General features: G+C 41.5%; 2 protein-coding genes across 4 annotated transcripts in view; one reads left to right on the top strand and one right to left on the bottom strand.

Moving 5' to 3' along the window:
• Positions 1-1,764: 1,764 nt before the first annotated feature.
• rab31 (RAB31, member RAS oncogene family) lies at positions 1,765-82,969 on the bottom strand. 2 transcript variants are annotated; one of them, XM_043687758.2, is made up of 7 exons: positions 82,756-82,943; positions 68,833-68,912; positions 68,652-68,733; positions 52,228-52,299; positions 42,451-42,557; positions 39,602-39,711; positions 1,765-7,731 (listed from the first exon to the last, which is right to left on the bottom strand). In XM_043687758.2, the coding sequence occupies exons 1-7, from the start codon at positions 82,792-82,794 to the stop codon at positions 7,634-7,636; spliced, it is 588 nt and encodes a 195-aa protein (XP_043543693.1). In that variant the 5' UTR covers positions 82,795-82,943; the 3' UTR covers positions 1,765-7,633. The 2 variants fall into 2 exon arrangements, with proteins under 2 accessions (XP_043543693.1, XP_043543694.1); XM_043687759.2 differs by lacking the exon at positions 52,228-52,299 and having other exon boundaries at positions 82,756-82,969.
• A 29,053-nt stretch (positions 82,970-112,022) lies between these two features.
• Positions 112,023-121,896, top strand: part of ppp4r1 (protein phosphatase 4, regulatory subunit 1) — an 83,572-nt gene continuing 73,698 nt past the window's right edge. Inside the window, exons 1-2 of one of the 2 annotated variants that reach the window (XM_043687763.2) lie at positions 112,023-112,051; positions 112,368-112,412. In XM_043687763.2, coding sequence (XP_043543698.2) covers positions 112,045-112,051; positions 112,368-112,412 — 52 coding nt within the window. In that variant the 5' untranslated portion in view covers positions 112,023-112,044. Of the gene's footprint in view, positions 112,052-112,367; positions 112,413-118,027; positions 118,142-121,896 lie in introns of those variants that run through there. The other variant, XM_087986700.1, reaches the window with a different exon arrangement.

Raw genomic sequence — 121,896 nt, 5'->3', positions numbered from 1 at the left:
GTGCCGACCTGTGAACTAATCTAAGCCCATCCTCCTACACTATCCCATCATGATCCACGTGCTTATCCAAGGATTGTTCAAATCTCCCTAATGTGGCTGAGTTAACTAAATTGGCAGGCAGGGCATTCCACGCCCTTACCACTCGCTGAGTAAAGAACCTGACTCTGACATCTGTCATAAATCTATCACCCCTCAATTTGTAGCTATGCCCCATCGTACAAGCTGACATCATCATCCTAGGAAAAAGACATTCACCGTCTACCCTATCTAATCCTCTGATCATCTTGTATGTCTCAATCAATTCCCCTCTTCGCCGCCTTCTCTCCAATGAGAACAAACCCAAGTCTCTCAGCCTTTCCTCATAACACCTTTCCTTCAGACCAGGCAACATCCTGGTAAATCTCCTCAGACTGGGGGTAAGCAAGATATTTTGACTCTGAGATATGAATAATTTCAGCCAAGATTAATTGATGCATAGGAACATAGTAATCGACCATTCAGCCCCTCGAATCTGTTCGGTAAGATCATGACTGACTTATGGTCTAACTCCAAATACCTGCCTTTGGCCCATATTCCTTAATACCTTTGCTAAACAAAAATGTATCTATCTCAGATTTAAAATTAACAATTGATCCAGTACCCACTACCATTTGTGGAAGAGTTCCAAATAGCTACTACCCTTTGTGTGTACATGTCCTTCCCAACATCTCTCCTGGATGGTCTGGCTCCAATCCTCAAAATATGTCCCCAAGTTCCAGAATCCCTAACCAGTGGAAATAGTTTATATTTATCTGCCCTGTATTTTTTCTGTCAATATCTTGAAGAATTTGATCAGATCAGCCCTTAACTTTCTAAATTCTAGAGAACAGGTCGAGATGCTAGTGCCGGCAAGTGCTCACTGGATGCTGTATCTGAAATTAGAAAAATTAATTGTTTTAAAATTATAAACTGGAATCAATTATGTTGAATTGCCGATTTGTGATGATGCCGATTTGACTGAATCTTGAGTTGAAGTTCTCTAACTCAGTTTTATCATCCTTAAAAATAAAATAAGAATTATACCGCAGAAAAACGCATTTCTGTGCCCGGAAATGTTTTCAAACGATAAACTGCATGTTCGAATTTCATCCAAGGTTTGAAAATGTTGGGGGCATTTTCTTGTTTTGATATACAAACCTCCATTTAATCTTCTTAAAGTTAGTTCTTTTAATGTGGATGTCAGGAACTTCAGGGGAGGCTCTGGCCAATTGGTATTAACGCAGAATAGTCATCAGCCAGCAGTCAGAGAACTGAGAGAGAAGCCCCGTTAATCATGTGGAGGAGTCCCAACATAACAAGGAGCCCACTCTATGATCTGAGTCCCCTGACTCCCACCAGCTGCTGACCAATCAGAGGCCAGCAGCTGCTTGCCACAGTGGTGTTGGTGCAGGCCTCAAGATGATGACAGAGCCCCGCCCAGAGGGGTGTGAAGGCAGGATGCGATCATGTGGCTGGGGGAAGTCACAGGGGACAGCAAACGTGCTTTCAGCAGCCCCCACACCACAGTCTGTGTTACAAAATGTTTACAAATTGACTGATGTATGACCATTTAGCCACCTCAACTGATCTCATCTGAATCTAAAAAGCTGTCCAGTTTATGTGGTGAGTAAAACAATTTGCAAATAAAAAGCATCATAGCAATAATGGCCTTTATGGAATTTAGAATATTATGCAGTGATTCAGTCTTCTGTTTACACAATAATAATCTGACACAACACTCAAAGCTCACCAGCTAATTGTTATGAAAGGTTGTTTATTGAATGTACATTGAAACACTTAACTTTAGGCAACTCTGCTATGTTAATAGTACTACTACACAGTATTAATGATGAGAATAATATAAACATTGTACCCATTTAATTGACATGGACTACATGGGACCAGCCCAATCTAAGAAAAAAATATTTTAATTGTGCTCAGCTTTTAAGGAGTTTTACTTGACCCACAGAATGCCAAATTTGTACCAAAAAGTCTGGTCATGAAAAGCCATGTGATTATGTTTGGTGTCAATTTATACAAATTCTTTAACTTATATATTGATCTATGCACATGGATAGATTTATTTAGAACTGCAGCCAAGTTTCCCTTTTAGCTGACACTGTCATACAAAAAAAGTGATTAATTTGCAGCATCACCGTAACAATGACTTAAATTGAAAATAAAATCTCAGTGGGATGTTTTTACACAATTTAAACCAAAGAGTCAAAACGTGATTATTCAGTAATGGACAATATGATCGGTGATCACAGAGCCTTTAACCTGAAGCAATGAAAGAAGACATTGAGAGCAGTGGTTTAATAATTCTGAAACAAAATGGTTCAATAATTATGAAAATTGTTGGTTGACATGGGTGATCCGCGTTGCACAATTCAGGTACATTTTTCACATGTTCGTGTCAAAAGGATTGTGGAATACAGAGGTATTGAAGCAATTGTTATTTTTGCTACACAGTGGAGTTACGGAATTCAGGTTTGTGTCAGTGTTTTCCTGCACAGCCAGTTCCCAAAAAAGCAGTCTTTACAAGAAGATGCTGAGCACAAGCCACTCCACAAAGAGTGAAAATACATGCGGAGTTACCCTATCCTATCTTCGTATTCTTCCTATGGCCCACAAGAGACATTGTCACAGAAATCTCGAAAGACGGTACTCACTTACCTCCTGTGCAGGAGGGTGAACAGCACATTGGATAAAAAGAAATGAGAGTGGGGACCACATGGTATAAACTTCATTCTTAATATGACAAAGCCTTTAATGTGGCTGGTTTGTCCATTTGAATCTGCACTGGAATAAAACCAACCTGTCTTACTGTGTATACAGGCACCAGGAAAGGAGCTAAGGAGCAAATTACTGAAGATGAGGGAATCTGTTCTGAACAAAAAAATGCTGGAAGTCATAGCGGGTTAGGGAGCATCCTAGACTTGAAATGTCAGTTGCTCTCTCTCCACGGATGCTGCCTGACGGGCTGTGATTTCCAGCATTTTTTATACAGTTAAGAAAACAGCTGATTTTCTCAAGGGCAATTAGGGATGGCTAAGAAATGCTGAACCTGACAGTGATGAACAAATAACAAATTTGTTATTTGTTATTAAGCAACAAATAAAACAAATTAAATTGGGATGCATTCTGACCAGATTTTACAGCTGCAAAGAGGTGACCATTCATTTAAATTGACTATTGGCACATTTTTATGCAAATACTTCAGAGCTAAATCTGTGTATGAAGCATGTAATTTCATAAAACACTTTCAGTTCAAGATTGTCACTGTGTCCATGTTCATACAACGGAATTAAACTCCTAAAAGGTGGAAAATGTCAGTGCTATTGGCATCTTGCAACTGTTCTGCATGTTTTCATTTGAAAATATTTTAAAGAAATACTGATAGGTACACACACAGCTCCAGGGTAATGAACCTGCCACTTCCCAGGAACAGCTATAAACACAGTTAGTACGGTCAAAGGAGGAGGGCCACATATGAATAGGCAAATACCTGGTGACCTTTCCCTGTGCACTATTAGGTGTCAACTCATCCATGCTGACACCTCGTAGTGCAAAGCACTTCTCAAGGCAATCCTGATGCTTGAGGGTTCCAGAACCTTCTTCAACTTGGACAAATATTTGTGCACGTTATTTTGGTTATTTGCGTTGTAGGATCACGAGAAAAGCCAACATTTATTGAGCAGGAGAAAGCAGGTTTTAAAGGGTCTGTTGAGGGAAGAGGCAGACGGACAAGCAGGCAGTGTGGTTTAGGGTGAGAATTTAGACAGGGCATTTCCCCTTGGTAAGCATTCCAGAATGAAAGGTCATGGTTTTGGCATAAAGAACGGCAGATTTAAAACAGAGATGAGGAGAAATTACTTCTCTCAAAGGATTGCAAACCTAGAATTTACTGGAGTCATACAGCACGGAAACAGACCCTTCAGTCCAACTCATCCATGCTGACCTAGCTTCCCAAACTTAACTTGCCTGCATTTGGCCCATATCCCCGTAAACCTTTCCTGTTCATGTACCTATCTGGGACACTGAAAGAATTCAAGAAGGGGACGGACCAATTTTTAATTAGTCATGTGTTGAAAGATCATGGAGAGGGGGCAGGAAAGTGCAGTTGAGGCTGAAATGAGATCAGCCAAGGTCATATTGAATGGCAGCCAGGATTGTCTGATGCTGACCCTAGTTCTCATGTTCATGTTTATCTATGAGCATTAATGATGCTGAGAGCATTGAATGGTGAGCAATTAATTTTACAACAAGAACCTGAATTAAATTGCAATCCATAAAGCTAAAAGTGAAACATAGGAGCTTGAAATAGAAGAATATTTTCTCCAAGCCAAAGGAAAAAAGAAACTGAGGGACAATCCAATTACAGAACCCCTATCACTGACTTTATTTGACTCTTAGATATAAAATATTCTCTATATTGCTTCATTCAGAAAATGCAGTTGTTTGAGAAATATTGTCCACCATAAAAGCCCCTGGAATTACTCAATTAAAGGATTTTGTTACCATAATAAAGATGAGAATGGCCTGACAGAGCTGTACAATGTATTATCTAAACCAATGCCAACTGAAGAAAAGCCCTTTCTAATCAAGGATGGAAAAAATACACTCACCCTTCAAATAACACAATGGATACATCACATTGTCTGAGTCTCAACAAGAGCAGTTGGTGCTGTTGTAAAACCCCTTACCAAAGGGGATGGATCAATATTAGAGGTAACATTGAGAGTTAAAGGGCTATATTAATATAGGACGGTGATTTGATGTAAAAAGAAATGTGAGGTTAACAATTCTCATTTCTGTCTAAGTTGACCATAACATTAGGCATGTGCAGGTGGACAATCGACAATTTTTATTTCGTGTAATAAAATATCAAAGATGCTTCATAGAAATGTTATTGAACTACCATTTCATACAGAACCAGATCAGAAGCTATTAGTCAGATAACCAAAAAGCATGGTCATCAAGGTAGGTTTTAGAAAGGAGGGTGGAGACAGAGAGGTCTAGGAGGGATTTCAAAACAGAATGCCTTCGCAGCTGAAAGCTCAAGAGGTCATAAGGCATAGAGAATGGATATCTCAGACAGTTTAAGAGTTGGAGGAACTTACAGATAAAGAAGAACAAAAATCCGAAAGTTATTGATTCAGTTGTTCACCTGTAAACTATGCGGACATGATAGATTACCATCTGGCTCCCCATTCATATATATTGAACGGCATGACCTGAGTCAGGGATACAAATCAAACTCACTACACAACGTTCAGGCTTGTTCTTTTCAGGCTGATTATCATTTTTATTGGCATGATCAATCTTAAATTCTGCCAAACTGCTTTTCCAACTCTGAAAATCAACTCCTTAAACTTAAACGTTATTCCTTCTCAGGTTTTAGTTGTTGTTGGAGATGAAAACAAAAACTAAATTACTCTTTTCATATTTTCTCTCTATCCTTCTCCCTGTCTAACACTTCATTCAATTTTTCTTTTCTTTCCTTCAATTTACTTTCTAAAATAACATCAAATCTCAAACTTGTACTCCCTGATCAGATTCTGAGTTGTCCATTAACAATTCTTCAACATGATTTGTTAAGCAGAAACACAACTATTTGCCCTATTCCTACAGATCCCAGATCCTCTGTAAGAAGTTTCATGCTGTTTCAACCTTTCAATTGCTCCAATTTGTCATGCCCTGGTTTGGGGTAATTAAGCTGGGAAGTTTGCAACAAGCCTAACAAACATTGTTCCTGTAGCAGTTACAGTAAATTCTGCCCCTATAAAGCACATAATAAATTATGAGCGGCTGAGACCTTGGAAATGAAACAAAGACTGTGAACTATGCAGAATGCGTACCCAGTTCGATATTGCAAAGTTTACCTGAATGATCTCTGAGACACAAATTGTTCATGATCAGTGAAAAGACCAAAAGGCTATAAGCATTTGTATTTAACTGTACAGGTCATTAAAAATGCACTGAGTATGAAGCAATTTCAATTCATTTCCAATTGCACATGTCCATTACATGTAACCAATGAATTCTTGGACTTGGTGATGAGTGTCAATGAAAAGTTGGCTGAAGACAATAGAGGAAGCTCTATTGTCAATACAATACATTGATTAAGGACCAAGACTTGCAGAAGTTTAAGTACATTGATTGAAGCATGCCTTAGTTTATTGCATCTCCTCTGCCTCAGATACTGAAGTTAACTCATTTGTATTCTTAACTAAGCTCTAGTAGTTTTTGCCATATACAGAAGGACATTTTTTTATTCATTCATGGGATGTGGGCATCACTGGCTCGGTCACCATTTATTGCTCATCCCTAATTGCCCAGTGGGTTGCTAAGAGTCAACCACATTGCTGTGGTTCTGCAGCCAAATGTAGGTTGGACTAGGTAAAGATGGTCAGATTTCCTTCCCTTAAAAAAAAATGGGTTTTTATAATATCGGCGTGGTCACCATTAGCTGGCTTTTTACCTCAGATTTTTTTTTTTTAATTCAAATTTCATCATCTGCCATGGTAGGATTCGAATCTATGTTCCCAGATCATAACCCGATGCCAGCACCCCCACGATCTTTTTGCTTTTTTTTCCTGAGGTCACCAATCCTTATTGGGCTGTCCAATCATCATTTTCATGAATAAACCTAGCCAATGAGTATTGATAAGCTATTCACCACTGGCAACATCACAGGTTTCTCTCACTCTTCCCTCAACCCACATCCACCCATTCGTACCACCACACTCCTTCCCCAGGAGCCACTGGCCAGCGAACAAAAGTGAGATTCTTAACTAACCTTTTCACCCTGACTCAATACTTGGTGATGTCAACTGTCATACCTGTCAAGACCAGGTAACAATGCAAGCCAAAGATCAATCTGGGATTTCCTGCTCTTTGTCGCCGATTGGCACACAAAGGCAAGTCTTTTTCCCATCTAGCTCATGGACCTGGCAAAGGAACAGTTTTAACTTTTATATGACCACATGCCATAAATCTATTAAATGCACAGGTGTAAGGAACAGTGGAAAGTTTTCAACCTTTATAATGCTTCATCGCCATTTCATAAGGTTTAGTTGTGCTTTTTTTTCCCAATTAAATCAGCCAGGACTAAATAAACAGACAATTTATTAATTTATAATTGGGACTATCATTACAGTTAAAGTGCTCACTAGTGGGCTATAGACATAAACTGGGAACATATTGAAGAAATTTTATTTGCTCCTGGCTGCTGGTGATAAAGACTGGGAATGATAACGTGGATGGGAGTTCAGTCACTGTACTCAGAAGAGAATAAAGGGAATAAAGGGCAAAAAAAAACCCAGAAAAAGGATGGAGAAAAAAATAACAAAAATGATAATTGGCGTTTCAATATTTTCATTCATAGTGCAGGAGGTCTCTCTGGGAATTCTAAAGTAACTTCCTGAAAGCAGGTCATCATGTGCTAGAATGAAAGAATCAGCAGACCAACCACTGACCAATAACCTGGAGACTGCTAAATAATTCAAACAATAACACAAGAAAAAGGTTTTTGTTTTCTTTTTTGCCCTGCTTGCTATGACAATCTTGATTCAACGCTGCTTGAGTTTGTTCTCCCGATACAACTGGCTGCTCAGCAGCAGCGCCTGCCCGATTGTACCTTGTGCCTTCCAACTTTGAAAGCTCCATTGCTATTGTGCTGAGAGGGATCCAAAGGTGGAATTTGTTGACCTGAAAGGAAAAAAAAATACACAGCAGGAACATTAATGATCACTGGGCTCACTTGCAGAACAAACAAAAAACAATTCCCAGATTCTGGATTCACAGAATTGGCACATCAGTGATTCAAGTATTCTAATATATTACAATATCATTACATGTCTTTTGTATTCACAGAGCTTTCATATCCAACTAAGTTAGGCTTTAGTTTAACGTGGGAAAGGCAGACAAAAATTTCAGTGCACTGATGAAATGCTTTGTGGTCTTGAACTCAAAGCAAGCATTCTACCACTGAGCCAGACTGAGATATGAGTTAGCAGCTGGCCACATCTGGTTTACTGTGAGGGCACTAGAGCTAGCACACTCAGTGTACACAGCCATATTGTCCACCTTATCCCATGTCTCTGCTAAAGGAGATGACTTGCATGTTGATGTTGACAAAAGCATCATGGAGGCACTGGCTATCATTTTTCAGAATGTTTGGATTGATGGTGGTGCCACAGGATTGCAGAATTATGCCCCTGTTCAAAGCAAAAGTGTGTAAGGTTAAGCCCAGTAATTAAAAGACCTGTCAGCGTAACTTGAGTGGTGGAAAAACAATAATTTGGAACAAATTAATGAGCATGTGGGCAAATATGGTCTTAATTAAGGAAAGGCAACATGAGAAAATCATGGATAACTAACTTAATGGAGTTTTTTGATGAGGTAGTAGGGACGATTGATCAGGGCAACGTTGTTGACATGGAACATCACGGACATGGACTTGCAAGAGGCATCTACTCCAGTGCCACAGCTTATTGAGCAGAGTTAGTGTTCATAGAATAAAGGGAACAGCAACAAAACTGGCTGAGTGATAGGAAACAGAGAGGTGGTTACTGGATAATTTTCAGGCTGGAGAATGATTCATGATGGAATTCCCCAGGACTTGTTATCGGGATCTTTCTCTTTTCTATCTACACGCATATTAATAATCTGGATCTTGGTGTAGGGAATTCTCAGAAGCATTCCAAACTGTGAGGAGGACAGTGTACAACTTGCAAACGATTTGGTGAAGTGGTCAGAAATTCGGCAGATGAATTCAAATCGATAAGAAGTGTGAGGTGATACATGTTGGTAGAAAGAATATTCAGGGACAGTATGAAATAAAGAGTCTTCCTCTACAGGGTGTGCAGGAGCAAAGAGACAATTGGGTGTCTAAGTGCATTTGTCATTCGAAGTGGCGTAACAGGTAAAGAGAGTAGTTAATAAAGCATACAGTATCCTAGAAACAGGAAGTGCCGGAGAAACTCAGCAGGTCTCACAGAGTGAAACAGAGTTAACAATCCAGTCAAATATGACTTCTTTAGAATTGGAAGAGGTTGGAAAAATTGTGGGTTTTAAGCATTAGAAAAAGGGGAAGAGGAAGTGGAAGAAATGGTAAAGGTGCCTTCAATCAAAGGGCAAAGGTAGTGTTGATGGTCATAAGGAAGAGACACAGAGGAATAAATGTTATAAACAGCAGAAAATAAGTCAACTCTGCCGAGAGTAAACTCGTGCTAATAAGACACGGGGATGTCATCAGATCATGAACTCTGTCATCCATTTAATAATTATTCTCACCTAGGCCTCTCCCCCTCCCCGGCAGTGCCTTGTTTGTATGATTTTATTAACAGCAGAATTGACCTATTTTCTGCTGAAAACAAAAACCGAAAGAACTGCGGATGTTGGAAATTTGAAACATAAACAGAAATTGCTAGAAAATCTCTGTAGGTTTGGCAGCATCTGTGGAGAGAAATCAATAAATGATAGGTGGAGATAGAACCCAAAGAGTGAGAAAAACAGTTGGACAGACAAAAAAGTGGATAAAGACCAGCCTAAGAGAATGAATAACTGCTAATGGAGAATATTAGCTGCTGACAATTGTTTGTACATAGTAGGAGCCTGTGTGATGACATGGGCTACTGTCTGCTGAGTTTCTTCAGCACATACTGTTTATATTTTGAAATTTTGCATCTGTCATTCTTTGCTTTTATACAGTAGCTTAAGCTTTATTAAGACAGGCATATAGTACAAAAGCAACGAGGTTCTGCTGAAACTGTTTAACATCAGTTAGACTTCAGCTGAAAGTAACTGCAGTTTTGAGAGGTACGCTTCAAGAAGGATGTCAACACTTTGAAGGGAGTGCAGAAGAGAATGAGAATGGTGTGAAATTTCAGTTATGAAGATAGATTGGAGATGTTAACACTGTTTTCCTTCGAGGAGAGACGGTCAAGAAGAGATATAATAAGAATTTTCAAAATTGTGAGGGCTCTGGAAAGAGTAGGCAGGAGGAAATTAGTCCAACATGTAAAAGGATTGAGAACAAAAAGGAGACAGATTTGAAGTAATTCGCAAAAGATTCAAATACGATGAGTGAAAAACATTTTTCACACAGCAAGAAGTTACTGTCTGGAATGCACTGCCTGGGAGTGTGGTGAAAGCACTCAAGAGGGCATTCGGTAATTATTTGAATAAATCTAATGTACAGGTTTTTTTGGGAAATTACAGGAGATTGACATGATGTTATTTTAAGCAGGAATTGGATATAGCACTAGGGACTGAAGGGATCAATGGATATGGGGGAAAAGCAGAATACTGAGTTGGATGATTGGCCATGATCTTACTGAATGGTACAGTAGGCTTGAAGGGCCAAATGGCCTACTCCTGCTCCTATTTTCTATATATCTAATGCTTATTGGGAGAGCTGGTGCAAACAGGATGGGCTGAATAACCTCCTTCTACATCATTATAATTCTGTGATTCTATAACTTGGGATAAAATTAGTCTTGGCTCTGAATGCATGTCTGATCAAACAGCCAACGGAAACTTTACTGACTCTTCAAATGCTGTTCACTGAAGCACGATTTGGAGTAGAAGTTGGCTGAGAAAATCTCCTCAGAGCACAATGCAGTGCTGTGCTCTTTCAGAGCTTAATGGTCTCCTTACAGAAATTAATAATCAGCACAGCTCGCTCTTCAGTTCTCCCCTATGTGTAAGCTTGTACTCTATGGAGTGAAATTACGCATCTGGCCTGCATTGCAGTGAAGTCTGCAGTGTGTTTGACTGCCAGGTGATTCCCTTAGCCTGCATCCTTTTCTCTCCACAGTGCAGCTAACTGTTGTTGGAGAATCCAGTGGAAGAGAGAGTGTTTTCATCCACGGAGTTGAAAATTGAACCTGATAAAATCATCCCTGTATGTAAAGCAAATCTTTCACCTCTGAATGTTCAAGTGCATTTTAGAAGAAACATAAAGGGATTTAAAATCATTGCTGTGATAAGGGAAGCAATCATGAGATTCAAAAGGCTGTAAGCCATCTAAACAAAGTCCTATGTTATAATTCTGATGCTCTGTAAAATGAATGGTGCAGACTCATCCTGTTTCACCTCTACATCTTTTTTTTTACATACAAGCAAAAGCTTTAATTAATCTCCTCAATCATGAATAGTCAACAACCATAAGCCATATTCCCATTTTCCTTTGCAACAAAACCCCCAAACAAATGTTCATTACTTCCCTTAGGATGTCAGAATTAACATTCAGATATAAATATTGAGAACAAGCCAACCCAGTCAAATTTTGTCTCTGATTAAATGTACGACTGTACTGTGAATGAATGATGTTTAATTCTGTCCCTACCATATCCCTCAAATGCTGATAGCTGGTCAGATGGTGCCTATTCTATGTCATACATCATAGAAAATTGAAACAAGGCGCATCTATCCCACTGTCTCAAATAATAGGAATCTTGACAGACTGAATCTGTTCTCGACAGTACTAAGGAAAATAATAAATTCATATTGACAGCACTTTCACCATGCTTTCTACAAGCAGCATGTTTTTTAAACCATATTACTGCCTCCATTCAGCCAATCTTTATGCACTCTTTCCACATTATACTATCAGCTCAAATGTCCACAATGATAAAAGTGCCTTAACCAAAATGACAGCAGAACCCCAGTCTCAGAAATTTCACCCCAGAGCCCAGCATCCACTATTTTACCAATAGGAGGTGAAACAGGGAAAAATCGTAGTTTTCAAATGTAAAAGTGCTCCGGAGCAAAAGCCTTCAAATAGATGCCACTTTATTGAGATGCATGTCTATAACTCGTGGACTTTAGGCACATGAGCAAAATAGCTAAAACTCCCATTTAGAGTGGTCCAGATACTCATCTGGGGAGAGGTTAAGCACCTCTTTGTGATTGTTAAAAGCAAACATGAAATGTAGGTAAAACATGTTTGAACTCAAAAGAACTGTCAGAGTTCCTAAGATCAAAATCTCTTAAGTTTTTATTTAAAAAGAAAAATGAAGTTGAAAAAAATCCTTGCCATTTCACTCGCTGTTTGTTGATATAATGCACAAGGTTAACATGACATAGTTAGCTTGTGGAATCAGTCCTGCAGCACTGTCATTTTCACTGTGGTAGATCTAGACGTTCACAGTTTGATTGACAGCTTCAAGTGGTTAGCTCAGTTGGCTGGACAGCTGGTTTGCATTACAGAATGATGCCAACTGTGTGGGTTCAATTCTGAGGTTACCATGAAGACTCTCCTTCTCACCCTCCACCCTTGCTTAAAGTTAAACTACCACCAGTTGTCTTTCTCTAATAAGAAACCAGCTCTATGATCAGCTAAAGACTATGGCAACTTTACCTTATCCTTTTACATTAATTCAGGATAGTGTTCATTGCTATCAATACTGGAGTTATTTTTCAGCTATGGATTTACTAATTGAAATTTAAATTCCACAATCTGTCATGATGAGAATTGAACCCATTTCCTCAAAGCATTAGCCTTAGCCTCTGGATTACTAACCCAGTGCTTTACTGGTGTGCCACCATCTTTCACAAAACTGTGGAAATACAGAAGTTGCTGTCCTAGATATCCTCCCCCAGTAGAAGCTGCATGGAGACTTATATTTGAAAAGCATGAGTTGCACATAACTCACTCACTAAAGATCTACAAAGCCCATCAGAAAGAGTAACCATTTGTCAATACCTGTATGACTACATTTCTAAACACTATGCAAACTCTTCCTTACTGAGAAAGAAGCATTCTTAGAAAATGTAAATGCATAAAGCGTCATTCTGACAAATTGTTATTATTGTTGGAGATTTTTAAAAATTTAACATGTAATTTTTGAAAATCTTGATTCATCTTTTTTACCATCCTTGGTAATCAATGATTTCTTTCCCTATCCATCGTTCATTTTCTCTGCCAGATTGGAGATTGCATTCAGTATTTTACTTTACATTCACTGGTTCTGATATGCACTTCACTTCAGCAATTCTTCAATCCAGTTGGCTGTGAAGATACACAGTTGCTTTCCCAATTTAGAGAAAGGAATTTTGAGCTCAGGAATTTTGCTTCACCAATTTTCACCAGGTTCTACCAGTCTATGTCAAGCCTTTGGGCAAGTTCAAATGTCATTTTCAGTGCCAAGAGCACATTCCAGCACATCAGCCCCTTGCTAGCATACAAGTCTACTAATACAGGGCACTCCCTGCAGAATCTATATGTGATAGCATTATTCCTGTGTAAACTTTATTGTAAGTGAGGATGGACTAGTCACTGCAAAGGCATCACAGCAGAGCTTAATTCTGTTCTCACCTTATTTTCATAGACCTGAGCGGGATCCCGATCAGGACTGAGAAAATCAACTGAATTTTTTACCTCCTCAATCCCTAAAAAATACAGAGGGTCACTATAATGTTATTTTTCATTCTCTGGTGAAATTAGGAATGTCAGCTGACACAGTAGTGTATAACATTGAATTATACAAAGGCTTCTTAGTTTTTCTGTCAACGGTATTTAAAATATTTCATCCATGCCTTAATTACATACGTGATACAACGTAAAGGTGCATTCTTCACTGATATCAATTGAGAGACAGGAGGAAAGACTGCTCCCAGGAGGACCAGTTCCACCACAGAACACACCAGATGGCCTCCTTCTTTAAAGACTGCAATTTCCCCTCCTATGTGGTTAATGTTGCTCTCCAGCACATCTCATCCACTTCCTGTACCTTCGCCCTCGAACCCCACCCCTCCAACCACAACAAAGACAGAACCCACCCCCCTCAACCCTCCAGCATCCCCCCGGTTCTCACCTTCCATCCCACCAACCTCCATATACATCACATCATCCTTCACCATTTCCGCCACCCACCAATGGATCCTATCACAAGGGATAAATTTTCTTCCCAACCCCTGTCTGCTTTCCGTAAAGACCATTCCTTCTGTGACTCCCTCGTCAAGTCCACACCCCCCCCCCCCAAAACAACTCACCCTTCCCTCCAGGCACCTTCCCCTCTATCCGTAGGAATTGCAAAATCTGCACCCACACCTCTTCCTTCACATCCACCCAAGGCCCCAAAGGAGCCTTCCACATCCATTCACCTGCACTTTTACACATGTCATTTACTGTATCCATTGTTCCCGATGGGGTCTCCTTGACATTGAGGAGGCAGGACACCTACTTGCAGAGCACTTCAGAGAACATCTCTGGGACATTTGCACCAACCAACCCCCACAGCATGTGGTCGAACACTTCAACTCCCCCTCACACTCCACCAAGGACATGCAGGTCCTGGGCCTCCTCCATTGCCACTCCCTAACCACCCGACACCTGGAGGAAGAATGCCTCATCTTCTGCCTAGGGACCCTCCAAGCCCATGGCATCAATGTGGATTTCACCAATTTCCTCATTTCCCCTCTTCCCACCTTATCCCAGTTCTACCTTCCTACTCGGTACCGCCCTCATGACCTGTCCATCTTCCATCCCACCTATCCGCTCCATCCTCACCTCCAACCTGTCACCATTGCCCCCACCTCCATCTACCTATTGCACTCTTAGCTACCTTGCCCTAGCCTCACCCACCCATCGATTTTCCTGCTCCTCAGTGCTTTCCAGCACCACACTCTCAACTCTAATCTCCAGCATCTGCAGTCCTCACTTTCACCTCAATTGAGGGACAGTTGAAGGTTTTCTTTTCATCATTAATAGTAATCTGTTTTCATGTTTGCAATTAAACAAACTCAGGCAGCATGGAATGAAGTTCATGGGAGGGTCGGCAAACAATTTAATCCATCAACCAAGCCTGTTGGATTGTGCAAACTGCACAGCGGCCTTCCGATGTTCATTGCCTGGGGATGACTGCTTGCTATTAGCAAAGGTTGAACACAGGCCAACTGGTCAAACTGCAAAAAAATAACCTTCACCTGGCTGATAACAGAAAGGCAAATTCAACACAACTGATGAAATAATAATTTCACTGCACAGCAACTGCCATGACGACTAAAATCATCCTAGAAATTACTATTCAAAACTATTTAAAGTTTACAGACAAGTAACAGGGTTGTGATAAAAAGGAGTTTTCAATTCCATCCATCAGTATGTTGAATGTAGTTCAGCCACGGTTTGCCTGACTAAAATCTAGAAAGGGCAGGCTGTCCGATGAGCAGAGGTTGTATCGCTTAGGCCTCAATCTGCTGGAGCTTAGCAGAGTAAGAGAGACATATTGGTTGGAACATATAATATCCTGAGAGTTAGATATACAGAGGTTGTTCCCTCTTACAGGAGAATCTGGAAGTAAAAGTCACTATTTCAAAGTCAGAAGTCACCTACTGAAAACAGAGATGAGGTGAATTCTCTTCTCTCAGAGGGTCATGAGTCATAGAGTCATAGATGTACAGCATGGGAACAGATCTTTCGGTCCAACCCATCCATGCCGACCAGTTACCCCAACCCAATCTAATCCCATCTGCCAGTACCTGGCCCATATCCCTCCAAACCCTTCCTATTCATATACCCATCCAAATGCCTCTTAAATGTTGCAATTGTACCAGACTCCACCACTTCATTTGGCAGCTCATTCCATACACATACCACCCTCTACCTGAAAAAGTTGCCCCTTAGATCTCTTTTATAACTTTCCCTCTCACCCTAAACTTCTGCCCTTTAGTTCTGGACTCCCCCACCCCAGGAAAAAGACTGTCTATTTTCCCGATCCATGCCCCTCATAATTTTATAAACCTCTCACCTCTCAGCCTCCAACGCTCCAGGGAAAACAGCCCCAGGCTGTTCAGCCTCTCCCTATAGCTGAAATCCTCCAACCTTGGCAACATCCTTGTAAATCTTTTCTGAACCCTTTCAAGTTTCACAACATCTTTCCGAAAGAAAGGAGACCAGAATTGCATGCGATATTCCAACAGTGGCCTAACCAATGTCCTATACAGCCACAACATGACCTCCCAACTCCTGTACTCAATATTCTGACCGATAAAAGAAAGCATACCAAACACCTTCTTCACTATCCTATCAACCTGCGACTCCACTTTCAAGGAGCTATGAACCTACACTCCAAGGTCTCTTTGTTGAGCAACACTCACTTGGACCTTACCATTAAGTGTGCAAGTTTTGGAACTCTCTTCCTGAAAAGGCAATGGAATTAGAGTCCTTTTTATAAGGCAAAGACAGATAGATTCAGGAGAAAGCTGCTCAAATGATTGGCATTCTATCCATCACCATCATTCCTTTCACCAATGATATCCAGTAGCAGTACACACCACCTACAAGATATACTGAAGGAACTCACCCAGGATCCTTCAACAGCACCTTCTAAACCTGTGACCTTTAGAATGGTGCGGGCAGTGGATACGTGGAAGCACCATCCCCAGGGAGTTACCCTCCAGGCCACACACCATCCTGACTTGGAATCTTATCACTGTTCCTTCAATGTTGCTGGGTCCAAATTCTGGGAAATGGCTCATGACCACCCAAGGCAATTAGGGATGGATAATAAAGCCTGGCCTCACCAGCAATATGCCCCATCCCAAGAGCAAATGAAAAAAAGCTGACTCCCAGGAATTCAGCCAACAACTTGAGACACCAATTTATCCTCACCAACATGCACACGCACCGCAGGCAACCAGTGGCTGAAGATATTCTGGTATTTCAAGATTTTTTAAAGAAAATTCAGTCATTCCTTGTACGGTCTTAAGCAAGTCAACATTTACCTTGCCCTTGAGAAGGTGAAACACTGCAGTCTGTACAGTCTCAGTGCTCCTGCACCTGTGGTTCACTTGGTGGTGCCATTGTGTTTGAGTCAGAAGGTCATGGGCTCTATGTGGAAGGATTTTAAGCCCCCGTAGCAAATGTATGATGATGTCAGAGAGCTAGCTCCACTGTGTATAAATAGCACAGTGATGGGAATAGTTAATTGGAAGCAAAGGGTGAAGCACACATAGATAATGACCTTTTAATAATGTATTACTGAATTCATTTTTAATCTGTAATAAACTGAGTTCTAAAGAACCCAATAAATAAAGACAGTTCTTGAATTTGCCCTTCCCTCCACCAGTCTGTCTTGAACCCAAACTCTTAGGTACTCACATAAAACACAGGACAAAGGAGGTCCAAGTGCCACTTTCAGAATGGGACACAACAATCTAGTGTGGTGCAAAGACAACATTAGACACCTGAAGGTGCTGCCTATCAAATGACGTATTAAGCCAAAGCCATTCCTGTTCTCTGAGTGGTTGTAAACAGACAAATCATGATGTATAAGTCATTCTGGTAAACAAGATGTCTTAATTTTTCGAACTAAAGGATCAGGCTTTTGCATTTAGTCAAGATAAATGTTCAGCTCCATGACAATGGCATACTTCCTTTAGCAATCAGCCTGTTCACATCACAAATGCTTGTTTTACTGACCAGATGTTTAGAACTGGATGCAGGAAACCAAGCAGACACCATAGGCCATGTTGTGAAGATAAAGCAGCGTTTAGGACACACCTACTCTTTGCATTCGATACTGATGATATTTCAAAATGGCGACCACTTACATCTGAACCCCAGTTAAGTTTAATTATTGGTATATAAGTCGATCATGTTTATGGAGAGATTTTAGCTTTCAGTGGTTGACTTACAGAACAAGATCTGTACAATTTCAAAAGAAAAACAGGGAAATTATCCCTGGTCTTCTGACCAACATGTATCCCTCAAGCAATATCACAGAAACAGATTTTCTGATGTTTGTCACTTCACTGCACATCAATCAATATTTTAAAATTCATCCACGGAAAATAGGCACCACTGGCTGGGCCAGGACTTTTGCACATCCCTTATTGTCCTTGTGTAGATGATGGTGAGCTGCCTTTTCAAAGTACTGCAATCTGTGAACTGTAGTTAGACCCACAATGCCATCAGTGAGGAGGAGTTTTAGGATTTTGACCCAGTGACACTGGAGGAACAGTGATCTGTTTCCAAGTCAGGATGGTGAGTGGCTTGGAGGGGAACTTGCAAGTGGTGGTTCCCCATGTATTTGCTGCCCTTGTTCTTCTGGATGGAAATGATCATGGGTTTGGAAAGTGCAGTCTGAAAAGCATTTGTGAATTTCTACAATGCATCTTATTGATAGTACACACTGCTGATACAGGGTAGGTGGTGGAGGGAGTGGATATTTGTCGATATGTTGCCAATCAAGTGAGCTGCTTTGTCCTGGTCAAGTGTCAAGTTTCTTGAGGAAGGAGTATTCCATCACACTCCTGACTTGTGTCTTGTAGATGGTGGACAGACTTTGGAGAGTTCGGAAGTGTTACTCGCTGCAGGAGTCCTAGCATCTGACTTGCTTTTGTAGCCACAGTACTTACATGGCAAGTTCAGTTTCGTTTCTATCACCAGGATGCTGATCGTGGAGTTTTCATTGAACGTTAAGAGGTGGTTGTGTTGTGTCTGACTTGTTGGAGGGGGTACAAATGTTTCCTGACACTTGTCAGACCAAGCCTGGATATTGTTCAGTTGTTATTGCATTTGAATTGCATAGAATTATAGAATCCCTACAGTGTGATTTGGCTTGAAAAGGCTGCACCAACCCTTGGGAGATGCATCGGACTCAGACTTACCCTATCCCTGTTACTCCATATTTCCCATGGATAATCTTCCTAGCCTGCACATCCCTGAGCACTACAGGGCAATTTAGCATAGCCAATCCACCCAACTTGCACATCTTTGGACTGTGGGAGGAAACCAGAGCACGTGGAGGAAACCCACATGGGGAGAACGTGCAAACTCTGCACAGTCAGTCACTAGAAGCTGGAATTAAATCTGGGTTCCTGGCACTGTGAGACAGCAGTGCTAACCATTGTGCTGCTCATGGACTACTGCAGGAGCCACAAATGGGTCAGAATATTGTGCAATCATCAGTGAGCATCCCCACTTCTGACCTTATGATGGAGGGAAGATCATTGGTGAAGCAGTTGAAGATGGTTGGACCTGGGACATTACACTAAGGAGCTCCTGCAGAGGTGGTTTGGAGCTGAGATGACTGACCTCCAACAATCACATTATCTTATGTGCCAGATATGACAGCTACATTTACAAGAGACTGCATTTCAAAAGTCATCGTCTGTAAACCTTTGTGTTGATACTGATTCTCTCTTGCAGATGGTTGGATGGAAATGAGATGCTGGTGTTGGTTGGAGGTTGGTAGTAGATGGCTTGTGAGCCTTATCTTAGTCTTCCACGCTTTCTCACATGAGGACATCAGGCAGAGGTGGCAGCAGAGACTCCTCTCTGTAGTTACGATATGTTTTCTCTCTATGAGCAGGCTCCCTGGCCTAACACTGAGTTTAAACTGGATATTATGGTGCCACTTCTTGCTGTGAGATGGCCACCGTCTCTGTGTGAGGCAGGTCTAACTTGGATGATGGTTAAAGTACCTTATTGATAGTAATGCACTTTGGAAGAAGAAATCTGAGTGCAATTGCAAAACATTTCTGATGAGACCATATCTGGAGTACCATGAGCAATTGTGGTCCTCTTATTTAAGGAAATATTTCATTGGAGGCAGTTCAGCAAAGGTTCACTAGGATGATCCTCAATATGCAGGGATTGTCTTATGAGCAAAGGCTAAACAGGTTGGGACTCACTGGGATTTAAAAGAGTGGATTCTTAAGAGGTTTGACAGGGTAAATGTTGAGAAGAGGTTTCCCCTCACTGGAGAGTCTGAAACCAAAGGCATCGTCTCAAAATTAAGGTGTGCCAATTTAAGACTAAGGTGAGAAGGAATTTCTTCTCTCAGAGGGTTGGGAGTCTTTGGAGAATCCTTGCTACAGAGAGCTGTGGGGACAGAGTGTTTGTTTTTATTTAAGGCTGAGAAAGCTACATTTCTTCATCAGTAGAGGAAAAGTGCAGGAAGGTGAATGAGGACTATTGCTTCGGTCATGATCATATTGAATGGTGGAGTAGGCTCCTTATGAAATGGGTCCTGGTCAGTGGAAAGCTTCTTGACTGTTGTTGGAGCTGCAGTCTTCCTACTCCTGTTCCTGTTCCTGACGGTCTGATGGGACGTCCTGAGGTCATGAAAGGTGCCAAATCAGTGCAAACCTTTCTCTCACAGAATTATTCAGACTCTTCTGTTCTGAAGAAGTCACTGGACCCAAAACCTTAACTCTGCTTTCTCTTCACATATACTGCCAGGCCTGCTGAGTTTTTCCAACAATCTCTATTTTGGTCTTGAATTTCCAACGTCCGCAGTTCTTTGTTTTGAGTGAGTAGGTATTTGGTCCAAATAAAAATTGCTGGATAAGCTCAGCAAGTCTGAAGGAACTGTGGAAAGAAATCAGAGTTAACATTTCGGATTAAGTGACCATCCCTCAGAACTGTTCGTCAGCTGAGCTTTTCCAGCAATTGCTGTTTTTGTCAGGAATTTGGACTAAGTAATAGTGAAGGAACAGCATTATATTTCCCAGTCAGGATGACTTAAACGCAACTGTTCGAAACTGCTGAGTTATGTTTAATTCTTTTTGACATCAGCTTCCTTCAGATAATTTCTAGGATTTTTTTTTGCCTGCGAAGGATCCTAATTTGTATTTACTTGTGGCTGATTATTTTGGATTTCAGCAATTCATCATCATTCACAATTTATTTGGCCCATCTTTCTAGTAGAAAATAAACAATGAAAGACTGGCTATCTTATAGCATACATGATTTTTCTTCCAAAAGCATTCAGAGAGCTTTCTGTGACTTGGCGCACTTCCCAGGATCAGCGTGCAGCTGTGATTGGATTGAACATTATTCCTTTGCTATATTCCATCCTGACCTTTTGTTCGTAAAGCCATCCATCTTTCCAATAGCTCACCACCTCCACTCTGAATAGAATTATTTTCAGGCACTTTGACCTTTTGAAACGAATCCAGTCTTTCTCTCATTTTGTAGTTCCAGTAAAAAATACCACCTGCTGCGGGTACATTCTTCAGTCAGAAATAGATAGTTGCTCAATTTAATCGAATAACACCTAGACCTGCTGCCCCAAACACACATGCTGATGGATATCGCACACAATAGATCTGCATGTAGGCAAGGACCAAATGAGTGGACATGGCACTCTCATGAAACTCAAATCCCCCATTCCCAAACTTCATCCAAATTAATAAAAGTACAGTTTTGGACTTGATGCCCCTAAAACTTCCAAAAGAAAGCTGACATTAGATTCCGAGAAGAGATAGCTGTTAAACTGACTCGGATTGAAAGAAGGCAGTCCTGAACCTGTCAGAAAATGTGACACTGGAAAAGCACAGCAGGTCAGGCAGCATCCGAGGAGCAGGAGTCGACATTTCAGGCATAAGCCCTTCATCAGGAATGAAGGGTACATTCCTGATGAAGGGCTTATGCCTGAAACATCAACTCTCCTGATCTCAGATGCTACCTGACCTGCTGTGCTTTCCAGCGCCACACTTTTTGATTCTGAGTTCCAGCATCTGCAGTCCTCACTTTCTCCTAGACCAGATGCTGTAGCTATCACAGGGTGCTTTAGGTTTAATGGAGCATCAGATGCTTTCCTGCCCATCAACCATGTCCATGTTCATAGCCTAGCAACTTATGAAAGGGGTGCTGTTACTTTTTGGCATTTTTAAAATGTTAAATAAGTTTTTTTTAATATTTCCAAATTGTTGGGCAATGTCAGACCTCCCATCGTCACTTCATGTGGAAAATCAATGGAAACGTCAGAGAACTAAGGCCAATTCCTCCAGTTTTCCTCACAATCCTTCACCCAAGCTACAATAGGAGATCTGAACAAGCGTTTCAATGGAAAGTACAGGCAGGTACACAAAACCTTCATTTAAGACCAGCTGAGTCAATATTGATTCACTTCACTTGCAGAGCGATAGTGGTATAGAGCTACCTTCCCAGCAGTTGAGTTGGGTTCAATTCCTGGCCATCAAACTGTTGCACTTTTAGGCAGCACAGTGGCTCAGTGGTTAACACTGCTGCCTCAAGCACCAGGGACCCGGGCTCGATTCCAGCCTCGGGCGAATCTGTGTGGAGTTCGTACATTCTCCCTGTGTCTATGTGGCCTTCCTCTGGGTCTCCGGTTTGCTCCCACAATCCAAAGATGTGCAGGTCAGGTGAATTGGCCATGCTAAATTTCCCATAATGTTAGGTGCATTACTCAGGGGTAAATGTAGGTGAATGGTCCTGGGTGGGTTACTCTTCGGAGGGTCAGTGTGGACTTGTAAGGCCAGATGGCCTGTTTCCACACTGTAGTTAATCTAACCTATTCTAATATCATTAATAAAATAGTAACTATATATTTGTTTAATGTGAGAGTTTCAGCTTAACATTGTTTACTATGTATTTCTTGCCTTAGCTCAAGTCTGAAGTGATATGTTACCATGCTGTGTTGTGGTGTGGTATATTTACGATCTGCCACTATTGATTCCATTGTTAGCTCCCGTAACATAAGAATGTGGGTCACATGGTAGATTAGATTACTTACAGTGTGGAAACAGGCCCTTCGGCCCAACAAGTCCACACCGACCCGCCGAAGCGTAACCCACTCAGACCCATTACCCCAACACCTAACACTACAGGCAATTTAGCATGGCCAATTTGCCTAACCTGCACATTTTTTGGACTGTGGGAGGAAACCGGAGCACCCGGAGGAAACCCACGCAGACACGGGGAGAACGTGCAAACTCCACACAGTCAGTCGCCTGAGGCGGGAATTGAACCCGGGTCTCTGGCGCTGTGAGGCAACAGTGCTAACCACTGTGCCACCGTGCCGCTCACAGTAGTGAAGAATACAAAAAAACCTTTATAACAGTACTGGAAATCTACATATGTACATTACAATCACAGACATGTGCCTGTCTTGGCTCAAGTTAACCTATCAGTACACTTCCTCAGCATGTCATACTGCAAGAGGATAGAGTTCAGTGAGATGGAGACCGAGGGCTTTATATCATTCAGTCACAGGCATGATAATGGTGGTGATGTCATGACCATTTCTCTTAAAGGTATGTCGCACATCTGCTGTGAGACATCACACAACGAAACCATTTCCTCCAGCACTCAGCACCCTCCATTGCCATTTCTCTGGTTCCTGTCCCAGTCCTCAGTCGCTCCACCAAACCCCTAACACCTTTGCCACCCCATCCCTGTTACTATCCACTGTTCTTACCTCTAAAGTATCTGATGTCAGCTTCCTTGATGGTTGCCATGCTTAACTTGAACTGAAACCCTGGTCTCCACTGAGTGGCTGATGTTAGTTGGTGCAGGCAGTTTTTCCCGCACTAACCAATCTCCGCCATCAGATGGAGCATGATCAGATAAAGGTAAAATTATATGATGCTATTTTCACATTTATTTATAATAGTTTCATTTATTTTCTAATTCTATGCATTCACATTTGGATGTTACTTTATATATGCTTGTAGGCATTTAGGAATGTACACTATTTCAACTTCATGATGATTGAATGTGAGAAAGATCCTACAATACCTAACTGCGTAATGTTTTTTCTTTCTTTTATAATTTTTTTCTATTTTATTTTGCAAGTTATTACAACTAGAAGTATAGGTACTGCACACATATGGTGCAGTAATTTAACCTGTGCACTTCCCTCCACCCCGAGCAAGAAATGTTCGCAGGAACCTAACTTGGCTTTAACATTGGTTTCTATGGGAAACCATGCTTCACTTAAAGTTGTTACACTTCGAAGTCACAATTTTAGCAACACAACCTCAACTTTAAGTGAGAAGTAACTATATGATAACAATGATATATTATTGAAATATATATTTATCCATACATTGCTGTGGTTCTGTTCGCCGAGCTGGAAGTTTTTGTTGCTGGAAGTTTTCGTCCCCTGTCTAGGTGACATCCTCAGTGCTTGGGAGCCCCCTGTGAAGCGCTTCTGTGGTGTTTCCTCCGGCATTTATAGTGGCCTGTCCCTGCCGCTTCCGGTTGTCAGTTTCAGCTGTCCGCTGCAGTGGCCGGTATATACCAGCTATCCCTAGTAGCCACACACGCAGATGACAAGCAACATGAATTCGACTGGGACAACACTACCATTATAGGGCAAGCCAAACAAAGAACAGCCAGGGAATTCCTAGAAGCATGGCACTCATCCACAAACTCCATCAACAAACACATCGACCTGGACCCAATATACCGGACACTACAGCGGACAGCTGAAACTGACAACCGGAAGCGGCAGGGACAGGCCACTATAAATGCCGGAGGAAACACCACAGAAGCGCTTCACAGGAGGCTCCCAAGCACTGAGGATGTCACCTGGACAGGGGACGAAACGTTTGCAACAAAAACTTCCAGCTCGGCGAACAGAACCACAGCAACGAGCACCCGAGCTACAAATCTTTTCACAAACTTTATCCATATATTATTAAACGTCTCCACAGAGAACACAATTTTATGTCTATAAAAATAACTTCCCATTTTCATAATTTTTGGGTGCATTTTTACAGTTATACTTGCCATTACAAATTGCTACATTAACATCTCCCATTCACTTTTACTTTGACATCACATGTAATTGCATATTTTGTCACTAAATGTCTCTGTAGATTTTTTGAAGTCTATAAACAATACTGCCATCTTATAAATGATAAAACATTCATTTATGAATGGATACTAACTAAGGATAATGCCATAGACAGCTTAGCGATGAATAGAACCCTCTATTATCAGAATAGCCATTTAACAAAATGACTGCATGGTTCAGTTTTTCCAAGCCAACGGCTGCTCTTTGCTTTCGTAAACATGAAAATGTTTAATGTAAATCAGAGAAAAAAAAATCAAAATCTGTGTGATCGCCATTGTAGGGATCATTTGTCAATAAATCATTTGTCAGCACTCCCCTCTCAGACAATACAAATTTGTTTTCCCTTTACATTGGTGATGGGTGCAAAATGAATAGCTTTGGTGAATTTTTTTTCAGTAAAACTAAAGATCTGGAAAAACATTTAAAATGAAACAAAAATCAACAAGAGACATTTCCTCCCCTTTAAAGGTGAGGGCAAGCTTGTTTGTTCTGAAAAGCTCAGAAATTCCTTGCACTACAGCAGTACCAAGATTGTCAGGCAATGATGGAACAGTTTGTCATGCAATGACAATTAGTACCCTACTTTAAAGAGTTGGATTTCAAACTAATGGCATATGGGATAAAAATTGAAAATACTGGAGGAACTCAGGAAGTCTGGCAGCATCTGTGGGGACAGAAACAAAGTTAACATTTCAAGTAAATTTTTCTTCAGAATTAAACAGGTCATATCAGATTCAAAATATTTACTCTTTCTCTCCCCTCAGATGCTGCCAGACCTGTTGAGATTCTCCAGCAATTTTTAAAAAAGTTTTAATTCAGATTTCAAGCATCTGTAGTATTTTGCTTTTATTGTAGTGGCACGTGGGTGTTGGTCTATTGCGTGAAGGTCTTTAAAAATTAATTAGGTGGTTTCTTTAGAACAATGATTTTAAACCAGTATGTGTCAGAGACCAAATGACGAGAAGAAACCAAACTGGGGTGTTAGTGGAAGTTGTTTGTAATGTGAATTCTCAACAGGAGAAGGAAAAAGCATTAATCTGTTAATTTAGCAGAAGCTAGGAGGACTAAGTTTATTTTCTTTTCTAAATTAATGCAAGCTTCTGAATTCAGTTTGAAGGAGTCCTGACTGATATCAGATGTGAAAATAGTTTATCCCAGGAAAAGGCATTTGTTTCGAGCAGTTAAGAGAGTAAGTTACCTTAGTGCAAGGGTTTCAATTTGTGAAAACTTCCAGACCAGGAGTGTTTGGTTAGAAAGCTGCATTGGTTATTCAAAGCTAAGAAAGTCCAAGATCTCAGTGGTATGAAGATTCAAGGAGGAGACTTAACAGCTCACAGGACAGGAATTGAAGGGAGAAGAGTTACATTTAACCTAGGGACTGGGCAAGGAGGAACATTTCACTGATCTATATAAGTAATTGTAAAGTGATAGTGTTGGAGATTAGATGGGACTTTATTTTACAGTGTTGTGAAATCTTTCAAACTACATTCAATTTAGACCCTTCGTTTGTTTTATTTTATTTTATTCTTGTTTCTGTTATGTAATAAACTTCTTTATTGTTGAAACTAAATTGACAGCTCGGTGTGTTTAATTTTTAGTGAAAGATTGATGTTTTCGGTGAAAGTAAAACCAAATTATGATCAATCAAGCCAGATTTCATTTCAGAATCTGACCCATCTGGTAGGAATAACAGCAGGGCTCATATGATGGCTAAACCCATCTGGTGCACACACAGCTCAATGCTAAAGTGGATGTGGTAATTGGAGGCAAATCATCTTTAACCACAGGACATTATGACAGGAGTTCCCTGAAGTAGTGATTTATGCCTATCATCAACTGTTTTATCAATTGGCTTTCCTCCATTGTGCTGTCTGACATGGGACTGTTCTCTGATGACTGTACATTCTTCAGCTCTCTGTAATTATTCAGATAATTAAGCAGTCCAATCACACACATATGAAAACTTGAAGAGCAACTGCTGATAAATGATTAGCAACTGCATCATGCTACTGAAGGGTCAGTGAATGACCATTTTCAGCAAAAAAGAAAATAACCATCTCTTCTTGACATTCAAGAGCTTTGCTATTGTTAATTAGTAGTAGAAGGGGCGTGGCATGCATTGCCTGCAACAGTAGTAGATTCACCTACTTTCAGGGCATTTAAATGGTCATTGGATAGGCATATGAACAAGAATGGAATAGTGTAGGTTAGATGGGCTTCAGATTGGTTTCACAGGTCAGCGCAACATTGAGGGCCAAAGGGTCTGTACTGCGCTGTCATGTTCTATGTTCTACTTCTCCAAACTGCACCATCCTGGGGGTGGGGGTTTAAACCAGGAACTAGAGACAGCCTTATTTAAAGCATTGGCTACGGAAGCAGGTCTTGATATGCAAATAGCTCACCTCCTGACTTCCCAAAACCTCTCCATCAGCTTCAAGGCACAAGCAAGGAGTGTCATGGAACAGTAAACCAAAATACTATGGATGCTGGACGTCTGAAATAAACACAAAGTGCTGGAGAAACTCAGCAGGTTTGATAGCATCTGTGGTCACAGAAACAGAGTGATGTGGAGGTGCCGGGGTTGGACTGGGGTGGACAAAGTTAAAAGTCACACAACATCAGGTTATAGTCCAACAGGTTTATTTGGAAGCACTGGCTTTCAGAGCGCTGTTCCTTCATCAAGTGGTTGCCTGAAGTCTGGAAACACCAAGTCATTTTTCTTCGATTCTCTCCCTCTCATTTGAACAGACCCAGGGAAACAGCAAAAACTTGAAGGGAGGAAGAGTTTGACCTTTTTCCAGTCTTGACTGAGAAATGGAAGAATTCAATGAGATTGCTGTCTATGTATCACTGGAGGCCAGTTTATAAATAACACAGGCAGTGGGATCTGATCCAAAAATCCAGCAACACTTCATGTGACAAGAGTTAACAAAGCTAATGACAAGGTAAATGTATTTCATAAGAGATTGAAGATTGACTTTAATATTCTTCTGGGTTTCAGGGCAAAAATATTCTGAATTGTCCATTGTGTCCACGGCAAAGTCACGCTGCATTTCATGGATGTTGGCAGGGTTGGAGGATTTGAGGTATAGGGAGGGGCTGAACAGGCTGGGGCTGTTTTCCCTGGAGCGTCGGAGGCTGAGGAGTGACCTTATAGAGATTTATAAAATCATGAGGAGCGTGAATAAGATAACTAGACAAAGTCTTTTTCCTGGGGTGGAGGAGTCCAGAACTGGAGGACATAGGTTTAGGGTGAGGGGGGAACTTTTTCACTTAGAGGATGGGTATATGAATAGGAAGGGTTTGGAGGGATATGGGCCAGGTGCTAGCAGGTGGGACTAGATTGGGTTGGAATATCTGGTCGGCATGGATGAGTTGGACCGAAGGATCTGTTTCCATGCTGTACATCTCTATGACTCTGTGTGGTTTGGAAAGGAGTGTTTACTTGACAGATTCAAAACAAAGTGCAGGAATGCACATAACTAACAGGTGGCAGTGTAGCACACTCGTACAAACAGCAGAAATGACTCAGTTTTATAGAAAAATGAGCAGACTTGAAGTAAATTTGAAACAAAAATGTTTTTATAATCAGTCTTTAGGATATACTAGCACGCCTTGAGCTCAGCTGATTTTCCATCTGACTTTCAGCTCAAGATTCCTTCCTCATTGATTCTGGTACCACACAAACCCCCTCCCAATGGCAGCAAGCAGCAGCTCATTCTGTAGCCCACCTGAATTTATTTCCTATCAATTTCAATTTAATATAAAACAATGCCAGTGCATAAAAATAAAACTACCAGCATCCCATCCATTCCACACTCTCAATCATCTCTCTTCCACCTTGACCCCCCAATCCACAACCACAGACCCACATCCCATCAACACACACACACACCCCCACACAGAACCCCCAACACACACAGACATCCTCACACACACACGCGCACACAGCCACCTCCCCCCCACACACACACACATACACAGACAACCCCCCCCACATACACACTTACAGAACTCCATCCCACACACATACATAACCTCCCCACACACATATAACCATACAGAACCCCCAACACACACACACAAACTCCTCACACACACATACAGAACCTCCCCCACATACACCCACATACAGAACCCCAACACACACACACACACACACACTCCTCCATACATACAGACACTCTCTCACACATGGAACCCCTCCCCATACACACACACTGACATCCGCTTGCACACATGCACACACACATCTTACACATACATACAGAACTTCCCACAACCACATACACACACACACACTCCTCCATACATACAGACACTCTCTCACACATGGAACCCCTCCCCATACACACACACTGACATCCGCTTGCACACATGCACACACACATCTTACACATACATACAGAACTTCCCACAACCACATACACACACACACACACACACAAAGACAGACAGACACAAAGACAGACACACAGAGATACACACGCAAAGACAGATGTGCATATACAATGACTTTGTTCTTGACTTTGTTGTTGGATCATTAACAAGAAAGAATTAAGGAATACATTCAGTCAGTACTTTATTGTGCAGATCCTGATGGCAGATCAGGATCTTTCACGCAAGACTGATGAGTGAGCCAAATTCAGACACCATTAACTTGGAGGAATGGATAGCATGTAAATCCCAGCCAATTTTTAATGAGGAATTCATCTGAAGAGGTCAGGAGTTGTATTTTCTGCTGCCCTTGATAAATATTCTCATCGGGATGTTAATCCCAGTGCTTTTACAATACTGCCATCATGTGCAAATATATCCACATCGGAGTGTTCACATTCAAACACACTGGTGCTCCAAAATATAGAGAGAGCTCAGTAGCCCACATTCAGTGTAAACCAGTCGGTGCAATGGACCATAGTAAAGAAATGTAATCTTCACGAGTAGAAACAGAAGCATACTCAAGTTCGAGAATTTGATGAAAACATTTCCTTATCTAAACTAATTTTTATCCCTTTTCACGTCTGAATTAAGTGGAGAATGGGTCACATTCCACTTTGAATGTCAAGTATTTACGCTAAACACTCCCAGTTTAGGGAAAGGGGAATAGTATTATAGCTCTCTCCATTCTACTCCAGTCATATCTCTCAGTTCCAACCTCAGCAAAACAAAAGTAACCCGTTGCTAAAATAATTTAATATTGATTAAAGGCTGGGGGGAGCTTTTCTGTTTCAACTGTGTGGTCTAAAAAAAATGTTGTCATAAAATCCAGTTGTGTTTTTCTTGCCCTGAAACATTAAGATTGTGTGTTCTCCTTCAAAACACTTCTGATGTTTGTGCAGGATGGTTGCCAATATAAAAAGCACTGCTGACTAAGAAGTAATTTGTCCGTTGTATGAAACACTTGGAGACAGCTGAATGAAAGAAAAGTAGCAATTACAAATGTAAGCATTCAGCATTCAAAGCCAGTGACAGAGCAAGATAACAGTCTGCTCCTTAAATGTCATACGTGTGGAAGCTGCAACAGAACAGTCAAGGAAAACTGGGATAAGTTCTCACTTAAACTTGTGGTTGCGTTTCTGAAAATGACAACTTTAAGTGACAAATTGTTTCCCCTTGAAAAATTATGTCAAAATGGTGCACATTCCTAAATGCTTGCATTCTTATACAAAATAACCTTCAAACTAAAACAAATGTAAAATATAGCAGAAATACAATATAAATGTAATTAAGAAAAAGAAACTTTAAGAGCAAACTCTGTTCTGAAGAAGCCATATCATACTCCATATATTAAGTCTGTTCTTGCTCCAGAAATGCTGCCAAACGTGCTGACACCTTTTGCTCTTATCTCAGATTTCCAACATCTACAGTATTATATTTTTACGATGGCTAAACTCACCTGATGTTTTAATTTGGAGAAAGTGAGGACTGCAGATGCTGGAGATCTGATGTTCGACTCTGATGTTTTAATTTGAACTGCTTGCACCAACCAACATCTACCACCAGGCGGACACCAGGACCTCAGCACAAGTTCAGAAAGGTAGCCTGCTCAGAAGCTGACATCAGACACTTGAACGGCAAGAACAGGAGAAGGAGCTCGGAGTGTAGGGGCTAAGAGGGATGTTGCCTGGGATGGAGCACTTTACCTACAAACAGGGACTTGATAGGCTCATTAAAAACAAAAAGAACGATGGCTGCCGTCCTGAGGAAGGGTTACTGGACCCGAAACGTTAACTCTGAGTTCTCTTTGCAGATGCTGACAGACCTGCTGAGATTCTTCAGTAACTTCTGTTTTTGTTTCTGGATAGGCTCATGTTGTTTCCTTTAGAGCAGAGAAGGTTGAGGGGGTTCCGATTAAGGTGTAGAGGATTATGAGGGTGTGACCAGGGTGGATAGGAAGCAGCTATTCCTCTTCGAAGGGTCAATAACAAGGGAACATAAATTTAAGGTGAAAGACAGAAGGTTTGGAGGGGATTTGAGGGTGGTGGGGATCTGCAAGGGTAGTTGAAGCAAGAAACCTCACAACATTTACTTGGATGAGCACTTTAAATGTCATAACATTCAAGGCTATGGGCCAAGTGCTGGAAAGTAGGACGAGTGTAGATTTAGAGTAGCTTTAGTGGTACAGGCTTGATGTGCCAAAAGGCCACCTGTGAACAATATGATTGCATGATTCTAGGAACTGAGGACAGGTTGTAGCAACAGAAGGGAGCCCGGAGGAGAAGAGTGTGGGAGTTGCAATGGTCCCGATAGCAGGCAGGCCACATAGAAAAGGACAGAAAATGTTAAACTGGAACTCACATCATTAAATGACATGATTTTGTTAATGACATTAACCAGAAACTTGCTGTATGTATCTTGTGATAGTTCTTGTATCACAAGGACTATCAGCTGAAATGCTAAGTCAATACATTCCAGTTAGAGTCATAATGTAATACAGCATGGAAACAGGCCCTTCAGCCCAACTGGTCCATGTTGACCATGGTGCCCACTCAGATAGTTCTAATTGCCTGCATTGGTTTATATCCCTCTAAACCATTCCCATCCATGTACCTATCCACTCCCACACTCCATGTACCCATCCAAATGTTTTTTTTAATGTTGCTATTGTACCTGCCTCAACTACTTTCTGTGGCAGCCCATTCCATATTCACACTGCTCTCTGTGTGAAGACTTTGCTCCCCATGTCTTTCTTAAATTTTTCCCCTCTCACCTAACCCCTTAAGTTTTCAATTCCCTATCCCTGGGAAAAAGACGATATGTGTTCGTCCTATCTATGCCCCTTGTGATTTTATATACTTCAATATCTCATTCACTTCTCATTCTCCTATGTTCCAAGGAATAAAGTCCTATCCCGGCCAACCTCTCCCTATAACTCAGGCCAACTAGTCCCGGCAACATCCTGGAAAATCTTTCCAGTTTAATTATGTCTTTCCTATAATTGGGTGACCAAAAATGTACATGATACTCCAAGTGGGGCCTCACCATCAACTTATACACCTGTAACATAGCATCCCAACTCCTTTGCTCAGTGCCTTGATTGATGAAGGCCAGCATGCTAAATGCCTTCGTCACCACTCTGTTTACCTCTGATGCTGCTTTTAACCAATGAGGTACTTATTCTCCTAGGTTCCTCTGTTTCAGTCTGATTGTAATTTAGAACGGAATGAAACATTCATGTGGATCCACTTTGGTTTCTGTCTCTGTAGAGAGCACATTAAGAATCCTTCACAATGTCACACCTGCACTGGGGTGGGAGACCTTTTCAACTTTTGGATAAGGAAATTCTCTGAAGGGCTGACTATAAAAGCTCAAGAAGGCACAATTATAATAACATTACATTTTGGTACAATTAAGCATACATTGCATTCATGTGAGCAATACAGAACACAGAACACAAAACATTACAGCGCAGTACAGGCCCTTCGGCCCTCGATGCTGCGCCAACCTAACCTACACTATTCCATTCTCATCCATATGCCTATCTGATGACCATTTAAATGCTCTGAAAGTTGGCAAGTCTACTACTGTTCGAGGCAGTGCGTTCCACACCCCTACTACTCTCTCAGTAAATAAACTACCTCTGACATCTGTTCTATATCTATCACCCTTCAATTTAAAGCTATGTCCCCTCATGCTAGCCATTGCCATCCAACAAAAAAAGTTATCACTGTCCAACCTATCTAACCGTCTGATTATCTTACATGGCCCAATTAAGTCGTCTCTCAACTTTCTTCTCTCTAATGAAGACAGCCTCAAGTCCCTCAGCCTTTCTTCATAAGACCTTCCCTCCAGACCAGGCAACATCCTAATAAATCTCCTCTGAACCCTTTCCAAAGCTTCCACATCCTTCTGATAATGCGGTGACTAGAATTGTACGCACTAAGGTTTTGTACAGCTTCAGTATGATCTCATGGTTCCAAAACTCAATCCCTCTGCCAATAAAAGCTAAAACACTGTATGCCTTCTTAACAACCCTTGAGGAGAAAGTGAGGTCTGCAGATGCTGGAGATCAGAGATGGAAATGTGTTGCTGGAAAAGCGCAGCAGGTCAGGCAGCATCTAGGGAACAGGAAAATCGACGTTTGGGCTAATGCCCGAAACGTCGATTCTCCTGTTCCCTAGATGCTGCCTGACCTGCTGCGCTTTTCCAGCAACACATTTCCATCTTCTTAACAACCCTATCAACCTGGATGACAACTTTCAAGGATCTATGTACCTGGACACTGGGATCTCTCTGCTCATCCACACTATCAACAATCTTACCATTAGCCCAGTACTCTGCATTCCTGTTACTCCTTCCAAAGTGAATCACCTCACATTTTTTCACATTAAACTCCATTTGCCACCTCAACCCAGCTCTGCAGCTTATCTACAACATCTTTCGTCGCTATCCACAACTCTACCAACCTTAGTATTATCTGCAAATTTACTAACCCATCTTTCTATGCCCTCATCCAGGTCATTTATATAAATGAAAAACAACAGTGGACCCAAAACAGATCCTTGTGGTACCCCACTAGTAACTGAACTCCAGGATGAATATTTCCCATCAACCACAACCCTCTGTCTTCTTTCAGCTAGCCAATGATCCAAACCGCTAAATCACACTCAATCCCATGTCTCTGTATTTTGTGCAATAGCCTACTACCATGGGGAACCTTATCAAAAGCCACATCAACCACTTTACCCTCATCCTTCTCAAAGAACTCAATAAGGCTTGTGAAGCACAAAATACCCTTCACAAAACTGTGTTCACTATCCCTAATCAACTTATCATCTCTAGATGATTATAAATCCTCTCTTATGGCCCTTTCCAACATTTTACCCACAACCGAAGTAAGGCTCACTGATCTATAGTTACGAGGATTGTCTCTACTCCCCTTCTTGAACAAGGGAACAACATTTGCTATCCTCCAGCCTTCAGGCACAATTCCTGACAACAATGACAACATGAAGATCAAAGCCGAAGGCTCAGCAATCTCCTCCCAGGCTTCCCCAGAGAATCCTCAGATAAAGGGTTGAAAAGTGTGGTGCTGGAAAAGCGCAGCAGGCCAGGCAGCATCTGAGGAGCAGGAGAATCGATGTTTCGGGCATAAGCCCTTCTTTGATTCTCCTGCTCCTCGGATGCTGCCTGGCCTGTTGAGCTTTTTTGGCACCACACTTTTCAACTCTGGACTCCAGCATCTGCAGTCCTCACTTTCTCCTAGTTAATCCTAGGATAAACCCCATCTGGCCCAGGGGACTTATCTATTTTTACACTTTCCAGAATTGCTAACACCTCCTTATGCACCTCAATCCCATCTAGTCTAGTAGCCTGTATATCAGTATTCTCCTCAACCACATTGCCTTTTTCTTGTGTGAATACTGATGAAAAGTATTAATTTAGTGCTTCCCCTATCTCCTCTGGCTCCAGGCACAGCTTCCCACTACTATGCTTGATTGGCCCTAATCTTACTGTAGTTGTCACTCCTTTTTACCAAGGCATCAATGTCTGGGTTACTCTTTTTATCCCTTCCCACAGATGCTACCTGACCGACACAGTGCATCCAGCATCTTTTATTTTTATTTCTGATTCCAAACATCTGCATTTTGCTTTTGTCTTGCCAATACTGTAAATGCTCATTCACTGTTATCTACAGAGACACCAAGGGGAAGAACAGTAAAGAGGAAGAAAATATTAAGAGAACAATAGCCATCTCAGAGACAGTCACCACATTGTAAGTGGAGTGGTCAGACTCTCATTCCCGGAGTGGGGTTTTAATGAGCTCACAAAGCATTGAATTCCATGTGTTCTACACCCGAGGAGGAGCTCATTCCTCATTGTCAATTCTCTTAATAGACAAAAACCCAAGCTGAAACCACACACTCATCACTATTCACTCATTACATTCCTTTATTTAAAAATACCTAAACCGCAGCTACAGCTCTGACAGGAACAGAGGGTACTGTTCTTTCAGAAAATAACTTACATCTCTGAAACACCCATCTCAAAATGATAAACTGCTACTGTTTTGGAGATCTTTGATCATACACACCTGGTGCTCATAACAGCTTTTACGTTTCAGCTTGTCCACCAGTAGAATCAAAGGTCTTTTGTTTTCACTGCATCGACAAAGCTTCTACCCTCTGATTCTAATAATCCCAAGTGGATGACTCATGACCATTAGGGAGGGAAATCTGCCATCCTTACCAAGTGTGGCCTATCTGTGACTCCAGACCAACGGCAACATGGTTCACTTGCAACTGTCCTCTGGGTAATTAGGGATGTATAATAAATACTAGGTGCCCACATCCAGTGAAACAACATATTAAAAAAATTCTGCCAATTTTCTTACGTCTGTGTCCTTCATTTATGGAAGCCATGATGTGGAGGTGCCAGTGTTGGACTGGGGTGGACAAAGTTTAAAAAAATCACAACACTAGGTTATAGTCCAACAGATTTATTTGGAAGCACTAGCTTTCAGAGTACTGCTCCTTCATTAGGTGATTCATTACAACCTCCTGATGAAGGAGCAGTGCTCCAAAAGCTAGTGCTTCCAAATAAACCTGTTGGATTATAATCTGGTGTTGTATGATTTTTTAACTTCATTTATGGAATATGCTGCTACGATAGAGCTATTTCACCTTAATAACTTAATCAACACCTCTTAATTTGAATACATCTAGTAAATCTAACAGATGTTAACACATTTTGCCTTAACATAACAGCCATAGCTTCTCTCATCTCTCCCACTTGACTGAGGTGCCACTCCTTTGGCACCATTATAAATGTGACTACAGAAATTTATCATTCACAAAAATGGATTCTAGAGGACAAGGGCACTCTGCGGCATATTTCCGTGTCAACGCAGACCTGAAAGTTCACAGTTTCAAATCTCAGTTCGCTTGCACCTATTGCACCAGACTTCACCTTCAGTGAGAGAGTGAGGAACAAAATGAGTCAAAAAGTATCCAAGAATTAGTTTTGACTTCTCAGAGTGTAAACTATGACGTTTTGAAATTATAGTGACTATGCTTGCAGCTTCAGAAGTGCAGTAATCTGATAAGTAGTCTTGAAGGATGGGCGACCATGTACTACTTTCACTTTGGCTACATGGTAGCTACAGCCCTCTAACGAAAGACCCTTTGTTTTACCCCTAATGGTCAGCCAACACTAAACTTACCCGGAAGTATTTCAGTTGACCTCGAATTATTTCCTGTGAAGCTCTCTGGGATTTGCATTTTATTCCTTCAAGTTTCAACCAGGGACCAATTGTCCAGTATTAACACCAATGAGGAACAGAACCAGAAGAAATATCACTGCTTTAAAGTATGTGTCAGAGACATGGAATCGATTAATCAAATTTCTCACCTCTCAGAATCTGGGAGCCTGAGGAGACGTGTTCAGAGAGTCAGCTGTTATGTATTGTTTGAAATTTTTGAGGATGTGTTGGATACTCATTAGGTTGAGAGATTTCAGTATTGCAAAGTTAATTGATCGATTCTCATTTCCTCTGGGCTCAGTGACCATACTCAGCGTTAGCAGCTCTGTAAGCAGGTCAGTACAGCCATCTACCTACAATCCAAACTTTAGAACACTCACAGACTGATCACATGTGGCCTTTCCACTTCCCGTACCATCATGTGCATAGTGAGAGTGAATCACTTTCAGCCCCACTGGACTTCTGCAGGAAGAAAGCACTGAATTCTAAATGGATTGGTACTGCATTCCATAGCATGCCACAATTTGTCAGGAAAATCTGCTGAAAACAGTGATTTATTTAACAGTATGCACTGCCACTGTTGGAAGTGGAGGACCATCCTCTGTTTCAGTGGAGCTTTCTGCCAAATTCCTCCAAATTTCTGCCAAATTGAGAGTGAACTTTTGGAAAGCGAGTGGTCCAGACAGAATCCCTGGCCACACACTCAGATCCTGTGCGGACCAGCTGGTGGGAGTATTCGCCGACGTCTTTAACCTCTCCGTATTCCGATGTGAGGTTCCCACCTACTTTAAGATAACCACCATCATCCCAGTGCCAAAGAAAAATCATGCAATATGACTCAATGACTCCACAATTAGGAAGTGCTTCGAGAAGTTACTCACATCTACTCCAGCGTCCCAAATTGCCTTGATCCTTTGCAATTCACCTATTGGTTAAACAGGTCCACAGCAGACACCACCTCCCTAGCCCTACGTGCATCCATGGAACATCTGGATATCAAGGACACCTATGTCAGGCTCCTACTTATGGATTTTAGTTCTGCCTTCAACACCATAGTTCCAAACAAACTCATCTCTAAAATCCAAAACCTAGGTCTCAGCTCATCCCTCTGTAACTAGATCTTCAACTTCCTGACCCATAGACCACACTCAGTAAGAATAGGCAACAGTACCTCCTCCACCATAATTCCCAACATCGGTGCCCCACAAGGCTGTATGCTCATCCTCCTATTAAACACTCACAACCGCGTTGCCAAATTCCACATCAACTCCATTTCAGGTTTGCGGATGACACTACCATTGTAGGGGGGATCTCAAACATTGACGAGACAGAATACAGGAAAGAGATTGAGTGCCTGGCAGCATGGTATAAAGACAACAATCTCTCCCTCAACATCAGCAAAATGTGTGAGCTGGTCACTGACTTCAGGAAGTAGACTGGAAAGCATGCCCCTGTCTGCATCAATGAGGCTGAGCTGGATATGGTTGACAGTGTCAGATTTCTGACAGTGATGATCACCAACAATCTACCCTGGTCCACATATGAGGATGTGACAGTCAAGAAAGCACAACAATATGTCTACTTCCTCAAGAGGCTAAGGAAGTTCAGCATGTCCACAAGGACTCTTACCAATTTTTATAGATGCACCATAGAAAGCATCTTACCTTGATGCATCATAGCTTGGAATGGCAACTCCACTGCCCAAGACCGCAAGAAACTACAGAGAGTCATGAACACAGCCCAGTCCATAATGCAAACCAGCCTCCCATCCATTGACTCTGTCTATACTTCCCACTGCCTCAGGAAAGCAACCAACAAAAACAAAATTTGGAGATACTGGTGTTGGACTGGGGTGTACAAAGTTAAAAGTCACACAAGACCAGGTTATAGTCCAACAGGCTTAATTGGAAGCACACTAGCTTTCGGAGCGCCATTCCTTCATCAGGTGATAGTGGAGGACTCAATTGTAAGGCACAGAATCAGCTTGCTATAAATTCTGTGCCTTACAATTGTGTCCTCCACTATCACCTGATGAAGGAGCAGTGCTTCGAAAGCTAGTGCTTCCAATTAAACCTGTTGGACTACAACCTGGTGTTGTGTATTTTTTAACAAAATCAAAGACCCTTCCCACCCTGGTTATACTCTCTTCCACCATCTTCCATCGGGCAGAAGATATAAAAGTTTGAATACACATAGAAGAGATTCAAGAACAGCTTCTTCCTCACAGTTATCAGACTTTTAAACAGACCTTTCAATGTTAACTCTGATCTCTCGCCATCTGCACCTTCTCTGTGGTTGTAATACTGTATTCGGCACTCTGTTCTGCTATCCTGATATACTTTGTATGGTGCAATCTGCCTATATAGCATACAAAACAATACTTTTCACTGTTCCTCGGTATGTGGGACAACAATAAATCAAACCCAAACCATGTGACTACAATGAACTGAATGTGACCAGCAATGTGAGAAAGCACAGAACAGGAAATCCCTCTTCTGCATTTGCAATTGATTTCTTTTATAATTCTGCTGGTGAACTTCTGGGTCCAAAGTGAAGAACATGTTCCCAAATCTTACACCTTCATCGCAACATCAAGTCATTTCAGTCAGCAGGAAAAGGCAGAAAAAGACCTCAGCAGAAAAATGCCTGTTTTGTATTTCCCCTTAGCCTGTGCTGTTTTGCCTTTCCAACATTTCTCACAGGTATTTGTATTGTTTCCAGTTTCTTTGTTAAACCTCCAGTCCCTCCTGGCATTGAATAAAGGAGGGAAGCTGCCAGACAAATGCTGTTTCCTAACACCACAGTACCGCTCTCAGACGAATAGTGACTATGTTTCACTGAAACAGATAAAACTCAAAAGGAGGCATTGGGAAGTTACTGAAAACTTCCTCTCCACCTGAATACTGGTTTTGTGACTGTTTTCTTTCAATACAAGTAGCTCCAGGTCATTAATTCTGAAAGAAATTCATGCGCAGTTGACAAATTAAGAGTTTACTGATGACCATGAAACCATCACCAGTTGTCAGAGAAAAAAAACTGATGTCCTTTAGGAAAGGAAATCTACCATCCTTACCCAATCTGTTCTATATGTGACTCTAGACCCACAACAATGTGGTTGACTCTTAACTGCCCTCTGGGCAAATTAGATTTGGGCAATAAATGCTGGCCGAGCCAGCAATGCCTTCATCCCATGAATAAATAGAAAAAAAAGTATACAATCCAAAATGAATGAATGTTTCAAAGGAACTCCCTTGGCAGTACTCATTGTGATAACTTCATCCATTGGCGATATCATTTTCAATGAATAACTGTTACTTACTGATTCTTTCAAAGAGCTCTCCAACATTAATGGCATTCTTTGCACTTGTTTCAACAAAGATGGCATTGATGAACTTAACATACTCCTGGGCATCCTTAACTGTAACCTCCCTAGAACAGTAAACAACAATTGATTAGTCAAATCTGTATTAATCAAGTTGAGATGGTTAAAATCTTCAGCTGTTTGTGTACATACAAGTAGTTTGTCCAACTATTTGAATGCGTAATGAAATTAGAATATTTTCTGATCAGTTATTATTCATTTATATAGACTCTCAATGTTTTAAACCTGTGAACAACTGATGATACACACCTTTAAGGGGATATTTCAGAATACACAAATTGTTACATTTCCAAAAGTAAGCAACATTCCAAGATATAGATTGTGACTAATTAGAAAGATTAAAGATTGCAAGGAAGTTAAAGAAAAAATTATAATTATCGAAGGACATATATCAGGTCAGAAGGTTGGACAGACTATGTAAAATAGCAAAGAATGTCTAAATAATAAATGAGGAGAAAATTAGAGTATGAGAGAAAGCTAGCTAGATATATAAAAACAGGAAGTAAGAGTTCCTTTTTTTAAAAAAAAGTTAACTGAATATTGCTCCTTTCTAAAAGGTGTCTAAAAATTGCTAATAGAATCTAAAAAGATGGCACATAAAGTGAACAGGTATTTTATGTCAGACTTCACTGTGGACTATAGATGTAACATCCAGGAGCAGAAATAAGTCAGGGAGGGAGGAACTCAAAAAAAATTACAATTTTAGAGAACAATACAGAGTAAATTTTTGAAGCTGCAGGTGAGTTAGTTCTTGGGTCCTCATGGACTTCATCATTGGGTCCAGTGGCTAGTGATCTTAGGGTCTAGTGGAGAGTGATCTTAGGGTCTAGTGGCTAGTGAAATAATGTATTAGTTTTAATTTTCAAAATTCCCTCTATTCAGGGGAGGTCTCATTAAATTGAAATATAACAAATGTAACTGTCTCTTGAAAGAGGGAAAGTGACAGAAAGCAGAAAACTACAAGTTACTTGCTTAATATCTGTTTGAGGGAAAATGTTAAAAGCTATTACTAAATAAGTTATAGCAGGGTATTGAGATAATTTTGATGTAATAAGGCAGAGTCAACATGTTTTTGTGAAAGGGAAATCTTGTTTAAACAATCAGTGTGCTTTGAGGAAGTAACATGTGCTGTGGATAAAGGGGAGCCAGTAAATGCACTACACTTCACTTTCTGGAGGGCACCTGATCAGGTGCCACATCAGAAGTTATTGAGGAAAACTAAAAGCTGGTGATGTACAGGGTAACATATTGGCATGAAAAAAAGTTTGACTGGCTAACAGGAAGCAGAGAGTAGGAATAAATGGGTCTTTCCCATAAGTTGTATATCACAGGGAACAGTGTTAGGATCCCAATTTTTATAACTTATAGAAATTACTTAGGAGAAAGGGCTGAAGATATGGTATTTAAATTGCCTGATGACAGAAAGATAGGTAGGAACGAGGTAAGTTCTGACGAGGCCACAAAGAGGTTAAATCAGATATATTGGTCATCCGAGTGACAAACGTCTCGTGCTGTGGGCAAATGTAATTGTCCATTTTGACAGGAAGAACAAAAAGAAGCATATTATTTAAATGATGAGAGAGTGCAGACCTTGGAGATTTAGGGGATACATCCTTGTACATGAATCATAAAAGGTCAGTGTGCAGGTATAGGAAGTAATTAAGAAAGCTAATATCATTTATCACGAAAGGAATTAAATAAAAAGGTACAAAGATTATGCTTCAGTTACACAGAGCACAGGTGACACCATGTCTGAAATACTGTGTGCAGTATTGGTCTCTTTCTTTCACCAAGGATGTGTTGAAAATATGGTGGAATAATTTCAGAGAAGATTTAACTAATATCTGGGTTATCTTATGATAGACAGGCTTGGCCTGTAACTGCTAGCAGAGTATCAGGCAACTCAATTGAAAAATATAGATCTGGAAGGGTTTTAATAGGTTGGATCCTCTGAAAGAAAGACCAAGAACTAGGGGTCACCTATTGCAATCAGAGATGATGGGAAATTTTGTCTCCAAGGGTGGTGAGCCTTTGGAGCTGTTTTTCTGAAAGGTATGGAAGCAGAGTCTTCGAATGTTTTTAAGACAGTGGAAGATAGGTTCTTGTCAAGCAAGGAGCTGGAAAATTATCGGGGTGGGGCAGCAGGTGGAGTTGAGGTTGCAATCAGATCAGCCATCATCTTATTAAAAGATGGAGCAGATTCAAGGAGCTGAATGGTCTGCACATTGTTTGTATGTTCATATTTGTTATTAAACTGAACCAGTGAAAAGTGCTTCTGAAATAACTCCACAGAGGTCAGTATCCCGTCACCAAGTCACCCTTTATTTCCACATGGGGAGTCCTTGACACTGATCCAACTCCCTCAGAGCCAGCTCTGAGTGAACAGGATGTGTGACACTCCTGTTTTTATCTCTCATCCAGGGCTCCCTGATTGGGGCTGTTAGTCTGGTCCAATCAGGGAACTCATATTGTATGACTTCCACCTAGCTGATCTCACCACAATCACATCAGTTTCCATCAGCCAAACTCAGTTCTTCATGTCATTGATCACATCAATAACCCTGGCATTAATTTGCAAACAAGAGAACAACCCTTTACAGTGTAACAAAAACATAAATTGCCAGAGAAACTCAGCAGATCTGAGAAGATCTGTGGAGAGAAAGCAGAGTTAATGTTTCGGATCCAGTGACCTTTCTTCAGAACTTTGCAGCATTACATATGTTTTGGTGGGAAGAGTCACATCCCTTTCATACAGATTGAAGACATAATCATATACAAACACCAACCTCATATCAGAAAGGTCACATTTGTTTCCAGCAATTGCCACCACAATATTTTCAGGCCCATGCTCCTTCAATTCCTTTACCCACTTCTTCAAAGTGTAGAAGGATTCCTGAGGGGAAAAACACAGTGAACAGGGTCATAGCTCCAAATAAAACAGGCATCCTTTTCTTGCAGCCCAAAGATTTGGCTTCATGAATGTTGTTTACTCTCTATCACCATGTACTGCTTCCTAGTGAGACAATGCTACTGATACTCCCAGCAACGAATGCTCACTCTGTGACCGCTCTTCCTTCAGATTCAGGTAAACAACAAGACCTCCGTCTGGATTTTCTAAAAGTGATGTTTATCTCTCTCTCACTCTCTCTCTCCCCCTCCCAACCCCAGCCCCCACACTCAGACTTCCCTTGACATTTGTATTGATTCTTTCAGTCAGGAAAACTCTGTCCCTGGTGGTACTTTACAGTTAGCTAACAAAGGTTTCCATGCATCAGAGTGAATCAGCTCTTTCACAAGTGGCTTTTACTCTGAGCCAGAGCGAGCTTCTGATCTGCAGCGGACACATTCCAAGACAGCGACAGATAGACAGACTGCTTCGTGGTGGCCCAGGCACTGGATGAGATCTGACGATATGTTTGGGTGCCTGGAGCTGTGCTTCATGACCATCTCAACCTCAGGAATGTCGCATGTGAACATTTCAGCAAAAAATATTTTCCCTGACCTGTGGTAAGTGCAGATAGAAATGGAAACTGAAAAGCCTGCTGTTAGACATTTTTCATTCAGTTTGTTCCTGTAAACGCTGTCACATGGTGCTGAGTAATAGATTTGCATCAAAATTGTGTTTTACTACCAGTTTACTTGAACCAAACTCATACAACTTCTTTTATTCTTTGTTCATGGGATGGGAGTGATGCTGGTTTGACAAGTATTGATGACCTATCCGTAATTGCAAGAAATACATAGAAACATAGAAAATGAGAACAGGAGTAGGCCATTCAGCCCTTCAAAGTTTGCTCTGCCATTCAATATGATCATGCCTGATCATTCAACTCAATGCCCTGTTCCTGCTTTCTCCCCACACCTTTTGATCCTTTCAGCCCTAAGAACTATAATTGAGTAACTCCTTCTTCAATGTTTACATTTCAGAACACAAGGAGAAAGTGAGGACTGCAGATGTTGGAGATCAGAGTTGACAAGTGTGGTGCTGGAAAAGTGCAGCAGGTCAGGCAGCTTTTCATTTCAGATCAGAAACCCTCTTTTCAGTCTCAAAATCTCTACATTTTCCCTTTTCACCTTGTGCTCAATGCCAATTGTTACTCTTCCTCACTGTATGTGAGAACTGCTCATAGAAATAGATTTCCTACAACTCAGAAACAGAGCAGAGGATATGCAGCTCGCAGTGTTTCTCACAATGTTCTGAAAGAGCCTCAAGCCGTTTCGTCAGGAGATCTACAGCAATGGAAGATGTTGTCGAGGTAATCACATCAGTCGACTGCCTATCATCTGCAAAGGGCCATAGGACCATTCGAGACAGGTAACTGGTCATGTATAGCTGAAGGAATACTTCACTGACTCGGCATGTGGGCAAGGTAAAGATGTAGGCCACCAAGAAGTGGTTGAAGCCACACTGTTGTCATTTGCTCCACGCTTGAGCCATTTCCTTTCAGTGATGCAACTATATTTTTCCTGTAATTCCATCCCTGTCAGACCTATGTTATCCAATTCACAATGGAAAACGCAACAAATAATTGACCAGTATAGAAAATATAACCAAACAGCAGATAATCAGCCTCAACAGCACCTTCCAAATCTAGTGAGCTCTACTACCAAGGGTAGCAGATGTGTGCAAACAGCACGGAAACAGACCTTTCATGGCCACACTGACCAGGTTTCCCAAAATAAACTAGAACCATTTGCCTGTATCCGCCCATCGCTCTCTAAACCTTTCAAATCATCCAGATGCTTCTTAAATGTTGTAACTGTACTAGCCTCTACCACTTCCTCTGGCAGCTCATTCCATACACACACCACCCTCTGTGTGAAAAAGTTGTCCCTCAGGTCCCTTTTAAATCTTTCTCCTCTCACCTTACAAATATGTCCCTGAGTTTTGAACACCTCCATCGTACGGAAAAGATCTTTGCTCTTCACCTTACATCTATGCCCTTCACAATTTTATAAACCTCTACATGGTTGCCCACCCCGTAACCTCCTATGCTCCAATGAAAAAAGTCCCAGCCTCCCCTCATAACTAAAACCCTCCAGTCCCAGTAACATCCTTCTGAGACATGTCCGGGAGAAACAGAGTTAGCCTTCCAGGCCTGGGTTCTGTGGACTGCTCTTGACCTGAAATGTTTAATTTTTTTTTCTGTTTAGACAGATGCTGCTCGACCTGCTGAAAATTTATGGTATTTTCTGTTTTTTTCATTTCTTTTTTGTTAAGGAAACCTTACAGGGGGATTTGAAAGCCAATTTTATTTTTCTGACAAGCTGCTAATTTCACAAACATGGCTAATGACATTTAGCATTTCATGCAATAATTAATTAAATATAAACTCTGCAGGTGCTATGGTGGGATTTGAACTCTTGTCTCTGGAAGCTTGTTTTAAGAGCAGCAATGTGGAACAGTGATTCGCACGGCTGTCTCTCAGCGCAAGGGAACCAGGTTCAATTCCAGCCTTGAGTGACTGTCTGTGTGGGTTGCTTCTAGGTGCTCTGGTTTCCTCCCACAATCAGATTAGATGGATTGGCCAGTAAAGAAGCACTGCATCAATGAATGTAGATCACGCTGTTGTAGACACAGTACAAGATAGCACTGACTGACATCTCCTGAACTTAGGCAACTGCAGCCTGGATAAACTAGATCCAGCAAAACCAAATCTCCTCAGGCTTTTCTGGTCTGACTAACTAAGCTGTATAGTCAGACCCCAGTGCATAATGGGCAGCACTGCACATCGTTACTACCATCTGCTTCACTCTGAAAACCAACTTTTAAAAATTCAATTCATCCACGCCACCTAGAACAATGGGAATATAGGTGGTTCTGCTATAACATATATTTTGTTAACGCAAATTCGCTGTAACACAATTGATGAATTGGAGACACTAATTCTAAAGTGTGAACTTTTAAAACATATGTTGGCTGTAATGCGATTACATCACCAACGGTTTAAGTGCTGTTCCTGTAGCGTGGTTTTTCTATAATGCAAAGTTACACAAGAATGCAACCATCACATTATAGAATAACTGCCTGAACTTAAAGCTATTCTCCCCACTTATAGAGCTGCACCAAGACTATTATTGGCACAAACTGCACGCAAGAGTTTGATGAGAAAATGCAGGCTACAGAAACTAACACCAGAATGTGTAAGATGTACAACGCAGCCCTAACAGAAAAACACTAACCAAAATGCACAGGGCAATACTCCAACCAATTCCTACAATGACAGTGGTTTAAATTTTCACTCCAACATTGGCAGTCAGGGTTGACAGTTGGAGAAAAATCAAGTGGGGAGCCATTCCAATGAAATACTCAGCCCAACAGTATTTGCTGCATTAAATGTGATCAGATACATGAAGTGTGTTTCATGATGTTTAATTCCACTTTACTATTTCAATTCAGTGGAAATTCAGAGAATACAAGTCATATTGCAAGGTATTAGGAACCTGGACGATGCTGATAACTTCAACATTCATAGAATCCCTACAGTGTGGAAACAGGTCCTTCAGCCCAAAATTTCCACGCTGACTCTCTGAAGACTGCCCCACCCAAACCCATTCCCTATCCTATTACTCTACATTTATCCCTGACCAATGCACCTAATCTGCACATGCCTGAACACTATGGGCAATTTAGTATGGCTAATTCACCTAACCTGCACATCTTTGGACTGTGGGAGGAAACCAGCACAGACACAGAGAGAATGTGCAAACTCCACACAGACAGTCATCCAAGGCTGGAATTGAACCAAGGTCCTCACAGCACTGCAAGGCAGCAGTGCTAACTGCTGAGCCACCATACCACCCATTATGATTGGTTGCAACAGTGTATAGTTACACTTTAAAGAGATCAACCTATAACTGCATAGAATCACTATCAGTTTCAATATACTTCAAGTTTTCCAAATAATGTTAAAAAATATTATGCTCTTACATATACCTATTTGCCTACTGCAGAAGATGCACATCTCAGTAAGATCTCACAATGTTTCTGGTCATGAATCCATTTAAACCCTCCCTTTTGTATAAAGTTGTTTACTTCAAAGGTATTCCCGGCAACTAACTTTGGGGATACTTCTTTTCTTAGGTCTTTTGAAGAACTTATCTCCTTCAATATTCACTCTATATCATGTTTATCACACTCCGCCCATGTTTAATACACTCACCACTGAAGAGATATGTTAATCATTCACAGTCAATGCTATCCCACTCATTTGTTTTCCTGTTGTTTTCCTGGTGTTTTCCTGTTTATCTCAGAAAGGCATTTGCTCCCTGACCAGTCGTAGTTATTCGGATCAGTTAAATTATTAACCCTTCCAACTCTCCAACATGTAAAACAGAAAACAACTCTGTTGGACAGAAGCTCTATCTGTAACGGTACATTTTCATTGGATTAAATAAAAACAATGTTAATAAGCTAATGGGGAACTTCACAGAAGTCTGCTGGTGCACAATGGATGCCAGCAAATGACCAGTGAAGAATAAGTCCCATGATATATTCACAACCTCAAACAGCACAAGTGTCTTTTAAAGAATCACTGCTTTTATTTCAAATCATGTGATGTTTCTGTTAGTTTGAAAGATAGCAACCCTATTACTTTTCCAATACTAATCAAGTCATCATAATGTTAATGGACTGCTCCGTTAATAGGAAAAGATAACTGATAGTGATTTACCCTGAAAATCACCATGCCTTTGGAGAGGGGAAAGGTTGACAAGGAGAATTACTTGTTTTCTTCATATGCAGAAACCAAACTGCATTTGTGACTATATATATATATATATACACACGTACATATATATTAGATTTTGTAGTGAATAGAGTATATTTTTGAAATAAAAAAGGGGAGAGTCCTTCATAATGAAGTTAAATGAGGGTCTATTCAGTTATCAGACACTCCCAATTCCTCAAATATATGTAAATATAATTCTGCACAAGTAAGAAATGCCTTTGGTTTGTTTGTTGGACAGAGTCAAACTCCAATGTTTGTTTGTTCCTCTGTCTGCTATTCTATAGAACTGAACTGATCTAGTGACTGTAGAGAAGCTTATAAAGGAACAAACAAACATTGGAGTTTGACTGTCCAACAAACAAACCAAAGACATTTCTTACTTGTGCAGAATTATATTTACATATATTTGAGGGATTGGGAGTGTCTGATAACTGAATAGACTCTCATTTAACTTCAGCAGAAAGACTTCAGACAGTGGTTCATTATGAAGGACTCTCCCCTTTTTTATTTCAAAAATATACTTTATTCATAAAATATCTTCCTATACATACATAATCACTAAAGCAGTTCAGTTCTCTGTGTATATAAAGATATTTTTATGCGTAAAGTATTCCATGGTGACCATAGTCAGTGTAGGAATTAAACCCAATCTATTGGCATCACTCTGTATGACAAACCAGCTATCCATCCAACTGAACTAACCAATCTCCTCTTCCTGATGCTCACATACAGGATTGATGCAATATGAATTACCTCAGTACAGACTAGGGATCAAACTCACAAACCTCTGCTCTCTCTCTCTCTGGTTTATCTCTGCACTGAATTGTGCACTTCGTGTTCTGGGAGCTTTGGGATTACTCAACACATCTTAGTAGACACATCAGCATTCTATGAAAACTTCTGTCTCTTCTATTCCATTAAGCAGGTACCAGAGACAGCAGTTAGCCTGAAATACCATACAAGTAGCCACAGAACAATCAATGCAAATGGATTAATATTGACTGCACTTCACTGGAAGTACACAACATTACAAGAGAATCCCATTCCACTTGCTTACATTTGCTAATGACTCATATTCAGTAACGTGATAATTTTAAGAATGTCCCTTATGATTTTTTTTTAAATTATCTGCTGTGAATTGATTTGGCATCAATCATAGTTCCAAACCAACAGGAGCATCTGACTGGTATCTGGGACTGCCAGAGATCAAAACATGCTGTAACAAAGTAAAACTTATTGAAAAAAATTCCTATTGGAGTTCTTCATTATCCTGACACCATTCTAAAACCAAAGCCAAAATATTATGAGAAAATTTGCCCCTTCACACAGCAGCATTAATGTCAAGACACATTTTCACAACCTTCCATGGGGATTAAAGAAGTTATGTGTCAGACAACTTGTTTTATTTTGGTTTCATTTATCAGTTTTATTAATACTGTTTTTGTTCAATGCATTTGAGACAGATAGGTTGATGATTAGAATTCAAGTTTGTTTTCCCTCACACTGGTTCTCTCACCAGCTGCCCCAAGGCAGATATGTCCTTCAGACCTCATCTCAATCACACTTGCTGCCTCACACTAAAGTTTCCTGTTCTCCCCTCATTCAGTTCTTCTTGCAGTAGCATTTACTACAAGTTCTTCAGTTGAGTGGGCATTGGTGTTAGTCAGCCTGCATTTGACCTGATACCATAAAACATCATTGGGCCTGGGATCAATGCCAAGCATCTCCAGTGCTCTGATGGATCTTTCCTGTTGGTGGGACAGGACATTCACAGGCATGATGATGGAGGATCATGGGCATGGTCTCTAATTGTCTGAATTTGATAGGTACATCCAGGAAGGTCTTTGAAACAATGTGCAGATAGTCCAACTGGGGAAGGGGCCATACTGTTACTTGTGTTGGGGAAAGACCTGGCTAGATGATCAAAGTGCAGTGGAGAATTGAGGGAGTTAATGAGTACATTACATGTGTATTTACTAAAGTGAAGGACATGGATGATGGTAAGATTAGGAAGGGATATATTGATATTTTGGGGCATGTCGACATTAAGGAGGAAGAGGTATTGGGTGTCTTGAAAAGATTAGGGTAGATGGGTTCCCATGGATCTATCCATGATACTGAGGGAGACAAGGGTGGAGGTTGTTGCGACCTTTATAGAGATCTTAGTATCCTCTTTAGCCACAGTTGAGGTCCCAGAAGATTGGAGAATAGCCAATGTTGTTCCTTTGTTTAAGGAGGGGCAGATGAATAATTCAGGAAATCATAAGTAGGGAAATTATTGGAGAAAATTCTTAGAAACAGGATTTACTCACACTTGGAGAAAAATGCCTTATTAAGGACAGTCAATATGGCTTTATGTGGGGGAGGTCTTGTCTCGCAAATTTCATAGAATCCACACAGTGTGGAAACGGGCCATTCTGCCCAACAGGTCCACACCCGACTCGCCGAAGAGCATCCCACTCAAACTCATCCCCCTACCCTATTCCTGTAATCCTGCATGTCCCATTGCTAATCCACGTAACCTACACATTCCTGAACATTATGGGCAATTTAGCATGGCCAGTCCACTTAACCTGCACATCTTTGGACTGTGGGAAGAAGCCCACACAGACATGGGGAGAATGTGCAAACTCCACACAGGCGGTCGCCTGAGGGTGGAATTGAACCCGGGTCCCTGGCCCTGTGAGCCACCGTGATTGAGTTTTTTGAGGAAGTAATGAAGATTATTGATGACGGTAGGGCAACAGATGTTATCCATATGGGTTGTACTAAAGCATTCAACAAGATCCCTCATGGTAGGCTGGTCCAGAAGATTAAGTCACAGGAATCTACTTTGAGTTGGCAAGATGGATACAACCTTGGCTTGGTCATAGAAGACAGAGTTATGGAGGGGTGTTTTTCAACCTGAGGTCTGTGATCAGCAGTGCTCAGCAAAGATCAGTGCTGGGGACCCCTGTGGTTTGTAATATATAAAATTTATTTGGATAATAATGTAAGTCATTGGATTTGTAAGCTTGCAAACAAAATGCAGATTGGTAGAGCTGTGAATAGTGAGCACGGTTATCAAAAGATACAGCAGGATACAGGTCAGCTGGCAGACGGAGTTTAATCTGGACAACTGTGAGGTGATGCATTTTGGGAAGTCAAATGAAGAGCAAAGTATAGAGTAAATGGCAGGACCCTTAAGAACATTAATATACAGAATGATCTTGGGAGTCCAAGTCAATAGATCTCTGAAAGTGGCAACACAAGTGGAGAAGGTTGTAAAGAAGGTGTACAGATGATTGCCTTCAGCATTTGGGGCACTGAGTATGGAAGTTGGCAAGTCATGCTATATCAGACTTTGTCCAGGCCGGAGTTAGAACAGAGGTGAGGTTCTGGTCCCAACACTACAGGAAGGACTTGGAGACTTTTGAGAGGGCACAGGACCAGGAAGTTGTCTAGATTGAAGTGTATTAGCTAGAGAGAGAGGTTGGACAAACTTCGATTGTTTTCATATGGGTGTCAGAGGCTGAGGAGTAATTTGTAAATAAAGTTATGAGATGCATGGATAGGATGTAGAGTCAGAGTCTTTCTCCCAGAGTGGAAATGTCAAATACTAGGCGGCACAAGTTTAGGATGAGAGGGGGAAGGCTAAAAGGAAAGTTGTTCCACGCAGAGGGTGGTCAGTACCTGCAACACGCTGCCAGGAGAGGTGGTAGAGGCAAATACAATAGCAATGTTAATGAGACATTCAGACAGGCATGCGAACAAGTAGAGAGAGGGAGAGAGAAACAGAGAGAGACAGAGACAGATAGAGAGAGAGAGAGAAAGAGAGAGACAGAGACAGAGAGAGACCATGTGCAGGCAGATGGGATTAGTTTAGAATGGGCTCATGGTCAGCACAGACATGATGGGCCGAAGAGCCTGATCCTGTGCTGCGCTGTTCTACATTCTCTGAAAACCCACAGAACTCAGAAAGAGCTGAATTGCTCCTCACTAAACCTTCAGGCGTTGATGGCTGCTAATGCTGTACCTAGTAATAAGTCTTGTCAAATAGGCAGCAAACGGGGTTGTAAAAAGAGGTCTGCAATTGTTCTCTTGCAAAAATGCCAAAATGTGATCCTTAAGCAACTGAATGAATGCAAGGCCTGAGCAGCTCAGAGTTGACATTCTTCCAGCACAAGCAATCAGCATGAAGGAAAGACCAGCCAGGTTTAGCCAGTTGACCAACACATGGCCTGGGATAACCTGCAGGTATTTTCCAATTTATCCTTTAGAATCATGGAATCCCTACAGTGCAGATAGAGGCCTTTCAGCCTATCGAGTCTGCATTGACCCTCTGAAGAGCATCCACCCAGACTCTGCATTTCCCAAGGCTAATCTCCCTAATCTGTACATCCCTGTACACTAAGAACAATTTAGCATGGCCAATCCACCTAACCTACACATTTTTGGACTGAGAGAGAAAACCCACACAGACACGAGGAGAACATGCAAACTCCACACAAACTCCAGCCAAGGCTGGAATCAAAGCCAGGTCCCTGGACTGTGAGGGCAGCAGTGCTAATCACTGAGCCACCATGCTACCCATTTAGTTGAGCACAAGTTATGCTAAACCTAATTGTGCAGATGCTTTTCTATGCATCTGCAAGAAAATGAGTGAAAATTTAAACTCCAGCTGAACACTGTCTCCCACAGTAATTCTGACGAGTAACTCAGTTAGATTTAATTCTCTCATGAAAACACAGTGAAATGTGCTCTGCTGTTCCAGATGAAATTCCAATCATTTCTTATCCCAAAACTGGTTGACAAGGATTTTGAACTAAAGAACTGGACATTATAGCAGTTTACCTCATTTGTGATATCGTAAACTATAACAGCTGCAGCAGACCCACGATAATACATTGGAGCCAGTGAGTGAAACTGTGAGGAACAAAAGACAAAACAAATTAGACAAGCTGTGGGACGTCTACATTTTCAAAATGAATATATGGTTACATTATAATGGATAGTCCCAGCTTGATTCTATCCCGAAAATTTAGTACATTAAAAATTATATTCTGAAGTTTGAAAATCAGAATCCAGAGAAAATAGGAGCAAGAGTAGGCCATTTAGCCCATTGAGCCTACCCTGGCATTCAAAACCATTGTGGTTGATCCATTATATCAACACAAGACTCGTACTCTTTTTGTACACCCCTTGATGCCTTTACGCTCTGTTTCTTTCTTAAATATATCCCATGATTTGGCCTCCATTGTGTTAGGTATTAGAGAATTCCACTGGACCCCTCACCCTCCAAGTTAAGAAATTTCTCCTCGTACCTCAGACAGAAATGGTTACCCTATATTTTTATGGCATCCTCCCCTGGTTTAGACTCCTTAGCCATGTGAAACATTATTCTGCATTTACTCTGTCGAGCCCTGACAGAATTTCAATGAGATCTCCTCGCGTTCTTCCAAACACTAGTGAATACAGGCCCAGTCAACCTAACCTAACCACTCTTGAAACCAACCCCTCCCAAAGCAACAAGGACGGAACCCCCCTAGTCCTCACCTTCCACCCCACCAAACTCCACATACATTGTGTCATCCTCTACGACCTCCAAATGGACCCCACCACCAAAGATATATTTCCCTCCCCGCTCCTATCAACGTTCCAGAAAGACCATTCCCTCCGCGGCTCCCTCGTCAGGTCCACATCCCCCACCAGCCCACACTCCATTCCTGGCACCTTTCCCTGCCACCACAGGAAGTGCAAAACCTGAGCCCACACCTCACCCTTCAGCTCTGTCCAAGGCCCCTAGGCATCCTTCCATATCCATCAGAAATTTATCTGTACTTCTACCAATGTCATCTACTGCATCCGCTGCACCCGGTGTGGTCACCTCTACATTGGGGAGACAGGACACCTTCTTGCAGATCTCTGGAACATCCGCACCCACCAACCCCACTGCCCCATGGCTGAACACTCCAACTCTCCCTCCCACTCCATCAAAGGCATCCAGGTCCTGGGCCTCCTCCACCACCTAAACCGTTACCACCTGACGCCTGGAGGAAGAACACCTCATATTCCGCCTTGGGACCCTGCAATCTCAAAGGGATAAATGTGGATTTCAACAGCTTCCTCTTTTCCCCTTCCCCCATATTATCTCAATCCCACGTCTCCAACTCGGCACCGCTCTCCAGACCTGTCCATCACTCCCTCCTCTGACCTATTACCTTCTTCCCCACCTTCATCCATCTATCGCTTTCTCAGCTACCCACCCCACCCCCCTCCCGTTTATCTCTCAACCCCAGCCCACAAAACTCATTCCTGATGAAGGGTTTATGCCTGAAACGTCGATTCTCCTGCTCCTCGGATGTTGCCTGACCTGCTGTGCTTTCCCAGCAACACACTCTCGACTCTGATCTCCAGCATCTACAGTCCTCACTTTCTCCCTGTCAACCTAACCTGTCCTCCTACAATCAAACCTGTCATCCCAGGAATAAATCTGCTGCATTCCCTCCAGGGCATTCCTTCTTTTCCGAGGTAAGGAGACCGAAACTGCACACAATATTCCAGGTGTGGTCTCACCAAGGCCCTGTGCTGCAGTAAAACATACTTGCTCCTATAATCAAATCCTTTTGCAAGGAAGGGCAACATACCATTTGGTTCTTAAGTGCTTGCCGCACCGGGGCACTGGTTTTTAGTAAACAGATCTTTAAATCGTTTAGTTCTTTACTAATTTCAAGTAAGACTTGCAATTATCTCATGGCACCCATGACCACCAAACAGTGCTTTGTGACCAATGAAGTGCTTTTTGACACAGAGTCACTAGTGTGATGGAGGAAACACAGCAGCCAATTTGTAGACAGCAAACAGTCGCCAACAATACTGTGATAATCCTGTTAATTAAGGTCAAACATTGACAGAATGCTAGGGATAATGTCCCTGCTTGGAGTACAGCAGGATCTTCCTCATTCACCTGAGAGGTCAGACATGCTTCTGTTTACTCATCTCAAGTGTGCTCCAAGTCCAGGAGCGTGACTTGAAGCCTGTCACTTGAAGGCAAGCAAACTACCAATAGCTTCCAAAAGTGGACCACCTCTGCCAATGTCGGTTGTTATTCCCCTCAGCCCACAGCATTGAGACTCTGATGTCCAGGATATAGCATGTTCACTCCATTTAGATTTATTGGACGTCATTAACTACAGAGTTATCCGACAGATTGAGGGAAGTCCCCGGGCCTGGCCATGGTGTGAAAAGCCCGCAGAATAAGGGAATCAGAATCCAGCCCTCTGAATCCAGCATGGGAAATGGTATTATAAAATCACCAGTTAAAAGCAATCACTGTTACCAGCTTTGCTATTCGAGGGGCCTTCTAGGTTCCTGGTTGAAAAACTGCTGAACTGACAATAAGACAGCATTGCATGTCTTAACTTGCCACATCATTCAGCAAGTCATTTCACGAGGTAAAACTCTTCCAAATGGCCGAAATCTTAGAACTGCAGCTCCAGCCATATGGCATCCCAGACAGTCAATGACAGCACAAAAAAATAGCAATTTATCTGTGATGCATATTGCACAGTTGAGACAGACCTTTCCATTTGTGCATTGAACATTTCAATCCAGTTTTTAGCCTTTGTGCCTTCAGCCCTATGGCTCTCTCATTTAGAAGTCAGTCCACAATTAAAACTGCTCTAGGGGCTCGTTTTGGCAGAGATCCAAGTGGTTTCTAACATCTGAAACATCTACCATGTCATAAAGCCCTTCAATTCTGACAGACATGACTTTCTATTAATTCTAATAAAAAAATAACTCATAGAAAACATAATGCCCACCAGATGCATATGTATGCTTTGCTGTCACACAGAACAGAACTTAAAAGTGAATGTACAGCAAAACTATTCTAATTAATAGTAGTTTATTAGCAGATGCATGAGCTCTGGTTTCCATTACATGAACTCTCAACCTGATACCTCAGAGGCTGACATTACTCTAAGATTGTACATGTGTCTTCAATCCCACATCGTATGATTCCAATCACAAGCATAAGCTTGCAGTTTTAAGTATCATGATTAATCAAAATAAGATATTCAGAGGTAAAAAAAATGACATAAATCTAGAGATTAATGGTACATATTATCCCTTCTGTTATTTTCTCTTTAAGTGTTGTGTTGATTAAATATTGATCATTATCATTTATCTTGTGTTTTAATGAACCTGGATGGAAATTTAACCACATCATTCATACCTACCTGTACCCACTTTGGCTTGTTTTCCTGTTTTCCATCTCTGGGAAGGATAGAAGACATGGTGGACATTTTTCATGTCACTCAGTGAAAACTGTAGTTATTGTAATCAGGCTGATAGTGAGGTCAGCTAGATGGACCTCATAGAATGTAAGTTCCCTGATTGGGGCTGTTAGTCTGGTCCAATCAGGGAGCCCTGGCTGACAGATAAGGGCAGGAAGTGTCAGAGGTTCTATTCGCTCTAGAAACCAGCGCTGACCTAGCTGGAGCAGTGTCAAGGGTGGATTTGATGGCAAGATAGTGGGCTCTGTGGAGTTATTTCAAATAATAGTTCCTGATTAAATAATTCCCGACATTGCATAAGTAGAGGTCAATGGTATAACAATAGGAGACAATGCATTTGGAATCTTCTTTTTGCCATAACCATAATACAAAAAAGTTTGAATAACAATCTGCACTGCTCAGGCATGTAATGTAATCTTTAGGAGAGGTAGGACTTGAACCCAGAACTATTAGCCCAGTGGTAGGGACAACTCTGACTTTGAACCCCACCACTATAACTAAATTTTCAGGCAGTCAGACTCTTATGGAGTCAACATAGGTCTGAGCTAATTTGCCAAATAGACCCCTATGTCCTTTTGCATCTAGTTCCATTCAGGCACTTGACATTGGGCATTTCACTAGGATCGAGCTCCCTTGAGGGAGGAAGTTTTTCCTCCTCCACCCACCTCCACTGAGACTGTCACCAATCAGAGGCCAGCAGCTCTTCTGTCCTCACCAGGAGGGCAGTGACTGATGCTGATCTCTTGAGATCTCAGATCAAATGAAGGCTTGGGGAAGGATGTGTGATCCCCCAGAGAACTCAAGTGCATCTGGACAGTTTCAAAAATGTTGACCAACTTACCTTTCTGAGCAAATTCCCACTATTAATCACTGTAAAGTCTTAATTAACTTTAACATATTATTACGCTATACCATATGAAATTATTACCACCTTTTGATCTGACCTTTATAGAAAAAGTGATAAGCTTCCCTATGTTTCATGACTTCTGAGATACCAGGAACCATGTCTCCTCGTAAAATAGACCCAACTTCATGGAAATAGTGAGATTTCTAAAATGCCCACCTTACAACAGTGTAGGCAGGAAATCGAGTCTTAGAGATGTTCAGCACGGAAACAAACTTTTCTATCTAATTCAGCCATGTTAACCAGACACCCCAAATTAATCTAACCCCATTTGCCAGCATTTGTCTCATATCCCTCAAAACACTTCCTATTCATATACCCATCCAGATGCCTTTAAAATGTTGTACCAGGCTCCCTCACCTCCTCTGGCAGCTCATTCCATACACACACCACACATGAAGAAGTTGCCTCTTAGGTAGCCTTTAAATCTTTTCCCTCTCATCTTAATCCTTTGCTCTCTAGTTTTGGACTTGCCTATCCTGGGAAAAAAGACCTTGGCTATTCACTCTATCCATGCCCCTCATGCTTTTATAAACCTCTATAAGGTCACCCCTCAGCCTCTGATGCTCCAGGAAAAATGGCTCCAGCCTGTTCAGCCTCTCAATGTAGCTCTAATCCTCCAATTCTGGCAACATCCTTGTAAATCTTTTCTGAACCCTTTCAAGTTTCACAACACCTTTCTTCTAGAAGGGAGACCAGAATTGCACACAGTATTCCAAAAGTGGCCTAATCAATGTTCTATATAGCCGCCACCCTGGGGGACATTAAAAATCCCACTCAATGGGAAAAGGTATGTGGGACTCCTAGAATCATACAGTCCCCTTTTTAACTCCCACCCGCCTCTGATCCGAATCATGCAGAGGCAGGAATACTCAGTCCTATGTCTATAGAGCCCAGTATGTAATGAACTGCTGTATTAATCTGTGCTGCTGCCTACAAAAATTTGTGCAGAAAGCATCCCTGGACTGTTCACTTCTCGCAAGATGTTGTTGTTGGCAGCAGCAGGAGCAGTTGGTGTAGATTAAAAGGGAAGGCGCAGGACATAAAGGATCTGGACAAAGAATTCTTCACCTTCTAAACAACCACAAGCACCATGACCCCACAAACAAGACAGCCAAAGGTTAACAGTTTACTGAAACTGGATTCTACACTGTTCTGTAAGGGGCTTTTGTTTTTAAACATGGGAAATTAAACATACAGCCTGTTCTTGGTTTAAGCACAGATGGTGAAAATTCCAGAATGTTAAATATTTTCATTCCTTCCTTCCCATATCCTGGGCCTGCAAATGTGCACAGTCACACAGATGGAAAAATAGCAAGATGGCTCATGGAGTGGTTTTGAAGGTTGTGGGTTGTCCAATCTTTTAAACTCTTTTAACCCTTTGCTTTTATAGATTTCTTCTTCATTCCACAGCAAGCGTTAGTGAGGAGCGTAAACCAGTTAAACTTAGAAATGACTGGTACTGTCTGGAGTAATCCTAGTTCAGAGCAGGAGTCACTTACAGGTCTTACATTGATTCTTCCTTTTATGGGAAACGGAAAATCACTCCCTGTAGCTTTTAGCCCCTCAGGCAGCAAGCACTGAGCAATGACTCACTTCCCTTTTGAGAAATCCACATTTATTTTTGTTACTGGTTGTGAAACCGGGAGGCCAGAGTATTTTATCAAGGTTGATGACTCGGCCTCTTTTCCTGCTTTTTTTCTGATGCTCGGCCAAATTTGGAAGATTCCTAAACTCAAAAAGCAAAAATATTGGTGAACACTGGGGTTCTGAGCAAGCAGAAAACAACAGAAAATGCTGAAAATACTCAATGGGTCGAGCAGCATCTGTCAAGACAGAAGTATAGCTCATGGGTTGAACTTTCTTCAGATGCAGTTACTCCTACTGCACCAGGAATGTGAGTGAGAGATGAACCCACTCTGACTCTGTCGTTTTGACCGGATGTAAACAATCATCGGTCCATTAAAGGCCTCTAGGGTTTCCGGTTCAACCAGAACATCGACTCAGCAGCGCCACCACTCATGGTGACCATTGCTGAGGCTACACCTTGTGTGACAGTCAGAGTGATCCAGCACTGAAGAGGCCCTTCGGCCCACCATTTCTGCACCAACCTACCTTCACTAGTCCCACTGTCCGGTACTTGGCCCGTGGCCTTGAATTATCTAAGTAATTTTTGAGAGCTCGTGAGGTTTCCTGCCTCATCTACCCACTCAGTCAGACCCCACCACCATCTGGGTGAAATTTTGTTTCCTCAAAGCCCTTCGAAATCTCCTGCCCCTCACTTTAAAAATTATGCCTCATTGGCCTAGATTCCTTTGAAGAGCTAGTGCATTCATTTTGAGCAGTTGAGGCCAGGCGAAACCTGGCATCGAGATGGGGGGAGGGGATTTGATGTGGGATGTGATATGTCAGTGATGGGTAAGGCATGGAGGGAGCCATCGTGATTTTGGTGAAGGGCCCTTCCACTGAGAGATCACGAGGGGTTTTTTGAATAATCACATCAAGAGAGGCTGTGTCGTTCTGATCTTGGTAAAATGCTTGGATGAATTAGCCTCCCGATGGACAGCTGCCACAGCAGCTGGGAGACAATGGGCAGTCTTCCTGGTACCTTCCATTGCCATGGTCCAGCCGTGCTGCCATTCTGCCCGTCACCAACGGGCTGGGGAAACACAGCCCAGCATTTCCGATCGACCTAGAAGTTCTGATTAAGCGTGATTGACCTGTAATGTTAAATCTGCAAATTTCAGTTTCCATTTACAAAGCAATTTACTAAGGACAAACTTGGAGACTTGACAGTGTAGATGCAGATGACTCCCCTTGTGGGAAAGTTCAAGACGAGAGGGCATAATCTCAGAATAAGGGGTCACATATTTAACATGGAGGTAAGCAGCAATTTCTTCTCTCAGAGAGTACTGAATCCATGGAATTCTTTGCTGCAAGAGTCTGTGGAGGTTGGGTCACTAAAACCGAGATAGGTAGATTTTTAATCAGTAATGGGAATCAATAGCTATGGGGAAAGTGAGTTTTGATTGTCGAGTCAGCAATGATCTCATTGAATGCCACAGCAGACTTGATGGGCACAATGGCCTACTTCTGTTCCGAGGATTTATGGTCTTATGGTCAAAATGCCATGGTCATATCCAACAGGTGCAATGCTTCATTGGGCATTATTGAAATGTTCTCCTGTCCAGCTTTTCAAGTTTCACTCTCCATAAACTTCATCCAAAATAGTGCTGCTGGCTTGCACAAAGTCTCATTTATCTTTTACCCAATGCTGACTCACATTGGTTCCTAGCATTGCCTCAATCTTCAAATTCTTATCCTTGCATTGAAATCCCTCTACAACCATGATCCATCCTATTTTTATACCTTTCTCCATCCCTAAAACCCACCCCCACCCCCAAAATCTCAGCACTCCTTTGATTCTAGCTTCTTTGACCCTCAATGACTGGTTGTGCCTTAGTTAACTATCCCCAAGCTGGACACCTTTTATATACTCATAAAAAATGTTTCTTAGGTCAAGCTATTGGATGACTGCTCTAATATCTCCAGTGCAGCCTGGTCCCTTTGCCCTTTCATCGTTAAGGGATTTGTAATTTTGCAAAAATGTGCGAAAAGACAATTTGAGAAATGCAGCACATAGGGCATGTGTGCTGTCAATGTTGTTTAGCAATTTGCCACTTGTTTATCCTGACTCCTGTCTGGCTGAGTCATTGTAGATCACAAAGGCACTGATTGGCACAGTGAGTTAGCACTGAGTTGGCTGCGCTTTTTCTGTTCAGGAGCTTTGGACATCAAGGGCTGGGCAAGGCTTTATTGCCTGCCCGTAATTGCCCTTTGACAAGAGGATGGTCAACTGTCTTCTTGAACATCTGCAGCCCTGGGGGTGTTGGGATAGCTACAGTGCCTTTAGGAAGGGAATTCCAGGATCTGATCTAGTGAAGGGTTCGTGATATATTGCCAAGTCAGGATGGTGAGTGGCTTGGCGGGAACTTTGAGATGTGCTGTTCCGATGTATCTGAAGCACTTGTCTTTCCAAATGGTGGAGGCTGCCTTTTGGAAGATTTGAAATTTTATCTTAATACTAAATCAAAATTTCCTTTCGCCTCGTGGAAAGGTAATGAAATTAGTTTCAAACAAAGCCAAAACTGATTTTAGGGAGTATAAACTATAACATGAAACAGATCATACTTTGGGGGAATTAGCTATTTGTCCTAACCAGTATGACCTTTTCTGTCACAATTGGAGATATTTCTTTCTGAGTGTTTGTTTCAGTTCTACTGCCATGGCAAAATTGATTTACCGCTTCCTCAATCTATACATTGCCATCAGCGTTGAAGCTTTTGGTCCTAAGCAAAACAAAACAAGTGCACAGCATAGAGTTGAGCACACCAGATTAAAAAGTTAAATCCGTGAATTTCAGTCTGTCTTGAGCACTCTAGTCAGGCTACCTGATTTAGGATTTCAAATCAAGCTGCCAGTGTCTCTCAGAAGAGCCCTAACTTCAAACTGAGGTTTACTTAAAAATGATAAGTATAAGCAAGTTAATCCAAGACAATGGACTGCCTAGACAAGGTTTGCAGATGTGTTACAGGATAAAGTTCAGAGTTTCAGATATTCCTGATCTCGATGACAATAGTGGAAAACAAAGTTGGAAGAGTGGTCAGTTCACTCACAGCATAGAGAATGTGAACTTCTAAAATGGAAATGGAATCATTGCATTCCCTTATGTTCCTTTCTCCAATGTTTTTAAAGACAGATATTCAAAAGCTGTTGATGAATTGAATCACACAACAATGGAATGTGGATATTTATCTTTATATTTTTCCACACAATGAACTTCCCATCTGAAAGTGGGCCATTCAAAGAAATATTCACAAAGGGGGTTTTCTGTTCCTCCCTTCTATCTGACTGTACTACCTCCCACCATTGCCGCATCGTCAAATCCCACAGCTCCATCCCAACTTCAGGATAAGTCAAGATGGACGTTACCTCAGCAAACTATTGGATGTCAGTTAACAAGTGGCTTCTGTCTGAGTCACACTAACAGAACTGTGACTGCAGGTCAGTGACCTGCCCTTGCAATTAGGAAATGGTGGATGAAAACCTCTTGTAAAAGGAAGTGAAAACTGAAATAAATCATCTTTCAGATGTTTTTGCATGAAACAGTGCTGTTATGGACCAACCATAGGCCCCTCAAAATATTTGAAGAAGGTAGCTTAGGCAAAACAGAATTGATTTAAACACTACAGTTGAAACACAAACAAAAGAAAGCAGAACTTAGAGTAACTTAATTAGAAAACTTAACCGATCTGATAGAGTACCTATTACTAATTAACCATACCAATGTAGTAACATCCCATAAAGACACTCTTTGGTAAATTCAGGCACAGATTCTTACAGGCAGGAGGGAACAACATCCATAGAGGGATTTCAGAAGAAATCAGAGGAATTCTTTACTGAAGCTTGCAACTCTTCTGAACTCACACATTTTTTGACTGCTACAGCTCAAAAAAAACTATAAAGCCTAAACTTGAAGAACTGGCCATTCCCCTTCATTTGTTAAATTGTTTAATAAAAAAACCTAAAGGTCTTTTAAACCTAGAGTCTTCAGCATCTCTGCCTTTACAACCCCTCTTCAAAAAAACACAAATCATAAGGGGCATAGATAGGGTAAATAGACAAGGTCTTTTCCCTGGGTCCTGCTGGACACACTTTCCTCATTCCTGAAGAAGGGTTCATGCCCGAAACATCGATTCTCCTGCTCCTTGGATGCTGCCTGACCTGCTGCGCTTTTCCAGCAACACATTTTCAGCTCTGATCTCCAGCATCTGCAGTCCTCACTTTCTCCTTAGAGGGGTATGGGCCAAGTGTTGGCAAATGGGACTAGATTAATTTGGGATATCTGGTCAGCATGGACAAGTTGGACGGAAGGGTCTGTTTCTGTGCTGTATATCTCTATGACTCTAAAGTCACCTTTTCAAAGTGACAGCATCTTCACAATGCTCACATCATTACCATATAAAGAACTATCATTTATTTTGTGTCCCTTCAAAATACACTATCAAGCATTTGACACCTGCCATTTTTTCCACTATTATCAGTAATTTGTACTTCCATTTCTTGCTTGACAGTTTGCTCTGGTTGCAATAACTTCACCCCCAAGTCTGGAAAGGTCAGCTCTAAGCACCATAAATCCTAAATCAGAGCATCAAACAAGACCGCATTTCCATTCCTTACCCCATTCCTTTGGGCATAATTCAGCCAAAAGGAGTGAAAAATGTTAAACACAAATTGAACTCAGCACAAATCAAGATTCTACTGAGTATGCTAGGTTTTAAATAAAAATCAGTATAGAAGCGGGCCCTGCCAGGGATTAATTCACCACCATTAGAAATTTCTGCTAATTATACCCATTTGAAGGTCTTTGAGAAGATGTTAAAATTTAAAATAGTTCTTTTGAGCTCAGAGATACAACTATCCAAATTTCAAAATTCTGTGAACTTTTCTTTAAATGAACAAACTGGCTGTTGTATACCAATACAACTATCACATTGCTCTTAAGATTTTTTTTCCAAAAATCAGCTGGAGTTGTTTCTGGCATAACCTTTTTGAGGCATCAGGGATCTTGTCATCTGGCTTGAGAACTGGTAAGGGAGCTGCATTGATTCTGCCAAGGGAGGGCTACCATACCCCATGCCAATCAGCCAGTAGTGGGCCTACATCTGGATGTTTTGACCAGTGAAAGAAAATTCTCCCCTAGTGTCACAGGAGACCCAGGGCTAAATATTCTGTCATTTTTGGTGGTGGGGAGGGGAGCATTTCTCCGTTAGGGGTCATGGAGAGACAAGATGCAGGGATTCAGAAGTATGAGCAGTAGGTAGGCTCCCCTGTGCCCCATACCCAATCCCTTCAGGCACCAAGTCCAGTTTTGCATGTCGCATGGCAGCAAGTCCGCCTGCAGCTGGGTTAATCCCAACAGGAGACTGATGCCCTCAAGTGGTCTTTAATTGACCACTCACAAGGGCCTCAAATAGCAGCATGGCTGGAAGGCTGACCATGTTCTTCCCAAACCGAACTTAATCCAGGTGGAGCCAAGAAGGTAGCAGGGCTCTGGGTGTCCCCTTCCTGCCTCCCAACCCAGTATCTCCAAGTGCAGTAGATTCCACATTCAAATTGGGTTACTCACAGCTCATGGTTTCACACAGTTTGTTCCTTGTTACGATTAAAGCCTATTTTCAGCCACATGAATCAATCAGCAGCAAGTTCCCCTTCTTAATAATATCAAGGATTTTAAAAAAATCTCTGCTACATCATTACATTTTTAAAATAGTGCCACATCACACTGGTTTATGACATTTTTAGTCTTCAGCTCAAGTCTCTAGAAAGGGGCTTAAAGCCACAAGTTGCTGACTGAAAAGCAAGATTGCTGGCAGAAAGCTAAGTCTCAATGGGTACCTTCATTTGAACACTATACCGTTTCTATATGCTGCACAGTTTGAGTTTAAGAGGAATTTAAAATCAGAACTTTAGACATACTGTTGGATAAATAGGTTGACATTCTGTCTAACGAATTATAAAAGCACATCTCCTTGAAACATGTTTTATTATTGAACTAGGAACAAGATTAAAGTTTTTCAAAGGACCATTTGGCAACTTGTTTGTTTGGAATATTCTTCATGTGATAACATCACATTCGATGAATACTTTGGCCAAGAAATGAAAAAGACGATTGCCAAAGATGACATCATGAAAACAGGGCCCAGAGTCTACAGAGAAACATCAAAACATTGGCAAATCGGCTAAGGGAAGACATGAATCTCTGTCAGTGATCAAAAGGGAGCTTGTACAATGATTTGTTTTGGCAGATCCCCACAGACACAATGCTGTGAGGTAGAGAAAACCACAACATGACATTGTTTCAGAACACCAATCGATTACCTGGATTGGTCTGAATATGTCACCAACCTTTTAAGGGAACACTATGTGCACACTTGGTTCACAAGTTTACTAAACAACCAGCTGAGTGGAGGGAAGGAAAGAAAAGGAGTAAACCCTCCATAGGACACATCCTATTACCTCATGGGACGTCCTGCTCCATGTGTTCAAAGATCTGTGGCCGGAGAATTAGCCTGTTCAGTCACTTGGAGACCAATGGCAGAAACCCCTGACCCTGAGTAGACACCATCGCAATGAGGATAGGGAATAAACAGTCTGGAGAATGAAGCAGACGAGCTCAGCTGACAGGTTCCTGCTGTTGTTATTAAATTAATGAGATTATGAGCTCTGGACTTGTTCTCTTTCCCATTTTAAATGGAAGAATCACATTAGTATATGTATCAGACATTCTGCTCCATCTTGCCAATTTTTTTTTTAAGAACATGGATAGACCAGGACTTTCAGCCTCCCTAATTTGATTTGTTTGTTTAACTCTTTGTTTCCACCTTAAATGAGCCCCTCAGATTGTTTTCTTCTTCGAAAGTCACTTGAGATTCCCGAACAAAACCTGCACGTTCCCTTGCAGGTCGTACACTGTGCTGACTCGGAACAATATTGATGTTCTTAGTATTTGATATTGGGTCAAAATCCTGGATCCTCCTTCCTAGCAGCATACCGCTGAACGATGTTGACTGCAGTGATTTGAGGAAGTGGCTCATTATCACCTTCTTTAGGGTAATTAAAAATGAGCAATAAATTCTGTCCTACCTAGTGATGGAACCTCATGGAGAAGCGAAACTTTACTCAGGCGAAGTAATTCCACAGTTCTGACAAAGTGTCATGTCAGTCTTGAAATATCAGCATCTCTCTCTCTCCCTCTCTCTGTACAGATGCTGCCAGACCAGCTGAATTTCTCCAGCACTTTCTATTTTCGTTTCAGATTTGTAGTATTCCTGTTATCTTTTCACTGACATTATCTATGAGTTTCTTTTCAGCATCTTTTGTGGTCCTATCCAAATCCTGATTTTGCTTTGGTTAATACTATTTGTTTTCATTTTCCTTGATTTCATTGCTCCTTTTCTCTTTATCATTTTTTTGTCAAACCTATTTTCTAACCTCTTCATATTCTCTTCTGATATGCTTTCTTTGATTGCTTGTGTACTTCTCATCAATTTCCATTTTATCTTTACATCTTTGTTCATCTTGGTGTTTTATTACTGAATCATATCAGAATCCCCACAGTATGGAAGCAGGCAATTCAGTCCAACGAATCCACACTCCCCTCCAAACAGCATCCCACCCTGACCCACTCCCCTACCCGATTTCTGTAACCCTGCTTTTCCCATGGTTAATCCATCCAACCTGTACATCCCTGGGAAATTCAGCATGGCCAATCCACCTAACTTGCACATCTTTGCACTGTGGGAGGAAACGGGAGAACCCGGAGGAAACCCAGGCAGACATGGGGAGAATGTGCAAACTTCACACAGACAGTCGCCAGAGGGTGGAATTGAACTCAGATCCCTGGCACTGTGGGGAAATAGTACTAACCACTGAGCCACTGTGCCACCCTACTACTGTTATTGTATAGTTTTTAAACAAATATCTTTAAGTAAATTTTTTCTTGATCATCACTCTAAGTATTATTTGCCATTACTGTTTGATCTCTCGGTTTACCAATCGTTTCTCCCAGTCTAACCTCCCAAGTTCCATGCTCAACTCAAGACGATTATTTTTCCAGTCTACTTCTTTGACCCTTCTATTACAGATATCATTGTGAATATTTTAGACTAGACAGAAATTACATCACAATGCAACTGGAAAATGAGCCATCATTAATCCTTCACTAAAAGTGGTTTACCTTGTCTTGAAACTCATTGCAATTTCTGGGATGTAGCTGTGTGCAATTTGGTTGGCACTATTGCCTCCATCACAACAGTGATTGCATTTCAAGAATATTTTAATATTTGTAAAGCTCTTTAGGACAGCCCCTGAGGTCATAAAAGGAAACACATCGTGATACCCCTGTGTGTTTTACTTAATTAAGAGTCAAGTTTGCATTTCATGCTTTCAAGTGGAACCAGGGGATTTTTTTTTCAGTACTATATATAATTGATCTTATTTGGTACAAGAATAGCAAACTAACTATTTATTTTTGTTTGGTGATCAGAGTCAGCGGTCTACCCGACCTCAAAAACTTGTAATCTAGCTTTCTTCCCTCAACACTAGGCTGTTTCCTTCTGAAGAGATTAAAAAGCTCTAAAGTACAGTCTCATCATTTGTTGTCCATTCCTAATTGCCCTTCAAAAGATAATGGTGAGCTGCCCAGTTGAACTACTGCAATCCATTTGAGCAGGTACATTCACAATGTTGCTGTCAAGGAAGGTCTAGGATTTTGGTTCTGTAATATGGAAGGAATGGTAAAATAGGGTCAAGTTAGGATTAAGTTTGTGGATTGGAGAGGAACCTGAAAGTGGTGATGCTCCCATGTGTCTGTTCTCCTTGTCTTTCTAAGTAGTTGGATCACATGGTTGAGGGGGGGGCTTTTCAATGCAATTAGATGCAATATATAACCACAGCCAGCTATGGGGGAATGTTTTTGGACATTCCTGGAATTATCAATCCTGTCAGTAATTCCTTATGTTCTGGCATTTTGTCCCCTTAGAAAGGACTGAGGGGACAAAGCTACTCTGTTTCATTTGCAGATTTAAGATGCTAAGGGACAGGTCTTGACATTTTCAGCCTATAACATTCATTCCCATAAGGCTTCAGTTCAGACTCAGAGATGTTACATCTACATTCCAGCTACCCTTGAGATACCAAAAGTGATTCTTCTGGACAAGTTGAAGGCAGACAAGTTGATTAAAGTTACACGTCAGTGGAATGATATGAGGTCACGGTAAAGTGGTGGTTATGTTAGAATAATCGAGTCAATATGAGTTGAAATCCTAGAACATGCGAATTAGGAGCTGATATAGGCCATTTGGCCCCACAAACCTGTGCAGCCATTAAATAAACTCACCGTTAGCCTGATAGGAAGTAGGTGGGAATGTGAGGTATGAGCTTTCACCCTCTTCCTCATTAAGAATCTATCCAACACGATCTTAAAAATATTTAAAGACTCTTCTTCCTTCGCCTTTCAGGAAGAGAGTTCCAAAGTTTCACCAGCATCTGTTAAAGGTAATTTCTCCTCATCTCTGTCTTAAATGAGGGAACACTTACTTTTAAAAGTGACCTCTAGTTCCAGTCTCTCCCATAAAAAATACTTTCCACATCCGCCTTGTCGTGACCCCTCAGGATCAGTAAATGTCAGTCCCAAACTGGGATTTACTCTTGCTCTTCTTGGCTGTCGAGGATCTGATCTTCCTCTTAGAAATTTAGAACCACATTGGAATGCCCAAAAATTTGTGCATTCTGCCCACATTCAGGGGCCACAAGTGAAAACTGACTGCGAAATGATTCTTGGAAAAATATTTCAAAAACAAAAATCAGGTATAAACAAGTATGCAACATAATGCACCAACAAAAACACAAATAAAGTAAATGTAACAAGAGGCAACCATTGCTACAAAGTGGAACAAATGTTTTAAGAAGCTGACTCAAAGGTTTGCAAATGGAGAATCGTTTTATTTGATCATGCAACATAAGCAACAAAATAGGCCTCTCCCAAATTGTGCAATCAATTGAAATGCCATAGCAAGCCCACATTAAAAAGATTGTGATATTTCCAGTTGCAAAACCTGTACCATGATAAGGCAGGAACGTGATGTTCTGAGCTTGACTGTAGGATCTACATGTATTGTTTAGTGAACTTGCACAAGAGGACAGAAGTCACTCTCCCCTTACTGTCCATGGAAAAGACCAAGCCACTCATTTATAGAAGTCCCCAGTGCCCCAGGAATAAATGAAACAAAATAAAGTTATATTTCAGTGAAACAAAACTTTGGCTTCAACTCCAAGTGTTATCGAAACATACAGACTTAGCCCTCATCTAATGCATAATTATATTTGCTTGCGTTACTCTTATGTGATTCCAACCTACTTACTCACAGTCAGATTTCCCTGGACCTCTGCGAAAACAACAATATACAGTATAGATTTTTTTAAACCACAAAATGAAAACATGCGAAGTTACGTACCCGTTCTTGGCCAGCTGTGTCCCAAATCAGAAACTTATGGAGCTCATTTCCACAGCTCACAGTCTTAGTCATGAATGAGGCACTGGAAATCAGTCCAGAATAGGCAAGATGTTAGTCTCAAAACAATGGAGGGCTAAAACTTTCAGAACAGGAGAAATATTGGAAATCTGCCAGAACTCACCCAATAGTGGGCAGAGTATTGAGATCGAAGGTGTCTTGAACAAATCGGCATACAATGCTCGACTTCCCAACACCAGTATCCTAAAACCATTAAACAAGCAAAGAATTAGATCACAGCATTATTTGGTAAGTCAAAATATTTTTTTTAAAACCTGTTTTACAAAGTTTGCTTCTAGATGAAGCAATCAAACTAGACAGGTCAAACTCCAAACCTCGTTTATATTAAGTGAGTTGCTCTCAGTCTGGTAGAAATGATTATGGAATAATCAAACATTTTTCTTGCTTGCGCTCCTCATTCTTTATTCCCCTCCCCTCTACTGAAGCTAAATGTGACACATCAGCTGAGATGAGCTAACACTGTATGTCTTTTCTTGGTGACATGAGACTGTTCGGTGTCTACAAGGCACAATTCAGGTGCTTATTGGAATTCTCTCGACTTGCCTGGATGGGTTCAGCTCCTACACTGAAAAAGCTTGACACTATAAGCCCACTTAACCAGCACCCCATCCCCCTCTTATTCATCAATGCACAGTGGCAGGAGTGTTTTCAAACCTCACTGGGATGACGCACTGGAAATCAAGCCCTATTATTCTTGGAGTCGTCATAATCATAAAAGAGTTGAAAAAGTACACAGAGCTCCTCAAATTACCATCCTTTCAGACTCAGAGTGACTGAAAGCACAGACCAGGTTCCTGTACTTTATGCGAATTATTAGTACTATAACAAGCGTATAAATTGTAACTACAGATAAATAATTATGATTAATTAATAAATAAAGAATCCTGTGAATATATAAGTTTAGGCTGTATATACTCCACTTCCTGCACATATACAGATGGAAAAAAAATGGTCTGATGGATGGAGGGAAAGACTGGGAATACAGCTCCCTGTTCACAGGGTTTACTTGCACTTGCTTCCAGAAAGCACAGAATAGCTGGTCCATAGTTATACACGGTCTTTGACTTTAATCAGTTAAAGTTCACAGCTTACAGCAACTAGAAAGGAGAAATGATTTGGCTCTCTTCAGGCTGCATTTTACTGCAGAGCACAAGCAGCTCCTTTTGCTTCTGATGGTTTTTCCGAAAATATTCCCACCCCAAGTTGATCAGCTACCTAGGAGCCAATACTTATTGGCAGACAGAAGGCCTTTGTCATTGACAACTGGTCACTCGTCCACAAACCAAATAGCTACTTGTTGTCAGTCAAACCTTCATTCTTATAAACCCTTTAATTCCAGCTCATCTACAAACTAGTCTCCCCCACTGCTTGTACAAGTAACTGTGTAAACAACACTTCCAAAGTATGTTAGATTGCTTGTTTTTGAAAAGCACAGTAGTTCTTCAATAATTCTCAGTTTCTTAAATCAGTTCTTTTCCCATTTCATCCCACAATCAAAAATATAAAGAAATAAGTCTGTACAGTGCACACAATGTACAAGGTGCACTGCAGCAACTCACTATGGCTCCTCTAACAGCACCTTCTAAACCTGGGACCGAGAAGGCTAAGGACAGCAGACATGTGGGTACACTACTATCTGCAAGTCAAGCACCATCCTGACTTGGACCGAAGTACTTCAAGAAGGCAGCTCAGCACCACCTTCTCCAGGTCAGTTAGAGATAGATAATAAAGGCTAGCCTAGCCAGTGACACACATATCCTGTGAACAAATAAAGAAAAGAACTTGGATGCTCATTGAAAGTAGCCATATTGGGTCAAGTTGGATGTAGCCTCTCTTTCTTTGTGAGCAGAACATAACTGGGCAATTTTTCACATTGTTGGGTAGATGCCAGGGTTGTAGCTATTCTGGAACAGCTTGTCTAGGGACATACTATGTTCTGGAGTGAAAGTCTTCAGTGCTATGACCAGACATTGTCAGGGCTCACAGCCTGTGCAGTGTCCAGTGCCTCATTCTTTGACAGCACACGGAGTGAAAAATATTGCCTGAAGACTGTCATCTGTGATGGTGGGGACCACTTGAGGAGGCCAAGATTGATCATCGATTCGGCACTTCTGGCTGAAGATGGATGCAAATGCTTCAGGCTTATCTTTTGCACTGATGTGATGGACTCCCCAATCATTGAGGAATGGGAAATTTGTGAGGCCTCCTCTTCCAGTGAGTTATTGAACCGCCCACCACCATTCACGACTGGACATAGCAAGACCGATTTGCTGGTTATGGAATTTCTAAACTCGTCCAGCACTTGCTGCTGATGCTGTTTGGCGTACAAGTCACCAGTTTTGTAGCTTCATCAGATTGGCACTTTATTTTCAGGAATTCCCAGTGCTGCTCCTGGCATGCCCTCCTTATTGAAGTGCAGGTGGATTTTCAAAATGAAATTACAACTTCAATAACTCCACAAAGACATGAAGATTTTTATGAACTATTTCTGTAAGATGAACAGTCTCAAGACATTGTATTAATTATTAGAATATATTACATGTATTTCCAAACACGGCTGAATCATAGGTCAGGGCTACAGTCAGTAGCACTCAGCAGAAGTGCCCTCGACACCTATATAGACAACCATCAGATCCGAACGTAAAGATCACACTGCAGAGAATGGCAAGAGTGATTCTAAAACTAGACAACAGCATAAAAGTGGTGACAATGTTTCAGCCACCTGTTCATTTTGCATCCGAATGATTGTCAGTTTTCTTTCAGATGTCCGGCCTCTTCAACTGTACTTCAGAATGAACCATATGCGGACTCTATCATCTGTGGGGCAAATGATGCTCCACAGGATGGCTAGATGGGTCATTTGGAGGTCCACCTCGATGTTCCCGTTCAATTCTCTCAATGTGATCAGTGCTTTCCTGAATGACACTTCTCTATTTTGTTTCTTCGCACGCTAGGGACTCCCATACATAGCTGGATATGTTTGACCTCTTCAGGAATGCACTGAGGATATCTGTCAAATGTTTCTGCTGTCATCCTGGACATCTCAATGAATTCTGAATGAAGCAATTGATTCAGGAGTCTAGAGTCATATGGTTGACTGTCCTGCTCTATTGAACAGGTTTTGAGTGATTCGTAGCTCAAGGCAGCATAGGTTGGCTTTGGAGATGATGGTTATGTTGAGTACATCTGAGCTTGAAGATCACTGTTGCTTCAGAAACCATCCTTAAGTTTGAGATTCTGGTCTTTCCCTCAGTCAGTCAAAAGACTGAACTGGCACATCAGAGAGATACATTGACAATGAAATTCACCATTGCCTCCATCAAGAGGAGATTCCCAAATATGGAAAAAGTCCATATTTCTAAGGCTTTTGTTGTTGATCCATATCTTTGTCCTTGTCTAAGCCACGTTGAACTCAGGTACTTCCAAAGGGACAATACGATTTGAACCAAGAACAGCTGAGCAATGCCATTCCATTTCAATTTCAGTCTGTTCCTTAAAAGGAAGCACTTGGCTTTCTTTCAGAATGACCAGGACTGAAATTGCAATGACTGGTTTTGAAAATGACATTCTGCGAATATAATGTATACCTTTTTTCCTCAACATGACTGATTTACTACAAAGCTTTGCAAAGTGCCGAAAGTGTTTTGTGTCTGTCAATTCTTTTAAGGATGAAAAGTAGCATGGAGGTAGCAACAGCTCTCTCTCAAAATAGAACTCGGGCACAGCAACCCATTACAATTTTTAAAAATGCACTGTCACAGACTGACCATCGTAGACAGAAAGAGCAAAACTGAGAATCCAGCTGAAAAAATAATAAATGTAAGTGAACAGGAAATATCCTGAATTTGGCTTACTACCAATTTCGGCATCTCATCGTCATTTCGAAATTTGTGGCTGCTTTCTGCACAGTTTGCATTTAAAAGAAAAGTATATATTTTCGGGAACTTGCCAATGAACTTGAAGCAGAATTACAGCCTTCATGTTTTACTAGTATTCATAGAATAGTAGTATTCGGTGAAGTGAAAGACACACACACACACACGCTGAATGGCATGAGGCTAATGATGGGATGGCAACATTGTCAATTGCGATGTTTATAGTATATCATTCATAAGTCAACTCTCAGCAACCCAACTCATTTCACTCATTTTCCTGACTTCTCTTCGGAAACATTATCTAATTCTCTTTTGAAGGACTAGGTTGAACTTGTCTCCACCATGTTCTCAGACAATGTATTCCATATCCTAACCACTCCCAGTCTAGAAGCGTTTCCCTCATGTCATCATGGCTTCTTCTGGTCATCACCTTAAATCTGTGCCTTCTGGTTCTCAATCCTTCTGCCTGCCAATAGCAATTGTTTTCTCACCTACTTTGTCCAGACCCTGTATGGTTTTCCACACCTCGAACAAAGGTCCTCTTCATCTTCCCTATCCAAGAAGCTTCCACCCACAGAGCTGAAGTTCCTCAACCGTGGGCCCTATCCTGTCAGTCTTTTCTGTACCCTCTCCAAATCTTCCTTAAAAAAATGATCAAAGATGCTCGAAGGCCTCATTTATAAAAGCCAAGAGTCTGTATGTTTTATTTGGTACATTCTTAACCCTATCTGCCACCTTTATACAGACTGTAAAACCATAAGATACGGAGCAGAATTAGTCATTCGGCCCATCAGTTCTGCTCCACCATTCAATCATGGCTGATATGCTTCTTCAGGAGAAAGTGAGGACTGCAGATGCTGGAAATCAGAGTCAAGAGTGTGGTGCTGGAAAAGCACAGCAGGTCAGGCAGCATCCGGGGAGCAGGGGGAATAGATGTTTCGGGCAAAAGCCCTTTATCAAGGATGAGATTGTGGGTCGGGGAACTGAGAGATAAATGGGAGGGGCGTAGGGTTGGGGGAAAGGTAACTGAGAATGCAATAGGTAGGTGAAGGTGAGGGAGAAGGTGATAGGTCAGAGAGGAAGGTGGAGCGGATAGATGGGAAAGGTGATGGACAGGTCAAGAGGGCAGTGCCGAGTTGGAAGCTTGGGACTGGGATAATGTTGGGGGCGCGGGGGGAAGGGAAATGAGGAAACTAGTGAAATCCACATTGATCCCATGTGGTTGCAGGGTCCCAAGGCAGAATATGTGGTGTTCTTTCTCCAGGCACCAGGTGCTAAGGGTTTGGCAATGGAGGAGGCCCAGAATCTGCATGTCTTTAGTAGAGAGGGAGGGGAAGTTGAAGTGTTCAGCCATGGGACGGCGGGGTTGGTAGGTGCGGGTGTCCCAGAGATGTTCTCTGAAACAATCAGCAAGTTGGTGCCTTGTCTCCCTGATGAAGAGGAGACCACATCGGGTGCAACAGATATAGGAGATGACATTGGCGGTGGTTTGAGTAAATTGCTGTCAGATGTGGAAGGATCCTTTAGGGCCTTTGATGGAGATGAGAGGGGAGATGTGGGCATAGGTTTTGCACTTCCTGCGGTGGCAAGGGAAGTTACTGGGAATGGGATGTGGGCTGGATAGGTTGTGTGGATCGAACGATAGAGAGACTTATAGGGGTGGGGAGGGAAATATATCACGGACCCCCAGAGATATATTTCCCTCCCCACCCACATCAGCATTCAAGAGACCATTCCCTCTGCGTCTCCCTCATCAGATCCACGCGCCCCCATCAGCCCACACACTACTCCCAGCATCTTCCCCGACACAGCAGCAAGTGAAAAACCTGCACTCATACCTCCCCCCCTCATCTCCATCCAAGGCGCCAAAGGATCCTTCCATATCCGACAAAAATTTACCTGTACCTCCGCCAATGTCATCTACAGTATCCATTGCACCCGATGTGGTCTCCTCTACACTGGGAACTTGCGGATCGTTTCAGAGAACATCTCTGGGACACCTGCACCAACCAACCCCATCACCCCTGGCTGAACACACACTCCGCCAAGGACATGCAGATCCTGCGCCTCCTCCATTGCCAAACCCTTACCACCCGACGCCTAGAGGAAGAACACCTCATATTCCGCCTTGGGACCTGCAACTACACGAGATTTAATCAGTTTCCTCATTTCCCCTCCCCCACATTATCCCAGTTCCAAGCCTCCAACTCAGTACTACCCTCTTGACCTGTCCATCACCTTTCTCATCTATCCCTATCATCTTCTCCCCCACCTTCATCTACCTATCGCATTCTCAGCTATCTTCCCCCCAACCCTACATCCCTCCCATTTATCTCTCAGTGCCCCCGGCCCTCAAGCCTCATTCCTGATGAAAGGCTTATGCCTGAAACGTCGATTCTCATACTCCTCAGATGCTGCATGACCTACTGTTCTTTTCCAGCACCACATTCTCGACTCTGATGTACTTCTTAATCCAATTATCCTGCCTCCTCCTCCTCCCCCTGCTACTGTTGATCCCCTTACCAATGAATGTCTTAAAGCCATTCATTCAATTATTCCCTCACATAATGCCAGGTCCTAAGTTGCTGTTTCCCTTTTAGAACTTGACCATTAGCCTCCCGCATTGGCCTTCCTGCTGCCTTTCAATGGAGATTGCTTTCTCAGCATTGGTAATAGGAGATCAATTACAAACTGGGCACTATGTGACATCTCTACTATTCAACACAAACAATTCAGGAAAGACTAAGAGGAGCAAAGGATTGCACATGCTGGGAAAAGAATAAATTTCAACAGTAAACAATGTAATGAGTCCTCATACAACACAGTAGAGGAGCAGGAAGCCAGGAAGAGAAGCAGGAGAAACAAGCTGACATAATATTTATCCTAACTTTCAATTCACATGTCTCAGAGTACATAGAGCAGTGCTGATGGAAGCAATACTTGCTTTACAGTCTACTAAAATCAAACTTGCTGAGTTGTAACTAAACAAATGCTATTGGAAAGAAACAACAAGAGGGGAAAAAAGAAAATATTGGTATTCTGCTCGTCCTTGGAAATTGTCCAAATTAGATAAGATGGAGCCTCATTTCTAAATGTTTTGTGTCCATTTATAGGATCAAGTCAGCATGTACTGCCCATCCCTAGCTGCCCTTCAGAAGATGCTAATGACCTGCCTTCTTGAACCACTCTAGCCTATGGGATGTAGCTCGACCCACAATGCCTTCAGGGAGGGAATTCCAGGATGTTAATATAGTGACAGTGAAGGATAGATAACATACTCCTTGAGACCACACTCGGTCAAATGCGGATTTGATGTCAAGGGCTGTCACTCTCACCTCACCTCACCTCTAGAATTCAGCTCATTTGTTCATATTTAAACTAAGACTGTAATAAGGTCAGGAACTGAGTGGTCCAGCTAGAATCCAAACGGAGTATCAGTGTGTAAAGTAGCCATATGAATATATAAATTAGGAGCAGGAGGAACATCAGTCAGTCCTTTAAGCCTGCTCTGCCATTCAATAAGATCCTGACTAATCTGATTTTAACCCAAATCCACAAGCCAGAGTATTCCCAAAAGCCTTTCACCCCTTTGTTTATAAAGAATCTATCTACTGGTGCCTTAAAAATATTCTGCATCTATTGCTTTTTGAGGAAGAGAGCTCAAATTTGAGAGAGAAAACATTTCTCCTCATTTCTGTTTTAAATGGGTGACCCCTAATTTTTAAACAGGATCTTTTGTTGGTTCTGTAAACGACCCCTTTCATCACTTTACTGTTTGACCCAGCTGGCTTCATCCTTCTTTTCATATGCAGGACATACCTGGGCAATCTTCACATTGTTAGGTAGATGCCAGTGTTGTAGCTGCACTGGAATAGCTTGGTTAAGGGGTGCAGCAAGTTCTGGGGAACAAGACTTCAATACTATTGCTGGAATGTTGTCAGGGCCCATAGCTTTTGCAGTATTCAGCATTTCCAACTGTTTCTTGATACCACGTGGAGTGACTTAAATTAGTTAAGGCTAGACAACTGCTGCATAATGTAGTGAAAGGAAAAGATGGTTCATCCACTCAGCACTTCTGGCTGAAAGTAGACACAAATGCATCAGCCGTGTCTTTTGCACTGATGTGCTGTGATCACTTTGGGTATGGATGCCTGTAAAACATTTATCTTGTTTTAGTTGTTCACTTGTCCACCAGTCACAACCAGATGTGGCAGACTCCAGGGCTCAGATCTGATCTAGTGTTGTGGAATTGCTTAGTTTTCTCTATGATATACTGCATCTGCTGTCTGGCCTCACCAAGTTGTCTCTTCATTTTAAAGTATGCCTCATTCTTCTCTGGCCTGCCCACCTGCACCCTTCATTGAGCCCGCACTGATCTCCTGGCTTGATGGTAATAGTAGAGTGGGGTATATGCCAGACCATGAGGTTGCAAGTTGAGTACAATCCTGCTGCTGCTGATAGCCAGACACCGATGGATGCCAGTTTTGAATTGCTATTTCCATTTCAATTAGCATGGTAATACCACACAACCTGGTGGAAGGTATCCACAATTTGAAGACAGGATTTTGCTTCCACAAGGAATCCATAAAGGTAGTGGTCACTCCTACCAAAACTGTTGTGGAAAAATGCATATGTGACTGGTAGATTGGTGAGGGTGTGGTCAAATAAATAGTCGAGCAATGATATCCTTTGGGGTTCATCCAGTTTAGCCGGTACTAATGGCATTGAGCCACTATTGGTGATGGGCATTGAGGTCTTCCATCCAGAGTATATTCTGTACACCTGCCTCTTCAAAGTGGCACCCAACAACTGTCTTATTAACTTTGAACATCTTTGCCTCCAAGTTTGGCTATAAGGGGCTTCACATACTGGAAACTTAAAGAAAGCTAAGCAAAGATGGAGACTTTCAGTGCAGGGTCAAACTCTGTGGTTTCAGCAAAATGGCCTGTTAATCCCAGGTTTAACCCCTGAAAAAAGGGTGCATAAACTCACTGAAGACATTTTATTGCTGTTCCCTCAGAGAAGATCATGAATAAGTATTGAAAGGAGAATCCAGAATTAACAGGAGCTAGTCTATCCAGATCACTGCAAGACGAAGCTTCCTGGATATACATTTGTACATTCTCATGTCAGATAATACTGAAGCATTGATTGACATGCTATACCATAACAAAGCAGTTTGTTTCTCTTTACTATTTATTTTTAGCATTTGCTTTCTCAACATATTAGCTCTGTAATGATTTTAATTCTGTGCATGCTTTAAATCCACAACTGAGAGTATAGATAAACCATAAACCCACAGTGGGATAACCTTTACAGTGAGTCATCAATTTGTTTTCTTATGATTCATGAGTCAAAATGAGTATCATGTCTGAGTGTGAGTATGTGCGTAAACAAAGGGCAACAAGTATCTAAGCCCCTTTAATCATTCTTCTTTGTATTAGAATATCTTTGAACATAAAGGACTCAGAACTCCACACACTGTAACAGAGAGTCTCGGAGCAGGAGCAGGCTATTCAGCCCTTCAGGCCTGCTCCAACATTCAACATGACAATGGCTGATCCTCTTTCTCAATGTAATATTCTCACTTTCCCCTCATACCCTCTAAAGCCTTTAAAATTGAAAACATTGATCTATTTATTTCTTGTATATATTCACAGCATCGACAGCATGCTGTGGTAAAGAATTCACTGGTTCAGTACATTTGAGTGAAGAACGTTTTTCTCATGTCAGTCATAAATGGTCTTAAATGGCCAGTTAGGCTGAGATTGTGTCTTGGTGCCATACTGACCAACCAGGGAACGTATCCTCCTTATATCTAGTCTGTCCAATGCTGTTAGACTTCTTTACCTTTCAATTGGATAACTTCTCATCCTTCTAAACTCTAGCCCAGTTGAACCAATCTCTCCCATGAAGATGGTCCTGCCATCCCCAATATTAACCTAGTGAACCTCCACTGCATTCCTTGCATGGCAAGTACATCCTAGGAATGGAGACCACAGCAGGTCAGGCAGCATCCGAGGAGCAGGAAAATCGACGTGCTTATTCCTGATGAAGGGCTTTTGCCCGAAAGTTGAATTTTCCTGCTCCTCGGATGCTGCCTGATCCGCTGTGCTTTTCCAGCACCACTCTAACCTAGACTCACATATAGGATGGACCACTAAGGATTTCTCTCCTGGAACATTAAAGAGGAAAATTTGATTTTATTTACTGGCTTTAAGTTCCACCAACTGCTATGGTGGAATTTGAACATATGTCTCCAGAGCATTTGGTCAGAGTTTTCTGAACGAATGGGCCATTGATATTACCCTTATGCCATTGCCACTCTCCAGCCTGGTGTCTGCAGCATCTGTTGTTTCTACAGTGTCTTAGTCTGAAACATCTCCTTTTCTACAGCAGGTTCTATACTTCAGGTAGACAATGGGCTTGTCAAGGGCCATCACTCACATTCCCTGGATCTCACAATTAGTGTCACATTCTTGCAGCAGGAAAGTTAGGGATGGTTAGATTTCCCGGACAAAGGTTCCACATATTCAACATCTACTTCTTAAAAAGGCATCTACATTTAGCACTGGCAACACATTGGTTTCTGTTTGGAAATATTTTGGTGAGATGAGCCCAACCAGTATATGCCAAGAGGTGGAAGGCAGTTCCCTTTGCGGAGAAGACCCTGGAAGTGATTTTCACAGAAGTGATAATCTTTGGTCTTGTGTCACTCTTCCAAGAGAAAGAATGTTGCAAAAACCGGTCTTCCTCCAATGTAAGGGAGAAATTCACTTTGAACAAGTAAGTTCAACCGTTGTTGCATCATAACAGTGGTTACTAAAGGCTTGCCACTATCACTTACACATGCAAGCATATGCACATACACACAGACACACCCACACACAGATAGCTTCGCAGGTTTTTATTTCTCATGAACGCTAACTGAAGACACCTAGATTCTTGAATGACATATCTTCTAGATTCACTGATAAAGGTAGGACTGTAACTCGTACTGATTTGCATGCGAGCACATTTTTGTAGAACACAGCTGTTCCAAAGTTGACAAAAACACCAGTTCATCAATTATATGACTTCCTCAAGCTGAGGAAACCACAAGTGTAGGGAAAGGCTGAAAGTTGAAGGTGGGCACTGTAAAGCTCAAATCCATGCTATGCTGGAGTGATGTACACAGATGAGAAATCTTCATCTGCGGACTTGGATCCACTCTTCCATCTTCAGCACCCCTCCCAACCCCACCTCAAAGAATCATTCCTTTATATCAAAACAGAAACTTGAAAATTGTCACTTCATGTCATAATGTGTAGTCTAAGGAGTGTATTGCACATTTAATGAAATGACAGCTGAAGTACTTTTTATGTACATTTGCTGAGGATCTATTGCTCACTGGTTCAGAGAAAAGAGCCCAGCCACTTCAGATCATTTATCAACATCGCCATTGGAAGGGATAGAGTCCAACATTTGTGTTTAACACTGAAGTGACATCATGCACAATGATATCACCCACATGATTGGTGCCAAGGAGAAAGAGGAGTCATGTAGCCATTTAAACATTAAAGCTCACTGGCTCACTGTTATATCTCCTTCATACAAAATACCACCTTGTGATTCAATGGCATGCCCACAACTGAATCCCCTACGATCAACATCCTATGGATTTCCACTAACCAGAAATTGAACTGGACCAACCATCTAAATACCATGGCTTCAAGAGCTGGTCAGTGACTAGGAATTCTATAGGGCTCAGTCACTTCTAATTCCCAGTCCCTGCCCACTACCTACAAGAAGTGATGGAATACATTCTCCACTTAGGTGGATGCATGCACCTTCAACAAGAAGCTCAGCATCATCCAGGATAAAGCAGCATGCTTGGTTGGCACCCTGTCAACTGACTTCCTTTCCTTGAATATGATCACAGTAGCAGCAGTGTTTACCATCTACAAGATGCACGGCAGAGATTCACCAAGGCTCCTTAGACAGCACCCTGCAAACCCATAACCACCACCATCAGGAAGGACAAGGGCAGTTGATACAATGACAACACTGCCACCTGCAAGTTTGTCTCCAAGTCATTTGCCATTTTGATTTGGAAATATATCATCATTCCTTAAGTGTTGCTAGGTCAATATCTAGGAGCTTTCTCTCTAATAACATTGGAGTTCTATCTGCGGCAAATGGACGGCAGCAGGTCAAGAAGGCCATCTTCTCAAGAGAGCTAGGACTCAACAATAATGCTGGCCCAGCCAGCAGCCCCCACATCCTGTGAATGAATAAAAATAACTCACCAATGCTTTCAATAGCACCTTCTAAAACCCACGAACCCTACCACCTAGAAAAACAGAGTCAGCAGGTGTTTGTGAATTCTTCTCCAGTCACAGGCTCCCTCACTTGGAAATGTAACACCTTTTCTTCTATGTCTCTTGGTCAAATCCTTCCTCCCTCCAGGCAATCCCTCCCTAACAGCACTATGGGTGTACCTGCACCACCGCAGGACTGCAATGATTTAATAACAGTAGCCATATACATACAGAATAGAACAGGAGCCTTCCCAAAAGAAGGACTGAAAGCAACTGAGAGAATCACCACCCTCAGCCATCTTAACAATGATTTGAAAGTGGAACTGTTGAAGTCCAAGGGAATGTCACCTCACAGCCAAAGTGGCTCATTAGCAACAATAACATGAGAGTGTGATGGAGCGCATTTCCATGCCTTTGCCAAGGGGAAAGCATGGTTTGTTCCTCTCTTAAAACTGCTATTTACCATGCCCGCATTACATAGAAACATAGGACCTAAACATTTAAAAATTCAGCCCTTCAAACATATTCCACCATTCAACTCAATGGATCACAGTTGATCTGCATTGATAGCAGCTGAAGACATTTCTGTTTAAATTTGTAAGAAAATAGGAATTACTGATGATATCAAATGTTCTTTGACAGTGTATGGTCGTTCAATTCAGCTGGGGAACCGGTAAGTGCAGCTGGATACTATATGCTCATGTTGATTTTTCCAGCCAGCTCCAAGCAGGGAAAGGAGGGCTAACATTTCAAGTCCAGTGACCCTTCTTCAGAAATGGGAGAGTATCCAGCTCTGAAGCAGTTAACTCTGCTTTCTCTCCACAAATGTTGCTGAGTTTCTCCAACAATTCTGTTTTTGCTACTTCTTCATAGTTACCCAGTGAGTAGAAATGACCTGAAACGTAGTACAACCAGTGCAGTGGAAGCAAAGATCAAACATTTCAAAAAGAATTTGGATAGCTGCCTGGGAATATACATTTGTAGGAATATTGAGACAAGGATGGGGGAACTGGACAAGGGTCTCTTTACACAGTGAATGTCACATTGGCAAAACGCAACATAAAGCAAAGTCAAACGGAATAACTACACAGAGGCAATTAAAACAGTTCGTCTTCTTCGCAAAGAGACATTTTGCAGTGACTTCACAACGTAATCTCATTGGAAATACAGGGACCTGTCAGAAACCCTCTCACGGCTCATGTTGTACCCTGAACTCCCTCAGTGCGGATTAGTTCCCTGCGCTCTCACCAAAGTAGCCCGAATGATTTTAATTTTTCCTGAGTTTGCAGGATCGAGATCTGCAGAGTTCCACTTTTAGCAGCTCAACTGCCATTTCGGACTGGCAGCAAGTTTCTGAGCTGGGTAACGGAGCAAAAGGGGAAGTCTGTGTTAAAAATACAGAGTGTCCCCTGCGCTCCGGGAATTGTATTAAATTGTCTTAAAAGTGATGGGTTTTTTTTTTAAATCATGAAGGGGGTAAGGCGAGCTGCTGTCATGCTGCAGGAACAGTGGATGTGGAATTCCTCCTTGGAGACAGCATTCCAACAAATCGCCCGAGAGCAGACGCTGCAATTGTAGGACGGGGGCCAACGGAGAGAGAGAGAAACTTCAGTGTCTGGAAGAATTCAGTCTCCAACAAAACAAAAGCGGCCGTGGATAGACTCGAAACAGCGAGGAATGGCAGAGATGTCGATACCGCCAAACAGCAACACGCACAGACAGAAATCCCGTCTGTAGCCCAGCAGCAAGACACCACCAAGGGAAGTAACGGGCATCTTTTTAAAAACTTCTTTTGTTTTAAAAGAGTACACAGAACTCAAACGGGAAATAAATTCGGTGCATCTTACTCACCCCAAGGAGACAGACTTTCAATTCTCGAATAGCCATCATCAGTTGAAGGGTTGTGTCATGCTATTTGCAGGCTGGGTTGACCCAGTTCGCTGTTCACACGTTACCTCCTATAACCCTACAGGCAGCCAGCTCCCCTCAGAGTGAACGGAAACTTCTGCAATTACTCTCAGCTCTGGATCATCACGTGACACTGAGGCTTCTTCCACAGCCCTGCTCAGAATCCTCTCCCAAATTCACTTAAAATCCCTCATTCCACTTGCAGCACAGCGTCCTTGCTCCACTTCACAGAGCAGAATATCATAACTTCACATCGAGTATCTTCCCTGTACTGCACTTAAAGAGCATTCTTATTAACGTATTAGTAGGTTAACCATTTCCAGTTTTCTTTCTAGCTATTGAAATAAATTATTTTATCGAAATCCTTTACATAAGAAAATAATTCAAAATTCCAAACATGGTAAGAATATAACTAAAGTTTACACTCACGTTATTCATAGGGAACATTACCCAATCATCAGGAATTACAGGTATACCACTCCAGCAACAACAACTTATATTTAGATCAGATCGACATAAAATTGATTCCTGGGCATTTCACAAGACTGCTATCAAATAAAACTTAACACCAAGCCCACGTGGGGAAATCTTGGAATAAATGGGGAAAAGTTCAGTCAAATGGAAAGGAGTTATTTAACAGAAGAGACAAAGAATTTCACGGACGGAATTCCAAAACTTTTGGATTGAAGCTGCTAATTGGATGCTCACCAGTGTTGGAAATTAAAAATCACACGACACCAAGTTATGGTCCAACAGATTCAATTGGAAGCACTAGCCTTTGGAGCGCTGCTCCCGCAGCTACCTGATAAAGGAACGGCGCTCCAAAAGCTGCTGCTTCTGATTAAACCTGTTGGACTATAACCTGGTGCTTGTGTGATTTTTAATTTTATCCACCCCAGTCCAACACTAGCATCTCCACATCATGACTACCAGTGTTGGAGTAATGGAAATATGCATCGGAGGCTGATTTGGAGGAGCTCATAAATCTGGGAAGTAAATAGTCCTGAAGGAAGTTATCAAGATCAGAAGTGATGAGACAAGGAAGGGATTAGAAAAAATAGAAAAGGGAATTTTAAAGTCAGGCTGTTATGGAGCAGGAGTCCACATAGGTAAATGAACCCAAAGGTATGGATAAAAGTGACTCATTGTGAATTTAGATGAGGGCATCAGAATTTTAGACATGGTCAAGTTTATGGTGTTTTGGGTGTGGAAGACCAACTGGGAGAAAGTGAGGACTGCAGATGCTGGAGATCAGAGCTGAAAAATGTGTTGCTGGAAAAGTGCAGCAGGTCAGGCAGCATCCAAGGAGCAGGAGAATCGATTTTTCGGGCATAAGCCCTGAAGAAGGGCTTATGCCCGAAACATCGATTCTCCTGCTCCTTGGATGCTGCCTGACCTGCTATGCAAGACCAACTGGGATCCTGTTGGAATAGTCAAAACTGAAGGTAACAATGAAAGAAAGTTTCAGCAGCAGGTGGACAATCTGTCGGTAGATGTTAGTGGTTTTGATGATCGGGAGGAACTGGGATCAGAAGATTAGCACAGAATACAGTGGGTCACCAAGGTAGCAAAGGGTTTGATTCTTTCTCTGTCAGTGGTTCAGGAATGTCTGTTTTGTCTGCAGCTAAAGCCCTTGTTCATATTGGTACATTTAAACATAACAATTTCAACATACTCCCAGCAGACCTCCCAAACTCTGCCCTCCGTAGGTGTGTGTGATTCATTTTGGTAGAAGGGAACAAGGAGCAATGAGGTGCACAATTGTAAAGGAGATGCAGAGGGAGCTGGGAGTTTCTGTGCACAAATCAATGAAGGGGGCAGGGAAATTAGGAAGAGTCTAAGGTATATCCTTAGAAAAGGAGGGTGTTGATTTAAGACTGAGATGAGGAGGAATTTATTTTCTCAGTGGGTTGTGAGATTTTGGAACTCCTTGCCACAGAGAGTTGTGGGGTAAGATTGCTTGTGTATATTTATTTTAAAGATTATCAGAGTCTTAATCAGTTGGGGAATCAAGAATTATGGGGAAAATGCAGGGAAGTGGACATGAGGAATCATGAGGAGAAAGTGAGGTCTGCAGATGCTGGAGATCAGAGATGGAAATGTGTTACTGGAAAAGCGCAGCAGGTCAGGCAGCATCTAGGGAACAGGAGAATCGACGTTTCGGGCATTAGCCCTTCTTCAGGAATCATGATCCTATTGAATGACATAATAGACTTGAGGGGCCAAAAGGCCTGCTCCTGTTCCTATTGCTTTTTCTGAAAATCATATACTTTGTTCAATTCTGACAATTTGTGGCTAATCAAAAGAAACTTATCTTTTAACTTTAAAGTGTGCTGTCCAGCAAATAAATAAATAAACCGTTTCTATCTGAATTGGGTAGCTTGGCTTTTCTCATTCTTTCCCAATTCTTGTCCAATTTGAACAAGAATTATTTCTTCTGGTACTCTAAATCCCTTTGCAATAAAGGCCAGCATGCCATCTGCTTTCCTAATTGTTGGCAGTAGAACTTTGTGCATTTTTTGTGTAAGCATTCCTAAGTCTCTTTGTTAAAAATCACACAACACCAGGTTATAGTCCAACAAGTTTAATGGGAAGCACTAGCTTTCGGAGCGCTGCTCCACAACCACCTGAAGATGGAACAGCGCTTAGTGTTGTGTGATTTTTAACTTTGTACACCCAGTCCAACACCGGCAGCTCCAAATCATAAGTCTCTCTGAACATCAACATTTCTAACTTACATATCCTTTAGAAATATTCTGCTCTTCAATACTTATAATGAAGGTGAATCATCTCACACTATACTGCATCCACCACCTGGCAACCTAACCTGTATTGACCTTTTTGCAACTTTTTTGGGCAGACTCTTCCCAGCCATTGAACAGCATGGGCATTGGTGAGAAAGTTGGGAAAATCAGGTGCAATTGGCAGGACAGAGATTCTGGTATTGACAGCAATAATTCCTATTCTCCAACCAAACAAGCAGATTACTGTTCTGAACAGCGAGATAAGTATTTTGCTAGTGAGTGGTGAGAAGCATATTTACATACATTACCATATTACTATTATCTACTCTTGCCTTATTAAAAGCAATTTCCTATTTATCTAGCTGCTGGATAGAAACAAGATAGCAACAATTCCCAACATGAAAATCAGGTACCAGTCTCCATCTTTCACACTGAGAACCAACATCTCAGGCCATGCTGATAGGCAGCAACCCCATTCATGTTCATTGGCACCCGACCATTATTCACACACAGCTGTTGGGAGATCCAAAACATGTTGATCACTTTGGCTTCCAATTCCATAATCAGTTGTCATGTATGGACTTCGGAGATCTAGATAGCAGAAACATTCATGAGAGGGAATGAAGTATTGGGCATATACCAGCCTCACCGCAGTCCCATAGCACATCTCTGGTCCACATACAACGTGGTTATACACTTCACTTTAGAACAGCCTAGCAGCTTTGTAATGCATCACTGGGATAGTGCTCTGGGAATCAAACCCTACTATTCCCAGAGGTATCATAAAAGTTAAAGATTTTAACAAGTATGCAGAATCCTCCAATTTATCTGACTTTCATACCCAGGTTGATTGAAATCATGGACTAATTTGTTATATTTAGCAGAAATTGATATTTATGACAAGTAAATAGAATTTATCTCCAAGCACACAAAACATTAGAATTCAGAGCTGGAGTAGGCAATTCATTTCCTTGATTCTGGATCAGTGGTGCTGGAAGAGCACAGCAATTCAGGCAGCATCCGATCCGATTTTGCTGCTCGTCGGATGCTGCCTGAATTGCTGTGCTCTTCCAGCACCACTGATCCAGAATCTGGTTTCCAGCATCTGCAGTCAGTGTTTTTGCCTAATTCATTTCCTTGAGCCCACTCCACCACTGAATACCATTATGACTGATCTCATCTCGGTTTCAACTCCACTTTCCTGCCCACTCCCCTTAACCCTTTAACCTGTTACTAAGTAAAAAGCTGCCTCCTTAAATTTGCTCAGTGGCCCATCATCCACCATACTCTGGGGTAATGAATTTCACAGATTCATGACCCCTTGAGAAAACTATTTCCTCTTCATCTGTTTTAAATCTGCCACCCCTTAGCCTAAAATTATGATATCTTGTTCCAGATTGCCCCACAAGGAGAACCATCTGCTCCACATCAATTCCCTTTAGCATCTTATATTCCTCAATTGGATTTCCTCTCATTCTCCTAAATTCTAACAGGTATTGGCCTAAACTCTTCAATCTTTCTCTCTCATAAGACAAGTCTTCCATTTCTGGAACTAATCTAGTGAACCTTCTCTGAGCTGCCTTGAATGCAATTACATCCTTCCTCAAGTAAGAGGACTAAAACTATACACAGTACTCCAGGTGTGGTCTCACTAATGTCTTGTACAGTCGCAGAAACACATCCGTACTTTTATACTCCATTTCTTTAGCAATAAATGCTAAAATTCCAAGTGCTTTCCTTATTAATTGCTGGACCTGCATAAAAGCTTTCTAGAATTTATGCATGACGATCCCCTTTGCACTAAAGCATTTTGAAGTTTCAATACTTTTAGACAATCAGTTGCCTTTTTATTCTTTCAATCAAAACAGATAACCTCACACTTAGTCACTTTAAATTCAATCTGTGAAATTTTGGCCCCTTCACCTATCTATCCATATCCATTTGTCAACTTCTTAATGCTTCTTTGCAAATTACTTTACCACCTATTTTAATATCATCAGCCACAAGTTATTAGCTATTAGTATATAATTCTACTAGTTAGAATTCTAATCCCTTTAAAAACTTCCCATCGACACACACATACTGACAGACACAGACAGAGAGAAAAATAGGTGTTATGGGTTGTGGGAAAGATTGGGAGGGCAGTTCAATGGACTTTGTTCACAAGGTTTGATGAGATGGTTCTTCAGCTGATCAGAATGCTGTATCTTGTCCTCCTCCTCTTGCAGGAGATACAGAGTGACTGCTTCACACTTATAAACGTCTCTGATTTAGTAATTAAAAGTCATAGTTACAGCAACTGCTGAAAGAAATAAAAACTGATTTTCTTCTAATAGGGAGCTATTAGCTTCTCACTATTCTGTTCACAGTCCCAAGCTTTTCAGCTACTTGGGAATCAATTGTTGATGACAAACAAGAAGACTTTTGGCAATGATAATTGATCCACAGACCAATCAGTTACTTGTTACCATCTGCATCTACATTTGTACAAAGCCTTTGGTTCCAGTTTGTTTGCAAAACATCCACTGCTGCTTGAATCAGTAACTGTACAAAAAGTACTTACAATGAGTGACATGTTACTTGCTTTCAAAAAGTGCAGTAATCCCTGAACAATCCTTGCTTTTTTTCCCCATCAGTTACAAACAAAAATACATTGACCTTGACCTTCTGCTTGTATTACAGGCTGTTCCTCCAGACTATGGAAACAGCACTTCCCTGGATAACAATATTGGATCAGTGAAGCAGTATCTGGTGGTATGGTTTCCTCTGCCAGTCCTGAGGGAAGATGGCTGTTCTCCTCTGCATCCCTGTCCACCAGTATCTATTGCCCATTTCCTTTTGTTTCATATCTGTATGGCAGTTCAGATAAACTGTGCAGAGCAACTCCACACTAACAGTGCTTCACCTGCTGTGTGGCTTTGCTTTAAAGATGATATGAGCAGCAGGAATGCTGAGAGATATTTAAGGTTATTAGAAAGACCAATAGCATTTGGGATTGACAACATGAATTAGATTATATGAAGCACAATTTGTACATTATCACCCTCAATCATCATAAAATACCTACAGTGTGTAAGCAAGCCATTCAGTCCACACTGACCCTCTGAAGAGCTTCCCACTCCCTACCTTAGCCATGTAACCCTGTGTTTCTCATGGTTGATCTACCTAGCCTGCCCATCTCTGGGCACTATGGGAAATTGAGCATGGCCAATCCATCTAAGCTGCAAATCTTTGGACCATTGGAAGAAACTGGTGCACCCAGACAAAACCCATGTAGACACATGGAGATCGTGCAAACCTCACACAGTCATCTAAGGCTGGAATTGAACCCAGGTCTCTCGCATTGTAAGGCAGCAGTACTAATCACTGAGCCACCGTGTCAGTCAACAACAGGCAAGAATTAGTAGCAGGAATAAGTCATTCACACTAAATGGGGTATCAAATGCAACAGTCCAAAGATGTGCAGGTCAGGTGGATTGGCCATACTAAATTGCCCATAGTGTTAGGTGCATTAGTCAGAGGGAAATAGGTCTGGGTGGGTTACTCTTCGGAGGGTTGGTGTGGACTTGTTGGGCTGAAGGGCCTGTTTCCACACTGTAGAGGAATCTAAAAAAAAAGCTGCCACCTGCAAACTGGCTAGATAAAACTTTATTCCTTCAAACTGAAATGAACGGTCCCTCCATACTGCCCCCACCAAAAACTCCCAGGATGGATAGCATGGGTTAGATACAGAGTAAAGCTTCCTCTACTCTTTTGAACCAAAAGTAAAGCTCCCTCTCTTTCTTTCTAAACAGCCCCTGATGGGACACTGTAACAAAACTAAAATTATCAGGACCGACATAGTGGCTCAGTGGTTAGCAATGCTGCCTCACAGTGCCAGGGACCTGGGTTTGATTGCACCGTCAGATGACTGTCTGTGTGGAGTTTGCACATCCTCCCCATGTCTGGGTGGGTTTCCTCCGGGTGTCCTGGTTTCCTCCCACAATCCAAAGATGTGCAGGTTAGGTGAATTGGCCATGGGAAATTGCCACAGTGTTCAGAGATGTGTAGGTTAAGTGCATTAGTCGGGGTAAATTTAGAGTAATGGGGTAGGGAAATGAGTCTAGGTGGGTTACTCTTCAGAGGGTCTCTATGGACTTATTGGGCCGAAGGGCCTGTTTTTACATTGTAGGGATTCTATGAAGTTAGCAGAAATTCTATTCTTTCCAATTGATCAAACAGCAAAACGTATTCCAGCTCATTGCTAACAGGGAATTGAGGATGCCATGAGTGGGATAATGGTGAAAAGGGACATGCAATTCAGGATGGTTCAAAGTACTACCACCTTTCACCCATTTCCTACCTCCTCCTCCACCACCACCACTTCTGGCAACACTGCTTGTGATTGCTAGCACAGGATCAGGTGGATTGGCTTTTCATGGATATCTACCAGCTTCAAAACCCATCAGACATTGGTTAAGAGCACCTCAGCTGTCAAAGCATTCCAGATAACATGCAAAAGCAACTTGCCTCAACTTTTGCTGAGAGGGTTGCAACTTATAGAATTGTGAGGGAGAGAAAGAACAAAAATATGCAGTTGCATCAGACAACATATTTACATGGGTGTGTTACATTACAAAATGTAATATCAGTAGGTTTCTACAGTTTTCTGAACTACCAATTATTTCTTTCCACTACATTCCAACCTTATCACATGAGTTCACAGACAGAAGGAGGTGTCGAGGTCAAAATGCTGAGCTTGTGGACAGTCCAAACACTGGAAGAGAAGGGGCTGAACAAGCAGCAAAGAAAGCAATGGAGCTACCAGAGGCAGGATGAAGAAGAAAGAATGAAACCAAACATCCATTCTCCAGAAGATGGCAATGGGTTTGAGGATGTTATCGGCATAGGAATCATAAAATTTCATGAAATGTCTGGATATGATAAATCACAGAGACAAGAAATTCATACACACATTCGGATCAGGAATGGGTGAGCAGTAAGCACATACTCACCAGTCTGAACCCAAAGCTTGGTATCAGCGCTTAGAGAGATGAAAGACTTAACAGCAATATAGGTTTGTTCAATATATTGCATCAGTGTATGACACTATGATCTTTTGCTCTAAATTCTGTGTCCTATGATCCTACTCCACTAGCTACCTGACGAAGGAACAACACTCCAAAAGCTTGTACTTTCAAAAAAACCTGTTGGACTATAACCTGGTGTTGTGTGGTATTTAACTTTGTCCACCCCAGTCCAACACCAGCTTCCCCATATCAAGCATATTGAAGAGAGACTATGTGCTGTACAAAGGTGACATCCAAGAGGGAGATTCTGAGCATCAAACCTTTAGCAGCATGTGTTTCAAATAGAACTTGATATAGAAAAGTGTGATGATGCTGAATTAAGATGGCAAAGCAGTGGACTGCAGCTGCAAACTTAACATTATATCCCAGTCAGAAAATCATTTATTGGAGATGAATCACAAACTGAAAGAAATGCTGAAGCATTTACCAGAGGAAATGCAAAATGTGAAAAAGACAAGTGGAGCAAGCCATGCAGAAGTTGAATTTCTGGTGGATGAAAGTTACATAGGAGGTTTGTAAGAGAAAGGTAAGCTGCAAAATCATAATACAGAGCCTGAGGAGAAGTGCTGTCAGGGCGAGTACTGACTGTACATGACTGCTTCAGTTCAGAAGAAGAGGCACCACTTTGTACCATTGACGCAACACCAATTTTGCAGGGAAAAGTGAGGATCTGAATGTTATTTAAATCAAGAAAAGACTACAGAAAGCTACTGCACAGATTTCAAAGTCTTTGTGTATAAATCATAGAAAGCTAGCATACAAATTCACCAGGTTATTTCAAAGAGAATGCAGTATAAAAATAGGAAAGTCTGGCTAAAACTGTACAAGACCACAGCTGGTTTATTATGAATAATGTGAACAATTTTAGATCGTTTATCCAAGAAAAGATATTGGAGATTGTCCAGTGGAGATTCACTAGGCTGATAGCAGATTTGGAAAGACTGTTTTATGAGGAGAGGTTGAGTAGGTTGTGCCTGAACTCTTTGGAGATGAGAGACAATCTTATTGAAGCATACAAAAGTCTTGGGAGCTTGATTGGATAAGTGGACAAAGTTTGTTTACCTTTGTGGGAGAGTCTTGGTACAGAAGGAATAATCTCATAATAAGAGAATGCCCATTTAGAACAAAATTGAAGAGGATTTTGTTTTTCAGGGGATATTGAATCTTTACCAAATAAACTTTTAGAATGTGGGTTACTGAGCATAACAAGACTGAGATTTTCAATCATAAAGGAATCAAGGGTTGGGGGTAATGGCAGGAAAATGGAGTTGAGGATTATAAAATCAGCCATGATCTCGCTGAATGGCAGAGAAGTCTCAATGAGCCAATTGGTCTACAGATTACAGATTTACAGATTACATTACAGTGTGGAAACAGGCCCTTCGGCCCAACAAGTCCACACCGACCCGCCGAAGCGAACCCACCCATACCCCTACATTTACCCCTTACCTAACACTACGGGCAATTTAGTATTGCCAATTCACCTGACCCTGCACATCTTTGGACTGTGGGAGGAAACCGGAGCACCCGGAGGAAACCCACGCAGACACGGGGAGAACGTGCAAACTCCACACAGTCAGTCGCCTGAGGCGGGAATTGAACCCGGGTCTCTGGCGCTGTGAGGCAACAGTGCTAACCACTGTGCCACCGTGCCATCTATTCTGTTCATACCTCTGTTCCTGCTCTCTATGGATATGCACCCAATGTGTGGATTCAACCAACCGCATCTCCAGGCTGTTTATTTTCTCTTTTAGTGCTCACTCACTTTGAGTCTTTCTGGATAAGTTCCAAAGGCTATAGCAATATCTCTGTAATTAAGTAACCAATGCATTGAAATTGATTACCTGCCTTCTCCACAAAATGCACTGTCAATTAACTACAGAAGATAGCTGGTAGCAACACTGTGATTTTTAAAAATTCACTCTTGGGTCATAATCATCATTTGCTGGCCAACATTTATTGCCCATCACTAGTTGCCCTTGAGAAAGTGGTGTTGAGCTGTCTTCTGAACTGCAACATTGTAGGCAGACCCACAATGCCCTTAAGGAAGAAATTCCATGATTTTGACCCAGTGACACTAAAAGTAAGGTGATATATTTCCAAGTCAGGATGGCGAGTGGCTTGGAGAGGAACTTGCATTTGATGGTGCTCCTTTGTATCTGCTGCCCTTGTCCTTCCAGATGGAAATAGTTATGGTTTTGGAAGGTGGTGAGTAAGGATCTTTGGTGAATTTCTGCAGTGCATCTTCTGCTGCTACTGAGCATCGGTAATGGAGGGTAGTGAATGCTTGTTGGTGTGGTTCCAATCAAGTGGGCTGCCTGGTTCTGGATGGTGTCAAACTACTTGGAGTGTTGTTGGAGCTGTACCCATCCAGGCAAGTGGACAGAATTTGGGGACTCAGGAGGTGAGTTACTCACCGCAGTATCCCTAGCCTCTAACCTGCTCTTGTATCATGAGTCCAGTTGAATTTCTTGTCAATGGTAACCCCATGGATGTTGATCATGGGGGAATTCAGTATCAACATCATGGGTAGGCTATCACTGACCAGAAATTCTACTGAACTGGAATACCTGTGATTTTAACATCCTAAACTGCTCCCATATCATACACTCCTCCAAGTTAAGATTCATGCCATTATTTCCATTAGAGCAAAGGAAGCTGTTAGGTGATTCAATGACAAATTTATGAGAATCAGGAAGGACTTTGGAAATGGCTAAAAATAAAAAGACTGTTCCCTTTGACTGTGAGCTGAAAATGTGTTGCTGGAAAAGCACAGAAGGTCAGGCAGCATCCAAGGAGCAGGAGAATCGATGTTTCGGGCATGAGCCGTTCTTCAGGAATGCCCGAAACATCGATTCTCCTGCTCCTTGGATGCTGCCTGACCTGCTGTGCTTTTCCAGCAACACATTTTCAGCTCTGATCTCCAGCATCTGCAGTCCTCACTTTCTCCCTTTTGACTGTGAGTCAACAATGAGGGATCAGCATTTTAAAACTGACAGTAATTGTCAGTAAGATACATTACATAATACAGAAAGTTATTTGAGCATTGGATGTTCAAAAGCACTTGGTGCAGGAATATATTTTAAGGCAAACTGGATGACCGTTCAAAGCCAAGGGAGGTATAGATTACAGCAAGAGTACAGCGGCGAGATTAATTTTGATTTACTCTAGTAAATCACTCGGACAGATATGTTGACTTGGTAATGGCTTCCTAAGTGCTATCATTATCTTACTTATCACCCCATTTCACATCCTCCGAAGGCCCAGAGTAGGCATCACAAACAATTAACTGCTCTTTCAGTTGCTGTTGTAGAGGTGGCATGGCAGCTCAGTGGTTAGTACTGCTGCCTGACAGTGCCAGGGACCAAGGTTCGATTCCAGCCTTAGGTGACTGTGTGGAGTTTGCACACTTTCCCTATGTTTGCGTGGGTTTCCTCCCACAATTCAAACATGTGCATGCTAAATTGTCCATAGTGTTCAGGGATGTGTAGGTTAGGTGCATTAGTCAGGGGTAAATGTAGAGTAATAGGGTGGTGGAATGGGTTTGGCTGGGATACTCTTCGGAGGGCTGGTATGGACTTGTTGGGCTGAAGGGCCACTGTAGGGATTCTATGATAGTGGTCTGGTCTATTGAGCATGGCAAGATCAGATTGCAGACAGGGCAAATGATCAGCTAATCTGCATATGTTTGTTGTGCTGTTGTTTTATTGTTTTTCTTGTTTTTAGAAGAGAAGCTAAAAGAAATTTGATAATATTACCATATGACCATAAGATCATAAGATGTAGGAGCAGAAGTAGGCCATTCAGCCCATTGAGACTGCTCCACATTTCAGTGAGATGATGGCTGATCTGATAATCCTCGACTCCACTTTCCTGCCTTTTACCCAGAATCCTTGATTCACTTAACAACTAAAAATCTGTCTATACCAGCCTTGAATATGATTAATCTCTTTTTAGTTTAACAAATATTTATTAGGCAATTTAAGTTAAAGTTCATAATCATCAGCAAATGTAAACATTTGCCACTAATCCTCAGTTTTGTATTAAACAACTTATACAAAGTTTTGAAACATGTTTCAAAATTTATGGTATCAAAAATATGCTGTTGTATTAATTGCATCGATGTGTCATCAATACACTGGAGAGTTGCCTTTAATGATAAATTGTTGCTCAGATTTCTTTAAATCCTCAATGGCACTTCATTCTCCATGCTGTTAATCAAGTCCAGATTCTTGCACTTTGCACCAATTTCAGTCAAGGTCTGCAAAACATTGTGGTCTCTAAACCTCAATCTGCAATTGTTTCACTTGATTCATCTGACCACAGTTATCTGCATTGCCTCTCTGCATACCAATATCCATTACAGTGTCTAGTCTGAAATATCCTGCATACAAGGTATGGCAATGGTGGTCGCAACATCTGTCCAAGTAAACTCACAATGTGCTTGATGACCCAATTTAAACAGCCCTCTATAGTAATGAATTCCACAGATACACTCTGAAAGAAGAAATTCCTCCCCATCGCAATCCGAAATCTCTGTCTCATTTCTAGGATTATGCCCTCTGGTTGGAGATTCTCACTCAAGAGGAAATAAGCTAGCTGTTTCTATCCTTCTAATCACCCTAAGAATCTTACATGTTTCAACAAGGTCACTCATCGTTCTTCTAAACTCCAATGAATATAGGAGCAACCTACTCAACCTCTGCTCATAAAACAATCCCTCCGCACCTGATATTAGCCCACGATCTGGAGATGCCGACGATGGACTGGGGTGTACCAAGTTAAAAGTCACACAACACCAGGTTATAGTCCAACAGGTTTATATGGAAACACTAGCTTTCGGAGCGCTGCTCTTTCATCAGGTGGTTGGTGGAGTGTATGTGGAGCTAGTGAACCTTCTCTGAACTACTTCCAATGCTAGTATATCTTAGTTTCAATAGCATCTATTTTATAAGAAATGTGAAATAATTGTTTAAAACAGTCCAGTGTTAGGGCAAAGGCAGACTGACAGTTTTAGTGACTTTTTTGCATCTGTTTGAACAATAAGTTGAGAACTTTGCACTTTTTGTTTAGTAATATCACATATGAAAATGCTTCATACTAAGTTATTTTGTAAATTATATATTTCAAATGCATTTAAGTAAGTGTGGCTATATTTCAGTGTATACACATGCTTGTTCTTTGCCAGTGGCATTTCACTGATCATATGTTTCTTCAATCTTGTGGCTTTATCATTCAACAACAATTTCCTTACTGCAAGCTAAAATTTTCAGTTCGATAAAAAGTGATTAACATTGCATGGCAAGTGAAATTGTAGCAGATTCTCTGCATATTATAATTACTCAAAGTAGCAAATGAAGAAATCACTTCTGGTAAAGTCAGCCATGTCATTACCAGGCTAAATTAAGCATGAGGTTTCCCGCCATAAAGAAGAAGCCTCACTTAAAACTAAACCAGTGGTTGACAGGGAATATTTTGACTATTGACTATGTTCAGGGCAGAAACAGAAAAACAGAGCAGTGGATAAAACAAGGAACTGTTCATGTAACGGTCAGCCTAAAATATTGGTTAGACGCAAAAAAAACTGGAGGTGCTGGAATCCAAAGTAGACGAAACGTTGACTTCTCCAGCTCTTGATGCTGCCTGGCTTGCGATGTTCATCCAGCCTCCTGCTTGTCTAGCCTAAAATATTGGTCAGCATGTAATTTAACTGTCAAAGCTGTGTTCTTACCTGACATTTGTGCCCATTCACTTTTCAGTGAGTCCTAGTTAACAACAGTATCAGTTAGCAACATCCATTTATTGCATTTATCCATTACACCCTTTGTGTGTGGTCTAAACCAATGATTCCCAAACCTTTCAGGATCAAGACACAGTATCAAGGAGACGAACAATTCTAAGGCACACCCACTTTTTTGAGTGGAATTCATTGCTCATAAATGTCACATTTACTTGCATTTACTATGATATAATGGGAATGAAGACACCAGGTGATTAGTGAACTTGTAGAAGACACGTCTTAGACCTACAGTGAAATATTGTGTACATTGTGAGCACCACATTATAGGAAAGCTGTGAATGTAGAAGTGATTTACAAGAATGGTTCCAGGGTGACAGACTTCAGTTACGATAACAGATTGAAGAGGTTGGGACTCTTGTCCTTGGAGAGACGAAGACTGAGAGGAAATTTGGTAGAGGTTTTCGAAATCACAAGCAGACTAGACAGATAGGGAGAAGTTGTTCCAACTGATAAATCAACAAGAGTGTGGCAGCGTAGATTAAAAGTGACTAACAAAAGAAGCAAGAGTGATGTTAGAAATAATGATTTTCACTCAGCAAGAAAAGTGAACGCACTGGCAGCACATTGGCTCAGTGGTTAGCACAGCTGCCTCACAGTGCTAGGGACGGGAGTTCAATTCCACCCTCGGAAAACTGTCTGTGTGGGTTTCTTCTTAAGTGCTCCATTTCCTCCCAGAGTCGAAAGATGTGCAAGTTAGGTGAATTGCCAGGGATGTGCATGCTATGTGAGTTAGTCATGGGAAATACAGGGTTACAGGGATAGGGTCTGGGTGGGCTCTTCGGAGCGTCTGAGTGGACTCGATGGGCCAAATAGCCTGCTTCCACACTTTGGGGATTCTATGAATCTACTACCTGGATGTGTGGTGGAGGCAGGTTCAATTAAGTCTTCAAGAGATCATTGGATGTTTATTTTAATAGAAATTGAGTGCAGGGACAAAAAGGAAGAGATCGACACTCGGTAATGATGCTCATTTGAAGAGCTGGTGCAAGCTGAATGACCTTCTTCTCCTCCGGAACAATTCTGTCACTCTGTGATCTTTGAGCCGGCTTTTATCACTTTCAAATGACATCAGCTTCCTCTTTATGCATGCACTCTCTTTGTGGGACCTGGAGGTAGTATTTGAACTATTTGCAGCCCTGTAACAATGCTCACAATATTAATGTGAGCTGTAACTAGCTGCTAAAATGCAATGAACTTGCCAACTGTAAGAGTCTTCTAGTTAGAACAGGAAGTAATTCTTCTCTACCAACCTAGACTAAGCAAACCCCGGAGTTTCCTAGACTGAAAGAAGCTCGTTCCAGCCACCTTCACCATGAGAAGTATTCCGACAGTGAGGTGAGCTACCTTGTCCATACAACACAGCAGCACTGTGGAGTTGATTCGACTGCTTGCGCAGGACATGATGAGCAGAGGCATGACACCTTTGAGAGGTTGAAATCTGCCATTTCTCATCATCTTGCTCTCACAGAGCTAGCTCAGCAGTTAAGTCTGCTGCCTCACAGCACCTGGCATCCAAGTTCAATTCCAGACTTGGGTGACTGTCTGTGTGAAGTTTGCTCATTCTCCTCGTGTCTGCCTGTGTTTCTAACAGGTGCTCCGGTTTCCTCTCACAGTCCAAAGATATGCAGGTTAGGTGGAATGGACATGCTAAATGCGGGTTATGGGGATGAGGTGAGTCTGGATAGGATGCTCTTCGGATGGGCTGAATGGCCTCTTTCTGTACTATAGGGATTCTATGACACTTAGGATGTACAGACGTGTATTGCAGGACGCACCAGCAAATAGCACTGAAGCTGCTGCAAGAGCACTATGTTCAGGGACAGGTACCTCTGAGGAAATAAAGCCTGGGATAGATCAGCCATGATCTATGATTATAAATATGGAAAAAGCTCTGAATTGAAGTTCTAAACTGGAATAAGGCCGATTTTAATGAGATAGGGTTTGATATGGGCAGAGTGGACTGGAATCAGATACTTTTAGTGAAATCTGTGTCAGAGTGTGGAACACATTCAAGAAGGAAATAGGAAGAGAATGGAGCCAATATGTACCAACAAAGACAAAGACTGAGAAAAAGTCTGTGGTAAGTACTGAGGGGTCAAAGCAGCAGAAGCCTCAGAAGAGGGAAACTTAAAAAGGAAATTAGGAGCGCAAAAAGGGGGCATGAAAAAATAATGGCAGGTAATGCAAGGGAAAGTCCCAAGTTATTTTACAAGGGTATTAAAGATTAAAGAATAACTAGGAAAGGACATTTGGTAATTTATGTGTGGAGCCAGTGAACATAGGTTAAGTTCCAAATGAATATCTCGTGTCAGTGTTTATAAGTAAAATGGCAGATGGCATTTAATCAGACAAATGTAAGGTGCTACATTTTGGAAGATCAAATGCAGGAGGGAAGTATTCAGTAAATGTCAGAACTTTTAGAAGCGTGAGCATACAGAGGGATCTAAGCACACAGTCCACAGTTCCCTGAAAGTGGCAACACAAATAGATAAGATGGTCAAGAAGGCATATGGCATGCTTGCCTTTATTGATCAGAGCTCAGAGTACAGTATAAAAACATGTCATTTTACAGTTGTATAGAACTTTAGTTAGACTACATTAGGAGTACTGCATGTAGTTCTGGTTGCCATATGACCAGAAGGACGTGGAGGGTTTGGACAGGGGACAGAAAGAGTTTACCAGGATGTTGTCTGCATTGGAGGGTTTTAGTTATGAGAAGAGATTGAACAAACTTGGTTTGTTTCCACTTGAATGTCAAAGTAAGGGCAACCTGACAGAAGTTTAGAAAATTATGAGAGACATGAATAGTTGAAGTCTTTGTGTCAATTACTAGTGGATATAGGTTTAAGGTAAAAGGGGGTAAGTTTAAAGGATATCTGAGAGGCAAGCTTTTTACAAAGAGGTAGTAAGTGCCTGGAAATTGCTCTCAGATAGAATCACAATTTTTAAGAGGCATCTTGACATATCCGGAATGTTTAGATTCCCTACAGTGTGGAAACAGGCCATTTGCCCCATCAAGTCCACACCGGCCCTCTAAAGAGTAACCAGCCCTGACCCATTTCCCTCTGACTAATGTACCTAACGCTATGGGTAATTCACCTGAACTGCACATCTTTGGATTGTGGGAGGAAATCCACACGACTCAGGGAGAATGTGCAAACTCCACACAGACAGGCCCCTGAGGCTGGAATCAAACTCTGTTGCCTGGCATTGTGAGGCAACAGTGCTAACCACTGAGCCACCATACCACCTGAAAAGGTAGGGAATAAAGGGATATGGACCGCATAGATGCAAAAGGTTTCTAATGCCAAAAAGGCATTATGTGTTGGTGCAGTCTTGATGGGCAAAGGGCCTGTTCTTGTGCTGTACAGTTTAAGTGAGCAGTATAATGTAGCTATAAAAATCAAGGAGACAGACTGTGATACAAATAAATAAATTAATTTAGACAGTGGGGAGATTCTGAGTGGTCTGGCAGGCTTGAAAGGGAATAAGACTCCACGGTTAGATAAAATATATCCTAGGCTGTGGAGTGAGGCAAGGGAAGAATTATCGGGAAAACTGGCAATGATTTTCAATTCCTCTCTAGCCACAGAGAGGTGCTGCAGAGCTGGAGAACAACTGTTGAGGAACCATTATTCAAGAAGGGAGTGAGGGATAAACCAGGAGAATATAGGCCATTCAATCTAACCTCAGTACTGGGGAAACTATTGAGTTTTTCAAAGAGACAACCACATATGTGGATGAGGGCAATGCTTTTGATGTCATCTAATGTGGACATCAGCAAGTCTTTTAATAAGAGCACACATGAGATGATAAGACTCCATGGGATTCAAGGAAATTTGGCCAATTGGAATCAGAATTGGCTGAGCGGCAGGAAGCAGAGGGTAATGGTCAAAGGGACTGGAAGCAGGCATCAATATTTGGGGCTCTTGTTGTTTGTAGTGTATATAAATGATTTAGATTTGAATATAGGAGGGTTGATCAGTATGTTTGCAAATGATACGAAAATTGGTGGAATGGTAAATAGTGAGGAGGATAGCCTTAGATTACAGAAGGATATAGATGAGCTGGGGCCAAATGGAATTCAATGTGGATAACTGTGAAGTCATGCTCTTGGGCAGGATAAATAAGGGAAGCCATGACGAATGGTGGACCCTGAGAAGCACCAAGCATCAAAGTGGCCTTGGTATGCATGTCCTTTCAAGTATCAGGATGGATGGATAAAGTGGTTAAAAATAAAAATGTGATACTTGTGTTTATTTGCTGAGGCATAGAGTTAAAGAGCATGGAGGTTATGCTGGAACTTTATAAAGCATTGGTTAAGCTGCAGTTGGAGAATTGTGTGCAGTTCTGGAACCGACATTAAAAGAAGGAGGTGATAGCACTGGAGAGAGTACAGAGAAGATTTAGTAGGATGTTGCCTGGAATAGAGAGTTTTAGTTCCAAAGGGAGATAAGATACTGGAGTTGTTTTCCTTAGAGCAGAGAAAATTGAGGAGGCACATAATTGAGATGTGTAAAATTATGAGGAGCATAGACAGGGTAGGCGGAAATGAAACATTTTCCTTCATGGAGGGTTCGATGAACAGGGAGCATATGTGTGGGGTAGGATTTTTAGAGGGGATGTGAGGAAATGTTTTTCTTTCACTGAGAGGATGGTGGGAATCTGGAGCTCACTTCCTGTAAGTGAGATAAAGGCAGAAAGCTTCATAACATTGAAAAGATTTTTAGATGTACAAGATATACAATGCTATGAGCTCAGTGCTAGAAAATGGAATTAGGATAGTTAAATAGTTGTTTTTGAACAGTGCATACTTGATGGGCTGAAGGGCCTTTTTCTATGCTGTGGATCTCTATATATATCTTACTGAATGGTGGGACAGGAATAAGGGGCTGAATAGCCTATTCCTTCTCCTATTTCTTATGTTCCTCTATAGTTTGGATTTGTCCTGGTACAGGGCAATTTTCATATTGCTGGATGATACCAGGATTATAGGTGGCATGGTGGCTCAGTGGTTAGCACTGCTGCCTCACAGTGCCAGAGACTTGGGTTCAATTTCCACCTTGGGCGACTGTCTGTGTGGAGTTTGCACATTCCTTTTGTGTATGCATTTCCTCTGGGTGCTCCCATTTCCTTCCACATTCCAAAAGATGTGCAGGCCAGGTGGATTGGCCATGCTAAATTGCCCATAGTCAGGGGAAGTGTGGACTTGTTGGGCCGAAGGGCCTGTTTCCACACTGTAGGGACTCTAACCTAATCTAATTATAAGTGTCCAGGAACAGCTCAGCTGGAGGCATAGCAAGTATGGAACATATGTCTTCAGTAATATTGTCAGAATGTCGTCAGGGTCCAGAACCTTCCCAGTATTCTGTGTTTCTTGATTACATGTTGAGTGAATTAAATCAGTAGTAGACCGGTATCTGTGATGCTAGGACCTATGGAGGGGGTCATCAACTCAGACACTCGAAGCTGAAGATTGCAGTCATCAAGATAATTAGCTGGAATACCATTTCAAAAGGCAAAACACCAACATTTGTCCTGCATGAGAGGTCGATGCTGAAGAGAGGAGAGTGGTCTACAAAACTGAAGACAACCATTCACTGGGTCATTAAGCATGGCAATGCTGTAACCAATCACAGTCATAGAATCATAGAGAATCATAGAGATGTACAGCAAGGAAACAGACCCTGCAGTCCAACTAGTCCATGCCGATCAGGTATCCTAAATTAATCTAGTCCCATTTGCCAGCACTTGGCCCATATCCCTCTAAACCCTTCATATTTATATACCCATCCAGACACCTTTTAAATGTTGTAATTGTATCAGCCTCTGCCACTTTCTCTGGCAGCTCATTCCATAGACGCACCACCTTCTGTGTGAAAATATTGCCCCTTAGGTCCCTTTTAAATCTTTCTTGTCTCACCTAAACCTGTTCCCTCTAGTTCTGGATTCCCCCACCCCAGGGAAAAGACTTTATCTATTTATCGTATCCATGCTCCTCATGATTTTATAAACCACTATAAGGTCACCCCTCAGTCTCCAACGCTCCAGGGAGAACAGTTTATTCAGCTTCTTCCTGTAGCTGAAACCTTCCAATTCTGGCAACATCCTTTTAAATATTTTCTGAACTCTTTCAAGTTTCACAACATCCTTCCTATAGGAGGGAGACCAGAATTGCACACAATATTCCAAAAGTGGCCTAACCAACATTCTGTACAGCTGCAACATGACGTCCCAACTCCTATACTCAATGCTCTGACCAATAAAGGCAAGCATACCTTCTTCACTATCCTATCTACCTGAGACTCCATTTTCAAGTCTACCTGCTTGGTTTAAAATAACTGTCAATCATTACTAGTTAGTGCAATTGGCATTGCAATGCCTCTGCCAATCAAAATCTACTTGCCAACTAATCAAAACTCTCCTGGTTATGCAGTATAAATGTTGGTTTATCTTGCAATTGCCCTGTTAAATGCAAGACTAAAAGCTTTGACAAAGTACATCTTCTTTCAGAAATATGATTAGATTTTTAAACATTGAATTCCTGCACAGATAGTTTTTTTTAAAAAGTCTTGATTGACTTTAATAAGCAAAAGCTGGAAATAATCGCTCAATGTTAGATAGTGCGTGTTTCCTTAGCAAACATTTTTGGACAGTGTCAAAATGCAGCCGAGCACTTCATTACTGAAATCTGATATATAATGCTGCAATGCTCGAATTGACAAGTTGCCAATCTTGGCAATAGGACAAGGGAGGAGTTAAACCAAGAACACAAACTTCCTTCGAGGTTTGGAAAATTGGCTGATTCAGAGTTTGTTTTGGCAGAAATGCTTTGTGCTTACAATTAGAATGTGGCTCATTCAGATCTAAACAGAAGGAGGAAAAACAGCAAAATAAAAGTGTCTACGTATACATTCCAGCTGGTTTTCAACTCATTGTCCCTCTCACTTCATTTTCCTCTTTTTTCCTGAAGGCAGTGACTCACAGCAGGGTTTAGTTCATTCGGCATCTCCAGTCCTTGTCATGCCACACTCAAAATTGATTCACAAGTTTTTCAGCATTTGTTACCCTTCCTGATGAAGTAACTGTGCAAAGGCCAGTATTCCATCACCAAGTCACCCTTGATTTACATGTACACAGTACACTGGCTGTCGCCAGTCAGCTCAGAGTCAGCCCAGGAAGTGAGAAGATTCTGAATTCCCTGTTTATATCTGTTAGCCAAGGCTCCCTGATCGGACTAGATAACAGCCCCAATCAAGGGTCTCATAGGCAATAAGATCCACCTGATCCCAAATCACTACACTTGAGCTACCCTTGAAAAAGTAGTGGTGAGCCACCTTCTTGAACTATCTGACATGTGAATTAGACTGAATGTGAGGAAGTGTTGTATACTGTCAGCCTCGGTATTTTTTCCATGTCCTCACTTCGATGAGTCTCGACGGCTGCAGATAGAGCTGAATGCAGTGGATGACCTGGTCCTCTGTGTCTCAGTTCCACAGTGCAGTACTAACCACCTTCAAAACTGTTAGATTGGTTTCAGCCATGCAATCTGCTGGAATCAGTCTTCCCATGTCAGGTGCCGACGATTAGACTCATTGGCTATGCTTGACTGGTTTGGCCAGACCATTGGAGCTGTTGTTCTATGCTGGCACTGTCATATCAACTACTTGGAGCCAGATGTGGGTGAAGGTAAGGACCAACACAAGATAACAAGTGCTGTCTGCATGCCTCTTACACTCACCCACAATTAGGAAGGGACTTCCAGGATTGAGACCAAGCAACAGTGAAGGAGCAGTGGTATCGTTCCAAGTCAGGATGATGAGTGGATTGGAGGGGACCTGAGGGGTAGTGCTCCTGTCTATATGCTGCACTTGTCATTTAAGATGTCATTTGTTTGCTTAATAATGTTGGAGCTGGCTTGGTGAGTTGCTGCAGTACCTCTTTTGGATGGTACACACTGCTACAACTGGGCCCAGTAGTGCAGACAGTGAGACTGACCACAGTGGGCGGCACGGTGGCACAGTGGTTAGCACTGCTGCCTCGCAGCGCCAGAGACCCGGGTTCAATTCCCGCCTCAGGCGACTGACTGTGTGGAGTTTGCACATTCTCCCCGTGTCTGCGTGGGTTTCCTCCGGGTGCTCTGGTTTCCTCCCACACTCCAAAGATGTGCAAGTCAGGTGAATTGGCCATGCTAAATTGCCCGTAGTGTTAGGTAAAGGGGTAAATGTAGGGGTATGGGTGGGTTACGCTTCGGCGGGTCGGTGTGGACTTGTTGGGCCGAAGGGCCTGTTTCCACACTGTAAGTAATCTAATCTTAATTCAATATCAAACTTATGCATCTTAGTCAACTGGCTATACAGAGGGACTACCAGGAATGAAGGGCTAACGTACAAACACCAACAATATCAACATCAATAGCGTGGGCTCAATTCCTTGACTGGCCGAGGCCACCATGAAGTTCTCACCTTCTCGACCTCAGGCATGGTGACCCTCAGGTTAATCTCGCCACTCATCAGTTCCAAGATGGTGGTGGCGGGACCAGCAACATTCAACTCTTCAGAATGGGGTTCAGCCACTCATGGCCTCATGCAGCATGTCTGGCTGCATCTACACGGCTTATTCGTTGTCTTTCCAGCTCGGTAGTTTGGTTACTTTTTATTGATGTGGCCTCCTTCTGCAGGCACCATGTAACTCCATCCCCATTCTATCTCGGGTGGTGGCATCAGAAGATAAGCCAAGATCCGTTGGTCAACTTGAAGCCAGGACCCGTTGATCAATGTCCAGTGTTGGACGGGCCTAAACAGTGTGATCGTCTCCAGCTCAGAGGTGGCAAATACAGAAGCAATGGTGGCGGCAGTAAAGAGCCACCTAGCCAGGACCCTGGGAACGATGTCGGACTGCGAGGATTGGAGAAGCAGAGAGAGTGAAGTCTACCAAGAGGGAAAGATGAATATGTGAAACAGTTTCAGTTTTAGTAATATCAATTTAATATTAAGTTATTTACTACATGTACAATTTATTCAGTAATTTACTCTGTAATCCAAGATATCACTGGAACATGGCAACATTATACACTTTTCACTGTACCTCGATACAAGTGACAATTTTAAATAAATCTAAATCTAAACATTGGACAGTACCTCGAGCAACAGCTAATTATAATGACACTACTAAGTTATTGAAGATCCCAGACTTAGGAAGAACTTCCGACAGCAGCAGTCACATTGAAGAGCAAATAATGAAGTGTGGTTATTAAAGTTGGAAATCTCATTGATGGCAGGCCTATATAATATGAAATTGTCTAATATCTACCCCTGCATCAAGGGTGTGAAATGTTACACTTTTGGTTATGAACCAATCTGTGAGTTGACTTAAGAAGAAAACATTGGACTATACAGTGGGTCAGGTACAGGTGGTCTCACACTTGTGATGGGGTGGAGTGGAAAAGCAAAGGAAGAGTAATTCTAATTGGAATGGCACTAAGAATTCGAATCACTTGACACCTCATCACATATCTAATTATTTCAGGCACATTAAGTGTACTGTAAAATGTTGATACTTAACACCTAGTTCACTCAGCCAAATCCATTTATAAAGGTTATAAAACTGTTTAATCCTTTGAGAGATTAGCATTCTGAATCATTGCATTTGTTTTACTATTTGTAACAAGTAATTCTGTTTGAATTTCTGCTTTGAGAAAGGTTTGCATTGCAGGTTGGATTCCAGAATAACAGCAGCCTTTAAAAAACCCCACAACTGCCATTTCTGTCATAACATTTAAAGAAAGGGTGAGGCTATTAGAATAAATCAATAGGTATGAATTCTGTGGTTACCTCCTGACTCCCAAACGTCTGTCCACCATCTAAAAGGCACAAGTTAGGTGTGTGGTGGAATACTCCAAACGTGACTGAGAGGGTGCAGCTCCAACAACACTCACAAAGCTCAATGCCATCAGGACAAAGCAGACTGCTTGACTGGCATCCAATCCATCACCTTCAACATTCACATCCTCCACCACAGTGGCAACAATATATCACATTCCATTCACTTCCTCTGCTGTAATCAATAGAATGATGATAATGGAAAGTGGATAAAGTATGCTAATGACCTACGACAAGCAGGACAATCCCAGGTTTTATGTTTCTTTTTAGTGCAGAAAGAAGCCATTTAGCCCATCAAGACTTCACTGACCCTCTGAAGAGCATCCCATCCAGACCCAGATGTCCACTCTGTCCATGTAACTCGACATTCACCATGGTTAATCTACCTAGCCTGAACATCTCTGGACACTATAGGTAATTTAGCATGACCAATCTACCTAATCTGCACACCTTTGGACTGTGGGAGGAAGCTGGAGGACCCAGTGGACACCCACGCAGACTCTGGGAGAATGTGCAAACTCCACACAGTCACCCAAGGCTAGAATCAAACTCCGCTCCCTGGTTCTGTAAGGCAACAGTGCTTACTATAGACATATTTACATTGACTGAGTTAGATGATTTTATATTAGATGACAGCTTAACATCAGGCCCTAGAATTGGACATTGTCTGGGGAGATGAGCAGGTCTTCTAAAATTTGTTTGAAATCATTCACAGATAACACTGGCAAGGTGTCACTTCTTAAGAAGACAATTGCAATCCGGTGACAGTGAAGGGTTATGCAGTTGTAAAATCAGAATGGCGTGGGCCTTGGATAGGAACCTCAAGGTGGCAGTGATCCCATGTATCAGCTGCCCTTGTCCTTCTCGGTGGTAGAGATTGTGGGTTTCAGAGTTGCTATTGAAAGAACCACGATGACCTGCTACAGGGCATTTTAGGTGTGATAGAATCTATGCATTGTGCTAGAGGGAGTGGATAATGAAGGTTGTACATGGGGTAACAATCCACCGGGCTGCTTTGTCCTGCATGGCATCAAGCATCTTGAATGTTGTGAGCAGAAATCATCAAGGCAAATGGAGAGTATTCAATCACGCATTTAACTTGTGCCATGGAGATAGTGGACAAGCATGAAACAGAGGGTAAGTTATTCACCAGAGAATACTCCGCCTGTATAAATCTCACATGTATCTACGCTATTTGCATGTTTGTAAATAGGACCTGGCTCATTTGTTGACTGTCTCACCTTGATGTTCAAATAGAGGGCATCAAAGCTATCATGCAGGATAGTGGCTATCCTAATCAAACATTTCTTGCTGTATATTACATAAACTCATAAAAGGACTTAAGGCTGTCATACATTATACTGAAAAGTGCCCTATCAACTCAGAATCCTCTGGAAGGGTTAGGTAACCTAAATGTTTGAGCACCATGTCCAGTTTGCTGTCTGATATTGCTACAATTCAGTTGCAACATGAATGGTGTTCAACACCAATAGATGCTGAAATGAAGCAAAAAAGACTTTCTACCTATTGCAAAAATAAGTCGAGTGATATATAAATTTTAGTGTTGATGTGATGCCAGGTATGCAGGCCGTACATGCCAAAGACTGGCGGATTACATTAAATATCATTGCCCTTTGGCAGTTTATAACAAGCAAGATATCCGACTAGTCCGTAATTGTAAGGTTCAAAACACAATATCCAATATTAGATGTGATTCTATGATTGGACATGTTGCTAAATAATCCTGAATGTGCAAAGACTTAACTGACAATCAATTGAAGATTATTAGTTCGCTTCACGGTATGACACACTTTAAGTATGCTGGAGGCTACATATATAAATATACAGATGGAAAGAACATGTACACACACTGTGGCTTATTTCAGTTCAATGAAGTAGGTTTTGCTTCATTTCTCAGGAAAATGCCTTGACCAATCCAAGTCAACGTGCCTGCTTTAAAATTTAAGCAAAGTTTGATCACTAACTGTCAGACATCATCTAACTGGTGGATTCTCCATGGCAACACATTTATCACTCACCATCTACTTGCCAACCAATTAGCCCTCTTCTCTCATACAGAATTCCTCGTGCAAATTGATCTGATGATTGAGACAAAATGCTTTGAGCAAATGTATCTTTTATCAGCAATACATAAGTTCTGTATTGCCAAAAACTACTTTTCAATAATATTGATATCCATGTAGGATATTGATGGTCGGGCATTTGAGTAGTGCTAATTTAATTGAATGAAAAAAGGGAATTTACATTAACTCATTATCAGGAGGTTGTATGAGCCAAATATCACACACCATTTATCAGTGTGAAATTCATATGTCATCAAACTTACGTCTTTTTTGCACTGTAGGCACAAACTGTTTCAATATTTAAGGAGCTGCAAATGAACACTGTGTTCATTCCCACTTTTGATCTTATGAAGGAGGGAAGGTCTTTGATGAAGTGGCCACAGACAATTCCTGGACACTCCAATACAAACAGAAATTGCTGGAAAATCTCCACAGGTCTCTCCACAGATCCCGCACAGAGAAAGCAGAGTTAATGTTTCGGGTCCAGTGACCCTGCTTCAGAAGGGTTTTTGTTTTTGTTTCAGATTTCCAGCATCTGCAGTTTTTTCAACAATATGAATCCAGCTCGTGGAGAGTTTTTTCTTGCTTCTCATTGATTTCAACACTCATTTTGCTGCTGACATTTTTTTTGTTTATTTATTTATTCATGATAGGTGGGCATTGCTGGCTGAGCCTGCATTTATTACCCTTAGTTGTTCTGACAGTGGTAGTGAGCTGCCTTCTTGAACTGCCACAATCCAGTTGGTGCATATACAATCACAATGTTGTTAGGGAGTGAATTTGAGGATATTAGTTTGCTTGCAGTAAAGTTAATCTGAAGCAGTTTCCAAAATAAATTAATTCTTATAACACTAATTTGCAGCAAAAGCTTCTTTTGGCGTAGGACAAAAAGTGAGCTCACATGGGTGTGATGCAATTTGTAAGAATAAATACATGTTTTGAGTGAGACAATATCTCGTTCACTAACACTGCATTAGAATGGAGGACTTTTCCACTCTTTTTATGAGATTGACAGTGGTATCATCAATAAAATGGAATTCACAAAAGCTCACAACAAAAACAACCCATAAAAAGGTAAAGTTGCCATTGTCTCACTTTCCAATTGGAGAGAGAGGATTAGTGGTGGTTCAACCTGAGGGACAACATACCGAAAGTGAGGGGAGAGGTTGAGAAAGGGAACCTTCATGGTAGTCTCAGCCAGTGCAGCAATTGAACCCAAGCTATTGACATCCCTGTCTATTGTGCTAGAGTCATATAGTCGTACAGCATGGAAACAGACCCTACAGTCCAGCTCGTCCATGCCAACCAGATATCCCAACTTAATCACATCCCACTTACCAACACCTGGCCCATATCCCTCCAAATCCTTCCTATTCATATACCTATTCAGATACCTTTTGAATGTTGTAATTGTACCAGCCTCCACCACTTCCTATGGCAGCTCATTCCATACACACACCACTCTCTGTGTGAAAATGTTGCCCCTTAGGTCTCTTTTATATCTTTCCGTTCTCACCCTAAACCTATGCCCTCTAGTTCTGGACTCCCCGACCCCAGGGAAAAGACTTTGTCTGTTTATCCTATCCATGCCCCTCATGATTTTATAAACCTCTACAAAGTCACCGCTCAGCCTCCGACATTTCAGGGAAAACAGCCCCAGCCTATTCAACCTCTCTCTATTGTTCAAATCCTCCAACCCTGGCAACATCCTTGTAAATCTTTTCTGAACCATTTCACGTTTCACAACATCTTTCCAATAGGAAAGAGACCAGAAACGCATGCAATATTCAAAAAGTGGCCTAACCATTGTCCTGTGCTGCCGCAACATGACTTACCAACTCCTGTACTCAGTACTCTGACTGATAAAGGAAAGCATACCAAACGCCTTCTTCACTATCCTATCTACCTGTGACTCCACTTTCAAGGAGCTATGAACTTGCACTCCAAGGTATCTTTGTTCAGCAAAGGACCTTACCATTAAGTGTATAAGTCCAGCTAAGATTTGCTTTCCCAAAATGCAGCACCTCACATTTATTTAAATTAAACTCCATCTGCCACTCCTCAGTCCATTGGCTCATCTGATCAAGATCCCATTGTAATCTAAGGTAACGTTCTTCACTGTCCACTACACCTCCAATTTTGGTGTCATCTGCAAACTTACTAACTGTACCCCTTATGCTCACATCCAAATCATTTATATAAATGACGAAAAGTAGAGGACCCAGCACCGATCCACATGGCACTCCACTGGTTACAGGCCTCCAGTCTGAAAAATAACCTTCCACCATAACCTTCTGTATTCTACCTTCAAGACAGTTCTGGCTAGTTTTCACTGTATTCCGTGAGATCTAACCTTACGAACCAGTCTGCCGAGGGGAACCTTGTCGAATGCCTTACTGAAATCCACATAGATCACATCTGCTGCTCTGCCCTCATCAATTCTCTTTTGTTACTTATTCAAAAAACTCAATCAAGTTCATGAGGCATGATTTCCCATGCACAAAGCCATGTTGACTATCTCTAATCAGTCATTGCCTTTCCAAATACATCCTGTCCCTCAGGATTCTCTACAACAACTTGCCCACCACCGACATCAGGCTCACCGGTCTATAGTTCCCAGGCTTGTCCTTACCACCTTTCTTAAGTAGTAGTACCATGTTAGCCAAACTCTAGCCAACCTCCAGTAATAGCATCATGAATTAACATAGAATTATAGAATTGTACAGCACAGAAACAGACCCTTCAGTCCAACTTGTCTATGCTGACCAGATATCCTAAATTAATCTCGGCCCATTTGCCAGCATTCGGCCCATACTCCTCTAAATCCTTCCTAATTATGTACCTATCCGGGTGCCTTTTGAATGTTGTAATTGTACCAGCCTTCACCACTTCCTCTGGCAGTTCATTCCATACATGCACCACTCTCTGCATGAAAAAGATGCCCGTTTGGTCCCTTTTAAATCTTTCCCCTCTCACCTTAAACCTGATGCCCTCTAGTTTTGGACTTCCCTACCCTGGTACAAAAGACCTTGGCTATTCACCTTATCCATGCCCCTCATGCTTTCATAGACCTCTGTAAGGTCACCCCTCAGCCTCTGATTATCCAGGGAAAATAGCACCAGCCCTATTTAGCCTCTCCCTACAGCTCAAACCCTCAGGCATCAGCCTTGCAAAACAAACCAGTGCCTCTACCTTTTCTTTCTTTCCTAAGACTATTGTGCACCAGACCATAGAGCTGCACTCTCATTAGAGAGAAAGAACTGGTGCTGGTTTAACCTGAGGGCCACCATACATCAGCCAAGAATGATGTTTAAGGAAAATCGTTCATGGCAAACTCAGCTGTTGCAGGAATTGAACCTGTGCCCTTGGCATCACTCTGCAGCACACACCAGCCAACTGAGCTAAACGATCCCAACGAGCAATGTCAGCCACCAAATTAAAATTTCTGAGCAAGGAGGTGGCACCAAATCGGAGCATGACACTTTCAGGGTTGGTGGTGCACGACATTGCCTCCAGGGGGCGGAGGCCTTTTCCTTCAGCGCTCCGGCTGCTGCCCGGTCAGTTCCGGTGGAGACTCACGTTCCTGTAAAACAGGCAGGGGCTCGGTCAGGGGCGGGGGGAAGCATTTTAAATGTAGGACCAGGAGGGTGCAAGATGGCGGGTAGGGCAGAGTTGGTTCTTAGTTAATTAATTAATGTATTTCTCTGTTTAACTGTACTTCAACCAATTGGTTTTAGTTTCTGTTTTAATTATTCGAAGAGGGCGATCTGTAAATGTTATCGAAAAACCTGAGTTGTGTTTTTTTTTGTGTGGCGGAGGGTTGAAGGAAAGGTTTATTCCTAAACCCTGACGTTTTCTGGAGCTGGTGTGTGTTTTTTTGCCGATTGTTGGAAGAGTTTTAATTGTTTATTTTCTCTCTCTCTCTCTCTCTTTCCACCCGCTTTGTTTTTTTTTTCTCCCTAAAACGATTGCTGCAGATTTGTCGTTGGTGCAGGAGGAGCTGCAGGAAGATCTGGACGGATGTGAGTGATGTGTGAGTGGGCCCGGGGCGGGGGGGTGTCGGTGGTCAAGGTCCTGGAGACTCTTTCAGTCCTTCCCCCCCCCCCCCCCCTTCTGTCGGATTTAGGTTTTATCGAGCGGATTTATCTTCGCCCCCCCCAAAAAAAATAAACAAAATCATCTCTGCCTCAGATTGAGGGGGCCGGGTGAGTTGGGTTGGTGGTGGGGAAGCAGCGATAAAATTCCTTTCTCCAATAGCTTGCCAGTGTTTGACAGAAGAGGACAGTCCGACTTGGACATTGTTCTGGAAGCGGAAACACTGAAGACGAGCATTTGGAAGGACAATAGAACAGTTTCTCCTTTAAATAAACGGAAACGTATAGAATGATTTTTCTTTCTTTTTTGAAGGGGGGCGGGATTGGGACGAAGGGAAGTTGAGGTTTTATTAAGATGAAACTGGGACTTTTTCTTATGCTCCGATCGGGAACACGTTTCCTGGTATTGCGTGCTGTCAGTTTATTTGTAAAGCGCCAGTTGAAAATGTTTGACTGGTATTATCGTTCTATCAGCTTTATTCAGCAGTACGTTGGAGTTGACTGTTGTTATGTACATGCGAAAATATAGAAGTACTTACCAAATTAAGGCAGTCCACTTGATTTTTTTTTGCTCTATGTTGGTAATGGTGCATGAGGGCGACTTCCCAGTCCCTAATCCAGGTGGCCATTTTTCATAACGTATCCTTTAGATGGCGAGTGGCAGTAGGCAGTTTATTTGCACTATAGTTGAGCTTGCTATTTATCCTCATCTGATGTTCAAAACATAGTTCCAATGTCAATCAGACAGAAATGCTGTCTGTTTTAGGTGAAAAGAACAAGTCTGACAGTTTTGGCAGTGTTGCTGCTGCTGACCACAACTTGTGAACATAATGAAAATCTGGGAATGTTGCTGACTACATGATTTGGATTTTAATAGCCTTTAACAGAAAAATAGAGAAAAGCCACTGTCATTTTGTTCTGATCTATCTTTTAAGATTTTTGTCAGTTGCAGCAACACAGTTTGTGACATGCTGAAAATGCAAACAATGCTTTGAATGCCTACTTTTGGAATATTTTACAATAAATTGAATGTTAGTATTTTAAGTTGAATTGTTAATGTTGAAATTGTCAAACGTTGTACCAGTGTATGCATAAGCCAGTTCTGAATTCCTTTCAAATTACATATTTGAGCAGCTGGCATCTATTTAGAATGTCCTTTTGACTTTTTATATGTAGACACAATGTCTGAGTCAGTGACGTGTGTATATACATGTTATGTTTTAAGTGCATGTGTTGTCAATGCACAAGTAGATGTACATTTGTATTTTGACAAAATATGCACTTATTCAGATTTGTTATAATCTCTGCTTGGAATGACTGACGCAGTATATATACAAGGCTTTGCAGGCGGACATGCACAATGAACAAGCAGCTTTTAATTGGCTTTAATCCATATGGACAAGCATTGAATTTCCTGGTTTCATCCAAGCTGGCAAAGCTGCTAAGTGTAAATTGACAGTTTTTTCACCATGAAAGGCCAGAGATTTGAGTTTATCTGCATCTTGTTTTGCACCCAAGACCTTCAAGTTGCATCGCCAGAATCCTAAAGTAGTTGTTAATCCATATTTGAGAAACTTGGCAAAAGGAGAAAAAAGCAAAATAGATGAGTGCCTGTCGGAAAGTTGTTTGTAGATCTCTCTTTCTTTGTTTTTGCAAACATTAAAATTTTTGCTACATGCTTTCCAAGTTGTTAACTTTGGAAGTTGGCAATAACTTAAGATTCAATAATGTTGGCGAAGTCTTCACCTTCTTAGGATAATTAAGGGAAGGCAAGGAGGTATCATACTGATTTATGGTGCATATGCATTTCAGAAATGGATCTGTCATCCTAAATTGCACCAGTGTGGTAGCAACTGAGCCCCATGCATTCTGGGAGTAGCTCCTACATCGACATCAGGGACAAGCAAACTTTCACAGATGCATTTGAATTTCAGTATTTGTAGATTTTGACAGATTATTCAAGAGGGTAACATAGCAGTCAGAGTTAAAAGTATTTGGTTTCATGTAATTACTTTAATCAGCCTGTTCAGTTTGCTTACAATAAGCTTCTGGAACTGGTGGATCTTGAACTGAAAATGTGTTGCTGGAAAAGCGCAGCAGGTCAGGCAGCATCCAGGGAACAGGAGAATCGACGTTTCGGGCATAAGCCCTTCTTCAGGAAGGGCTTATGCCCGGTGGATCTTGAACCCAGGCTTTCTGGCTCAGAGGTAGGGGCATCACCCCTGTGCCACAAGAATCCATTTTGGTTTTGTTTATGGTTCTAATCTGACAACAGATGTTTGACATTTTCAAATGTCGATTGTACAGTTCTGTTGATTTCTGGCTACCAAATGATGAAATAAATAAATTTCATAAAGTGACATGAGCAGCTTGGACTTGGGAGTATTGGAGGTCTTTTATCACAAGAAGCAACACTCTGGTTTTCTGTTACCAATTCAAATAACCTTGCTATGAGAGTTATTTATACTCGGTTCAAATTGAGTTAAGTGAAGGATAAAATTGCAGACTGTATTTTTCAATATTTGTGAGGAGAGAAGAAATAATCCTGACCATTAAATAGCATTTCTAACTCAGCTGCAGTATCACTGGAAATCACCACTCCAAACAAAATGGTCCGAGAAAAGCAACTTTAAATATTTTAGATTGATTTAGTAAGTAACTATTATATATGGTATGTGACCAAAATCATTTGAATCTTTGAATTATGTTGACTTTTTATATTCAGTTTTGGCTGGGACTTATTAGCAATGCAATCTTGCAGCTGGGTGGAAATGGGGTTAGGTTTCAAGGAATGAATGACAATTGAAAAAGATGCATTACCTATTACATGAATATCTGTAGATTTGCTTTCTTTGCAAACTGGGATATAGTGATCCTGTTATAGTACTTTAATGTCTATTCGAGTCGAAAAGCCCAATCTATTGCAACTGGACTGTGAACAAAGCAGCATGTGGCAAAGATTAATACTGATAGGGGGGATCGCAAACAAGTGAAAAAGAAAGGCATGGGAAGGCTGCGGCTGACTTGGAGCCAGAAAGGAAATAGTCTTGTGGCAGAGAGCATGAATACAATATTAAATGTTTCTTGATCCACTTAGCAATGTGTCCCGTTTCTCAAACCCCACTCCTGGGGTTGCCACAAAAGTTGATGATTTAATCATTGTACATATGTTTGTCAGTTTACTTGTTGGAATCAAGTTAACAGAAAACATTGACTGACTTCCTGTATTTAACAAGAACTACTGTTTATTGTAAATTTCTAATCATAAGTAAACAGCTATGAACTATTAACAGATGGCTTTACTAGTCAAATGCCTAACTACCTTCAAAAACCTGTATACAGACGCAAACAAACAGTAAAATGTAATCCCAGTAAACTGGGAGCTGTAGTTAAATAGCATCCATTCACAGGGTTCATTGAGATGACCCTTTTGATTTGCCAAGGCTTTATGTTGTTCAATCTACTTCAGGCTCTTTCACTTTGTACAAGGCACTAATAAGTCTCTTAGCTGTTGTCTTTAATCAAATAACCTGCTGTAGTTGGTAGGAGAAAAACTGACTTCCTTCAAGCTTGAGATAATTTTAGGGCAGAGAAATGAACACATGACCTGTCCTTCCAAATTCTGAAGGCTTTTTTCTGTATTGTTCATATCCATGAGCTGTTCAACTTCTCAGGAACCAGAGTTGTCATCTCCTTTGGCATTTGTGGCTGGTCACAATTGCATAAAACAATCAGGTACTTGTTGCTGACCAGAGCTCATTCTATGTGCATATTCTGTGGTTTGTCTTCCACAAGTGGCTTCTGTCATGGCATGAACAAAGTGGTAGTGTGAGCACCACACAGTTTCAGTAACTTGCTTTTAAAAGCCCAGCAAGTTCTTCCACAAACCTTGGTATAAAATTGAATATGAGCATGATATAGAGTAGGTCATTTAAAATGTTGCTCACATTTCAAACAGAACTACTTCCAGTTTTTTTGTAATGATGTGGAAATGAGTATTCATAATGTTTCAGGTTTGGTGATTATAAAGCATGCTTCTATATGAATACAATAGCAGAGTTCAGAATGATAAACTGGTGAAATTGACAGAAACATGGCAGACATCAATGGTGTGAAATTCATGCATTCAGATACAAAGAATTAGGCGTGGCAATGGGAAATAAATGGTACAGTTTGAAGGAGTTGCAAGAGCAGTCAGCTCGAGATTGACAAGCCTTCATTTCCCTATAGTTACAAATAGCAAGTGATGCCGAGAGCTGCATATTTAAATTTGCTGACCATGTCACTTTACATAAATTGTGTTATTAGGGTCCAAAAGTTGCATGGGGCATAGATTGTAAGTGGACAGATCATCTAGATCTGAGAAAGTCAGATCAGAGTTGTTTCAAAATAATGAGACAGCAAGAACTGTATGCGATAAGGGAGTGGCAGGTCGAAGTACTGGAATGGTGTTGTTGAGACAATAACTTAGGCCATAGAATTCTGGCTTTTAGCTCAATTGTCTGGATTAATAATGATGTGGGGTAAGTTATGTTTCAGCTATATGGAAGTCTAGAGTACTGTATTCATTTCTTGACTTTAGGAGAGGTTGAATGTTGAGAAAATTTAAAGCTCATGAGGGTTTGAGACAGAAACTGGTCCCATTTGTGGGTGGACCAAAAACCAGAGGTCACCAATTAAAGGTGATTAACAAAGGAAGCACCCACAGCATGAAGTACCCTCCCCCCCCCCCCCCCCCCGCCGCATGCGATTGTGAATGCATATTCTGAGTGGTGAGTGAATGTAGAGGAAGTAGATTCAAGCATGGTTTTCAAAAAACATTGGATAATTATTTGAAGAGAAAGGAATTGGTGGCCTACCAGAGTAAGGTGCAGGTGAGATTTGGTGAATTCTTGCAGAAAGTTAATGTCAAAACATCAGGTGTGCTGCCTCTATTGAATCCATGTCATACAGATTTATTTGAATGATATTGGCCCTAAAAGGGCTACATTATGAAGGTAGGTTACAAAGATCAGGCTTGTATTGACTTGAGTGCAAAGATTAATGTTGATTTAATTGTGTTTCAGATAGTTCAAGGATCAGATGATGAGAAACTATTTATTCTGGGGTGGAAGTACTGAAGAAAATGGGGCATGATTTTAAAATTTATGCTGTTCAAGGGTAATGTTGGAAAAGATGCCTTGGCCCATGTAGTAGTGAACTCGTGGAATTCTGTCCCATCAAAAAAGGGTTGAAAATTTCAGAACAGATGTTGATAGATTCTTGTGAGGCAAAGTGATTAGATGGAATTAACATGCAGATCAGCCATGATCTAATCGACCTCCAGAACAGGCTCAAGTGACAAACTGCCCCACTTTGGTTCCTTCCCACATTCTTTGTGAAGGTGGCAGAACAAGTTGAAGTCTTTTTTTAAAGAAGGTCTTTGACATTTTAGTTTTTGTACACTGTTTCTATTTTATGAAACTAAAAAGTGATGTTAAATCTTTACAAATTATGACTAAATACAGAGATGGAGTATTGCATCCAATCCTGGACACCACATTGAGGAAGAAATTAGACTTTGCACTGCAGAAATCACTTTTCTGGAATGCCTCCAGGTATCAGGCACTCGACTAAACTGAAGTTGCACGCTTTGAAGACTTAACCTGGAAAATTAGGTAAAGATTGATCCAAATGAAAATTTGATACAGTAGATGTGGGTACATCATTTTCTCTAGTAGGAGGTCAAGCACCAGAGAAAAGAGGAGACTTGAAGTAATTTTACTTTTAGTATTGCGTATAATGATTGTGCTGTCTGAAAGGGTTGTGGTAGCAGATTAATTAAAAGGCACTTGGATAGGGGCAAATATTTATGTTAACGTAGCAAAAATAAGGGAGAGTCTCGTTGGGTCATTGTTTCAAGGAAGAAGTGTCAGCAAGCTACTCCTGGTTGATCTCTTTCTGTGCTGTATGATTTTAAATTATCCCAGGTAACTATGTTTGAAAGCAGTCTCTCATCTAATCAGTAATTCAGTAAAAGTTGCATTTTCTTTCTAAATGGTTCAAAAGTTTAACTCTTCCGTTTTGTGTACTTCTCAGCATGTTATGACATGGTGATTTTAGGAAAGCATTTAGATTGGCTTGATGGCTTAGTTGCAAAATTGTAAAAGTCTGCTGTCTGTGCTAAGTTTCAGTGAGTGTCACCTTTGTTTTTGCATGCTTCATACTTCAGTTGACACCAGTGTTCTATTGGAAGGGTAGGTGCAGCATTGTGTAGATCTAACCAAAATAAACAAAGGAAGAATGTTGAGTAACATGTTAAAAGTAATGAGTTACTTAAAATCACACAAAGGCCTGAGTTTCATCATCATGAATTAACTGTGAATTTGGAGGAAGGTCTCATATTTAGCCTTTGAAATAGGCTGAGTTTTGATCATCTCAGCTGGGGCTGCAGTTAGCCATAATGCCTCCAGATTAGGAACGCTGATTTACTGCTGTTTTCCAATCCAGTCTACCATGCAGGAATTTATTTTACAAGTATGTGAGTGAATGCAGGATCAGGCTAAGTTTTGATAACCACCCCCTCTCTGCCACATTTAAACAGCATGCTAATACTTGGTCAGACTTTTATGAATTTTATCAGTTGAATGTCAAGCCACAGGATGTCAAATACTAATTGAACTGTACACAAGCATTTGCCATTTTAAAGCATAATTTATGATGTCTGAACACCTCAGAATTGGGAGGTTTGAAAGTATATTATTTGAGTTAAAGCTGCAAAGAAAAATGATAAAGTTTGATTTTACTAAGTAGCTTTCTGTGATCATTGTGGAAGGTTTTTGATCTGAAAATGAATTTTGAGGTGACACAGTCTAGATTCAGTGCATTCAGTGGAGACTTTGAAAGCAGCAGTATCTGCCAAGAAGCGAATGAATGATATTTGGTCTGTTTTTTAATTAAAAAAAAATCAAATACTGATTTGATAAAAGTATTTAACGTGGGGTTAAAAACATGTTTTTAACTACTGGGCCAAGCATTTGAGAAATAATGGAATATAGGATGGCCTTGTGTGAACATATTGTCAGTGTGTAGTAAAAGATAAAGATATGGTAGAAAATGAGGTTGTATGGCTGAAATGTTTGGAAGAGAAAAGACCAGAAGACAATTGCATATATTCATACAGGGCAAGAACATTGTGAGAAAAAATATATATGAAGAACAATAGCATAATAGTTCAGAGACCAAAACCAATGATCTGGAGTTAAGTTCACACTTTTTTGTCTATCATTTTGATGGAGCTGGAGCAGGAAGCTAGTATTGTCATGGTGACCATGTGTCTGTTACATGATTGTAAAAAAAAAACAATTTGCTTTATTAATACCTTTTTGGGAGAAAGGGTATCTGTCATCCTTGCCTGGTCTGCATGCGTTTGGCTCTTCACTACTCAGTGAAGTGGCTGTACAGTCCACTTGGTTGTCAAGAACGTGGCTCGTTTCAGTTTCTCAAATGAAATTAGGACTAGTCCTTGCAGTGATACTTTCTGTAAATGGGGAAAAGAATTGAACAAAGAATATTCAGGTAAATAAGTGAGAAAATTGAAAATCTGTGGTTCCTTTGCTTGGTGTTGAATGTATTAGATCATGCTCTTTGTAAAGCATTTTGCAGGTAGTTGATTTCCACTAAGTCAGTGCAAGTTATGATAACGTCTCAATTTTGCATTTTTATATTAGTAATTTTGGGAGTGTCACAACGTGCAAAGATCAAATTGATTAATTATGATGAACTGATGAATGACCTCGGTGGTGGGCAAGTTGTTGGAGGGAATCCTGAGGGACAAGATGTACATGTATTTGGAAAGGCAAGGACTGATTCAGGATAGTCCATGCTTTGTGCATGGGAAATCATGTCTCACAAACTTGTTTGAGTTTTTTGAAGAAGTACCAAAGAAGATTGATGAGAGCAGAGCAATAGATGTGATCTATATGGACTTCAGTAAGGCGTTCGACAAGGTTCCCCATGGGAGACTGATTAGCAAGGTTAGATCTCATGGAATACAGGGAGAACTAACTATTTGGATGCAGAACTGGCTCAAAGGTAGAAGACAGAGGGTGGTGGCGGAGGGTTGTTTTTCAGACTGGAGGCCTGTGACCAGTGGAGTGCCACAAGGATCGGTGCTGGGCCCTCTACTTTTTGTCATTTGCATAAATGATTTGGATGCGAGCATAAGAGGTACAGTTAGGAAAGTGAAGGCAGCGTTTGGTATGCTTTCTTTTATTGGTAAGAGTATTGAGTATAGGAGTTGGGAGGTCATGTTGCGGCTGTACAGGACATTGGTCCGGCCGCTGTTGGGATATTGCGTGCAATTCTGGTCTCCTTCCTATCGGAAAGATGTTGTGAAACTTGAGAGGGTTCAGAAAAGATATACAAGGATGTTGCCAGGGTTGGAGGATCTGAGCTACAGGGAGAGGCTGAACAGGCTGGAGCTGTTTTCCCTGGAGTGTCGGAGGCTGAGGGGTGACCTTATAGAGGTTTACAAAATTATGAGGGGCTTGGATAGGATAAATAGACAAAGTCTTTTCCCTGGGATTGGGGAGTCCAGAACTAGAGGGCATAGGTTTAGGATGAGCGGGCAAAGATGTAAAAGATACCTACGGGGCAACATTTTCACACAGAGGGTGGTAAGTGTATGGAATGAGCTGCCAAAGGATGTGATGGAGGCTGGTACAATTGCAACATTTAAAAGGCATCTGGATGGGTATATGAATAGGAAGGGTTTGGAGGGATATGGGCCGGGTGCTGGCAGGTGGGACTAGATTGGGTTGGGATATCTGGTCGGCATGGATGGGTTGGACTGAAGGGTCTGTTTCCATGTTGTACATCTCTATGATTCTATAATAGTGTAAAAATTGTAAGAATTCATAATCAAATACAAAGCTCATCATATTTGCATAACCTAATGGCTTCTGGTGAATTAAAATGTCAATGATTTTCCAAATTTCTAAACAGTGTAGTTCCATTCCAAGTCTTCAAATTGAAAAGTTAGCCCTGAAGCCATGCCCCTCTAGCTTACTATTTTGACTACCTGAGATGATTTGAACAATTTCAAAGATATTTTAGAAATTTATGCAGTGTCAATTTCAATGCTGTAAGTTTTACGACAGCATCAAATTGTCAAGACAGAAGTAGGGCTACATTTGTCAATGTTTTCTTATTTCAGAGTCCTGCTTCTAATATTTGAGCATAAGTGATGCCCTTTTAAATGTTCTTCCCAAAACGACCCAGAAATTCTATGGCTGAGTGGTAAGATTAGAGGTTTTCTTTCAGACTGCCTGTGATGCTTTACCTGTCTGCTCTATCTCACAGTTTATAGCCATTTAAGAAGTATCTGACCTAAGAATGTGAGTACCAGCTGAACATTTGTATGTCCGACTAA

This window comes from Chiloscyllium plagiosum, unplaced genomic scaffold (assembly GCF_037043375.1).
Source record: "Chiloscyllium plagiosum isolate Xiang-an unplaced genomic scaffold, Cpla_swu_hap1 HiC_scaffold_4, whole genome shotgun sequence".
NCBI lineage: Eukaryota > Metazoa > Chordata > Chondrichthyes > Orectolobiformes > Hemiscylliidae > Chiloscyllium > Chiloscyllium plagiosum.
The sequence above is the reverse complement of the archived record's forward strand: the minus strand, read 5'-3'. Positions and strand labels throughout refer to the sequence as shown.

Bases quoted from the DNA above. Each gene is read 5' to 3' on its own strand.
- rab31 (XM_043687758.2), bottom strand. From the start codon at position 82,794: ATGATGGCTATTCGAGAATTGAAAGTCTGTCTCCTTGGG. The intron at 42,558-52,227 runs GTAAACTGCTAT...TTTTCCCCTCAG, and splicing joins TTTACGATATCACAAATGAG to GAATCCTTCTACACTTTGAA. The intron at 7,732-39,601 runs GTAAGTAACAGT...TTTTCCTTTCAG, and splicing joins AGAGCTCTTTGAAAGAATCA to GTCAACAAATTCCACCTTTG.